General features: G+C 40.1%; 1 protein-coding gene across 5 annotated transcripts; it reads right to left on the reverse strand.

Moving 5' to 3' along the window:
* Positions 1-1,524: 1,524 nt before the first annotated feature.
* MET (MET proto-oncogene, receptor tyrosine kinase) lies at positions 1,525-90,924 on the reverse strand. Of its 5 annotated transcripts, none has more exons than XM_086887043.1 (22): positions 90,602-90,705; positions 69,971-71,185; positions 57,614-57,805; positions 45,722-45,856; positions 44,186-44,359; positions 38,718-38,878; positions 37,430-37,532; positions 37,092-37,228; positions 35,264-35,437; positions 34,272-34,371; positions 25,930-26,148; positions 20,152-20,298; positions 18,013-18,169; positions 17,080-17,220; positions 14,416-14,646; positions 11,943-12,023; positions 11,147-11,328; positions 9,548-9,657; positions 6,924-7,089; positions 5,885-6,021; positions 5,525-5,738; positions 1,525-2,085 (listed from the first exon to the last, which is right to left on the reverse strand). In XM_086887043.1, exons 2-21 carry the CDS (start codon positions 71,168-71,170, stop codon positions 5,528-5,530), a joined length of 4,158 nt encoding a protein of 1,385 aa, XP_086743169.1. In that variant the 5' UTR covers positions 71,171-71,185; positions 90,602-90,705; the 3' UTR covers positions 1,525-2,085; positions 5,525-5,527. The 5 variants fall into 5 exon arrangements, with proteins under 5 accessions (XP_086743169.1, XP_086743167.1, XP_086743170.1 ...); XM_086887041.1 differs by lacking the exon at positions 90,602-90,705 and adding an exon at positions 90,078-90,347; XM_086887044.1 differs by lacking the exon at positions 90,602-90,705 and adding an exon at positions 90,825-90,924 and having other exon boundaries at positions 1,525-5,738.
* Positions 90,925-142,495: the final 51,571 nt, after the last annotated feature.

A 142,495-nucleotide genomic window follows, 5' to 3' on the forward strand; every position in this document is an offset into this window, starting at 1 on the left:
AATAATTAGAATAAAAAAATGGATTGGTCTTGTATCATAGCAGAATGTTTTCATTCTTAGCTACTAATTTCAATGCCTTTTTTCACAGAATAAAAGAATTAAGGTTAGAAGGGACCTCTGGAGATCAAGTCTGAACTTTTCCCTGAAATATGCTTTGAGGTGAAACTGAGCATATATATTTTTTGTTAAGAAGTAAATGTGCTTGGAGAAAATGTGTTTTGATGTTGGGTTTTCCTGATATTTTGAAATGATAAGAGCATATAAATGCTGTTTTTGATCAGTTGAGATCACAGAATTAACTAGGTTGGGGATCTTTGAGATCATTGAGTCTAACCTACAACCTAACACCACTTTGTCAACTAGACCACTGTGCTGAGTGCACATGCAGTCTTTTCTAAAACACCTCCAGAGACAGTGACTCCACCACCTTCCTGGGCAGCCCACTCCAATGTCCAATCACTCTGTGAAGAACTTCTTTCTAGACCTCCCCTGGTGCAGCTTAAAACTGTGTCCTCTTGTCCTGTCTCTGGTTTCCTGGGAGAAGGGACCAACCCCCACCTGGCTACAACTTCCTTTTGGGTGGTTGCAGGGAGCAATAAGGTCTCCACTGAGCCTTCTGTTCTCCAGATAAACAACCCCAACTCCCACAGCTGCTCCTCACAGGATTTGTGTTCCAGACCCCTCACCAGCCTTGTTGCCCTTCTCTGAACGTGCTCCAGCATCTCAACATTCTTCCTAAACTGGGGAGCAGAGAAATGGACACAACACTCAAGGTGTGACCTCACCAGTGCTGAGTGCAGGAAAAGAATCACTTCCCTGGTCCTGCTGGCCACACTACTCCTGATCCAGGCCAGGATGCCATGGCCTTCTTGACCACCTGGGCACACACTGGCTCGTGTTCAATCTGCTGTCAATGAGATGGTGTGCACCAAAATATTTTTGAGTAAGTACCAAATGTTCCCCTGAGATAAGACACTAGGGAAATGAGCTTGTAGGGACTGACAGGACAGTGTGTATTGGAGTGTTTGTGGCGTACCCACTTAAAATGCTCTTCACAAAAGGAAATTTGTGAATTCAGTGGGAGACATCTCATGTAACAGGGAGGAAATGTGTGGGAGAAGGGTGAGGCTGGCTCCTCTTGCTCCAGAAGCAAGAGCCCTGTGTCTTTTTCTTTTCAGTTGTCACAGATACAAAACACTTTGCAGACATGAAATGCGGGATGGAGGACCCTGAGGGACACAGATTGAGGTACTTGAAATTTCTTGTGTATCATGACTGATTAGGGACTTTGATACCAAACACAAGTGCTGGCATCCTTGTTGAGCCACGCAGGTATTCCTTATGATACCTAAATTCCAAGCTTCAAATGCCACCCCAACTCTAAGTGCATCAAGAATTGTAAGGCTACGTGGGTACAGCCTGTGGTTAGGCAAGAGGCTTCCTATTCAAACTATGCCATCCATAGTTGTTGATGGCCAATATTTGGCATCTTTCTCTGATGTATGAATGGCTAGGAGGCTGATAAACTGTGTATTTATTTTTTATTGTTGCACACTGTATTTTTAGGTTTCTGAACTTCTTCCCCTCTCTCCCACAGTTCCACAGGTTGCTCTTTCCATGTTAGTCAGAAAAAGCATACAGACAGACTTGTCAGTTTAACAGTCAATGTGAACAGTAATTATAGCACTAGGAGCTTAAAGTATTACAAGAATTCATTTTAATAACATGTTTATTCGGTCATAACAACAACTATAAACATAAGTACCATTCAGCTCTTTGCAGATATATGAACTTACTAACATCAAATCTTTACCAGAATCACATATTCTTACAGGTGTCCCAGACACAACATTAACTTTATTAAGCAAAAGTTCATAAATAGTAAAAATGTCCTCTGTTTCACATTGCAGCGTTCCTCAAGCATGTACGTACAAGTTTGGAGTAACTTCTCCAAATCTATGTGTCATAAACTTCCTTAGCTGTTTTAACAACCATAGAGATGATTTTTTTTTGCCTGCAGCAAAGCCTTTTGTCCTTGAGCAATCTACAATTAGTATCACTCTCAGCAGACATGAAAGTTCATTTCTGAAATGAAAGTGGTGATGAAACACAATACAATATTATCTGCTCATAGCTTGCCTACACACTCTGCCCTCATTATAAATCTTTCAGTTATAACACAGTCTCCCAAGAACAGTATATCTCCATTATATCAGCTCTTTATCTGCATTACCTCTCTTTGAAGATCTTAAAATGGTTGCCCTGCAGCAATGCAGATATTATATTTATGGTGGAGTGTGTTTACAGTCAGTTCTTTTCCTTTTTAATATTTACACAGTATTTCTTAAGGTTGCTACAGTTTATGAATCATGTACATTGACATACGTTTTCTGAAATGTTCACAGTGCAGTATTTGGTGGCCTAACCAAACTTTGTAAATGTCATTAAAAATAAACTTTTTTTTTAATATAAAAATAGAATACTTTATGTGTTTACACCAGCAAACCCAGTTCTATCCTATTCTAAACAAACTATACAGTAGTATGCACAGAATTCCACAGGAACAGAAATGACATGTGATGTTTGCCCTAAAGTTATAATACTCTTCCCTAATGAATAGAAGTTTTATTTACTGTCTCTTTCCAAAATTGTTTCTCTGGTCATAACTTAGCATTAAAAGTAGATAGTTCACTGGGCTGTGTGATCCAAGAAGAGAGTAAAGAGGGCCTAAAGCCATTTCATCTTCTTATCAGTCTTCTCTGCTCTTCAGGGCTGGTATGAAAAAGTTACTGATATGCCTGCTATGGTGGTGTCTTTTTACGTCAGGGCTGCCTGCAACACCTCTGCTCCTTACTCACCTTTGTCAGTGGCTCCACCCAAGGGTAGGTGGCAGAGCCTCAGCTGCTCACCAAGTGACTCACCGGACAGCAGCCTTCAAGTTTTAATTCAGAGTGATTCATTGTTTATTGAAAGAAATAGAGGCTTTTCATTTTTCAGCAAGAGATCTGTTGCTATAAACTGTTTGACTCAAAGAGATGGTTGAATGTTGGAATAATGTTGACACTAGGAATGCTTTAAGCCAGATGATTTTCCCTTTGTTTTTTGTACCGTCTGACTATAGTAGAGAACGAGTGACATAGAATCAGAGAATCATAGAATGGCCCAGGTTGGAAGGGACCTTGAAGATCATATAGTTCTGGCCCCTCTGCTGTGGGTACGGTGATGAATGCTGAAAATTCCAGGGATGGGGCATCCACAACTTCCCTAGACAACCTGTTCCAGTGTGTCACCACCCTCACTAAATAATTTTTTTCCAATATATAATTTAAACCTACTGTCATTCAGTTTAAACTATTTCCCTCTTGTTCTGTCACTACATGCCTTTGTAAATTGCCTTGTTCCATCTTTCCTGCAAGTTCCCTCCAGGTTCTGGAAGGCCACAATTAGGTCACCCCGAAGCCTTTCCTCTTCCAGGCTAAACAATCCAAATTCTTGCAGCCTTTCCCCACTGGAGAGGTGCTTCAACTCTCTAATCATCATGGTTGATGACTGATGTCCTTCCTGTGATGGGGCCCCAGAGCTGGATGCAGCACTCCAGGTGGGGTCTCACCAGAGTGGGGCAGTGGGGCAGAATCCCCTCTCCTGACCAGCTGGCCCCACTGCTCTTGATGCAGCCCAGGATACAATTGGCTTTCTGGGCTGGGAGGGCACTTCTGCTCATGCCCAACCTCTCATGCACCCCAAGTCCTTCTTGGCAGGGCCACTCTGGATCTGTTCCTCCCCCAGCCTGTGGTGATTCTGGGGTTTGCCCTGACCTAGCAGCAGCACCTTGCATTTGTTCCTGTTAAAACTCACGACATTCCCACCAGCCTCCTTCTTGAGCTTGTCCAGGTCCCTCTGGATGGCATCCCATCCTTTGGATGTGCCAACTGCACTGCTCAGCTTGGTGTCATCTGCAAATTTGCTGAAGGTGCACTTGAGCCCTTTGTCAGTCATTAATGAAGATGTTCAGAAACACTGGTCCCAGTGCTGACCCCTGAGGGACACCACCTGTCACTGATGGCCATTGGGACTCTGAGCCATTGACATTACCCTGTGGATGTGACTGACCAAACAACTTCTGACATCTAGCACTCCATCCACCAAATCCGTCTCTCTCCAGTTTAGAGGAGATGTTGTGGGGGGCCATGGCAAAAGCTTTACAGAAGCCCAGATAAATGATAGCTGGTAGCCCTTCCCTTGTCCACTGGTGAAGCCAGTCCATCATAGAAGGCCACTAGGCTGGTCAGGCAGGACTTGCCCTTGGAGAAGCTGTGCTGGTATCTTGAATCCTGGTGAACGAGGACCCTGTCCCTCTCGTGCCTTCTAGGAGGATCTGTTCCATGACCTTCCCAGACACAGAGGTGAGGCTGACAGGTTGGTAGTTCCCAGAGTTGTTTTTTGTTCTCTTCTTAAATATAGGTACACCGTTCCCCTTTTTCCAGTCACCTGGAACTTTCTCTGACTGCCATGACTTTTTGAATATCATGGAGAGCAGCTTGGCAATTACATCAGCCAATTCCTTCAGGACTCTGGAATAGATTTCATAAGGTCCCATAGACTTATACACATTCAGGTTCCCTGGGTGGTCATGAACATGGTCTTCACTTACAGTGGGAGGGGCTTGCTCTCCCAGTCCTCATCCTGGTGTCCATCCATTCAAGAGGTGTGGGAAGAGATGTTGCCATTGAAGACTGAGGAAAGAAAGTTAAGTGCCTCAGGCTTCTCCTCATCCATCAGCATTGTTTAACGGAGGGGGAACACCTTCTTTGGCCTTATTTTTCTGATTAGCGTACCTGTAGAAGCCCTTTCTGTTATTCTTTGCATCCCAGGTTCAGTTCCAGTTTTGTCTTGGTTTTCCCACTCCTTAGTCAGTCATATAGTTCTATACTTATTTTACTGCTCACCATTTCTTGATTTTGATTTCTGTTAAGACTCCATGAGGCCGGCTGTCTTGGCTGCCCAGGTTCTTAGAAACCTTGTTGATATAGTTCAAAAATACAAAGTTTGCCCCATGTGGGATGAAAATACATTTTAAACTCTTGTAATTCGCATTGCATTTCTTGGCCTTTTGTGTGAAAACCATTTCGACACTGCTCATTATCCTAAAGTACATGCACAGTAACAGTCCTTCCAGCCATACTGATTGATATTCTACTTTCATGGCATTAATGATGAATCTTTGTTCTTGCGTCTGGGCACACATTAATTACAGTTTGTGGGAACTAGCTCTGGATGGTAGCACACCACATTTCCATTTGGTAAATTGATGGCGTTCTCCAAATACTTGGAAATTATTGTGATGGTTTATGGAATCCTGTATCCTTAAACAATATGATATTGTGTCCTTGTACTAGTGCAACTTGGGCAACAACATAAACATGTGCAACAGTGTTCTCACAAAGACCGGGCAGTAAAAACTAGTGGACAAAATGTTTTGCTTTTTGTTCATACAAGAATGGAATTTCCTTAATTTCAGACATACCCGTCATGTGTCAACATCCATGTCTGTGTTGTCTTGTGATGAGAGAAGAGAAGGATAGGGAGCAATGCACTTCACATTGACATAAGTAGCATTGACATGAACATAGTGTTCCCCAATAAAAGTGGAGAAGATTGTTGATATTTTTGAAACAAGTTCAGAAAATGCTGGACGCATCTCAGGTTTCGGATGCCAGCACTTCAGCATGACTTCATACCTGCCATTCAAATAAAAGAAGTGTTCAATTATGAAATCACATCAAGGGAAAAAAACCTCAAACTCTCTCTTTCCTCCCACAGTCTCAACTACTATAGTACCAGAAGGATCAGCATTTGCAGAAGCCTTTGCAGACTATTTACTTACAGTGGATCAGGGCAGTATTCAGGTTGCAGCAGCCTTCTTCCTTGTAGTAAGTAAACAGTTATATCAAAAGAATTTACATCAGGATAAGGTGGTGCCCCTCGTGTCATAAGTTCCCATAACAATACACCAAAGGACCACTAAGAAAACAAAGAAATAAATAAAAAGTTAAAGGGTTGGAGAGCTTTACATTCCTGTTTTAGAAGATGGTTTGACAGATTTAAGCATTCAACTGCATGGATTTTCCCTTTGAAAAGTTGTTTTACTGCATTCAGCTTTCTTTTAAGTGGGCTAATAAATGCTGTAGGGACTTGAGGAGCCACTTAAATAAGAGCCAGAGAATCTAAACTAAGTAAATGAAAGAAAATAAAAGCCTATAGGGCTTCTACTTTGCTGGTATAAATTGGCAGACCTCTTTTGAGGTTAATGGAGCTCTGCCAGTTTACATGAACTGATGATCTGACTAACCCTGTGTAAATACATGCTGAAGACAATATACATGGTGAAAATTCTAGGCATCAGAGATCAATCTGAATCTGGATTGAACAGAGAGCTAAAAGACAAAGCAATCCACACAACTGACTTCATTGTAACAATTTTTTCTTCATAAATGGCTAGGTAATACTTGAGATTGCTGTAGGCAGCCGGTAAGTATTTATAAAGCAAATAAAGTATTTTGGAGAACTATTAACTTTTACGAGTCGCCAAGTTAACCTGTTCTGTCAAGCTTTCCAAAGCCCCTCCTATAGCAGGGTTCAGCTCCAGCCTGACTTCTTGGAATGTCCTTAGTTTCCCTTGGAACATGGTTAAACTCCTAGTTCTTTCATGAGCAGTAAGATATAATTAGGTCAACAACTTCTTGCTTTGTGATTGGGACAAATACACTTTCTGGATGTAGAAAGACTCTTTTATTCTTATGTGAACAAAAGTTAGATTCAAATATAAGTTTTGATTTGGAGTTGTTCCATTATTAAATACTAGAAAGATGCCTCAGGCAATATAAAAGAAATAAATAGGTGATACAAATATGTTTGTACATTACCACATCTGACTTTGTTGTGAACTTCTGAGTTTGTAAACTTTCTAAAGCCATCCATTTCACTGGCAGTTTAGCTCCTGTTTTATTGTGCACACTGTAGTATTCTTTATCATACACATCTCTAGCAAGACCAAAATCAGCAACCTTGACAGTGAATTTTTCATCCAACCTAGAGAAATGACAAAAGGTATTTGCAACTGAGAAGGCAAGATTTACCTTGTTGGTGGATTATAATGACTGACTTGCATTTTTGAGACTCACTTTGGATAGCAGTACTTTATTTGGGATATATGAACTAATGTAACACAAACAAAAGTGCAGCAAAGTATATTTGACACCCATTTTGCACAGTGAATGAACTCAGGAAATTACTGATACTGTTTTGATAATACAATTTGAATTACAGTTTTTTAAAACAATTGCTATGTATAAAAAAGATTTTTGCTAATAGCCTATAAATCCTGATTGAGTTCTACAGAATTTCTTCCACAGCTGTTTTTAATTATGTATCCTTAAAACCTGCTCATTTTCATTTCCAAGTCAATGCATCACCTTTCCTACTTACTCTTAGTTTTGATAAGGAGTGATCATTATCTCAGTGACTGCCTTTATAGAATGATGTAGTTATTAACTGTAACTACTGATGAGTTTGATGTCTGTTGTGGGGGAAAATGTTGGCATAACAAAAGTTCTGCTGGGTTACAGCTCAGCCATGCTAGAAGACCTCCTTAGTTTTGCTTCTCCTAAGCGTGGTAATTGTCCTGGTAAGTGGTGTCATTGTCACAGAGCGTGGGTGTTGGCATTTTCAAGCCTATCCTTCTTTACGTGTGCAGACCTAGTCACAGCAAGCACTTCCTTTTGGGCTTCTTTACAGCGTCACACAGTCACAGAATGGGTGTGGTTGGAAGGGGCCCCTGAAGATCATTTAGCTCACCACTATCTACCCTGCTCAAAGCAGGGTCTGCTACTGCAGGTTGCTCTGAACCATCAACAGGTGGGTTTTGAATATCTGCAAGGATAAGGACTCTGCTACCTCTCTGGCAACCTGGGCCAGTGTTCAGTCATCCATACAATAAAAGCATTATTATGTTTAAATGTTATTTTCTCTATTTCAATTTATGCCTGCTGCCCCTTAGCCTGTCCTTAGAAGAATCTGCCTTCCTCTTCTTTAATCCACCATATCAGGTATTCATGGATAAAATGCCCTTGAACCTTCTCTAGGCTAAATTATCCATTCTGTCTCAGTGTCAACACATGGCATTTCCCTGTATTGAATTTATGAGGTTTCTGTCTGGGCAACTCTGGTCTGTTGAAGTCCCAATGCATGGGACAGAGCCATCTGCTGTATTTACTGATGTTGTAATTTAATCTGATGAAGGGAGTAGGAGGGAGCTTTGATGGGTCAACAGGAAAGAGTTATTGCAGGTTCCTGCACCGTTTCCAGGATAGCGGAATATAGTTAAGAATCCCTGATGACTGTATTTGCATGCTGGCTTCCTTTCTGATAGACAGCACCACAGTAGCAGGGCCTGTACTGAGTGTTGGATTGCACATGGCCACTGGGGAATGTGGGTCTTGTGGCAGCAGCCCTCCAGGCTCTGAAGTGCTGATCCCTATAGAAGTACAAAAGCAGTCGTTCAGTGGTCATGTGAGACACCCTGAGAGCTGTTCCTTCCTCACCCAAGGAAGAGACAATAGGCCAAGAGGAATGTCCTGTTGCCACTGTTTGGACTTTGATTAGATGAACTAGGTCTTTTGTTCAGTAACCCAAAGCATTTCTTCTTAGGAAATCTGAAAATCTGCTTGTGGCTTTTTTCATCCCTTAAAAAAAACCCAATACCTGTAAAAAAAGTTCTTTTTCAGAGGATGTCCAGCTGCACAGGTGTGCACCCTTGAAAAAAGAATAAGACATCTGATGTCACAGGTTAATGACCTTTTTGCAGCCAGAGTTCCAGTTTATGATGTGCTAAAAATAAACTTTAATGTTTAAGGCTGTGTCTCATTAATTCACAACATCAGTGATAAATCAGCATAATCATACTGGCAACTCCTGTACCAGTTCATCTTTGTGGGAACTGAACTGTCTGGCTTCCCAGACACTAGTAAGATTCTTTGAATGTTAATTTGTGTGCCTAGTTGAGCCAAAGTAAGCTCATACTCATGTAATGAAAGACTACTCTCAAGAAGTCTCACTGGTGTTTTTCTGTGTTCCTGTTTTTCTCACAAAGTTCCCCTGTGTTCCCCTCCCTTGGTTAGGTGTGGCAGCAGAGACATGCTGCTTCTGAAGAGGCTGGGTGGAAGCACAGCAAGTTGAGGCAACAGCAGTTTAACTTCCCTTAGGAGATGCCTTTTATACTCTAACCAATGATTTTGAGAGGCTACACTTTCACCTCAGCTTTCTTATTTCTCACACTCAAAAAAAAGCTTATGTGTAAGAAATGAGCCCTTAGCAAGATGAGTAGCTCATCAGAATGCAAGACAAACATCAGTATAATTGCAGAGCAATGAAAAAAACACCATCTTTTGACTAAAAAATAGCAGAATCCTGGACACTTCAGTTTATCTCATCTCACTGTTTTACACAGAAGAGTGTGGTAATGTGGCTGAAAGTAGATGTTTGTACTTACATACAGTTTCTTGCTGCCAGATCTCTATGGACAAACTTTTTACTTGCAAGGTATTTCATTCCTTTTGCTACTTGAAGGCCAAATCCAATTAAATCTTTTACTGTTGGATTCTGTAAAATACAAATATTTATGATAAAATGAATGCAGAAGTTAAGGATCAAACTGCTTTATGCTGTGACTCTTTAGGTTTTACACAACTCTCCTGCCACCAGAATGATCAAGAAAGGTTTGTTTTTGTGGTGAAACTGGTTTAAGTTTAGGAAGACTTGCCCCCAGTGAGAAAACACACTATAAGAAAACAGAAGAGCTGACAGTCTCCAGAAGAGTAGAGTTTGCAGCATAAGCAGCATAACCTGGCCTAGGAAGTGGAACAGTATGCTGAAATCTCAGCATCACAGATGACACACAAAATTCACGTATGTGGACTTCAGAGTGATAGCAGTAGAAGGTACTAACCATGAACTTGGACCTTATTAGCTGGAGATGACCAAGAAAAGAGAAAGTCCTAGTTGGGACAAAATAGGTGCATCAGTATGATGCAATGAAAAAGGCAAATGAGACCTTAGCAGTTACCAGAGGAATATTTCTGGCAGTGATTGTTAACTCTTTCTGCTTGCCTACATGGTGAGATGATACTCAAAATGTTAAATATCAAAATAAGTATAAACATAAACCTTTACGACAATCATATAGCTTGTTATGCAATAGTAAAGATCCTACAGATTTTTGTGTTTTTGACATTACTCCGTGTAATTTTCTTCTGTGGAACAATCTGATTCAACTGTGGTCATTATTCTATTTATTTCAGGAAGGACTGTGGCACTAGTTACAGACAAGGGCCCTGGTGCTTGTAGAATGAAAGAAACTCAAATGGGAGCAGGTCCTGGCTTCAGAAAGCTTAACTCCTCCAAAAATGTGTCAAAATGCATTTTTAAAAAATTGTACTGGCTACTGCTGATTGCTTTTATGACAATCAGCCATAAAAGTGGGCTTACTGCCTGAGGTAAGACCTGTGGTCTCCTACTCTAGGAAAGCAGTGAGGTACATTTGAGGAATCTACAGTCTTTCAATGGAAATGGGGAAGATTGAGATTGCTGATAACAGAGTACTCATAGTCTGTATAAAAATTCCTGTTTATCTTTCTTAAGATAAGAAGAAAAAATATTGATAATAAACAGGCTGTGACAGTAGCTGGACATGGAGTCCCCTTACCTAGGAGTTGGAGGAGCAGATGTTGCCGACTGGCACAGCTGTGCTAAAGTCAACAGAGATGTGCCAATTTAACCAGCAGATGATTGGGCCCCTGGACGTAGATCTCATAAGCACATTTGTTTATAAAGAGGCTTATGGATGGGAAATGAGAAATACTTATTGCTGATAATTTCTGGGAAACATTCTAGAGAGGAATTTGAGGGGGAGGGGAAGGAGTGGCAGTGCTGTGGCTGGGCTCGATGCCAGACTAAGCAAGTGCTAAAGGTTAAGGTGTAGTAATAGCAGCAAGTTGCAGACGTAATGTAATTATGTGAGCGTGTGAGGTGTGGTGTTGGAGCAGGGCGTGGCCAGACTTGCATTACCATTTATACCTCACCAGGTACTTACGTGGGTCTCATTCCTAATGAAGTTTCGAAGATCTCCATGTTTCATGTATGGAAGAACAACTAATGGGGATCCTTCGTTGGGCAAACAGATTCCCAGGAGCGACAGAACATTGGGATGAGTGAAATCTTTCATGATTATTCCTTCTTTCAGAAACTGAGCTACTTCTTCTAGGTCTGTTATCCCTGAGAAACCCAGTAATAAAAGGAGTTAATTAAAAGAAACAAAACAAACTAAGGTTCATTTCTCTACAGCATGTCATTGCACAACAAAGTGATAATGAGAGACTACAGACACGCTCTCCACCTCCCAAATTACAACCAGGCTGTGTACTTTGGTTTTCCTACAATGACCAAATACAGGCTGTTGGTGATTTTAATTCTGTTTCCCCATTTCTTATTTTTGAATGTTTTAAAATTGAATAACAACTTGAGTAAAGTCCTTAATAAATGCTGTTATAGTATCCTGTTTTTCCAGCAGCTTTGCCCACTTCAGCAATTTAATGTCTAAACCCAAATCTTCAGTACTCAGTAGAACAAAAAAATGACACTACCTTTCCCTTAATTTCCAGTGTCCTTTTCTTTATAGAGGAAATATATGGACATTTCATTTGATGTAAAAACATATGCCAATGTGTTGTGACAATCTGAAGTAATTGGAATTACTCCAAAGATAAATCTGATTCAGCTACAATTAAGAATCTTTGTTTGTGAATGTATATTTCACTGGAATTTCAGTGGTTCACCCCCGTTATCTTTGGAATTGACAGTAATGTCTCACTATTAAACATGTAACTTACTATTCAGTGACTTCACAGCACAATGAATTTTCCTGCTATCGTTATCCAGCAATGTCCCATGGTACACACAGCCAAAATGTCCTGTGTAAAAAAATGAGCAATATTAGCTTTAAGAAGTAAAATTAGCTTTCTGGTATTTTCCACTGGGTAGCAATTATACTGTAAAAAAGTGATCACACTCCATTTCTGTCCAATTCCCAACACTTATAATAAATATTTCCTAACTAACATATTAAATAAATGGAATTGGACCATTACCTAAAACCACCATTCATAAAATCACCATTACATAAAACCATCATTACATAAAATGAAAACTCTATTTGAAGCATAATTGGTATTTCTTGACCTAAATGGAGAGTATAAATAATGACAAGGCTGGCGCCACCAGTGTTTCATGTTCTTGTAATAACTATGCACACAAAACCAATGTCAGCCCATTCCCATCGTCTTCTCCTGTGACATAGGTGTCAAAGGAGGACACCTGGAAGGCACAGGGAGCAGTTAGGAACCAACATGACCACTGGAATGGTGGTTCCCAGTGATCTGCAAGCCCATGCTTAGTGGTCCACTGGACTGTACAAACTTGATACATCTGATGGAAAGGACAGTCAGTCTGGGATTACAGTCACCCAGGTCTTGCTATTCCATGGAAAATGTTGAATGTTAAAAGTGATGTGTTGGCCATGGATGGTTTGGGAGTTGCTCTATGGATCACAGACTGATGACACCACTTGGAAGTTTTTTCTATGGCCTAGTTCCAAGTATAAAATATCACTAAAAGATGATGAACAAAATTTGCCTCCTTTCTCATGGTCTACACAATGAAATGAACTGCCAGGGACACAGAAATCCTATGCTTTCCTGCCAAGAAGATGATGCTGGCTACCAAAACTTACTATAAGAAGTCAGGTTTACCAGTTTGGGAACAGTGAAGTTTGAGATCAAGGCTCACACATTAATTTCTCCAAATCAAATGATGTATGTGCAGTTGTGGCTTTCTTTCACAGATGAACTATTTACTGGACACTTAAAATTATAATATTTGCAGTTAGAAAGCAAAATAATTTTTTTCTTCAGTGTGAGTTCTACAGAGAACAAGACTATCTGATTAATTTTACTATGTTCCAGTCATAAGCTCTGGTCAGAGCTCAGCTGGCTTTGCTTTTGGATTGAGTTAAAATTAATTCAAAGTTTGTTTTATAAAAGCAACTAAAATCCCATCAGACCACAGATTGCTTGGAGCCTGGGCACAAATCCTAAAGCTTGGATTGGGTGTGTCTAAAATATTTTGGGGTTTGGCCCATTTCTGGTTAGAAAGGAGAAAATTTAAAATGGTTAATTATCTTGGTGTCATTCCAGATATTCTTCAACATCTAAAAAATGGGAAATTACTTGGAGTTTTCCAAAATAAAAAAGAAATGAAAAAGGCCCACCCTTGCTTTGGGGATGATGAAGTGCAATACATAGAAGTGAAACACACTGTTTGTTTGATTTCTGGCTCTTGTCCTACAGAAAAGGCATTAAGAATATAATTTATAGCAAATTTTTTATCAGTATTCTGATACTCAACAAGAGACCTCTCATGCATGATCTGTAGAAATACTGAAAATCCAGTTTCTACTTTGGTTACTAATAGGTACTCAATCATACAGAATGTTTAAAAACATTCCTAACAGAAATACTGGCTTGGGCTTTGAAAGGTGAATGGAACTTGGTTACAAAGATGTAGGGGAGTAGGAGTGTTGAGAGAAATTTAGAAAAATAGGAGACTTTTTATAGGCTAAATCAGGAACAAAACTAAGGGTAAGTGAATCAGGAGCTACATATTTCTGCAGATGGCATGAGAGGAATGAGGTGATATGAAGAGCATTTGCTGGGAGGAAACAAGCAGCAAATTCCTCAGAGCTGGTGGAAACTTGTGGAGGGAAAAGAGGTATGGACATTTCACTTGGGCCATGGGGACTTTTACTGTATACAATGATGGCTGCAGGAGTCTTCTGGGTCACCTAGCAGTCCTGACAGATAACAGGCACCAAGTTTAAGGTCTCTTACGTTCCTGCCTTGACATCCCCTGCCACTTAGGTGTGTGCCTTAGGTCTCACATAATATCTATCCTGTGGCAGACTTGCTCCCATACCACAGCCTCATGGATCAGAAGCTCTGTCTGAGCTTTCTGTAGCCTGGGAAAGGGTGAGAGTGAGGCAGTTGGAGGGGGACCAGCAAATCCATGAGTTCAAAAGAGCCTCATTAGTTAGCAGACTCCTTCCTCATGATGGTGTCTTCTCCAAATGCTCTGGCTTCAAAGGAAAGCCCCGTCATTCCCCCCTTGATTCAGTGCATGGCATGCAATGCTGCAAGATCTAAAAAGCTTGAAAAAAATCTCTGTATAGACACCTTATTCAGAATGGTTTATAATGACTGGGTGTGCAAAACCATGAGCAGTTTGCAATGTAAGAGTTGCAGTACCCACCTCTTCCTATTACTTCACTGAAGTGCACAATCAGACTGTCAGCACCAATAACCACATGCTGCACTTCTTTGACCAGGTCAGGATTTAAGGCACTGATGTCAATGTGGACATTAGTTTGGAGAAGTGGACTGGCTAAATCTGAGTCTCCGCTAGACAGAATCGGGGAGAGGTCAGAGTGAGGATACTGGGCAGGTCTGCACGATCCATTCTGAGATATGCTTGGAAACTGATCTGCAAAATGAACAGAAACTGTTACAATCCTTTCAAACTTCTTGAAAAATTAAGAGTTTTATTGCATTGGTAAGCAAGATTTGATTTTATCAGTTTGGAAGTGGCTTGGCTTTACGGAAGTTTTGGTCACAAAGGGAAAATGAAAATATGCATTGGTAATCTGCCAACCTCCAGGAAAACCATGTCACTAGAAACTTATGCTTGTCTCAGCTCTACTTTTATGAAATCAAATGGCAAAACTTCCACTTTTCTGAGGGGATGGAATGAAGCCTTGTCACTTGCCAAATAGAGGTTATAGCATTTCTAGCAATTGAGAGTAACAAAAGAGAAAAAAATAACAGCAATATGGGAGGAGAAGGTAGTGAACAATTAAAAACATGAAGCTTTTTAATATTGTTGTGTTCTAATTTGGTAGGGAACTTTACACTTCACAAACGTTTCTAAAGTGCTGGTGACTAGCTATATTTATCCAATGGTGAATATTCAACCAGGGAAATGCCTAGAGGTGATTCATTTCCTGTAACTGCTGAAGATAATACAGTTGGTGCTACTCATGAAAATAACATGAGCCATCTGATAGAGCAGAAACTAAAATATTTCAGTAAATCCAGGAGTATGTATTTGAGATTTTTTTTTTTTTATCAACATCATGTTGTTCAGGTACTTGAAATTGGTTTTGTTTAAAACCCTTTTCCTAGCATTTTGTTTGACTGAATGAAGAACTATATTTAGTTTATACCAATTTCCGTGGTATTGATTTCCATGGAGTCAGTGAGCTGAATTTAGTCCAGGGTCAAAATAAAAAAAATAAAAATTAAAAAAAAAAACAAAACAAAACAAAAAAAAAGGTGGAGTAAATTTACCAACAGAAATTATCAGGTATCTTATTACACAAAGTAAAAAATATTGTATAGACATGTTTTATTTATTTCTGCAAATAACTTGTGAAATTTTTGTAAAGTGCTTTTATCACTCTGGGTGCTGAGAAATACTCTGTTATTTTATCTGGGAGCAAAAATACCATCTCCTAAAACTTACACATGAGTGTATTTGTAACTAAGGGTGAATATCTATTTAATAAACACAGTAAAATTATCTTGCCATGGCTGCATAATAATTTTTGCAGCTGCTAAATGTAACCCTGCATGTTTTCTAATGTTTATTTTATTTTATTCTTTGATAATATTGACATCAACATTGCTACAGGAACATTAGATGAACACATGCCCTCCTTGGATGCACTCTCCACTGTGCTTTGCATGTACACAGTGGCTGCAGGACCGCTGTGGATTTACCTTCCACCAAGGATCTTTGCATAGTTTTGTTTCATGTACCACTTTCCATTCTAGCCAGTGGCATGGGCTTTCCTTTCCCTTTGGAAACTTTTCAATCAAGAAGCTTCCTGTATGAGCTGGTGGCAGCAATTAAAGAATAACACGGGAAGCTGGGAACAGCCTGTGGCTCAGATTGCTCTCTGACTGGGGCTTGCAAAAGTGGAATAAAGATTTTTGGGTTATTTCTATTGCGTTGTATACAGCAGCACATGAAATAGTACAAAACTATGTCTATACCAAGACTAAAATATATCTGTGATATCTCACCCACCATAATGTTGTAACTCCTAATAGATAAAGGCTCTTTAATGGTAATCACAGAACATGGTCTCCAAGTGTTAAAGGAGCCAAGAATGGTATGATAAGTGTAGCAGACTGCTCTTCTGAAGAATGCCCTCTTTAAAATCATATTATACAGAACAAAAATGTATTTAACATAGGATTATCGTTCCCTGAGACTGGCATAATGGTGCATGTGGACCTCCATTCAATTTGTCACAGTCTTCATATCCTTTTAGCTTAATTTTTAAAATTAACATTTCTGCATTATTCAATGTCCCATTTTACAGGAGGGGCATTAACAGACAAAAGAATATCAGTTTATAAAACTCCATGCCCCATGCTGGGCCAACAGAACTGCTTTATTCCTTTATAAACTTCCTTTATTGTAAAGAAGTCACTGAGACTTCACTGAGACACATTAAACCTACAGCCAATTGATGTTGTCATTAAAATCAGTCTTTTCAGAGTGGATTTGTGCATGGTGTGGTGGATCTTATGACAACACAGAATCACTATATACACTAGTTCTAATAACTTGTGGAGCATACTTATAGAGAGTTTTTACTAATTGCATTTTATGTATTCCTTCAACCTGAGTAAAGGTGAAAATCCTTTGCATCTTAATCTTGGGAAGCATCTGAGAAGCTCAGTTAACATATCAAGACTGTGAACACATGAGAGTCCCAAAAATGCAGACACAGAAAAATCAGATGAGAAACTGAAATTAGGATACTGATAAAAATAGCTATCATCTGAAGACATATGAAAATCAAGATGCATAAAATATCCCCCATACTGATTTCTAATAGAAGCGTACCTTCTAGAAAAGTTGATCTGTAGTCTACAGATTCACTTGAAACCATTTCTGTTGTTGGACTTACACTCCTTGCACTCACCAGCCTGTCCAGGTGAGGAGTGTGCACTCTACCATCATAACGAACTAGGTCACTTCCCAGATCTGAAGGGGGAGGAGAAAGCAATATAAGAAAATCCTCATGTTTGCCAATCTTAATTTATCTATTTATTTAAATTTATGTGTTCTGCTCTGCTGGGAAGAGGGTCAGGTTGTTGCTGTGGCAGATGTACAGGACTTGAACTTGAGCTATTTTTACAGTGCAAGATTTTCAGCAAAAAAGTCTTGTGTGGAAGACTCACTCTTAGCTCTACTGGAAGATCAAAGGGCCAGCTTTTGTGGTCTGACTGTGATGGTGCATCAGGACAAGACTTGGTTAGACACTAGCTCCCCTCCTCCTCCCACCTTATATAGTGTGGCAGCTCCACTGGTAGGAAACCCAGACACAGGGGCCAGAGAAGAACCAGAGTCTGACCAAGTTCCTGATTAGGGGTAAAAAGAGACCAGGAGACTGCAGGGCTCTGTGTCTTTCACAACTCAGGCACAGCCTGGAGGAATGCAAGGCAACTGGGTGAAGCTGAAGTACTCGTGATTCCATGCATGGCATTTACTCATCCTCTCTTCCAAAGCTGATTAGGGAAAAGAAGTTACCAAGTTTTCCTAATAGCTCAGAGTTCCTCAGAAATCCTTCTGCTTAAGGCATAATTCGGCCCTTCACCCAGCTCAGGCTCTTGCCAAGCCCTGAAATGCAACTAAACACTGGGACTTGATTGTGAAACCTCTGCTGACAGGTTACAACAGGGCAATGCATAGCAGTTAAGCAAAGCATAAAATTATGTCAGTTTTTAAAATCTAAGATAATAATGGAATTATGTGATAGGATTGACTATGATGAACCTTTAATTTGTTTCTTCTTCCTTCTCCAGAAGAAAACCACCAAAAAGATAAAAATTATGATTGATGTTGAAAGAATTCCAGCAATTAGTCCTGTGAAATTCTGATCTTGCCGGATCAGCACTTTCCCGATAACTGTTGACAAAACTTCTTGCTTCCACTGAAATAACAAAGAAAAAAAAATAGTGTAATGATTTCCAAAGACAAGTAAGAACTAGATTATTAGTACTAAAGTATGAGCTGATATGTCCCGCATGTATTAAATCTTGATTTTGTGGTGCTGTACTGCGATAAGACACTGTGAGTGGAGAAATTATTATATTGGTGTACATGAAAACTGATCTACATGTTTATGGCCCATTTCTCACCTTCAAGAGCTCTGGTGGTGACACAGCTCTGTATTTCATGTCCAGCACACACAGCATGCACTCACACGCACTCTGGATAACAGGGTTCCATTGTAACCAGGTGCTAATTCAAAATGTTAAATTCATACTTTTACTCATACATGGTGCATGGAATGGCCCTGTGGCTATATGGGCTGAGATGTACATTGAAAAAAGTAGCCCAGCTGTCTATAATGTGTGTCCTTCTGGCATAAATATGCTGTAACATCAAACCCACTCTCTTGTTGACAGCGTGCTTGCATTTTAGTTCCCAAGGTCACGTGAGCCTGTCCCCTGCCAGCTTCTAGCTTGCTGACAGTTTAAAGAAACAAAACAAAACAAAAAAACCAACCCCAAAAACCAACAACCAAACAAACACCAAGCAACTAACGGGGAAAAACTGTTTTAGGTCACACAGCACTAGCTCAGTCAGTTGGAATGTATTTGGCCATCTTTCCTCTTCCTCCTGTGGAATTCATCCCTCTGGGTACTGTAATGATGGATTTGCCCGTCAAAAGAGCAAATTTTCTTCTTCGCTGGGCAGACTACAATTTCTGAGTCTCCTTGCCAGTAAACAAGTAGAAACCTTATTTAACCCCTTTATGTTTTGTTCTTTTCTGTGCATGAAACATGTCACACATATCTATTTCTTAGAGGTTAAGAAAATATCACATAGTAGAACTGATTGAATGCAATGTTAGTCCTGGTTGCATATGTAAAAATACAACAATTTAACTGAATGCAATCTGTGCACAAGTGTTATAGGAAACTAGGCACTTAGAAGTCTGGGAGACCTACACCAAAAGAAGAGCTGCATCTAATTTTATAGTTTGTCTGATGTATCCAGGAAAAAGAATGCTTCCTTAAAAAAAATTAATATTAAAATAAATATTTAGTTACCATATTAATAAATCAAATTAGCTATTACTATTTACTTAGATTGCAGTAGCACACAGGAATATCATTCACAGCCCAGGATCCTGTGAGATGAATGTCATAAAGACATAGAAAAAATAGATGTCCCTGCTTCAACGAGCTTAGACTTTGATCCTAACCACACTTACATGACCAGCAGTCTCCACTGTTTTCAGTGAATCAGAGTGCAGTTTCATAGTTTAAAGGTAAACCCATTCCAATGTCCTTTTTTATGTATTAAAAAAAAAATACAAATGTACTGAAAAATTTGTATCTTATTCTATAAATCAGTATGTCTACAATTTCAACTTGCAGTAGCACACTGAATGACTCTAATGAGACCACTTTTAAAGCAATGACTCAATCATTTGTCCTAAGTGTCTTCTTCTTACAAAAAGAATTCAAATGAAATTATAAAATGAAGACAAAAAAAATATCTTTCAGGAAATGTTTGATCCTCTTGACTGCAGCAGAATGTTTTGTTGAAAAAAGGGCTTGTGAGTTCCCAACTAAAACTACTCTATCTATTAGAGCTTCTCATTCTTCCCCACGTTTTCTCTTGTGTTTGGATTAATAGCTATAATTTTATTTCTGTGCTTAGTTCAGGTCCTACTTTGTGCCTAAGGCTCCAGAAGGTCTCTGAACTAACAGGTAATAACAACAATGACAATCATATTTATTTTAAAATAGCTGATATTATTTGAGTTTCCATCCCAAACAAACCAGGATAGAGATATCTCTGTAAGCAGAGGCTTAGGCTTAAATTTTATTGGTTCAATAGTGACACTGGAATAATAATAAAAATGGCATTAATATCTCTTGTGTGGTGTAGTTGCCTCACCTCTATATTTAGCTCACTGTTGGATTTCAGGAGTTCGCTGGGAACCGTACACAGAATTGATTCCGACTGCAGGAGAAGGTTTTCGCAGCTTTTATTTCCCACTTTTAGCACCTCACCTTTAACAGCTTCTGAATCAATATAATTTCCCTTGGAAAAAAAAAAAAATCAATTTCATATTACATAACTATCTCATAAAAGTTAAGTGGATACAAGCTTGGAAAATATTTTTAATGAAAAATAAATTGTGAAATAAAAGACTAATGCGAATATACACTGGCCTGTCAATATGCATGTACAGGCTTATTTCATGTAAATGCAACTTTGACAGACAGGTGAGTGTAGGATGGCAAAGTTTACAGATAAAATCTGCTGTCACTAACACTCGTACAGTTCATACAGACTTCTGAAATTGTAAACGTCTGAGAGATTAAGCCTGTTGGTCCTGTTTAGACTTTTGCATAATTTGTGCAAGAAAGAATACATTATGTAATGCTTTTGTTTACACAAAACTAGCATTATATTATCCACAAGCTAAAGGCATTGCAAAGATTTTGTTTTGCAAGTGGTTATGGTAGCAGAAGTGAAGCTTTCAAAAAGAAGTAATTAATTGTAATAAAACACAAGTCTGTTAAAGTCATGTTCCACAGACCAAAATGGAAAAACCCTTGGGAAAGATGAGGCATGAAAAGTACACTTCTTACCCAGAAAACCTGCTATCACATCCCAGACTTGGATGAAAAATAATTCCTTCTGGTATTGTGACAGTAGAATCCAAAGGCCAAGTTTAGGATCTTTTGAGCTCAGGATTGCATCTCTGTTTAAGAAGCTGCCCTAGCCCATGCACAGACCAGCTCAAGATGAAAGAAGAGGCATATTAAGTGGGATTAGAAGGGGAGAAAGGAGTATGGGACTAATACAGGCTATTTATATGGGCTGGATGTGGGAGCTTTCCATGAGAAGGGAGGAAGGCATCACAGCTGACACCACTGTGAAGCCTTGTATATTGGAATGGAAACAAGAATTCCATTCTGAGGGGCAAAAAATAATCTCACTTTGGCATATGTTTTAGATCTGCTAGAGAATGAGACTGAACCCTGGGAAAATTGTAATAAATGTACAGGAGAAACAGTTTAATGTCCTATTTTGATGGCAAAGCTATACCCCAGGTAAATGCTTTTTAATTGCTGGCCATAAAAGTCCATTTTGCACTCAATCTTCTGTCCAGTTGAAGCCATTCTGTTTGGTGTTAAGTAAGAAAATATTCCTGGCCCAGGGAGCATATGAATGCATATTGCTTATTAGTGTGGAGACTTGTGGCAGATTGTGAGCCATTCATGTTCAGATCTTTCCTCTGAATGATGTACCTCAAAAGACTTGAATTTAATTCTTCCATCTTCAGGATAAATATATTCCTCTGGAGAATGTGGTTGAGTGGTCTCTTCCTCTACAACAAAGCCTAGAACTTTTTCTCCACCAAAACTGATGGAAAAAAAATACTGATATTTCCTAAGGTGGTCTTTAGTAAGTTATAAAGATGGTAGCTTTCACTTACTACTATGACCGTTGTTACCATTAATATATTATAGTTTCAAATATATTCATTATGATATCTAAATATATTAAGAGTTTCAAAATGCTTTCAGCAGTGGTTTTGCTCTTCTCAGGACAACAGAATTTGCCTACGATTTTAAGGAAAGAAGGAAACTGTCTCCATTGAGAACTGGAAAAACAATTTCCTCTTTTCCAATGTGTATTACCCCTTTCTTGGTGAGCAATGCCTTTGAATGCAGTCTGGAGAGGTTAATCTTTGAGCTGTACTGGGTAGAGATGAGAATAACATGGGGAAAAGTCTAAAAGCAGGAGAAGAGCAGTAAACTAAGGTATGGAAATTCTGAGACTGGTGTCAGAAGCATTTTTGAGGCTCCTAAGCAGAGTGAGCAGGTTGACTCGGGAAGAATGAGGAATTACTGCAGCTGCAGAGGTTCCTCTTCAGCTTGCTCAAAAATATCAGTTTCCATATTGCTCTCTTTTGGACCAGATTTTGAAAGTGACAATTTCCTATGTGATGTGAAAGAAGATTGACAATAAAGTGACCTATAAAAAGGCAAGAAGATTTCCTTAAGATTGTCTCATAAAGAATGTGTTGCACTGGCTTAGGAATAGGAGCAGGCAATTTAGTAAGCCTTGTCCTACTCTGAGTTTTAAGACAGAAGTGCCAGAGCACAGCCTCTGATACCATATCTGATATCTCAGATATGCTGTACAGCATGCCAGTTGTTACACAGTGAATTACAACTGTCCTATGTATTTCTCTAGTGGAAGATTTATATTTGTAAATATGCTTCAGTTTCTGGTGGCCCATGCTGAGGCTTCCTCTGGAATAACTGAAGAAAGATACTTTTCTTATTTATTTGTTTCTTAGTTGTTTGTTTGGGGGTTTTTTTTCCCAGCTAAATGCTCTGGGCTGTCAGCAGTCTAGCCTGCAGGTCTGGATCAGTGGCTTCTGGGGGAGGCAGCAAGTGGACTCTGTCCTTTTCAGCAGACTCAGCAGTGAAACACCAGAATTTCTCCTGCCCTGACATCTTTCCACGTTGGCAGGAGATGGAAGCACTTCTGAAGTAGTGTCTTCATGGTGTTAAAGCAGCGTTATCTGGTACCACTCTATCATGACCCCTCTGACTGGGGCATTGTGGGCACCAAGAGATTTGAAAGAGCCACATACTTGGCAGAGGAAGACAGTGATGACGTGGGATGTTGAGAGGCTGGCACTGAAGACAAGGAGGACTGGCATTTGTGGCACACAGTGCCCTGACTGTGTTTTAAATAGAAAACCTAATGTTTTCTTGTGTATAACATTTTCTTACAAAAACATCTTGTGGTCATCAGGAGAAACCAAACAGAACATTTCAATCAGTACCCACTGTCATTTGATAAAAGCCAAATATGTCACACTGGATTAGTTAGATTGAAAAACTTGTGATAAAAGCTCCCCCCACCCCTCTGAAACTAATTAAGAAAGAGATAAAAGAACTTTAGTTTGGTAGAACAGACTGTTCACTGAAGCAAGCTGCCATTTAATTTCATGCTGAGCTTGCTTAATTACTGCATAAAATATGATCATGAGGCATGTAAACTTGTGTGTGTGTATTTTTGAATGTGGGTACAGGGTGAGGGAAAAGTGATGCCAATATGGCTTGTAATGCTCTTTTGGCTTCTGCCTATAATTTATGAAAGTTGTCTCACTGTTTTGATAGAATCACCCCACTATAACTAATTCCATTTAGAAGAAGATGCTAAATTGGTGCCTGTTCATGCTTTGTTCTAGGAGACCAGCTTTTCCTAATGCTGTTCTCCAGCTGGTTGTCAGGAAATAACCAGGACATTAGGCTCAGGGAGTCATCTGCCTTGGGTGCCATCACTACAGGTCAATAATACAAAATTGTGACTCTGGTCGCAATGACAATCCTCAATCAGCCTTTCTTATCTAAAAGAGGCTTCTATATACCAGAGACTTCTTCAGGGAGAAAGTAGAGTTAAAAAAACAAACTAATTTTTGACCCTCACTGTCTCCAAAGATTATAAGAGCAAGTCCTCATGGATATACTTCCAGGCAGAGGAAGGACAAGAACATGACTGGGAACAGCCAGCACAGGTTTCCCAAGAGTGTATTTTTCCTGATCAGCCTTCTGTGAGGACAAACTGTTTCTCCAGATGAAAGGAGAGCATTGGACAAGTGGACCTTGGTTTTAGTGAGTTTTGCAACACAATCTCTCCTAGCAATGAAAAAAACTTAGGATGGTATGGACTGGATGGATGGTATATAAAATGAGTGAAAACCAGGCTGGACAGAGATCAAATCTTCATTTGTCAATGGCTGATATTGGGACCCATACTGTTTAAAATTTTTTTTGACAACTTGGACAAAGGTATAGAATGCACTGTCTCTGAGTTTTCAGATGATATCAGACTTAGGAAAAAGACTGATATAATGGACCATAATGTGAAATTAGGCAGCAGTATGCCAGTTTAGTGATGAAGGCTCAGCAGCAGCAAAGCCAGTAGATTGACGGAGATTGTTCTGCTCTGGTCAGCACTTGTGGAGCCAAGCCTTGAGACTTGGGACAAATTTTGAACCCCACAGAAAAAGAGAGGTACTGACAAACTGGATGTCAGTACTGGATGGAGTACAGAAGAGGGTCACTGAGCTAGGAGGTGAACTCAAGCATAAGACATACAATGCAAGGCTAGTGGAGCTGAGTGTTTTAAAGCTGTAGAATCTCCCTTCTTGGAGATTTTCAAAACTCACTCACACAAAGCCATAGGCAGCCTGACCTAATTTTTAATTTAGCCCTGTTTTGAGCAAGGGGGTTAGACTATGAAGACCTCCAGAGGTTCCCTCCAATCTACATGATTCTGAATTTTTTTCCCAAATTACTCCTCTTTCCAACTGGTTGATATTCATGACCTGGAAAATACTGGGAAACACTGCTGTCATTGCACAGAGGCACTGAGCCATGCAGCAGCTATATATTCCCAGATCTCTGCTGACCCGCACACCAGAAGTCTTTCTAGCATTTCTCCATAACTGAATAAGAGATTTGCCCTGCATTGAGAAAAAAGTGATTGTGATGGCTAAGAGCTCCAAGCAGAAAAAGCAATGTCAAAATTAAAAATCAGACCAATTATTCTTTGATATTTGCCCAAGACACTTTGCAGAGATAGATTAATATTCAGAGTTTGACTGGAACTCAGCATGGCTGACAGGATCTCTGAAGTAATCCTTCTGATGTCTTGCAGCCCAGAAGTTGTCCACTGGACCATCTTGGAATCAAAGACCTTAGGGCTTCAAGATTTCTTTGTTGTGATGGGGGAGAAATTTTGGCTTACAGAGTTATGCAGGAGTTACACAAAAAGATGACTCAAGCATTAAGACTGATTGTCTTCCATAAAACATTTTTATCAATTATATTTTATATAAATTATAGATATCTATGTAAATAACATATAAATACCAGTAAATTTTCATAAGTATTCACTGTAAACTAGAAATACCCATATTTATATATTTTCTATTTAATACTGAGAAAAAAATAGACTTCAAGAAATTGAACTCTCACAAAATGGATTTAACTTTCTCCACAGCACTGTAGTATAGAGCAACCTGTACTATTGAGGGCCCAAATTCCTAAGAGATGCTTCTCAGTGCTATGTAGGCTATTCTCATTGCACTTTCAAGAGGCATTCAGCATCAACTTTGCATTTTTCATAGATCCATAAATATTTAGGCTACAGCAGTGACTGATCCTCATGAGTGACTTTGTGCACAGGCCAGAGTTTCCCTCAGCTCAAGAGAACCAAGGAAGCCAGACCACATCTTTTGTGAGGAAGGACACATAACCATGTGACAGTAAGAGCCAGGGCTTGTGTGCAGACCACATACTTCAAGTTCTGGACTGCTGGCCATGTGTAATCCTGAGCTGGTGGTGTAGCTTATTGCTATCAGAAGCTGATGCAGGGTGGTCCTCCCATGAGGACGAGGAAAGCCCCTCTCCCACTTCACCTGATGACAACAACCACCCTGGTACATATATCTTTGTTGTCAGCTCTGTGTCTTTTAAATTGTGACAACTGGGCTCGGGAGAATGCAGTACTGAACACAGTGCTCTCTCTGCCCTCACTTCCTTGGGGCTCCCTTTATTTCATCAAAAAGTCTGTTCCACTCTGTGCTGCTGATATGCACTTGCGAATAATGGAAAAACTTATTTCAGCATTTCTTACCTTAATTTCCAGAACATTTTGGTTGCCTCTTGAGATGAACACTGTCTTTTCAAAATGCTTAAATACAGGATTATTTACGTAATCAAAATCAAAGTACAGGGAGCTGACACCATCAAAAATAAAGAACACTTTGGTTACAAAGGGTGGTTGGAGGTTGAAAGCTTTCAGTGAAGGTGTTGTACAGCAGATTATCTCTGAGCTAGAGCGGTGGCTACATGCCTATAAGAAAAAAAAAGAGGTAATTGTAGTATGTGCATGCATAGGAAGTCACTGATTAATGCAACTTTCTTTAACAATACACATATATTGAAAAAACAAACACCAAGGGTCTTGTTCTTTAACCAAAGTGAAACCCTGATCAGTGCTACACAGCGTTTATGTAGAGCTAGGAGAAAAATATAAAATCTTCATGTCAATGGTGTTTGCACTCTTGTTGAGGAAATGTTCAAGTAAACAAGCTTCCTGGCCTGATTGTTCACAGCACTTTTAAAGTAAATATTTTGCAGATAATTAATGGAAAATGATTTCCAAAGCCAAAGACAATCAGGAGACTAGCCCAGTGTACTGAGAAGCCATAGTTCAGCTTACCTAGCTTGTCACAGTGACTGCAATATGGATTTCTCTTTCTTTTTCACTACCAAAGCAATAGTAAGGGGCCAGAGGACAAGTTAAAAGCCAACAATGCTAACTGGAACAGAGGAAAACAGAAGTAAAGCACTGTTTACCTACAGTGTAGCTTAGTTTCTATGTTTCCAGAAAGGCACTGTGGACTCTGTGAGAAAAGTCTTTGGAGTCAAAGCCACTCTGGATTCTGGGTCACAATAGCTCAGCAAAGTGTGTCTTCTTTCTAAAAATATATGTTCAAGGCCCCAGATGTGTGGCACTTGGTGCCTAGGTACACAGTCAAGCTGCTGAGAGCGTTGCCTGTGGGACATGCTTTGTGGGACTGTATATTGGACCAGCAGGGATAGATGTTTGCCCCTTACTGCAGTGCAGGAGCTGCCTGACAACAGGCACAAAGCCACCCTTGCCTCTCACTTTTCCTCATGATGACCTGCACTGGGGGACAGCTGCTAGTGCACCCCATGATCAGAAGACCTTCCAGAGGATGCTCTGTGCTATGGGGATGTGATCCAGTACAAAATGCAGGACTTGTCTGAACTGCCTTGGCAGTTGACAGAGGGACAACAGCTCATTTAGAGTGGGTTTCATCTGATCCTCTTTAGACAACAATCTAACCTTTAATTATATTAATGGTGCTCTGCAAGAGTCAGCTTTGGACTGTGAAGGTTTCCACAAGAGTACGTTGCTTATAATGTCAACAGCACACCTCTATCACCACCAGTGGGAGGCACAGGCGGGACTTTGCCGCGCCAACTGCAGAGCAGCTTGTTCGTCATGGCATCGTGCGCCCCTTCCCTGCGCCTGCCTTCCATGCTGCCTACCAACGATACACTTGAAGGACTTCGGCACAAACAGAGCTGCTTCAGCTCCACAGAAGTATTTCTCTTCCAACTCACAAACCTTCTGTGCACTGTGCCCTGACAGCACATCAGACTTGTAGGTTTTTTAAAAAAATATCAAAGAGCGCATCTGACATGTGTCCCAGAAAGAATGGGGCTAAGCTTCTCATCATCATAAACCTTACATTTGTTCTACAAGAGATTTCCTTGGAAGATCAACAATGCTCTTGAATACCTTTGTGCATCCAGAGAAGGCCAAAATATATATTCTTCTGTTTTGTTTTTCAAAATAAATTTCTTCTTATTATCAAATGCTGCCTGAAGGAGCTTTGAAATTAGTTTAAATTAATGCAATGTAATTTCAAATCAGTGACATAACCACTCAGGCTGTATCAGCTATATATCCATATTAACTTGAAAAGTGGGTTTAAATTAGCTATCTGTAAATCAGGGCTTTTTGTTATCACCGCAGCAATTCATGTTTCTGTGAATAATATTGTGAAGTCTTGAATCTGCCAAGGAAAATATTTTCAACATTCTGAGCATTACAGTTTTAGAGCTCCTACGTGTCTGTGAGTTGTGAGTTCAGCACTCAGTTAAATATCTTGGTGGAGCTCTCTGTGATGCTAATGGGACTTGCACCTGTGTATCTAACATCCCACTTATATTCCTAGCAGAAATTCAGAAATATTTTTGTAACCCCCATGTCAACAAGGTAAACTGTGGGACACAAGATAAGGCAGATTTTTGCTCCATTTGCTTACAGTATCAGACTGTTCTTTTAAATACCTTGTTATACACTACTGACCATATCTCAGGCTTTGTTCTATCACATAGACCTAGAAATTAATTTGAATTAGTATGGAAATAATAATATGCATCATTAGTATAATGGATGATCAAGTCATTCTTTTCCATGATATATGAATATTCGTTAAGATATCTATCATATTGTGTTGATTCTTAAAAAGGATTACTAAAGTATATATAATTATAAACCCAAGTATGTTCCAAGTAATCATTATATTTATTTGATTAATGTAAATTCATTAGACTCTTTATCTACTGTAGAGTAGTGATGTCCATTAAATGAATAGCAGTGGTATTCATAACTTTGTTTGTGGCTATCTATTAGAATCAGATACTTTACTTTATCAGGCTGGTCTCTGAAGCAGAAGCTTTCAGAAAATGATAAGAATCTAATAATACTCTTTGGAGGGGATGCAATGTGACTGATTGGTAAGGTCAAGAAAAATCTTATTTGCAATGCCCTTATTGGTACTTGATTTGACATGACATTTTTACCTTGAAATTGGTTTTAGCAATTGAAGAATATGACGGTTTAGTTTTCAAGAAATATTGGATTGAGGATCTCCAAGAAAACCCCCCTAATTCAATCTATTGCCTTCTCAATTAAGACACTGCCTATCACCCAGCACCTTTAACTTTTATTTAATTAAACTTTAAAATACATTCACTTTAAAAGCTAAGCTTACATTTTTCTTGTGACTATAATCTACATCTGAAGACAAAGAGGAAGAAAAAATATAAAAATTATGGAGCATTTCACAAGCATAAGTAAATGCTATACCCCAAAGGGAATAATAATCCATTGCACAATGCATATGACTCATCACTTAAGGTATGTATTCTTGTTCCATTTGTAAAATATGACCCTTGAGGCAATTAATTCAAACCTGACCTACAGAACCTGAACTTCAGTGCCCAATTCAGGTTGCTGTTTTTTTTTTTTTATCTGATAGAACAACAGGCAAAATATGAGGGAGGGACTCTGATTTCCAGAGCTCCCAGCAGCTGACACAGATTAGAGAGGGGCAGTTGGATGTGCATTACAGGATCTGCAGCTGTCAGAAAGCAGAAAGGGGCCAATTTGTTCTTTCATAAAAAGTAAACTTTGGAGTTCCAGTGAAGAATGAAAGATGAATGAAGTTAAAGACAGGCCTGGAGACTCTCCAACCATCTTTGCCAAGGGATGATTTCTTAATAGAAAGAGAAGAAAATACAGGTCCAACGTGAGGAGAAGCCCATTTAGAAGACTTTTCTATGTAAAGCAGTGACACTCAAGCAGCATATCCTGAGGGTTTTTTCAGAGAATTCATTGCCTTTTGCTGCCATTTCAGGTGATGGATTGGTAGCCTTTTTATTTTAGATTTCTTCTTGGATGAAGGCAAAGAAAATGATACTTCTAGTCTATCAGATCATCAGACCAGAAGGTCTTGCTCTGGGGTCTGAGAGCCAGCCCTTTGCACAACATGATCAATACTGACTGGGAGTCCAAATTCCTCCCTGGGCTTGGGATGGTCACTGTACCTTGTAGCACTGCATTCCTGGCACCCTGGTGATTTCACGCAGTGGCTTTTCCCTGACATCCCCTGCTGTACCCTTTCCTTGGCAGGAGATGTGCATGAGCTACAGATTTGGCACAGAAAAACAGACAAATTTCCCCCTTTGTAGGGGAACTCTTCACTGGGCTTCTGTGGCAGCTTTGTGCCATGGAGTCAAGACAGATAGAGGATCCAAGCCTAGGTGGCTTCAGATAGTGAATCATGAATATCTTCAATAATCACACGCTCACTATCCACACTTTACAGGGAACCTGTTTTATCATTATTTAATACATCTAAGGTAGACACTCACTTTCGAATTGTAGGCATCTTGATGAATATGAGTATGGATTGCTTACAGACTTGTAAACATTGAATGAACTTTAGAGTATTTTAAAATTCTCATGTAAAGCAGCAAGAAATGGCACCTGGCAGGTGAGAAATTATGGAATGCTGAAGAACATTCAAAAGACTGCTTACTGAAGAGATAATTAAAAGTCTGTGGAAAGAGAAGATCTTGCATAGCTACAGGGTCAGTTGTTGAAGGTCGTGTATTAAAAAATGCTTCTCCTTAGTTTTGAAGCCTTGAATATCTTGGGACATTCATTGTTAGAATAGATTAGGCAGTGGGAATATAAAACCAATTTGATTGATAGATGGAATATTAAAGATGCTACAAGAAAAGATCCCCAAATGACCGCTTGTTCACTTTGGGGGAATCAATGCAAACTGCAGGCTTTCAAAGAAAAAGACACTATTCCCAAGTGCTTCAGAAGCAGAAGAATCATCTAGCATGACTTAGAGCACAGGTTCCTGATCAAACACCATTCCAAATTATGCCTAGGGATTTTTTACAGGCACAATGGAGGGAATGAGCTGCTTCCCTGCTTATGTGCCTCACACAGGAACTGGATACGTGAACAGAAGTGAGAAAGTTTCTGTATTCTTATGCATTCTCTAGAGCTCTTGGGAATTTATGCAGCACTGCCTAAATTCCTATTTTTTTCCCAAGTCAGAACAAATGATAAAAAGAACTCATGAAATAGAAATTAAAAAGAAACACATTGCAATTATTGAAACATATGGTTCAATACATTTTTTTCACTCATTGAAATGAATTCAAAGAAGGCAAAATGTATTATTTTGACAGTGTTAACATAGAATGTAATATAAACACAACTAGTGTGAACACAGTACTGAACAATTTTAAGGAAATTTCAATAAATATGAAAAGAATAATGTAAAATAGAAACAAGTAATTTTTTGCTCTATAGAATAAAAAAATTCAGAGATACTAAACTACAAACATGAAAGCTGAAAAGCTCAACTTAAATGTTATTTCTACAGGGGGCTGGCATATTGTGCCCAAAACTTTTCAGTGTCAGTAAAATTGCACTTTTATAGGAAGCTCTCCCAGAAAAACTTTTGCATCAGTTGCACCACTCACCTCTACCACCAGGATGGAAAAGTCAGAGAAAAGCAAATGCCCCAGGGCGTGACTGCTGGCTCTGCTCCCTGAGACTTTGGGATGCAGAGCATCCCCAGCAGCTCCTGCTGTTTACAGACATGACCCTCCACTTGTATTGTGACTCCATCAGGACTCTAGGGCAGAGTTAAACCTGAGGACAGAGAGCTGATAGGAAAAGGTGGGACCTGTTTTAAATTGGACACCACCAGTTCTAGGCAAATGGAAGAGGGTCTGGGAGATTGGGGAAAGAATGAGAAGAGCTCTAGGAAACAACATTTATCAGGAGAATTTGAAGTGGTTTGGTTTTTTAACTGGAAAAGAGGAAGGTTGAATCATAATTTAGTGCAAATATATAAAATTAGCAGGAGAGACTGATAATCTGTTGCTTGTATCCACAGAGGGTTAAACAAGAAGATAGGTAACTAGCCACAGGATTTGGGTTAATTATTAGAAAGAAGTCTTTCCAAACCACTAGGTAAGCAGGTAGAGCAGCTCTCGCTAAAGCTTGTTTAAGCAAGATTGTGAAATTTCTTTCACAAGGAGCTTTAATAACAGCCTACACAAGTATCTGTTAGGCAGTGGTCTGGGTACATTTGCTCCTGGCGCAGGGAAGTGGGCCATGCTAGGCCGTTGTGGTCCCTCCCAGCTGTACTTTCCTTTGATGCTTTGGGATGTGTTTCAGTGCTGGCTTTGGTTTTCCCAAGAGCTAGAGTTTCTGAATGCTGACAAAAGCAGCTTCTTGGGGGAGGCTAGTGAGAGAAAACTCAAAAGAAAAAAGGCATAAATAACAATTAAAAAAATGATTCATTTAGCTATCCACTCCCAAACTAAGGAAGCAAAAAGACATTTAACCTCAGCTGTAGAATTTCTTGAGCACTTCTTTGGTCTGTTCAGGACAACAGCTTGTCTTCTCCTTTATAAGTGGGATAGTTGGTCTGGATCTCTGCTGGAAATAGTTCCTCATTGTTGTTTATTTTTGTAATGACTGCATGAAATATTGGGGGTTTTTGGTATATCCCTCATGCAGACAGCCCAGAACTTCTAGTGCAGAATGGGTTAGACTACAGCCACAGGCATCCTCCACCTCAGAAACTTCCTCAGTTACACGGTACAATCTTGTTCTGCCACTTATAAATCTTCCCTTTCTGCCTGAGAATTAATACTCTTCCTTTAGAAATGTGCTCGAGGTAGAGAATAGTGGCAGGACAAATGACTGCCACAGAGGCAGGGAAGGCAACAGAGTGCCAGAAGCCTTTAATTTCAATAAAGAAAAAATACATTGCTTGGGAAATGTCAAAGTATAAAACACTCCAGATTATAATCCATTTGAGGTTATATTCCACCTTTTGTGCAGGGAGAATGAACATGTGTACAGCTGCTCATACACTGGGGCAATTTCTTAGAGTTCAGCAGTGGCAGGAGATTTGTTTGTTGGCAAATGTCAAACACACTGCAAGGTATGAAAAGGAAAAGAATACAGGAGATAATTCTGACTAAGTCATGTCTTTTTTCAACAGCAAGTTAGAGGCAGGATGAAGTCAAAACACGGCTCAAAGGCAAGGTTGTTCCCCGATATTTGGGGGAGAGAGTAAATTCTATGGCGTTTATTGCCTGGAGTTGTCAATCACTTTTGGATGGTGGATTTTCTTTAAAACTTCAGATCTTTCAAATCTGTTCAGATTCGAAGAAGTCCTAAATATTTGACAAGGTATGCAGTATCAGGGCCTGAAGAGAAGCAATATTGCATATTCTCACAAGGGAACAGAAAAAGCAAAGAATGATCTTTACACAAAGCAAAATCCCAAGACCTGATTTCAGCAATGATCTTTTCCTTCAAAATCCTTTGTGCTTAGAAATAATTATGCTCACATTACTCAAAATCTAATAAATTTTGAGTTTGGTAGATTTCAGTGAAAGGTTTTATTTTCTGACTGATGAGTGAAGTGACTTTTTGATAACACTTAACACTGTGTTTCATTGGAAAGGAACTGATTTTTAGATTAAAATCTGAACCCATTAAATTACAAGCCACGACTACATGCTGCGGAAATTCAGGTCCTGACACTCATAATATTATACAAATTAGGATCATGAAGAATATGATGACCTTGAAACTATAAAAGACTGCAAATTTGCAGACATACCATTTAAAATGCATTGAGCAAACCTAGATCTAATAGTTAGAATTCAATTCAGGAAACAGCGTATGATGATCATTAGAAATAAGCTGAGAATATGAACAGTAAGTAGCATGTCACAAAGAGTGTAGGTCAAATTAGCTTCAGTTAGACTAAACAAACCTTACAAGATAAGAAAATGTTGGAGATTCAACACAAATGTTTCGACAAAAAGCTTACAGAAGGCAGTTTCAGTAAAACTAGATGACAAATGCCATCTTTGCCTTATAAGAATTGAAGTAGATCACATGGTCATATCTGTGTTTAGATTTGGACATTGTGTAGTGTCAACTCAGGAATACAAAAAATAAGGCTTACATCTCTGACTGACCTGGTTTTTAAGCAGAGGTATCAAATTGCAAGAGCCCAAACCCATCTTGAAACTTAGTTGCTGAACTTTTCAAAGTTAGGACAGATTTCCCCAACAAGGATTTTGGCAATGAGAAATTCTTAAAAATAATACTTACTTTTGATTTTATATATTTACTCTTCCTCTTCCTTTCATATATATATCCACAGTCACTGCTTGAGTATCACAGGAATGCTTGAACTTGTCATGTAATCTGACATACGTATATTGCATTGCTCTGTGTTTAGTCACTGAATTTGTATTGTTAAATTGAAATATAAAAATCTTATCAGATACTGTACTAGCCTTATTTCTTTGGAAAACGTTTCTTGGAAACAGTTGTTTTATCCTCAGCTTAATTTCAAACTTGTTTTGTATTTTGTCTATTCAGTGAAAAGAGTCTTTGCAGAAAACACCAAAATATCAGTAGAAGCCCCAAGGTTTCAAGGTGAAAGTCAAACTATTTTGACTGAAAATTCATAACCATTCACCACCCCAAGAAGAAAAGATAACAGATTGTCTTCTCTAAGACTGACTCACCACAGAGAAGTTCATTCCTAGTTTAGGTACAGTAATCACCATCTGAGGAAAGCACACTGAGTTCAAGTTGATTCCCTGAGCTGTGATTGTACTTCCACCACTAGGAAAATTTATCAAAAGAAATGAAAAAAAAAAAAAAAAGGAAGGAAAAGAAAAAGAGAAGATAAGTAGGATAAATAAATGCTGTGATAATGTAGTGTTAATTACAGAATATATTTTAGAGTAAATGATAACATAAAAACAGAATTAGGGATATATTGGAAAAATGCACATACATAGCTTTGAGCAGTGAGATCATTTTTCTGGGAAATAGATTTTACATTTACTATAACACCTAATCAAAAAAAGAAAAGAAAAAGAATTTTTGAAACTGTGATAAGCCAGGGTAATAAACAAAATTATATCTTTTAAAAGAGGTTGCTTTTTTTGTACTTAGCATTTGCTAACTAACTTATTGCTTCCAGTGGTGCTGTAAAGGTGTCTGTTTTACTGCTGACATTTTTTGGCAAAGGCAGATGGCTTGAATTAAAGCTACTGAGGTCATAAATATGTCACTTGAAAACACACATATACTACCATACATATATATTCATAATATTTATATAGTACAGGATTTAGACTATTTTAAAGTCCATTTGCTCTCCTGAGTCTGCTGACTTGTCACACTAAATGATTTTCCTCAGCACTCAGTGTAATGTCCAGACAGAGTGTAGGAGACACGCTTAGCTGTGCAGTGGGTATCTCAGCAGGACATCACAGGTAGGCTCAGCAGCAGCTAGGAGTGAAATCACAAAGAGAAAAGAGGCACCCTTCCCCCTTCTCCTTCACCTCTGAAAGGAAATGATTTGCCCTCTGCTACTGCACCATAATAGAAACAATTGGCATTGAAGATAGAGATAAAAATGCAATTTCTTTTGATAGATTGCTGAGCAGCATAGTCGTTCTTTGTTCATTTGTTGCTTTTCTTATTTCTATAAGAAAATTTTACTCACCTAAGAAAAGATTTGGCTGGATGAATTTTTAAAACAACTGGGTCTTCTCTGTATGTGAAATGTCTGCTTGTGTCTCGAATAGCTTCATCGATTTCCATTCTCACACGATATTCCTGGGGAATTTGCTGTGCTGGAGTGTAGCACTCTACAGTGCTCGCCGATATGCTGGGAGGACTGAAAACAGATTGCTTGTCACCATTATAAAACATGTACTTGGCTTAAAACCCTGTTCTTTACTGAGCCCCAGTATTGCCTAAGGATCCGTTTGTAAAAAATGTCATTGATTTTCCTGCTGGATAATCAAATTGCAACAAGTAAGCATGACTTAAGGTAGAAACTGCAACAGCGTGGCTTAGGCTCAAGATTCATCTTAATTCAATTGACTTGCACCTTGCCTGATGGAAGGTGTTGCCCCAGTACTGGTGACAACCCCATGAGCCCCTGAACCCTGCAAAGGCAGCTTCCAGCCTGGAAAACAAGAGCATGCTCCAGGTTTAAGGAGAATGACTTCATCTGCCATAACCAAAGGATAATGCCTCCTTCAAATCCACAGGACTAACTCTGTGTTAAAAGCCTGAAGTAAAGGTGCTCATGTGGGATGTACCAGATGCTGAGGGGCAGGCAGAGGCAAGGAGAAAGAAGAAGGAGAAAATTCAAGAACAGCTGGCTGAATTCAGCACATCAGCAGAGTCTCCAGGATATTTGCCTTTCCCTTGCTATCATGCTTGTCTGTGGAAATCCTCTTCCTCCTGTACTGGAGGGAGCTCAGTGGGTGAGTGAGCAGCAGAAGGATCCTGAAGTTTGAAGCACATGAACTGTGGCCACAGGGAGCAGGGCACACCAGAGACAAGGGTGGCAACTGACTGGAGAAGCAAATATAACTCTACCAGCTGGTCTCAGTGATTTGGGCCCAAGAACATCCATGGGCCACCCAAGTGAGGTTGTTCTCATAGAATGCAAGAGATGGCCTCCAAATTAGACCAAAGGGACATTTGCTACAACTTATGAAGCTTTCAGGAAGGTGGAATTCACCATAAGGGACAGTGATTCATTCATCTGTATCTGGAAGCTTTTTAACATTTCTTGAAGGAAAGAAATAAACCTTGCTCTAGTTGCCCTCAGAACTGGGGAAAGCTGCCTGTTTAGCTAGAGAAACACCTGCCCTGAGAAACTGGTTAAGACATGCATTAGAAGTCTCCAGGCAACTTGGCTAGTGAGAAAGAGGGGTGCTGGTGATGTTTACTGGGTAAGTCTCAGCTATTGTTCAATACCTAGAGGTACACCTGACCAACATCTGCATCTGAGCTGGCTGCTGTCCCACTCCCATAGTAGATGTCTCAGATGAATCATTTCCAAAAGGTTTATGTATTTCTCCATTAGCTGACCAGTGGAGTTGAAGACACCAAGAAATGCAACCCTAACTATTAAGGAACAGAAGTGATGAAGATCTTTTTCTGGCAGCTGCTGCATGAACAGCAGTTTTGCTAATACAAGAGAGAGGGCTGAGTGTGTGGGAATCAGGATGACAGAAATGATGGGAAATAAGCAGTTTCTTGTCCATTAGAAGCTGATTTGACACTTCTCTATGCAACCTTTTAATGAGGTTAATGAAGACATTTCAGAATAAACAAGACTTCCAGAGAACTGTAGTTCTTCTAGAAATCTTTCAGGTATCCTAAACTCAGGATAGATATTGCTTATTGTATAAATTCCCCAATGAGTGACACAAGGAGAGGAAAGAAAATGTTTGAGTTTAGTTTTTTAACTCCAAGGCTTTTAATCGAGACATTTCACTATTAAAGGCATTGTGTTTTAGTTAGTACATTACCTTTTCAAAGTGCATGGCTGCTCACCAACAAAAATCCTCATGGATTTCCCACTGTCTAGGTATTTGCCAGCTATAGTCAGCAATGTTCCTCCAGATTTGGGGCCATAGGTGGGAGATATACTTGTTATTACAGGATTCTGAAGGGAGGTAAAAATAAAACCAGTGGAGTAAGAAATTATTTTCAAAATGTCAAAAGGAGGACTTAAAACATTTATTAACTTTTCCATGAAGTAGCAATAAAGCCAACATGAATACAGAATTTACCATGCTGGATTGGACTCATGAGAAGTTAATATTGAAGCTAATTTTGACTGTAAAGGTTTAATCATAGTGCTTACCACGTATGAAAATGTATTGAACAGTGTTTTGCCATGTCCAACAGAAACACTACTGGATATATTAAAACCTGGACTTTTTGCTGCAGGAACTGTGCATTCCAGCCTTCAGAAAACAAGGAAAAAATGGGATTACATTTTTTTCTGATTGATTTTTCTTCATATTAAAATAGAACCACTTTAAACTCATAATGATGGGGAATCCATACTAAACAGATCATCAAACTATGTGCCTCACTGACATTTTAGAAATAACAGCTAAAAGAACTGTGGCCCTCTTCTTTAATAATAAATACAAACACTGTGGTCTATAACACTTGGCCACAGAAAATAATTTTAGTATATCATAGACATTTCAGAAAAAAGAAGCATGATAGAAAAAACAAATACCTCTATTCAATGGCTGATTGATTTTTTAAAATTTTCTTTTAGTTTCAAATTTTGGCAGACAATAGCATTAGAAAAAATGAATCATATACACAAGTTTGTTGTAAAAAATTAAATATTACCAAAAATTAAATGTGAACTTCGTCAGCAGCACGTGTCAATGTATAATATTGCATTCACATAGTCTCATGTCTAGTCTAATCTCCTTAAATCATCTTGTTTCCATTCAGACTGTTCAGAACAGCAGTTAGGAGAGTGCTCAGCACTTCTGGAGCACTTGCTGGGGTATCCCCACTGCTATGTATGTGAATAGAAAAGCTGTACCACGACTTGTGCATTGCTTTGGTGGTAGAGAGACGATATTCACTGAACTTGTATTTCTGCAAGATAACAACTACTGTGACCTCTGCCTTAGACTTAAGCCATTATCCCAGTGCCTCAAACACTTATTTCTGAGGAGGAGGAGAGGTGCAGTTGAGGGTCACAACCTTCTGGATGTTGAAATACCTGCATCTTCTCACACTCCTCTCCAGCAGCTCTACAGATCAGGAAGACAGAGGTGACATAGCTTCGCCCAGCAGGATCCCAGCCAAAGGAACCTGCCCCCTTTTCAAACCTTTGAATACATCCATTCTTGCCAGCTTCCACAGAAGCATTTCCACAGCATTTCTCAGACAAATCAGAAAAACTGCTGCAGGAGCTATTGGCATAAACCAGATTTATTTCATCTCCATTTTGAGCATTGTTTTTCTTGGGGAGTTTATTAAACCACGGGATTTTTTTCAAATTTGAAATTTCAGAAGCAGAGATGATAGTTATAGGCTGAATGTTTGTACTTTCAGAAAAATCCATAACACATAAAGAATATCTGCATAAATGGAAATTAATATTTTAGGTTTCTTACCTATTTTTGTTGCTAGATTTTGCTTCCAGAGGACAAATTTGTCCTCCAATATGGACTACTGTATTTTTTAATTCAAATCTATTATTTTTGCTGAATCCAAAGTCCCATCCACACAGTGTCAATTTTGTCCCGCCTTCTATGGGAGCTGTGCTCGGGAGAATCTGTTAAAAAAATACTGTGTTAGTTGAATCAGGTTTTCTTGAACTTCACTTGGAGCTAAAGAATGGGAAAAGGAATAATTTTAGAAAAGCATTTCTTTTGGTAGACTATGTCCTAGCATTCATCTTAATTGTTCTTCACCTTTCATTTGTCACATTATGAGCTTTCTATGACAGCAGCAATAAATAACAAAACCTATACTAGAAAGCTTTGAAAGATAGTGTTTAGGGGCACTGAACAAGCTGTGCATTGTAATAGTCTTTTAAGTCCTGCCGTTCTTGTCTTTCACATCTTATTTCTGGTGTGTTAAACATACAATATACTTATTTTGTTAGAAGCTGAATGCTGAACACAAAAGAGCCCCCAAATGACCGTTTTTTGTCAGCTTGATGAAAGTTTGGTTCAGAGTGAAGTAGCTTCAAAGACACCATAATCCAATATTGCGTTGACTGTGATAAAGTTAACACGACTTCTGCTATTCTTTCCTTAAACGTTTTACATTTGGTCACCTCTAATTCCAAGTTAAAAATAAACTGCCCCTCAGAAACACAGAGACAATCTACAAAGGAAATACTTTTTTTTTGTGTGTGTGTGTGTATATTGTAAATTGTCCTGTAAAATATAACAATGGTGGGAAAATGTAGGAACACTATAGATGCCTTACAAAACTCAGTAAAAGTACTGGATAGTACTGTCAGTAAAAAAAGAAAACCCCAAACCCACCAAAAAAACAACCAAAAAGAAAAGACATTAGTTCAGGAATTATGAGGACTTTCAACAATACTGCACAATTTTGCAAACATACCAGTACCGCTAGACAAACAAAAAAGAATGAAAGGAATGAGAAACTGAATTTATACTTCTGATTATAGTGCCTAAGTATCTTAAACTTAATGCTTTAGTGATAATAATTTTGCCCCTAAAATGCAATACAGCTGTGTCCTTCAAAGGACCTGGCTTAATTTTCAAGCTGAAAGGAAAGTGTTTGAGTGATACTTGGCTATTATTTCATCTGGAAATCCAGTAAGACAGCACATTTCTTTTCAACTCTCTTGTAGCTATACTTCAAGACTCTCACAAATGAACTATTGTAGATAGAAAGGCAGCTGAAGAATACTTCAAAAGAATTATACCATATACTATATATGGGGAAATTTACTGCCCTCATTAGAAACCAGACAAAGAGTCTGATTTAAAATGCACTGGAACCAGAAGGAACCTTTCCTTTTTTAAAGAGCTTTGAATCAGCTCTCAGTGAGCAAAGGGGGAACCTATGCAGGAACAGCACTTTTGTACAAATCTGTAAAAAAGGAGTGATACTCACATAGGCCTATGACACACAACTGCAGCTAAGAGCTTGGAGCCATACTGGGCTATTCCCAAGTTTAACTTCTCCTTATTTCTTTGGAATCTTTTTCTTCAAAATCTGGATTTGACTTCAGTTTCTAGTTTTCCACACTGCTCAATATCTCAGCACATTACCTATTTTTGCAATAACAAAACCCTAGCAGAAACTGGAATTGCTCTGGGGGTACAGGATGTCCTGATAGTTTGTACAATACATTGACAGGTGGCATTGAAGAGTTTGAAATGTAATCTGCAAGTCAGCAAATTAAGGGCTTCACAAAGCCACACAGAATAAAATCTGAAGGCACCAAACATGTTTTTAGTGATCTTACATGGCAAAAGAAACCTGTGATAGCAACCCGTGTGCCTTAATTGAGGGATAGCAAGTATTTACTACATTCTGTCAACAAATCTAGGAGACAAGACCTCTAAGTAGATAGCAAAAAAATAAATAAACAAAATCTTGAAGTTTTGTTTTTAAGTTCTGCATAATTCCCCTGTTTTTACTCAAGATTTTTTTTTGTTCCATTTGTTCTGTATGATAAAATGACTGAAAATCAAATGTGGTTTTCCAGACTTTTTCTTGGGAGAGTTGACAAGAACGGACAGTGAATCTCCTGGTCTTTGAACTGAGATATATGTAGGCCTCTTCTGTGTACTTTGCACTGGTAGTAACAGAAAACAATCAAAATGCAAACCAGTTATAAATGCTATGAAATGTAGGATTAAAAAAAAATAATTTTTATCTCCACTGATAATACAGAGCAAGTCCATTGCAAGGCCTGTCATTCTACTGTTCTCTGAACTTTTGGTTAAGGGAGAAAGTTAACTATCTCTTTTTGGAAAAATTAGAAGCATTTTATTTTCCTTTTATTTATATTGACAGCTAATACCCACTTATATATTAATACATTTTTTGGAATAAAATATCTATTTATTAAAGTTTTATTAGCCCATTCATTTTAATTCAAATACAAGAACACGTACAACCACATGTGAAATTTCCAGCAAAGCCTCCAAACTAAATAGGCAGCAGAAGGCCTGATGTTCTTGATACAACAGCCAGCTAAAATGACTCACTTTAAAAACAACAACAAACCATGTCAGATTTTTAACCACAACAAAGAATCAGAAGGGAGACCAATTTATTTCTTCTTTTACACCCTTCACCTTTTAGCGTGACCCGAACGCCACGCACAGATGCCTGCAATTTGTTCCAGCACCAAGTGATCTCCGAGGAGACTCCCTCCCTGGCCTCCCTCTAGAACTGCTCGTGCAGGCTGATGAAACTCCTCATTGTTGGCAGAGGCAGTGGATGGGAGCAGACTGGGAGCTGGGCTGTGCAGGGAATGTATCCCAGAGTCTGCCCTACTGTGCTGTCTATGTCTGGGCAGACCTGACTGCTCCTCTCCAACACACAGCTCCAAGGGAAAGTGCTTAAAGCAGGGAAAAGAGACAAAGGATCCGCAGGACTCCATGGGAAAACACTGGGCTTCTTCTCTGCCTTCCCTCCTGAGAGGAAAAAATAGATTTTGTTTTCCCAGTGTACACCACTCTGTGTAATAACCTGGGAAAATGTCATTGAAGACTTAGTTAGCTAACATCCACTGGACCAGACCCTCAGAGAGCAACCTGTTCCCCTCAGGTTAAAGCGATCATATGACATATCTCAAGCAATCTGTCCCTCTGAAAGCTGAAAAATATTAGGGAGAGGTTCGGACTGAATTTCAGATACTATGCAAAGCAGGTCATCCTCTGTTTGTTAGGAACAAAACTAGCTTGTTTCTTACATTTTATGCATGTGAGTTTAAAGGCAGATCAGAAGATGATGAATAATCTATTTTATATTTTGTTCAGTAATCATGTTAAATGTCATGGTCCAGTAGAGCACGAAATTTGTCTTAACAGCTAGCAATCCAATGGATTTAAGTACCCAGCTGCATTTTTTTCCTTACAAACCTTCTGGAAGCAACTTGTACTAACATTGGCATGCAGTAATTCGAGATTCACTTTAAGATCCATCAGTGTCACAGATCCATATTCATTACAGGGGCAGACTGGGCTTGTGCTGAGCAGGCTGTGCTGAGCCACATGGGGAAGGGAACGCCTAGCCAGCCTCACACCTGTCTCCACTGCCCCAGGTCTGAGCTGTGCTCCCCTCCCAGCAACCTCACAGGGACTGCAAAGGCAGCTGTGGGGGATACACCTCTCGGTCTGAGAGCCTGTGCAGGGGCTCCAGGCTCTTGGTTCTTAAAACTGCTGAGTGAACACAGGCAAAATTGAAATTAAAGAGGGCTATGTGAGTTCACCCCTCTGAAAATCAGAAACTGAGCAGTTCAGAGGCTGAGAAATATTGTTTGAGCCATGGAAATATAAAGCCACTGATGGACAGTTTTTGAATTAAAAAACATTAAGGGTGCTTGAATTCCAGAGAAGATGAAACAAACTGTGCAGGATAGATGAGTACCTTGGGCCTGCAGAGGTACAGAAAGATGTATAAGAGCTAATTCTTACAGTATACCTTTAAATTGGTGATTCAGTCTGATACAGACCAAGGCTGGAAAGGATGATTCATTATCTAATATAACCTTTTTGAAATAAATGTGTTTTTTCTATAAAAGAAAAGTAAACTATTCACATTCTGCATGAGTAATTTTTATTCATCTCCTTTGTCTTAAGTGGCCATAGAAAGGGAAGCAAACTGCTCCCCCCCCACCCCCTTATATTTTCTATCCATTTTGGGTTTGATTCCTATAATTCTTCATTGTTTTTTCACTGAATTTTGCTTGTGTTAATCCTAAATTTTGTGTCTGAAAGGTGAATATGGAAAAAATCAACCCTGTAAATGTGTTTCTATACTTTCTAAATTAGTAGCAGTTTTGCCTAAAACTTTAAAACTTAAAAGTATTGTTGTATATGAAATTGTATGCCTGGATGAAAGAAATACATTATTTATTTAAAACCCACTTTTTTTCTCCCTTTCTCTCTAAGAGTTTAGTATATCAAACTTTCATCTCTGTATATAAGTTGTATTCTAAGAAAGGAAAATGTATTTTTAACTACACGATGCAGTTTAAATGCACTAACACAAGTGAATAGATATAAATGCTACCAGAAATTTTATGCTTGTCCTTCCCTTAGATTTCTAGTCCATCAAGTGCCCCACAAAACAGGTATGTCACACTTGACACGGGAAGATTTGGTTCCACGTACAGTACAAATCCTGCATTAACCATATCTAAATTAGAACTGGAGAGTGCCAGTGCAGCTCTCTGCTCATCTGTGCTTTTTGTTCTCACACACCCTTGATGAGCTTTGGCCGACTGGCAGCCACCTCTGGCTGCCCCTGTCCTGGGGGAGCAGCTACAGGCTTGTTCCTCATTGGTGCCAAGTGGACCCATGGGAACAAGGAGCCAGGGAGGGGTATTATGGAAAACCAGCTCTGCCAGGAGCTTGGGTAGGGGAAAGAGGGGGTTTTTCTCACAAAGAAACACCAGGCTTTCCTCCAGCACTGGAGCCAGCACAGGGATGGATGACGAGTGGGAGCCAGAGACCTCCTGTGCTGGGTCAGGCTGTGGTGGCTCTGGGCAGGAAGTGCTTTCCTTCGCTTTTGTCTCCGAGAGAGGTCTAAGAGGAGGGATGCTCCTTCCTGTGACTGACTTTCCTGAAAGACCCCTGCCAGGCTGGCTCAGACCTGTCTTGTTTCCCCATCAGAAGTGCTTTGTAGGGCCAGCAATCTCCCAAGGCTTCTAAGGATGATCAGACAAACCTGTCCATCCATGAGCATCTCAGCCCACTGTACTCAGGGAGACCATGTGCATCCAGTCAGAGGATTTATGGACATTGAGGCTGAGGGGAAGTTGAGGAAAGCTGACAGTTTATCATGATTATATGAATAGAAAATGTCTACAGAGTGCAGACTCTTCCTTCAAGAGACAAATGTGAGAAATCCACCACTTTACCTCATAAACCCTCGGTAAGCAGGTGTCCTGGGTCCAGGTGTTGCTGGGGCACTCGGAAGACCTGAGGCACTGCTGGCTGCACCAGCCACACTGCATGAAGGCTGGTGCCAGCAGGCACTGGCTGCAGGACCTGAAGTGATGGCAGCCTGGCCCCTTCAGCGGGATCTTTGTTATCTGTCGATGGAGAGACATGATGAACACATCCTTTTAATACATACACTAAGTGGCAAGGAGAATCTCTATTTATGCATAGCATGCTGGTGCTACTCAGATTTCAGATGTGCAAGGCACAGTTCGACTTCTCTTTAGCTCAGTAATTATAGGATCTTATAAGTAATTTAACTGACATGATTTTAAATTCGCTTGGGAGAAACCCTAAAGGCATCTTAATGTTATATACAGTTACTACCAGCATCTGGTGTTTACAGCAAGATAGCATTTTTTGCTGATGGAGAAAGAAAACATCAGTGTGCTCCTCCCATTCTGTATCTCCATGTGCCTTAGCTTATACATTGGTAAAAACAGGTATGATGGCTATTTCAACTTTGGTGAGGCTGATTAATATCTGTGGCACACTTACAGCATGTGACTGCCCATGTACTTGTTTTGTAACACCTATCATCAAAAAAAAATATGCTTTACCTAAAATACAAGCTAAAATTTATATTACTTAAAATATCAGGATAGTTATGAAATAGTCACTCTAAACATGTAAGAATTATTTTCGGTCAAAATATTAAAATCAATATATAATTACATTACTATATAAGTGCCTCATATTTCTTTATACTTCAAGACCTTCCTTGAATTTATTTTGTACATTTTCTGAAGATCACTCTTATAAATATCTCATACACTTCTAGTAAATGATTAATAACAATCTTTATGGCTGATGTATTTCTGTAAGTTCTTATAGAACTCAAGGGGTCAAATTATTGCTTATGATTACGGTTTAGGATTATCTGTAATATTATCCGCTGATGTTTTAAACCTATTCTTCAATGCATATCTACTTATGACAATAGCAAATTTATGATAGCTCTTCATATTTTATTAACTCTTTGTAGACTACATGCTAAAGTAATTTTCAAGCCTTACTGACTTACCGTTTTAAAGACACCCATGTAACTCTTGCACACACAACCCTCCTTAAAATGTTACAATGCTATGACACAAACCAGCAAAAGCCAGGAAACAGCACCATTCTTTTCTTAAGCCATTGTGTGTTTTGTCTTTGCAAACACTTGAATTAGGGACAGGGTTTCAGCCTTAAAATTTGCATTTCCTGGCTTTTGTTGGTTTATATCACCAGCTCTTACTTTATTTAAACATTTCTCGGTGTTAGGCTGCAGGTTTGTTTAGTAGGGGAAAAAATATGTCATGGAGGAAACTTGCACCCCAGTGTTCCAAGGGAATGGCAGGGCAATGAGGGTGCAGCACATAAAGCAGCAGTGTGAACAGCTGCTCTCACCAATAGCTCTGTTCTGAAGGCAGGTTTACACAGTGCACAGGGGGATTAGATTATGAACCACTCACCTTTTTCCCAGTCACTACCAGGGTATAGCCATCATCTGCTAATGAATTCTTGACAACAACCTGGGGAGAGATGGGGTGGGAGTCTAACTGAAAGCTGACATGTGGAGCTGTGGGTTCTGAACGGGAAACCACTATCTAAGAAAGAAAGAAATTTTGGAAATCAGCAGGCAGTATGTAACACAAATGCATGCTCCTCAGATGTCTCATGTTCTCTGCTTGCATTAATTACTTTGCATTACATTGCATAATATTTTGCATAATGTTGCATCATAATCTGATTAAAGTGCTATAAAATCTACTTTATTTAATACAGAAAAATCATGGCTGCTGGAGGATCCTCAAAATACACTGTGTTTGTTAAAATATGCAGGAGTCACTTCGTGTTTCCTAGTCCTTCAATTTCAGGTATTTATAAATCACCATAAAAAATGAAGATAGGTCATTTAGTCAGTCCTATACATTTAAGAATCAAGAATTTTATCTACAGTGTCTATTTAAAAGAATCTTAAAACTCCAGGTCTTCAGAAGTCAAAACCATTTCCTTTTATTTTCCCTTTGGTTCTTCAGTTTGAAAAGTAAACTTAACCCTGGGTCAACAGTCTCAGGTCTTGCTGCACGTGGGGCAATTAGATTGCAAAGCTATGTCAGGCACTGCAGGCTGCTGCTGAGGGCACCCTCAGAGCCACAAGTACACAGAGATGCCTATTGCTCTGACAAGCTCCTTGCAAGATTTGGCTGGGCACCCTGAGCTCTGGCTCCTGTTGATTTCTTTGTGAGCCGGGTGTCCAGGACTGAGCATTCAAAGCACTTCTTCAATTACAGGGAATCTGTGGAGGCTCCTTTAGGAGATGCTCCAAAACAGGAGCCTAATTTAGTCATCCCGAAGCCCCTTTACAAAAACCTTCCCTCTCTCCCTCTCTCTCTCTCGATTTTAGGAGATCTTAGGGAGATTAGTCACACCAGTATGAAATTCCCCCACTACTCATCTCTCTGCATCTTGAGTTACCTAAATTCTTCTGAGAATCTGGTCCTACTCCTGCAAACACACGCCTAACTTTACTACTGTAACTTTGTTGACTTTAACGGGATGAGTCATGGCTATTAAGCAGAAGCATAAAGCATCTGCAGCTCGGGGTGGATATTTGATAGCAAGATTTTATAGGCTTGGGCCTGCAATCCAGAAGGATGTGCTCCCAAATGCGATAGCATCAGGCAACAAAGGCAGAGGATTGTTTACACGAGGGAAGATCATGTTCATGTTTCAAAAGCTGTATCACGTGTAGTTTACTTAAGGAATTTAGATAATCAACATTTGCTGAGAAGTTAGGATTCAATGGGGTTCATTATTTAAAAAGATTGAAGCCATTCTGGAAATAACTTGTATGCCAAACATTTCATTTTTTACTATAATGAAGCTTTTCTTCTGACTCCGAAGGCAGAATCAGAACAGCCAGGACATTGACTTACATGATTTCAATGGCTTTTTGCACTGCCAAGGCCTTTCAACAAGATGGCTGACTCCAAAACTAGACTTAGAGATGCTGTAATTATAGCTGATGTTTTGATGTAATTCAAGACTTAAATAAAATATATGAGCAGTTAATTCATGCCGATAACTGCTTCACATCCCAGAGGTATTTATAGTTTGAGGTTGTAAGAGGCTTTTTTTTCTTTAAAAATGAAACTGGCTTTGTTACAGACTTTGCTATGGATTTATTTCACAGCACAGAAAGTACAGATTTTAGAAATCAATAAGGTATGATCGTTTTTGGTGACACAGAAGTATGGTCTCTGACTCAGTGTAATAGGGCATGAGCTCTGTTTTTCTATTCAGGACAATGAAAAATAGAATGGACTGGAAAGCTGCATGAAAAAGCTTGATTAATGTTGGCATTATGGGGAGAGGTAGCACCACAGCTGCAAATACCTTTTTAGTTGATCATTAGCCGTGTCTCATCTCGAATACCCACTGCTATAAAATGCTAAGAATTCTTTTCCATCATTAATCCAGGCTTCCTCTTATTGCCAAGCATTCTTTCTGATTGAGCCACAGCGTTAACTCTTTAAACACATCTGCATTCCGACCTCAGAGCAATACATGAAAATTTGGTTTCCATCTCTACAACCTTGGAAAAATTACTCGTTACTTTAAACACTGACTGACCTTTATTTTACTGAGGTTGATAGTCAAATCACCTGCTCAAGGCCCAAGTGACTAGACTTTGACCTCATGACATACAGGGAGCTCAGATTACACTTCCTAGCTCATGGAATAAAAGTTTGGATTTTGCTTAGAACTAATCTACCGGCCTACAGTGCTGCTATAACAGATACTAGATGCAAAAATGTTCTTTTTTGGTATATACAACTGTGTGATTTTTGCACACATCAGCCCAGTCCTTGAAATTCTGTCTTACCCTTATCTGACATAATCCTGAAAAAAAAAGTAATTTGAAGACACCTTCTACAGCAGGAGGAAGAATCTACTTAGGACTCCAGTGTCGTTCGCATAAAGCTCTGATTTTTATGGCTTGGGACTGAACTGGTATGTGTGCAGCATAAAATTTCATCTGCCACGGACACACCAGCATACAGAGACTACTACCATGAAAATGGTTCAGTAATATAGGAGGATTTCCCTCTGCAAAGACTGTAAAATCCTGGGGGTTTTGGGGGTGTCCTTTTTGGCAGAGGGACAGTGGGTGTTGGATATTTTTGTTAGTTTTATTTACATTTTAGTAATTCATTTATTAACCAAGCATTTCTCCAGAGCATAAGAGAAATGAAAGCTTATTTCCATTCCTGCACTCAAGCAATTAGAAGTGAGGGAAGATCTAGCACAGATAATTAACCAAAGGAGAACAAATAGACACTAGTAGTAAATGGTCAGTGACTTCAATAGTAGACAGTCACCAGAGGTGTTCTACAAGCTGTGTGTGCTGGGGTCCATACTGCTCAATACACCTATAGATGAGTTAGAAAAGTGGTTGAGCAGTCCAGTGATAAAGTTCTGTGATGATCTGAAGGTATTAAAGGTGGTTAGGATGAGGACAGCCTATGAAGGATGTCAGGAGGACTTTACAAGGCAGCATGTCAAGGCAATAAAACAGCAGGTGAGTAACAACAAAGAAAATTAATTTAAAGCAGCATATGATAGATAGTTATCTAACTACTTAGCTGCAGCCAAAACCAACCTAATAAGAACCTTAGAAATTGTTAGATAAGGATTAGAAAACAAACCAGAAAACACCTTGATATCATATAAATTAATTGCTTGCCTGAAACTTAAAATCTCAGCACAGTTCTACTTGCCTCCTAGCAAAAAGAGCATGTTAAAAAGGGGAAAAGCTCAGAGAAGGGTAACAAAGATGATCAAAAGATTTTAATGAACAATGATTTGGTATGGCACATGTGGAATCTCTATTAAAAATTGATAGAGGATCATGAGTGGGTAGAGACCAACCTTATACTCCCCTATACCACCAAAACAGGGCTGTAGTCAGCTTGGGGTTGATCTCTTCTCCCAAGCAACAAGTGACAGGAAAAGGAGAAATGGCCTCAAGTTGCACCAGAGGAGATTTAGGTTATATTTTAGGGACCATTTCTTTACCAAAAGGGCTGTCACGCAGCGGAACTAGCTGCCCTTGGAAGTGGTTGAGTCACCATCCCTGAAGGCATCTAAAAGACATGTATAAGTGGCACTTAAGGGCATTGTTTAGTTGTGGACATGGCAGTGTAAGGTTAATGGTTGGACTCAATGACACTAGAGGTGTTTTCTGTCCTAAATTATTCTATTATTCCATGATTTAATTCTAATACAAATTCTAAACACCACCATAAGACAGAAACAAGACTTGGGTTCAAGGCAAACAAAAGAATATGACATCCTAGCAATATGTGATGACCTATGGCACTCCCTGCCAAAGGATGCGAATGTGAGAGAAATGCACATTCAAAGGGAAACTCCACAGGTACATGGAAAGAGATAAACAGACAAAAATCAGTAGCTCAGGAAATCTCCAGAAAGGAAAATAGTTGGAGACTTTAAGCAGATGGTAGTAGCTATGTGTGTCTGGGTCACTAGGCATCCACTTGTCAATACCAGTGGAGACAGCACTGAACTAGATGGACCCTTCCTTTAAATCTGTGTGGCTCTTCTGATATCTTTTGAGAATCATGTTCAATATCAGTAACTACGACAAACACAATATTTATGTCTCTCTATTTAAAGAAAAAAAAATTTTCTTCCAGCATAGCTCAGACTACTTCCATGAAGTACTTCCATGGAGATAACAGCCAGCAGTTAATTAATTAATTGATATATTAATATGTTCTTTATATTGGAAGTCAGAAATCACTTAGGTTCATGAACATTAAATTATTAATTTAAGTATTATTTCATTGCCATCAGCTAGTGTTAATGTTAACTATGAAGACTTGAGTCTAGGTTTGTCTGTGCATAATATGGCAAATTAAAACTGTAATAACTTGAGTTGAAAGCCAGCATGCAACAGCTTATTTTAAAAATCATTCCAATGCTCAGTTCTGCTAGTCAGCAGGATTGAATTACAAATGTTACTGTCTACATGTTGAAATATCTTCTGCAAAAATGAGAGGCCTTCTAAAAGGAATCCAATCTAAGTATCGTATTGTTATTTTTTCCCTAGATGTCTGGCAGGTGTATGCCATTATCCAGCAGAGATAGGCTCAGGGTTAACTTTATTGTGCAATGACTCAAATGCCCTGGGATATGCAGCACAGCCTTGCAAAGGGCACATATGTAGCTCTCTAAATGCTGTATATCACTCTAATCCATGAAGAATATAACGGATTTCTTCTGAAGAGCGTAAGCTTTTCTACTCAAACTGAATATTAAAACACATGTGCTCTCAAACCAGTTATTCAGCACCAGGTGTTAATTTTAATTTGGCTATATGGATTTTGCATTATGCAGTGTTTGATACCTTTTTTTTCCCTGAGAGAAGCAAGGATGTTCTTTACCACAGAAAGAACTGGTATCATAAATGTTAAAAGTAGAGCGACCAATATGAAAATGCTACTTATGGAGAGTTTGCCACCATTTTCTGTTGGCTTAAAAATGAAAGCTGGAAGGATTGCACTATTCACGTTTCTACAAATGCTTGTGTGCACAGTTTGCATTTGCCTTAAATAGGTCAGACTGCCAGTATTGAAAAGCCAGATGAATTGCTGAGCCACTGAAACAGAATAGCAGTGGGCACTGAGGACAACCTTTGTGATGACTCCATGGACATCCCATCACTCTTTCCTCCTCCAGGCTCTGTAGGGTTTAAAGTCCATGCTCATATATTTCTTGACCTTCTTGCACTTGCTTCAAATACGACTTGCCACTTGCACGGGTGGGTTTTAGCACAACTACATTTCTCTAGAAGGACAGGAACTGGATCAAGAGGAGACTGATAAATTCAAAGGTGCATATGGCTTCTGGAACACTATGGCATAAACTGGATTTGACTGAGTTCAGTGAAAGATGCAAAGCTCTGTATTTCTTTGCTCTGCGTCAACTCATTTTGCTGACAGGCACCATGGCTCTGAGTCTCGATTCCTGGAGTGGTGAGGTCTTGTTGCCTTGCTGTTTGCAAGAGGAGAGCAATGTTGAAGACTTGGCTCTCTTACTGAATTCTCGGACAAATTTTCCCAATCCTTGAATGTAGTTACAAATAAAAAGCAGATGTGATGTTTTTTTCACTGATTTCTGTAGCATGCATTATGTTCCCTGGCACATAGTCTATGAAACCAGCTACAACACATGCTAAGTTCTCTCTTTTTGGGGAAATGATATGTCTGTTAAAGTTTGGTTGTGGTGTTTGTTTTTAATGTAAGTATTCCTGGGAAATGAGTGTGATTATCAAGTATTCTGTCTGCTTGGATGTGAAAGACAACAGATTTGTGCTCAGTGTGTGAGAATTTCCTAAAACATTGATTTGTGAGTGCCCAATTCCTATTCCTCATGAGACAGAATCAAAGACAACAAAAGAAATGATAAGACAGCAGGTTAAGGAAATCCCAAAAAGCTATTTATCTTTCAAATCAGAAGGAAATTATGGAAGTCATATGACAGAGAAGAAAACAAAAATAAATCTAAACACAGTAAATAAATCTAAAACACAGTAAGCAAAACTGAGGAAGAAGGAGTCCATAAATAACTATTAAGTGCCAAATATGGGTGCAATTTCCAGCTCAGAGTATCTTTGGGTGACTAAGTGCCAGAAGCTGGAGGGTGCTGAGAAAGGTATGACTGTGTGCTCTTACCTGCCTCGTACCTCCCCCTTATTCATCTTAGCCCCTGCCAGAACTCTGCTCCTTGAACTTTTATTATAACCCCATATAACCTTTATTAGCAAAAAGTCTGGTTAAAAACACTGGGATATAACGGTTCTCTAGAATAAGGCTTACATTAATCTGTACTGTTGTTTGTCTAACAAGTGCAGAGAGCCCCCTGGGAGGATGAGTGGCCCGTTGCCTGATGTGCAGTATTCCAGCAAGGCCTATCTGTACCATCACACTTTGTTTTTTGTGCCCAAAGCCATTTTCCATCCAGAATCTGTTCAGACATGACAGTGCATTACCATGTTTTGCTAATGCTTGGCTTTTCAGCTAGAGCTGGCTCATGTTCAGCCAGATGGGACAGGACTGCAGCCAGCGTGTTGCTGATGGTACCTCAGAGTCTGTGTATGCCCATGGGAAGACTCTCTCCTCACCTCCTGAAGGATGGATGTCCCACTGAGCCATGAGGATGAGAGGGCCCATGGTGGGGTCCCACATTCCGCACTACTGCTGCCCCACTGTGCACTGAATTTCACTGGCATAGTCAGAAGGATGAGGCGGCCCTGCTGCCAAAATTGCATCTATAGAGAGTGTTTGCCTGTTGTAGCTGTAAAACACAGTGAAAACTTCTCTAGTCCCTCTTCTGCAAGAAGGTCACCAACAAGCAGTTGTGGTGCTTTTGCTGGAGTGCTATGTTGCTTAGGCCAACTTCAAGTCTAGGGGCCACATGCACAATTCTGCTTCCAAACATAATCCTAGGCTGAAATCCAGCCTCTGCTACATCAAGGACATCGATCTCTTGTTCATTGTTACGGCCAGACCAAATGTGAGCTTTTAAGAATAAATCTTGTTAGACCTCCCCATATCCCACACTTCCCAGAGCTACCACAAAGATTTCCCCTTCCTGAAGAACTCATTTCATCATCACTCTAAAAACACTCTCTGAAATAATGCCAGCTTCAGAAGAAACCCAAAACGCCTTGAAACCAAGCAAAAAAAAAAAAAAAAAAAAATCTCAATATATTATGGAATTTTTTACAAACTCTAATTTCCCAAAATAATGTCTGGTAATATAAGTGTCTTTTCCAGTTGTGAGTTGTATTCTTAGTGCAACTTCATTTGAGCAGAATAAGGCTGTTTTACATCAGCTGAAAATCTGATTCCTCAGCTATAGCAGTGTGACTGGGTGCTGTTTTCTAATCAAATAACCACTGTGAAATACCTGATTCACTTTGCACACAACAGCTGTAGTTACAGCTTGTGTTCCCAGTCACAGTCTGAAAACAAGCACAATAAGAAAGGCTGAAACAGCTGCAACTTCTCAGCAGAAAAAAAAAAAGAGAAGGGAAAAAAAAGTTTGTTGTCAGGCTCCAGCTTAGGAAGGAAGTAAAACCATTTTTCTTTTCTGTCTCATGCATGTCAGCTGTCTTAGAAAAATTATTACTGGTCTGTTTTGTAACAGAAACTCCACAATATTTAGTAAACTACAAACTCCAATCTATTCATGCCCAAATACAGATTTGACATTTCTGAGGCAGCCAAAACATGCTCAGTATGTGAATGGGCTGCAGTACTTTTCAGGGGAGATCTGGAATTCACCTCATGGCCCTAATTATCCTCCTTAGAAGAACACATGCATCTTCTGTATTTGGACCATCCAAATTGATTTTATTTTAGTTCCAGATTTTGGCTGAAAAAAAAATAAACATTTAGTGAAGGAGGCTGTATTTACTTTCCAGTATTAGTGCTTTCCAAAGCTGTTCAACTGAGTAATTCTATTTTATCAAATTAAAAGCAGAAAACAAGAGGTAAGTATTCCTTGGTTGGATAAAACATACCTGCCTTTGCTTTCTGATTATTACTGATTATTTTGATTATAATAATAAATATTTATTTACTTTTTTAAAATAAGTAAGATGTGGGCTATGTTCTGAGTTGGATCATTAACAATTCTGATGGGTAATGCTATAAGCTTTGAAGGAATCACTTGTAAAAGTAGGAACTTTTCATTGTGATACATCCCTAATTACATCAAAACCCCAGAATATGGTAGCCATCATCTACAGAATGAAAAACATACATGCTAAACCTGTTGAATTTTGCAGCAATGCTGTGCTATAGCCATAAGGTAAGGAGATGAAAATAGATGGAAATAGAAACAGTTGTAGACAAGAGGAACGTAGGAAGGTAGAAAGTGATAAGCAGAAGAAAAACAAAAGGAGATGGAAAGATGACTAGAAAGAAGAAAGAAAAAAAAGACAGAATCAAGTGGTTGGCTGCTGATCAAGTAGAAGCAAGTATAAAGGGGGTATGTGAGAAACATTTTCAAATAAATTTCTCTCAGGTTCAATAGCTTGCTGCTTGTGTGGCTTCCACAGCGCAGGCTTGGAGCTTCAACTCAGTTTAGGTGACATGATCGCTAAGTTTTCAAGAGGTTCCCCCTTCCCCCAAAGTGTTTCATAACACATAAAAGAAACCCTAAATAAATACAGCAAAAATGTGATTCAAATGTTCATTACTTTCACTAAACTGCTGCATATCTGGACACTTCAGGGTGCTGTTGTCAAAGACAGAGATATTACTTCTTTTAATCTCATGCTGCTAGCAGGGAAATTTATGTCAGAAACTAAATTGTCTAAATATAGTAAGGTTTGGTATTTCAAAGTAGATACAAGATGAACTGGGTGCACTCAAAAGGCTGAGCTAATTTTTTAAATATAGAAAGCTATACATGAATATTTTTTTCTTTTGCTTTTAAATAGTTGGCATGATAACATGTCATCAAAATACCAACACAATACAACCAGTTTTAAAACAGGTTCCCTGATAGATAGAATTTTGTAACTAATTCTCTCTGAAAGCATGTCTGTGTCTGAAGTCAGCTTTGAATAGCTACAAGTTACAAGGGTTGCATGGGAAAATTCAATATTTGCTTGTACAAAGACCTAAAAATATCAGTCCAAATGACTGTGCAAAAGTGAGACACACAATAAGTGAAGGGCTGAAGATTCTTTGCAATATGTTCCAACAGATTTGTGAATGAAACAAAAAACTCATTACATTTCTTTGTTAAAAATGTGTGGAGGTCTTTGGGGATATATTTTTGATGAATTAACCCATTTGTTAGATTATCCTGATTTTTTTTACCCCTTTTACCTCAGTAATGGTCATATAATAGCTTAATTTTTAATGATCTAAATCTCATTGCAGTTAATAGCTATATTTCCATAGAAACACTACAAATCTGCTTTAGTTGGGCATTTCCTAATGAACATGTTTGAAAGCACTCCCTAGATTACTATTAGAGAAAAAAAAAGTAAGAGAGCATGAAATTCTGCAAAAAATCTGTGTCTGCTCTATCCTACAGATTTGGAATCTTTTCCAAAATAATTTAAAGACAAAACAAATACTAACCTTTTACTTGGAAGTAATATCATTAAAGGTAGTCACTATACACTTTCTCCTCCTAGTTGCACTCAACCCTCAAAGAAAGAGCTCAAATTTAGTACAATATCAGCCCAATGCTGACTTCCCCCTGTAGCTGAAGCCGGTCTGATTCAATGATGAGAATATTTCTGCTAATGGCCATGTGCAGTTTACACAATAGCCTTTTCTTTTGATCTGTAACTGAACCTGGAATGGGAAATGTATTCTGGAAATATTTAATTGTTCCTTGAGTTGAGCAAACATCTGAATGAAGTATGTGCTGCAGGATTTGAATGAATAATTTAAAGAACATAATAAATAAAAATAATGCTCCCTTGTGCTTTCTACCAAACCTTCCTAAAAGCTTTGTGACAGCCCAGAAGTAATGCTGGGAGTAAGAGAGTCGTTGTTATTAATTGTATTTTGTGGGTAAGGAAATTACTTCAATAAGGTTAAACAAATTGCTCATTTCTCTGTGTGAATCAGTATCTGCTTTCAAGAACAGAACACAGTTTGGGCCCATGCTCAATGTGTAGCTCTTAGCACTTGCCTTTCCTGCACAGAAGACAAACTGCAGCTTAAATTTACCAAGGTCATCATGGGAAGTTAAGGTAAAACTGGCTGTGTTGTCATTGAAAGATATGTTAAATTTTTTTGGGGAGGAAAAGAGAAACATTATTTTTCCTATTTTTTCATCTGTCCTTTCTGGCAAATCATTTTGAAGTCCTTGCCTGTAGAAGCATTATAGAATTTGCATTAGGCAGCTGGTTCTGTCTGCTAGGGTACCAGTGCTGTGTCCAGTCTGTGCAGAAGACTGGAGGTATAGAATTCCCTTTATCCAGAAAGGGTGCATACACTGAGGGCAATATAAAACCATATGCACTGCATGTGGCAAGAAAATGAGGGGAAGGGAGAGAAGAAAGGAAAGGCTTAGTTCCATTAAAAGCTACATGTGCCCAAGTATTTTCTAATGGAAGGTTATGGGAAATGGGAAAACTAGAATGGCACAGCAACTGATGTTCTTATTAACTCTCTGTAGTCTACTGAACAAGAATGCCAGACTGTAAATGCTTCAGGAAGTTTTCTAGAAGACAAATATTATTGGCAAATTGAAATAACACAGGTCCTTGGGTGCAAAAACGATCCAGGCTAAGATGCACATCCAGCCTGGACTGTGTGGCAGCTGGAGAAGCCAAGCTCTCCGAGGAAGTTACTGTAGGATGATAGTGCTTGAAATAAGATTGGTGAACTCAAAGTATTTTGTCTTTGTCTCCTGGTGTTTGCTTTTGACTGCCAAGATTTTAAGACTGCTGCTTGTATGCGTTATATTTATTTCATTAGTCACCTACAAAGAAGTCATGTAGTATAATCTACCTGTCTAGATTAGTTATGTACTTAGTGGAGGAAGGGAGACTACTTCGGAGGGTGATGTATCACATTTTAATGAAAAACTTGTTTTAGGACAGGAAGAACTGTAATCCTAAAAGAACAGAGTGAGATAGGAGTGAGCAAGAGCCTGAAAATCTAATACACATTCAGAGAAACTTGAAAGTAGGTGGAGAAGGAGCTAATCTCAATTCTACAGCTGTGAGTCATAGGCTATGGGTACACTAGCAAGGAATTTGTTGTCAGAGGAGTGGATCAGTATATAGAAACAACTAATGCTGAGGCTCCTGTTTCTACATTATAAACTGTCTTGCCATTTTACATTGAATGGATTTAATCTGATCCTCTAGAGTAAATGAGCATACAAAGTGTATTTTTGAAGCTGTTTGAATAATCAGTCACTGTTTTAGACCTTTCTGCCCCAGCTGGGGTTGAGGCATATTTGATGTCTATCCAAGACGGTGCTTTCAGTTTAGTCTTTGAATGAACTCTTGTTTGTATGGACCAAAATTGTTCTGTGAACTAAGACAGCTGGAGATCATGGTAGAATTTGCTCCTCAACCACTGTTCCAAACCACAAAATCCAGGTGAACACTTAAAATACTGAATGCTCCACTAGACACTTTATTTATATTCCAGAAGCTGTATTATTTTTGGCAATTTGAATTTTCTAATGCCCTTTTAAACTGAGGTAATAATGCTCTTCCCTTTTCACCATCCTGCTAAACTCTAGTACGTTTTTTTATATAGTGAAGTTATTGTAGTAATATTTACCTGCATGAAGCGGCCCTCAGAAGTTCCCAGATTAGCAATGGTAAGGTTCCCCTTGGTGAAGACAGATATGGAAGTTAACAGGACGCTGTTGAACTGGCCCATGAACAAGTCAACCCTCTGCAGAGGAGTCGTCACTTCCAAGCGATATTCATCATCTTGTGCTCTGCAGTACGAAGCGTTTCTTGAAAAAGCCTGTTTGGAAATGAAGTACAGATGAGTACTTTATTTATGAGTAGCACTAGATCTTTGTCAGAATGAAGTCATTTAGCGCAAATACATTCGACCAAAAGTATTTTAAGATGTTTCAAACTTAATTGCTTCATCAGTTATGATGTTCCACGAGGAAGGCAAAAACTTCTTAATGTCATGGGAATGTTTCTATTAACTTTTAAAATCACGTCTGCAGGAATAAGACATGGGGTCTTTAACTAGATGATATGTGTATAAGCACATATATCAAGATATCCCTCTCATAGTGACTTCCTTAAGGCTGCTTCTCCAAGAGTCTGAGAATTTTTGTGCTGCAGAGCCTGGCCAGTAGCACATCTACTTCTGAAACAGTTTCCTAGAAAAAGATTTTCTAGCAGCAACATGACTTTTTACATGAAAATAACAATTTGCAATATTCTTCCCCCCTCTATTTTCACCACCTTTTTCAGAGATAAGACACTAAAGTGGAAAAAAAGCCAGAGAAAGAAAAGGGAGCTAAGTGAGGAAAAATAGGTTTCTGATTGTATGCTTAAATGAAACTTTGGGGAAGACAGATTTTGATAATTACTCAGATTATTGTATTGATCATTTATGGTTCAGGCACTGTTTCATCTGATCTCTATATGTCTCAAGTGCACTAAAATAATAGCTACATTTTCAGGATTTTCTCTTTCATTTTGGGAACAGAGATTGTATGTTTTTAATTTTCATTGGAAAAAGTCTTGCACAATACACTGTAAGTTATCTCTGAAGAAGAATATAACCTCCTAACAATTCAATAGAAATCTATTAACCGATAATTTCATTATTATTGATATTACATCATCTGTTTTGGGGACACTGTATAAAGATAATAACCAGGAATCCCTTAAAGGATATTTAACCAGCTTAAATTTGGAAGTCATGTAGCATGTTCCCACGTGTGACATACTTTATGAATACACATTTTAGAAGATTATAAAGGATCTTATGGTGGTCCCCTCTGTTGAAATCAGTAGTGAGTTTAATTTCTCTTATTTTTTTATTGATTTGTTTTTGTCACAAACAAGTTTTTAAAAATCTTTTAAGAAACTTGAATGAAACCTTTTCAAGACAGTCAAGAGTTCTTTTTACAAGTCAAATAGATCTGCATCATACCCTTAAAGAGCATGTAGGAGTAAAATTTTATTGTCCTCTTTTCTAGATTCAGATGTCTTTCTTCAAAGTATGAAAAGGAAAACAACAAATGAAGAATTTCTTGTTGGGCTAACTCTGGTGAATTCTGGACTGAAATCCAAGGCATTGAAATTACTATCAACAAAATGTTCAGCCTAGTAGCTCAGCCCTTTGCTGTTGATTTGTGATGCTCCTGAGCTGAGCCCAGCAACAGCACTGGCAGGTGAGGTCTTCTGTGGTCCCTAGGAGTTGCAGTCAGCCCCGGTGCCAGCTTTTCTGAAGGTGCTCTGCCTGTCAATTTATTGTATCATTTAGGTGAAAGCGTACATCAGACCAAATGAGCAGTTGAAATCTCTGTGCAGTGCTTTAATGTTATAGAAAAAAGGGTTCTAAATTAGATCTGGTACAGTAGTGACTTAACAGTTTGGTTATCCACATACTAATGGTTTTACTGTATTAGTTTTCTTTTTAACTGTTAATATACAGTGTATTTTGTCCAGCAGGAACAGAACTAATACTTTGAACTAGGAACACTGAACACACTTTAAGTATTTTTTAACCCAGTGTTTGACTGGGTTAAATCATCAATGGGCAAGTTTAGCTTTTCTTTGTTTTGGCCACCAAACAAGCTAAAAGCTGTATTCTTTTGCACTCATATCCTACCCAGCCTAAAAGTATTTCTGAAACATCTGTGCAGATTACTCATACAATGAGTATGAATAGTTCAAGTGCAGAAAGATGTAAAGTTTTCATGCTTTTTGAAATAAGGCAGATTTCTGATTTTACCCTCCCCCAACATGGGATCTTTGCTCTTTCCTGTAACTGCTTTTTTTCCATAAGCAACGACTTTGGAGAGAGATGTTTCTGTGCTAAGCTTAACACACTTCCTCCTACATAGTCATTTCAGCACAATTCAAACATCCTAACATGCTGCCTCATGAAACCTTGTTCAAGATCTTTGGAAAAAGTGACAAGATTTTCCTGCTTGCCCTGACACCTTTCTTAGCTCCTCCAAAGTCAGCTCAGCCACAAAGTCAGCTCAGCTTTCCTCAGACATGCCATAATTTTGTCTATCTGCTGAAGAACCTGCAGAATGTTACACATATGGTTCTTACAAAACCTGGTGCTTCATGGATTAAGTATAATGTAGGGTTGGCTGTTAAGAAATAAGGAAGGCTTTGATCTTTGAGTAGAAATGCGGAGATTAAAAGGCTACTTGGAAAACTAAAGGAAGATCAATAACAGGGAAAACTTTGTCAAAGACACTGCTTTAAATTAACACTTTTAAGCCTGGTTCTCTCTCTCTCTCCGTCTTTCCCTCCCTCCCTCTCTCCCTCCCAGTATACACATAACTATCCATTTGGCTGTCAATGTGGAAAAATAACTGATGTCAGATGATGCACTCTGGATATGATGCCAAGTTCCACTGAGAAATCACACAACTATTGAAATGGATGATTAGAGCACGAGTAAGTGCTTGGGTTCAGCTATATTGCTTCTCTTCTAGGACAAGAGGTGCCAATTGTGCCTGTGATTCATAGAGAGGGCTTTGTTACTGTTAAGCTGGCACAGGTGTGCTGCTGGAATGCAGTGAGGTGTGAGCAAGCCCTGCCTTACAGCTGTGTCCAGAAGGCAAGAAGATAATTAATGTTATCTTATTTGTTCATATGGGAAGTTGTGGTGTTTTGGATTTTATCCTTGATTTGGTCCACAGAAGACAAACATGCCAAAAAAGTCTCTAGACGTCTCTGAGCTGAGGTATCAGGAGCTGCCACTGTTTTGCAGCTAACTGATGGTTTAAATGTCATATGCAGTGAGCATAAAAATAAAATATTTCAGATGGAGTTGCACATTTGAAGCCAGAAGTGCAAATCAGGGAAGGAATTATTACAGAAACTAATGAAAATCTCAGAAAAATACCTGTCTAGGTCGGTGTCAGAAGATCCAAAAGTCCAGTCTCTAGCCTGAATACCCAGGGGGAAAGAAATCCAAATATATTTTTGTGAGCTTTTCTCTAATTTGCAGTGATTGCAAATTGAAGAAACACTCCTCCAGGCTCCTTCTTCCAGAGCTGGTCAAAACCTGCTCTTAGTTAAGTGCAGTGCTCATATAGAAAGTGATATTATGTATAATGTCTTGATATTATGTTTAATGTCTTGAATAAACTGGAAATCAATGACTTAATCACTGCAGAACATTTCATACTGTCTTGTGAGCTACTTGGAGGACATCATTAAAATTTAATTTGACAAACTGGAGAAATGGTCTAAAGGTAACTAGGTGATATTTCCTAGTGTCAATCATAAAATAATGCAGTTATGCTCTAAAGCTCAAATAAAAGTAGGAATATGCATGAGTTTTATTTCCTGTTGGTTTGTTTATATGACTTTTAACTTGTTGGCTGTCAAGAATCAAAATTCTAAGTATCAGCTTTTTTTTTCTGCTATGAACACTGAGATTGTCTCTCAAAAGAAGTGGTCACAAGAACCAACTGCATTTCTCCTTTCATAGGAGAAAATAATTCCTTAGGTTGGAAAAGACCCTTAAGATAACATAGGGAATAGGGAGAAATAAGCTATTGTTATATTACCTGGATCCAGATGACTGCAAAAGGCAAAAATCCTTTCCCAAATAAACTACTGTAGTTTTTCTGAATGAATTGATGATTCTACATAACAAATTGGGTACCAAGACCATTAAAACCTAAGAGAGTGTATAAGTTCCTTATCTTTTCTCTTGTGGAAGTCAGTGTATTAAGATGAATAATCAAACTACAATTTTCAGAGTGGGTCCTAAAAGAATCAGACACATAATGGTGAAGAATTTACATGTACAGCAGACTCTGAACAGGAAGAGTAACGATGAGGAACACAGAAAAACCTTATAATATCTTCCTCTTTAAATATTTCTATATATTTTCAGCCAATATAGCTTTGCTGTTCTTGATACAACTTAATTTTCTGGGTAGTCTGCATTATTTCTCTTCAGGTGAGAAGTGCATTTGATCACTGCTTCTCTCCACTGAAAATACAGGAATGTAATTCTGGCACAAATAATTCAGTGAAGCCAGATAGTTGTCTGAGGGTGAGAGTGACTTGATCATCATCATGGTAATGATGGTTCTTGTAATCCTAAGGAAGGGAAAAATGAATCATATTGAAGGGCTCAATTTTGCCAGTGGAAGCCAATTCATGTGCTAAACAGTTCCCATAGAAGCAGAGCCACAGCGCTTCTGGTCTCCTTGACTGGTGAACAACACCTTGAGGGTGTGTGGGTGCTGTGAACTCAGTCCAGTGTTCATGCAGGACAGAACATGTCTGGGACAGGGGACTGGGTTCTCTGCTTCTAAGAACTTCTGCTGAAGCAATAAGCTTTACTCTAAAAACTAGAAGAGTTTCTTCCTCTTTTTGTTTTAAACAAAGAATTTTTTCCCCTCTTCTTCCTTCCTTCCTTCCTCTTCTTCCCAATACTATTCTTGTATTTGAAAGCAATTCAAAGAGTTTTATATGGAGTACAGAGAAAGCATATCCCTTTCTGAGAATAAAATTTTTTAAAGAACTCCATCAGTGTAAATTTTTACACAGCATCATTTCAGTAACTCTTAATACTTGTTGCTTTGATCTACTCCTAAAATGAGATGGGGAAGGAAGTCACTGTACTGATGCTCCACTTAAGGTAATAGGTAAAACAACATCCATGTTAAATGTAATTAGTTAATACAAATTAAGATGATTTCATGTTCTTTTGTCAAGATCATTCAAAGAGTTATTTGCTTTTGTCATTGAACAGTACTGCATTAGTTCTCATAATCTGGTTAGTGCATTAGCACTAAGTAAATCCTATTGATTCAGCAGACAAAATGGACCTAAGTAATCTTTGTATTTTGCTGATTTCCTTTATATTAATTCAGCATTTAACTCAGTATACAGATTATCAAAGAAGAGGTGTTGACTAATTACACATTTTTAAGAAATAAAGTAATGCATTTGAGATACTGTGCTGATGAAAGCAGTTTTGCTGCACGTTTATAGTGTCTATTAGGTGCATTTTTCATAGAAGTCCTTTATTAACATGGAAGCTTTGGTAAAATAGAAAAGCTAGGAATTCTATCTAGACAGGCTATCCAAAGATAATGCTGAGTGTGGAGACCTATTCCAACAAAACATTACACAGCAACTGCATGTCCAGTCAAAACAGTGCTGCAAGACACATGTGGGACAGAAAGAAGTCAAGAAACTAGAAGAAAATCATGCAATCTGCCCTAATTTCTACAGGCTGTGTATAAAAGCAGGTGACATCTGCCCTACAAAAATTAAGAAGCCATTATCACTTACTGCAAGACCACTTCTCTTGCATTCCTTTGTTTTCACACACCCTGTAGACTGTGCAAATAATAATTTCATATGACTTACACTTGTTTTCTGAACCATTTATGCCATGGATCTTCTTCCTCAGCATTATTAATTTCTTTTTATATTTACTGTGGGATTTGATTCTGGTTTTACTTGTATGTTTGGAAATGAGGAGTAATTCCACCTCTGATGCAAAAGCTGTCTGAGATCAGAAACCCACATGCCACCTACAAAGTTTGAGTAACACTCAAAAGCTCTCTCCTGGATAATAATTACCTACTGTTGCTTTAGTGAGCAATAATGATGGCCAGATGTGGTCCTGAGTCAGAATAAGTAGAGTAAGTAGAAAACTGCTGAGGTAAGGTGGGTGCTGAGTGAGCTGAAAGGCAGATGTCTGCTTTGTCAGGACTTATGTGTCTCCCCATTGTTTGGCAGCAGAACACGAGAAAAATTCATTGCTAGCTTAGATGTGTCAAGCACCTATCGAAGAGAGGTGGGATGAATCCAGGACTTAGATCTGCACACAGTGCACTGCATAATCAGCTTCTCTTCCTCTGGAACTTGGAATTCTGCTTAAAGAAATCCAAGCAGATCTTTCAGAAGGGGCTGAGATGGCCCCATTGCAGAATAGTCTTCAACAGACTTGATGTGAACTTAATCTGGGATTAAGGAGTCTCAGAATTTGGTCTGAACCCAGGAAAAGAGCCTCACATCTGAATATTATACATCTTCAGGGAATGTCTTTAGTATTATATAACTACTAGTATACATTTTGGACATCTCTTTTTGTGGGACTGTAAAATTTTTCTAATTTGCAAGGCTACACAGGATGAGAAAATTATACCTTGTCCAGTTCTAGTCTTTGGATTTATTTAAGGGCCTTCAGAAACTGAGACATAAAAACCACATGAACAGACATCCATTTTAACAAAATAAAAATTACTTTCTGCCTGAAATGATATCTGTGCAATTCCAGAGAAAAGCAGCAGAGTCACTTTTCCACACTAATAACCGATAGGGAACCCTGCCTTCAGTGGAAGAATTTGATTAAAAAGTCTGGAAATGGAACATTATTAGTAACTCTGGCTGATAAAGCTGTGCCCTTTACAGAAAATGGTAGTTTAAGGGATTGTATTTTTTTACAGAGAAATCCAGCTTTCATCAAGAAGATGATAAAATGCCAAGCAGCAGCACTAAGAACCAAGGAAAGATAGGTCCCCAACTGGGCACCAGGAGAAGGAAAACTGTAGTTTTTGCAGCCATCTAAGAGGTTAGCCCCCAAACTCCATAGCTCCTGGGGCTCAGAAGAGTCTGAAAAGGTATCCATGACTAGGTGTGGTGAGGTACTTTCCAAAAAAATTCCCTGACCTGCCTTTTTCCTTGTTTTGTCTTTTTCTCAGGAACTCCCTTATGAGGGTGTCCACGTGGCCAGTCCCAGAGGTGGAACAGCCCCTAACTCTGTAGACAAGTGTTTGCCAAATCTGGTTCAGCTCAAGACAACCTTACCCAGACCCACACCCATGCTCTACAACTCATACCCGTGTTCCTCCTTTAATGCAGTTTAATTGGAGACCAGACTCTCCCTGCAATCCCTTATGCCAGGCTGTTTGCCCCATCAGGTCCTCCATGGCCAGGTGGGTAGGTGGCCATGTACCTGCTGGTGGAGGGGATTGCTGGTGAGCACACCCTGCCTTGCACTCCACTGGTACAGGCACAGCAGAGACCCCCCAGTACTGCCAGGACTTAGGGCAGAGAGACAGTGAGGACAGAACAGGAATGTGGAGGCAGCCTATCCCCTTATTGGCAGGGTTTAAGCGTGCCTTAAAGTGCCAGTGCACTCTGCCCATCATTCTGACCTCCTCATTTATTGTTCTGAGATGTCAGAACCCCACAGAGGAGCTTGCATACAAATGGGAACAGATTTTGTGCCCAGGCAGAGTGCTGTATGCCGTCTGATATAGCATTTCCAGAGGAATAAATGACTGAACTAATCTAATGGATTCTGGTGCCTGACTTTTAGGGAAAATACTCAGTCACATTCTACTTGCAATATAAAAACATCTCCATGCTGTGAGATTATCTAAGTAGTTTACAACCACACTTTTTAATCAGAGATATGTGGTGTTATTTTTAAACCTGCCAAAATTTTATGCCAAATGGTGTGGAATATTGCAGTTAAAGGGCCTCAAAAGAGTTATTTGTCTCTGTTTATTTTATTAAATATTCTTAGACACAGCTTTAAGAGGACAGATCAATAAGTGCCTTTGCGGTTTCCTGATAGAAGGCAGCAATTATTTTCTTCCATTACAATATAAGCATAACCTAATTTTACTCATCTATCATGTGTGTAATGGTAATAAAGAAGCATCACCATGTGTTTATTTTACCCTCACTTTATTTTTTGTTTTGGTGATCTTCTGTTTTCCTTTCATATTTTCCAACTGTTTATGCCTTTTGTTTCACAGGAGCAGTGACCAGTCTAACTTTCTGGGAGCATGGGAGGTAGCAAAAACCTGGCAGTGGTTTCTCTTTTCCTTTAAGGTCTAAGTATTTTAGGCCTTCACTGAACTTCCCTGTAGAAAAAACAAAGACATAAGATCTTTACAGAACTGAATTTGGATTTCATTTTTATAGGTGTTTTATCATGTAAGTCCATAATGATTAAAGTCAGGTAATTTGGCTTGCAATTGTTTAGTACGTAAGAGATGCAGAAAGGACAAAAAAAGCTTGTAAAATCTTGATCTATCTAATGACAACTGACATGTATAGTTGAGATTGTCAAGGCTAAAACCAACTCATCTTCCTCACCTTAAAAATCCCATTTAATCCACAGTAAAGATGCACAGTATTGGACTATGTCTGCAAATGAAGTAAATGTCTCCTCATCTAAGCATACCTCTGCTTTGAGGATACCACACTGGGGCTGATAATGACTAACTGACCAAATAAACCCTGCTTAAAGACTACAACCAGTTTTCTCTTTGTTGTGGGAGATTCCTGCACAGTGATTCAAACCCCCCCCCACAGCAGCTACCTCTCGGATATCTTTGTCCTGACTCAAGCAATAAAACCTCCTTACTATTACTCCAAATTTTTCTTTTAATTCAAAGCCAGTTCTGTTTCCATCTTGCTGTCATTTAAGTGTCAGCCAGCTCTTCACTGAAGGAAATTATTAGGCAGTACTAACTGGTCACAGCTCTGCTGCAGTACATCTGACATCAATCAGATGCTCCATCGGATTCACTTTTCCTAACCCTGACTTCAGCAAGCCCAGGTTTTGGCTTAATAGGTATTACACTTAAACACAACTGGAAATGTTTTATTTTGATTTTATGAAATTTTCCATGAGCACTGGAGTAAGTGAAGCACAGTTGTGTCTGGATTTATATTTTGTGGTTGGTTGACTTTGCTCCTCAATTAAGCTGTAACAGAGACTTTTCCCATGGGTGAGCAATATCTTCTTCAATCCTTGTGAGTCCTTCTGATGTTTAGAAAGGTACTCCTCAAATTTCATCAGTTTCCATATCCTGAGCCTATATGGGACCTGTGTCTGGATTCACACCTGAATTCACATCTTTAAAGTTTCTTATTGCTGAAGCTGTAAGGGAAACTAACAGAAAGACAGACCTAAAATAGCATGACCACATAAACTTCATTCCTTCAGAAATCAAGGCCAAAACAGAACAAATTTTGTCAACCACATCAAGATGAGTGAAAGTTTTTCTTATTTTTGCTTTAAATATGATAAGAACAAGTTGAGGAAGTGTTTCAGATGTACCATTCAGGTTTATTTTTGTCTAACTCTACCGTTAGAAACCTCAGATTAAACAGTCCCTAGGGACTGCCACTTGAAAAGATGGACTACCCCGAGTCCAACAAAATTATGTACAATTGTCTTATGGGACTTTTTTTGATAACATGAAATGGCTTTCATCAATCAGACTCTAACTGTAAATTATCAGAGAGCATTTCCTTGCAAAGAGTGAAAGAGGCTCATTTTTCTTTTTAATGTTGAAGTTAGTGGTATACCATATTCACTGCTGGACTATTTTCACTGTCCTATGACTTAATTTTTCAGTGGTCAGTGCCTTTCACTTGCGTGAGTCGTCTGTGGTTTTATTCTCTGGACATCAAAGAGGAAGATCATCTTGGCTACATTACAAAAACAAGTTTTGAACTTCACAAAAATAAACTGTGACACACTCTCAGATTTTATAAAAGCTTTCTTTTAAGTTGAAGGTGACTTACAAAAAGGGGAAAAATGTTTTATGTCCCCATGTACACTTTTACAATGTACAAAGAAGGGCCTAAGAAGAGTTAAGGGGTTTGAGACTCTTTTTTTATTAATTATTATTTAATCTCCAACAAAATCAGGAAAGACCAGATTTGACATTTTTGGGACAAGCATAATAAATAATGTGCTTTTCTTCTTCTGCATGCTCCTTCCTTTCCTTCACATTCCAACCCTTCAGGTCTACTTTATATACCAGAGAAAAACAGGTGTATAAAGGATGGTTGGCAAACTCTTGCCAATCTTTTTGTCTAGTTGAAGCCTGAAAAACTCAAAGGACACTTTTTACTGGAGCCTCAATGAGTCGTCTGGAACAAGGCAAAGGAAATGGAATGGCAAAGCTTGACAGTCTTGATACTTCAGTGTTAAGCAAACAATCAAGACAAAAATTTCTGACAGCCTTTATGCCATTTAAAAGAACCACAAGAAATCATAGAAACATTTTTCCCTTTATCAATTTAATGTAGCAGAAATCAGAGCTCTGATGACATTTCTTGAAAATAGGCAACTATAATAAACATGTCAGCAGTATAAGACATTTATTCTGATATGCAAAGCAGCAGCAGACTCTGGAAAAGCTTTTGAAACACAAAAGTACTTCACAGCATGTAAAAAGCAGCAAATTATTCTGTCAATATTTTAACAGTATACTTTGCTTTGAAGAGATCACCTTATGAAATGGGTGTATAGGCAAGTGTAGAATGAGATAAGTTAAAGGCCACGAGTTTTAAAGACAGTCATTCACAATTCATATACCCCAGGAATACAGAATAAAGTACTTTCAGAGAAGGACAATAGTTCTTGTTAAAAATGAACTGAAAAATGAAAAAAAAAAGAAAAATAAGAAAAATAAAAGGATATTACTACCTGAAAAGAAAAATTAGGACAATAACACAGTAAAGAGAGATAAGCTACTGTGATGAATGTTTGCTAACTTGTTTTTAGTTCTTGAAAATTGCCTGTCCCCCTCCCACAAGAAAGGGAATGAAATGCTATGTCTGCAGGGCTGATCTATCAGCATCCACTGGCAATGCTTACATCTGTGTTGAGCACCTGGAACCTGCTATAAGGAGTCATCCCCCAATGGCCAAGGCTGCTATGGTTATGCTCAGTCCACTTCAGAGCTCCTCTGAGCATGTTCCTGCAACTGGGGAGAAGCCACAGGGTCTCTGTAATGGGTTCTTCTCCTCAGACTGCTCTGTGTCACCTCTGCAGTGGGGAGCAGCCCTTCTCTTTGATAAAATAGACTCCCACTTCCAACCAGGGCATTGTGTCAACATCCTAACCTGATGCCCTGTGCTGAGCAGCTGTGTTAAAGAGGACACTGGTGATATTTGGGGTGAAGAAGGCTTGTGGCTCCCACTCTCACTTCGAGCTGTCCCAACATGGGATATGGCAGATACCATCTGCCTGTAAATGCAGGTTGAGCTGTTGATCTGTCCTGACACAGGCCTCATATTGGCTGAGCCTTGCCTCACCACAGAGGTTCTGGCTCTCTGGTAGAAGGCAGCATGCCACCTCTGAGCTCCTAATTTCCTGTATTGGAGAAAAGAAAGCTCCCCAGGTAAGATATTTAAGGGTCTTCTTCATAAGCAGGTGACTGATTGTAAGTTTTAATGTTTCATGTTTCAAAGCAACTGTTCAAAGTACCCAATTCCGAGATTCTGTATTTCTTTTAAAAGACCTGAAACCAGCATAGATACTGGCCAGAAGGCAAAGAGAAAACTTCTGTGCTTCCTCTGCTCACAGTATTTCATATGGTTGGAGAGGATCAACCTCCTGAAGTCATGGTGTACAGAAATGCAACCCTCCCTCCCGAGACCACCTGAACCCTCATTCAGATACAGATTTCACTGGCACTTCTTTCATGCAGAAAACTCATGTCAGTTGGACTGCTTCTGTACCAAGCATGAGTAACTACATTACAATCTGGCTCTTCATGGCATATTCCAAACCAGCTCTTTCATTTTTTTCCTGAGAAGGGCAGTGATTCAGCATTAACATACTTTTAAGTATGTGATTTTTTTCAGGGACTCTTCAGTGCACAAGAATATGAATGTTTATGATTTTTTTTTTAAATATCAAAAGAAATAACTGCCTAAATGTTCCATTTAGCTGCATCATAGCTTCTCAAGAAAAAAACTACATTTTTTAGCCCCATAAGGACCTCAGTGATTTTTATACTCAATTTACAGGAACTAATCCTTTTAGAGATAAGCAACGCTGAGGAATCTGCAATGATCAGGGAGTTACATTTTGTAACTGAAACTGAAGGGATGGATGTCTGGAAATGGAATAGGCAAAGAGAGAACAAAAGTCCCAAAATGTAACAAATCAATTATCACTTACCCTGTTCAAGCAGTATTTGCTCTCTTTCCCATAAAAGTGTTGGAGACATTTCATGTTCTGCTTGTCAACAATCTTGTTGAAGAACTCGTTGATGGTTCGCACAGAGACGGCGCAGACAGCAGATCGGTTGGTTGGTTCAGAAGAGTCTGGTTTGCTTTGTGCAAAAACACCATAGAGGATATCATCATTGAGCCCAAGGCCCATTTCATGTGCTAGAGCTGCACCAGGCTTGCTTACATAGGCAGCTTGCAAAATGTTGAATACCTCCTTCCGGATGGACCTCTTTCTTCGCTTTTCAGTAAAAATGCACTCAAGAGGCATTTCCATGTAGGAACGCATCTCTGAGTCTAAAGTGCAGAAGCGGATAATTCTAGTGTGAAAAGACTGTGAGTCAAGAGTTTCTCTCTGTACAGTCAAAAAATAGACAAAGTGATCATTTTCAAAGGCATGGACATACCTAATGGGATACGAGTCACGGAACTGAGGGAGGATATCTATATAAGATTGATCTGTGAGAAACTCAAAACCGTCCTGTGTTTCTTTTAATCTTCTAACCGATATCGAATGCAGCACATGGGGAGGCTGAAATGTAGATGTCACAGTATTTCCAACAAAGAAGTTGACAAACCTGTCCTTTTCGGTCACCAAAACTTTGGTTCCTAAAGTGCTAACAACACAGTCAGGACAGTTATCTGCTTCTCCATCCACCTGGGGTGAGTACATGCAGTGCACCTCGCTTTCAATGTCAGCAGGGTTGTCAGGGTGAATGATGTGACGGTGGCAGATGCCTCCGGACACACTACCACAGCTAATGAGCTGATCATCATAATAAGTTTCTAAAAGCAGTGCCATGTTGACATTATCCTTCCATATGCTGTTAGATAAATTGGCTTTATCTCGGCAGTCTTCACATGGTGCACAGTCAGGGTTCTCCAAAACAGGCCCAGTCTTGTACACAGAAATGTTCTGGAGAGTTTCATTTAGTACATAAATCTTATTGACTGCTCCAATATAAACATGATGCTTGTATAAAACTACATTCTGAATTGGTGTGTCTGCAATGAAGTTAGGAAGATCATATTTTACACCAAGATTCATCTCTGATTTTTTAGCTGCTTCTTTGCATTGTCCATGGCTCTTCTGCAGCAAGGCAAACAGGAATACGATAAACCCAGAAGGATGTGCAGTAAAAGGCTTCATTGTCAGGGATCTAATCTGTCAAAATATATTTAATGGAAAAACTGGTTATATTCCATATACTAAACCATCAGTTTATCAGACAACAGAAATCCATTTCTAGGCTGCATGTAGTAGCTGAACTATTTCAGTTTAAGTGTTGCAACCTTGTTTAGTGTCCTAATAGTTGTGCTAGAAATGGCTACAATCACTGTTCTTTCTGGGTACCCATTTCACTGCCTTTAGAACAATTCACAGAAGGATTTTCTTATGATGAATTTCTCAAGACCCCTCAGCATGTTGTAAAGCAGCAAAAGAGGAGAGGACTACTTCCACAATGGCATTTAACCAGCTGACTGATATGGTTTAGAAAAGGATGGTGCAGACATAGCTGAAAGCAAAACTGCCCAGACACTTAGGACACAACAGCACACAATGCAGCTGGAGCACATCAATATGTGCATATAAGATATTTGTCAAGTTCTCAAGGAGCTGAACAGCTGATCAAAAGTAAGAAACAGAAAAGACATGAAATAATGTGATGGTTTGAGTTGGAGTGGACTTATATTCTGTTGATATTTTTGATTAACCAAAGAAGAGACACTTCTCCATCAGACCAAAGGAAGAAACCCTTTTCTCTCTCCCTCCAGCTCCCCAAATCAGTGTCTTTCATAAAGGCCTAGTTTGGAAAAAAGAATGTCTTTTTTCAGCCAGCCCTACTTCTTGGAATAGTCATTCTCCCTAGTGTTGACAAGGCTTTGTAATGTATTATTAGAATATTTTATGCATCATGTGGTGCTTGGCATGTGCAAGCTGTATTTTAGGCCCTGTACCACAGCAGTAAGTCACTCTGGTGAGCCTTACAAGATACAGGCGTATCGCTGTATTGTAAACAAAGGGCTATCAAGTGACCTACAGCCATTAACGATGAAATCAAACCACCTAGCACTTCTCTCTTTTTTTTTCCTTCTCCACACAGTTGTTTGATGTGGCTTGAAAAACCAAAGGCAGATGACTTGTGTGATATTTCACCCCCTTGAAAGATCAATGAAATGAACTGTGGTTATGAGCGTTTCAGCGCAGTATCCACACTATGCCCTGTCACACCAGACATTTTCTATCAACATCATGACACAGTTGCTAAGCCAAATTTAGCTTCTTCATGGAGAAAACAATTATGCATTCTAACAGCAATATGATCACATACTTTGGAAAAATCCCTCTAGTTTGACTATAGTTAGGCAATTGTTGCTAATCAAGAAATGCTTGTGACCACCAAGAGAATTTAAAATAGATGACCTTGAAAACTACAAGCTGAATAATAGGAATCTGTACCAACTTTTTATTTATTTATTAGGACTTTATGCAAAGTGAAAATATGACTATAGACCAGAGCTGTTTCAGCTGTGTATATATCTAGTGTTTTCACTAGACTGGTTAAAACAATCCATCAATAACCCTTGTGGTGCTTTATTGCAGCGTCCACTGAATTCTGCCTGTGGTTTACCTCTTTAATTACCCAAAATAATAGGTTTTGGAAACTAATTGTTCTTCCTCTCTGTTATCTGATAAGAATCATGATCGAAAGTTTGGGATAAAAATCAGAAACACAGGCTATTTGCAAGTATTAGCTGGTAAAAACAAGTCACACTTCTAGTACTGAAATATAAAGATCTTCCTTCAAATCAGTAACATTTTTCTGGTACTAATTATTGATAACAGAATCCTGGAAACAAATCTAGCCTTGATTTACATTTGAATGAAAAATAAAAAAGAGCAGGGATATTGCTAAAATTGGAAAACAGTCCCAGTACACAAACTGCTGACCTCCATATTGTATAGGGCAGGAAATTGTCTTTTCATCCTCTGTAACATCTTGCTATCATGAAGCTTTTCCTGGTCTGTGCTGGGATGAAACCAAGAGCTTTCAAAGCTTGTGTAAAACACCCAGAAGTCACACATGATGTAAGAACAATCATGTTCCCATCCTGCCTGGCCAGTGCCAAGTGAAGGTCCCAGCACTGGGAGAAGTGGGAGCGCAGTTTGTCTGCCTCTTCTCAGCCAGCACTTCCACCCAAGAAACTGATGCATGCCTGCAGGTTCACTTCTGATGAGTCAACATGTTCTGACAAATAGTAGATTAAGCAGAAATTTCCAAAAGTGCTCTATTTCTGACACCAGGCAGAGGTAGGTATATTGTTTATTGCAATAAGTTTAAAAACCACTTAAGAGAGGTGGCCCTGCAGTGGAGAGAGAAAGCAACAGGAGGGACAAGAGTTGCATGAGGATGAGGCTGATTGACTACCAACACAGGAAAAAAAGATGGGAGGAAGGTTACTTGACAGGCACCTTATTTGTTGCAGTATAGTCTGTGCTATCTTGTTGTTTTAATGTTCCCAAATACATTTCCCACCCAATACGTCCCTGTCTTCAGTTTATGATCATCCCTATTCTTCCAGTGTCTGAAAAAGAGGATCCCTAGCTGTCCAACAACCAGTACCAGTGTGCACTGCAGGGGCATTTAGAACCATAAATGCTATCTGACATATTCTTTCACTCCAGCCATATTTTGGGATATGATGCCAGTATCCTCAGACAGTCTGCTCTGCCTACACTCAGTAAAACACCACTGATTTCATCTATGCTCTGGAGACAAAAAATTCCACCTTAGACTACTTTAGCAAGTGAGGCTGGAATGGAAAATTTAATAGTAAGAACAAATGTGGGATTCAGTGTGATGTAAAGGATGCCAGGAATAATAGGTACTTTATTTTACCACTATAGGAAGGAAAATATGAGCAATAAATGAAAACCAAGTCATCTTTCCTCTTCTATTTGAGTCTCAGCATAGTGCTTTCCTTTGTATACTTTTGAGATGTTTCAAACATCCTCCCAGACAGAAATCTTCTGTTTCCAACCAAAGGGAAGCTCTGGCTCAGATTTATGGGCAGCTTTCTAGGGAAGATGGTTCTCCACAGTCCATATCTCCAGCATACTGTGAATCCTCTCACAAGGTGCCAGATATCAGAAGAAGCATGGCCTAGGGTGAGACCCTGATAGCTTAGGGAAAACATAGGAATCATGTGAAGAGTACTATGTACTTCACAGTCCTCACGTCATATAAACTCTGCTGCTTCTTACTCAGAGTCTCATGACATTTGGTGCCTCTTCTCATCTGCACCTGACCCAGGTTCTTTCCCTGTTCTGGCACTCCAACCTCCAGCACAGAGCTGCTCTTTTTTAACCTCCAGGCCAGGTCACTGCAAATACACTTCACCTGAATACATCCTGAAGGAGCAGATAAATTTTGGTGAATTAAAAATTCAGTCTTTCCTCTCTTCAAAGTTCCAACAGCTTTCTTTAGCACACACTCAAATGTAACTTGTTGGACTTAAAAAGGTTTGATGAATTAGAACTCAAATACTTGTACTATAGATACAGGTCAAAGCACTAGCTGCTGTCTATCAGCTGCAGAAGGAAAACAAGAAAACCTTTTGTTTCTCTACATGGTTTGAATGATGGATGTTGTTCAATCTTTTGTGACCTTCCTGTGACATGTGTGTGTGTCCTTCATGTGTCTACAGATGACTTGTAAGTTTTGGCCTGCAATAGCTACCAGCGAGCAGTAGCTGTGCATGGATTATTCCTTTTGTAAGAGTGTCATGATGTGCTCATTTTTCCATCCCTCATCAGATAGGAGCCAGTAAAACTGATGAGAAAACAGATTTTGGTTAACCATTGCAAATGGTTGGTAATGATGTGTCATATTAGCGTGATTGGAAACCTCAAGTGCTATGGCTGGTGCTTTGAGTGTTTTTGTACCATTAACAGTTTCTCAATGGCAATCTTCTTCCTACAAGTTTCATTCTCTCTAATTATGATTTGGGTGATAATTTGTAAATATTGAACATCATGTCTCTGCTTCGCACTGTTTGTGACTGTACTGACAAGTCAGGCCTGGCCTTATTGTGGAATAATGTTCAAGCTGGCATATGCAAGGAAGCCAGAAAACACAGCCACGAGTGTTTTCCTTTCCCTCATTTCAGAAACTTGGGTCCCATTTATCTCTAATCACAAGCACTCCATGGATATGCACAAGCTCAGACAACATGCTGACATGAAAGCATTTTGTAGGTTGTTTGGTGCATCTCATTTTTCCTTGCTTTATTACAGAAAAGGAAATGACAGCGTCCTCTATCCCACAGAGAGCGTGTTTGTACAGGAACATATTTAGTCCTCAGATAGGTCATTTCAGGTTACCTAACAGCACAGCCATGTTAATTCATGTTTTAAGAACTCTATTTTCAGCAACACTCTTTAAGGTTGATAGTATGGTTTTACACTTTTTCCAGTAGGATAGTACATCTTTTTACTTTGGTCTCAGACAGAGTTGAGGTGGCAAATTTATATAGAATAACCCTAATGACTATTCCTCCTGACACTTCAGTTTGCTTTGCTATTTTGGACTAAAATCTGTGCCAGTGCAGGATCTGATTCCCTGTAGTTCAGAGGCTATGCCACGGAGAGAGCAACATCATTCAAGAGGACAGGGAAAATGAGAGGGGGTGATGATAACAGCTCCATCCATGCAACTTTAATAGGCTATTGCAAATCTGTCACCTCACTGGCATCAGCTTCAACAGATTAAGCTCACAATGGATGTGTCCTCATCAGACTTTTCAATTAACCAATTGCATCTGTACACAAGGTTGATTATATGTAAAACACTTAGTGAAGGTAATCTGAGGTTTTCTAACACTTAGTGAAGGAAACTTAGGTTTTCTAAGTTCAAAGGTAAAAAAAAAAAGTTTTAAAATCTGAACTTAGTTATCTTATGACAACAGAGAGAGCAAGAAAATTGAGTAAATCAGCAGCAAACAAATTATCTCTGAGTTGAATTCAAAAGTTGAATTCTGAGTTAAAATTCATGTTCCCCTGTCTACAACACTATTTTAGCTCTAGGTTAGGTCACTCATCCTGACTAGGGTTGCAACATAATTTTTCCTACAGCATGGTGTGCACTCTAGCACAATGCAGTTTTCCAGCGTATAAAGAACTTATTAACAGCGATTTAGGTCATAAATTCATTCACAGCAGAGCTGGGAGGTTTCTATGGTATTCCAAGAGGTGTGTGTGCATGCAGATGGCTGATGGGGAAGAGCTGTTGGGCAGGGCACAGTCTAGGCAATTGCTGGAGGATCTACCATTAACTAAATCCTCTACATACACAGTGCAGTCATGTGTGTTAAGAAGAAATTGCTTTCATTAACAGGTTCAACTGATCTGTAAGCCTTTCCTTACAATATTCAAACACATAAAAAAGGAATTTAAATTATTCCTGCATAAAACACACTCTTTAATATACATAGTCCATTACTGGGTCCAATATACCATTATAATTCACAGCAGCTATGAAAAGAAGCATTTTTGTTGTTTAGCACATTTATTTTTAACAGACTTTAAACCACAAGAACACTAATCTAGCTTTTGCAGTGGAGAAAATGCTATTCTTACACTCATTTGACTTATTTTTTGGAGGTGTCCTGCAGTGCAGTAGAGTATTTTATTTGAAACTTGGTTCAGAACTTAACATCCTAAAGCCAACTCATGTCATGGGTCTCTAGCACAACTGGATTTATTTAATCATTTTTTGTTGTGATGGGCTACAATGACACCACTGGTTCTTTTGTAATGAACCTCAGCAAACACTCACTGACATATTACAAATGAGTGGAACAGATCAAGAGCTATATATTGCTCAAAAAGATTAATTTAATAGGTGGAATACAGCATTTCTTGCAATTGAGAGAAATTTCTCATGTGAGGAAGTAGTATTAATTTTAAGGGCTGAGGAATCAATTCCACAAAGAACATGCACTAGAAGTTCAAAATATACATAGAATAACTGAAAACCAAGGAGGAAATACCCCAAACAAGGTAGAACCTTCACTGTTTCTTCATGCTTATATTTGCAGATGAATTTGGATCTTTAAATAGAAGAGGACAGCTTTCCACATCTGGATGATAAGGATGGATGGATTTTTTTAAAAAAAACATTGTTTAGCAATAACAGGAAAATAGAAAGCAAACTTTGAACAACACAATTTCTCTGTCCTGCTCATCTGAAATGCAAGTCAGCAACTGTGGAACTTCAGTAAGAAAATAACTGATAGTATTGTGGCGCTTTACTACAGTTGAAATAAAATAAACTCAGTTCTAGCATAGACTTAGCATAGACAGCAAACATATGAACATCTCACTGAGTCCAAAGATTCAGTACAAGTAGAGAAAGAGCTATGTGTGTGTGAGTAGAGTAACATGCTATGCTTGATATAGCACAAGTCATGACTATAACACAGGGCAGTGTTGGTCTTCTGGTTCAGATTACTGCATATGGAGATATTTGGTTGTCACTTCAAATTTTTCATGTTTGAACAGACTAATTCATCTCCTACCTGTTTTCACCACATATGCAAAGTAAAGGCCTTTGTCAACTTCTAGTGAGTTGAGATAAATGCAGACACGCCCTGGTGGACTGAGGAAATCACACAAGCTTGGGTAAAGATCCAAGTCTGTTTCTGGTTTGACAAAAACACCTTATAGTAGGAGAAAGCAACTTACTTGCATTTCTGAGTTGATCCTGTTGATCGACTTCTTTGCATGAGTCTAAGCATTTTGTGGTTGTCTGTACTGAATGGGGACAAGAGTAATTTCCTTGGAATGTAGTTCCTCCTTTTGTAAAGAGCCAAGTTGGCAAACCTGGCTGTAAGCACAGTTTTAGCTCAATTCCCTGAACTAGTCTCAGCACTTAGATTTGCTACTTTATGTTTTATGGTTGTCTACCTGAATTCTTGTATTGAAATGCAGAGCATATTTTGGAAACCTTTCCTGTCTTGTAAAGCTAACAGCCTTCCATACTGTGATAATTAAAGGAATGGCGTGGGTCATAAAAATGAAAAAGATTAAAAGGAAGATAGTCATGAGTAACCAAGACAGCATACAGATTTGATCTAAATGTTCTAACAGCAATTATGAATGATCTTGATGCAGGACATTTCCTGCAGTTTAATTGTCATTTGCTGCTAATGGTTCTTAGGAGTCCCTGAGATAATAACTCTTCACAGCCAAACATTAATCTCTTACAAAAAAAGAAAAAAAAGAAGTTCTATATGTCAATCGATACCGATGGTGAAGTATATTATATGATACAGGACAACTGCACCAAAATAGTGATGATAAGGCATATTTTATCAGAATGGTGCCAATGGATCTACAAGCCCACCAGATTACCAAGTTTCCTGCTAATGTGATAGTAAATATAATAATATCAGCAACTAAAACCCAAGAAGTCCCTGAATTCTTCCAAGGTGTGGTACAAATACTGAGGATACTAGGCAAAAGAAATTGTGCTGGCTCTGTGTTTTTCTCTGAAAGAGCTGGCAGGACCGTGTCAGGCAGCAGCTTTCTGCTTGGTGGGCACACATAAAGCGTGCCACTGTGTGCCATGACTTCACCCTTCTTGGTTAATGTGTCTCCAAAGCCACAAGGCAAATTAGCTGCAAAACTTAGGGTCAAGGATTTCCAAAAGGTTGCTGACGCCTTGCTGATACACAGCTTGTCAAGCTGAAATGTCATGGTCAAACTGTGCAGGGTCCCAACAAGATCAGCACATCTGTAGGAGTGAGCTGGGCTCACAGATTTGGAGAACTGGCCCAAATGCTGGAATGAGACCCTCAGCTTTCCTTTACTCAGCCTGCTGGGGGTGGCTTCTCCAGGGAAAGGAAAAACAAAAAAAAAATTTCTGTTTGTGGACCTGTGTCAGCACTGTACCGAGGACTTAGGGCTGCCTCCAAGTCATCTCCTTGCATCTAGGAACTTTAGTGGGGCTGCTGAACTGGTCTGTTCTAGCACAATCCAACTGTCTGCATGTATGCTGGAAAGCAGACTGCACTCCTTCCATGCTCAAGCTGGCTTCACAATGTATAACCATGATTGTGTAATGCTGTGTTTGAGATAATCAGCCCTGCCAAACACAAACCACCTCTTTGCAAAGCTTTGGTGGTCTTTACCCCAAGTGAAAATGTGGTGCAAACACTCAAAACAGCTACAAACAAAGCTGAATTGGATGTGTTTGTAAATTTGCTAGTGAAAGCAATGGGGTCTTTATTTATGCCTCAGCTTCATACATTATCTGATACCAAAGTTAATAACCTGATGGTCTACTTAGCTTCATAGCAGCTTTTTGATAATCAAACAGGAACAATGTCAAGGATAGTGTTCATTTCCCATCTGTATTTGGTTAAGAGGTTATGACCTTTTCTTTTTAATGCTGACCCCGCTTTTGTCACTGTAAGTTTATGTTATTGCAGTGCACTTTAACTGATGCCCTACTTTCACTCAGTTTAGAAACGGAGTTAATGACGACTCATTGGCATGACGGCTGCCTTGCTGTGAACCTGTGATTCATGATAGCTTTCCAAGGACTTTATGGTATTGGTGTTCATAAATCCCGAAATGGCCTGGGACCAGCCTATCTGACATCCTGGCTCTCACCAGAGGCAAGTGTCACAGCTGCAGTCAGGAAAGTGGCTGACCTGTAGCAGCCCCAGCTCCCTTTTTTTTTGGCAGATGTCCCTCAGCAAGGGTCCGTCAGCCACAGTTTTTATTTTGAAATATTGTGTTGACCTTCAGAAGATGCTGAAAACCTCAATAGTTTGAAGAAGGAGTTCAGGGATGGCTGAGCAGTCTGAGTTTTTCTATCCTAATGGGATCTTTTTTGTGCATTTGCTTCTGAAAGGATTTTTCAGCTGGTTCATTTACTTTCTTTCAGCCTGTTCTCTCCCCTCATTTGGAAAGACATGGGAAGCTTAAATGTGCAACTGTTGCTCTTCAGAGGTTCTCCTTTACACTGGGCCCAGAACGAGGTTTTGGACTTGTTCAGGCCCTGGAATGCTTCCTTTGGAAATCTGGAGCCAGATTCAAGGAGTCTGTGAGATAAGCAAAGAGGCTGTTTTCAAACTTCAGAGGGTATTTACCTTTCTCATAGGGGTGAAATGAGGAGAATGAATCCATTCTTACAAAACACCTCCAAAACACAAAAGGCTTAGCGCTGGTGTTTACTGCAGCATAGCACAGAAAGGCTGAGATGTACAATGGTGCCTGCCATTAAGGGGCTGATTTAAAACCATGGTTCTCATCCCTGCATGAGCAGGCTGGCCAAAGGTCTAAATCTGTGACTAGGGCTTGGCTCTGCTGCATTTGCCCCCTGCCCTCTCTCTGCAGCCCCTGTCTGCACTCTCCTGCCCTTTTGCCACGAGATCCAGAAATCCACCACCCCATGGCCATTCCTCACTCTCCTCCTCCTCTTCCTGTCCTGGTGGGAAGATGCAGACTGTGGAATGTAAGTCCTCCTAGGCAAAGTTGTCCTGATGCTTTGGAGCCAAGCCAGCTGGGAGGAAGAGAGGGGATGGCGTGTGGTGCTGGAGGCTGCCTTTCAGCAGCAGGACCTGTGCCTGGCTCCATCCTGTCTGGGCACTGCAAAGGAGCTTGGCTGGGAGCTGTAACCCAGCCAGGACTGAGAGTCTCTTACTGCCCTGTCTTCTCTTCCAGAACTCCAGCTCAGGTGAGATCCAGGGAATATTCAACACAAAGTGCAGACACTGGTTAATTTAAGCACCTGAGAGCTTTGTGGCCAGTGAATGCTAGCTTTTTAGACCCCTTTGTTGGACTTGTGCCCTGAACTCACTCTAAACCCCATTTTAGATGCCAAAGCAGCCTGTCTGGATCTTCCCCATAATATTAAGCTTGGTCCGTTTATCCAAAAGAAAAATAAAATGGCAGTGGTTAAATTGGAAATTGGTCAGTTTATAGTGAAACAATTGCTCCTGAGCATAACGTCTTACTAAACAGTTGATATTTAATTTCAATATTTTGGACACTGAACAAAGGTCACTGTCATTTAGTAGGAGTATTTTCTTTTACATCCCTGGTCCCACTAAAAATATTCAAATTATATTGTATTATTTATTATCACTATGTATGTTGTGTTAAGACAAAAAATATGGACTACTTGTGATTAATAATTACTCATTTAAGCATTTTAAATTTGAACAAGATACAATTTTGGGTGAGGATGGACAGATCTCAACTCTTGCACACCTGGCTTTCACAGAAAAGCCTGGTTTTGGACCTAAGCTTGGTCAGGATAAGCTACATTCCTTCACTGTGAAGCCATCATCTTTTCCAAGACTTGTCTCCACAGTCTCTATGCAAACATTAGTCTCATTGATTCCCGTGATAGCTGAGCTGACTAAGGGCTAGAGAACAGGGTGCTTAAAAGAGGCTGAAAGACAGAAGATCTGTGGCAATGACAGAATCTCAATACGACCTCATTTAAAATGAGCAATAGATGATACAGGGTAAATACTGAGATATAGAGATGTAACAGGAATGATTGGTGCAGAAGAGTGAATCTTTAAAATCTTATATATTGTTAATGGAGATAATAATTACTCTTTACAGAAAGGCTGAATTAACCAACGCTGCATTTCTAAGTAACCAGCTAATGGACACAGGCATTATCTTTCCATAAGTCTTTGAAATCCCTATAAACCATGAGTAGTCAAATATTTGACTGATGGGCTTTTACCCCTGTTAATAGCAAGTGATGGTCTCGGTAAATAACATAACTTTAGATTTCCCTCTTGCAGATGGGGAAGGGGTGCTTTCTTATTTTTAAGCCACCTCTTGTTGCTCCTTGCTGCCTCCTGAAAGGCTTTTTGTACTGTGGAAACAATTTGCTGCTTGTTACCTTATTTTTGTGCCCTGCAGGGGATTTTGGGTGCCCATACTCTGCTCAGATAAGCAGGGATCTCTCCCACTGCAGTGAGAGGAACTTTTCAGCCATTCCTGCTTACCTGCAGACAGAGGTTGGCCCAGCTTGTGTTTCACTTAGAAGAGAATTGTGGCATTATTTGCATAAAAGAAAATCTTTCAAAGCATGTTATATGAGAAAATTTCTCAATTTGAAAACAAACAAACAGAAATGCACCTCAGCCATCTTCAGAAAGCAGCAAAGTTGTCTCTGAGCTGTACCCCATCTGATTTTATCATGGCAGCTTTCATCTGAAGAAGAGCAAATATATACTTATTTTTGTAAATGTGCTTTCAGGAGGAAGGAGAGAAAACTCCACAGAACTGGAAAACAGGCCTTCTAACTGAAAAAGACCACACAAGGTGTTTTCCCTTCTTTAGCCCTGCATGAAAATATGGGCTTCAGTTCTGCAATTAGAACTTGGACCTGCAATTAGGTCATTAATGATTTTTGTGATTTCATGTAGCTTGTGCTGGCTATACTTACCTTCTGTCTGGCTCTCACCTCTCTCAACTTCTATTAGCATGTTCTGCATTCAGAACACCTCCTCTCATGTAGCCTTCCATAGTCAACCAGGAAAAAAAAAAGGTGACTGCTGTTGGTTAGGTCTTTTTGAATATAACCAGGAGAAGGAGAGAATCGTCCCTTTCTCTCAAATGGACAAGCCTTGTCATTCCTCTCTTTTGTATACATAAGGTCAGGATAAAAAGGACAAAAATCAAATGGAATCTGATAGAAATAATAACTGAATTCTATGGGATTTAATGGAAGATAAAATGTAATGAGATTTTTAACATGCAGTTCTGAAGCACAAACAGGCTGAATGTTTAATTTCATAGAATAATTCAGAAACATATAGTAAGATTCCCTTGCTAGATTCAATAGGATTTTCCCATTGTGGAAATTTATAGTGAGGAACTGACAAGATCTTGAAAATGTCACAGGAGAGGACATTCCCAGAAAAGAAACTATTTAATCCTCTTAGAAGGGAAAAGGACACAGTGAAATGTTGCCACCACGTCGTGTGCTCTGGTAATTTGTTGGTAAGGCCAGTGTTTGGAACACTAAGAGAAACAGACATTTGGGAATTTCAGATTCTGACTACAATAGGCTTAATAAACCCTAAATACTAGGAAATTAAGAAATCAGAGTAAAGCATAAAGACACAGTTCACATCTGGGTCCTCTGTCTGTTTTCAACTCTTGCATAGTTTCCACTGAAGGTGATATAATTTACACCCTGAGTTTTACTAAAGGCACCTACATCCTGGCTGGGGGAACATCCCCTTTTACTATTTGGAAGTGCTGCAAACACACAGAGTGATAAAACTCATTATCATACAGCACTTCATCCTTGAACAAAAGAAAGGAAGACAAAAGAAAAGTGTTCAAAGTTTTCCTTCATCGAAGTTTTCTTTTCCTTCATCAGAAGAGTTAAACAAGAGCTAAGACAGTTTTCAGTCGTCTGCTGCAAGCTAAATTGCATTTTCAAACATGAACAACATTTTCCACTCATCTAAATGGATGATAAATACATTTTTTAGGGTGAAATTTGGATTATTCTCTCTGATGCAGAAGAGCTTTATCACACAGGAAGCTCCACATTGGCTCACTGCTTACTGGAGCCCATTACTGTTTGCATTATACCTACTCTTTAAAAGATTATTAATATTGCAATTGTATTTTTTTTTTCTTACTTCAGCTTTGAGCAGTTGTAAGAATTATATCGAATTCTGAGTATTAAAAAGAAATATTTTCCCTCAGGAAAAATATTGGCCTCTAATCCAAAGAGCAAAAGCAATAAACCTAAAGAGTTTGAAGGAAAGGTTTTACAGGACAGTAATATATAACATGTAAAATTAGTACCCCACTCTCTAGAAGCAGACAGGAAAACTGAGTATAACTAAAGTAATTAATTTAACATTTTCAGTGACATCAGGAGAGGGTAATTAATCACCTTTTAACATTAATTCAACTACCAACACCTTTCATTGTCTTCAGCAAAGCTGCCTCACTCTTTTATCCTGCTTTCTTAGAGCTAACAGAATCTGATCTATTTGGATGAGAAGACACATGAAAGTATATATAATAATACCCATATAAAGACACCCTTAACAGATATATAACAGGATGTATAATAGCAACAGATAAAAGGATATATAATTCCCATAACAGAAATCCTAATACAATTTTAAATGTAGAACAGTCACAAAGAGAGCAATCCAAGCCAGAGTTACCCCAGCATATATCTAAGACAAAGGAAGCTTGTAGAGTTATTTCAGCTTGTCCTTTTCTAGTGGTGCTTTGGGACAATCCAGATTTGGGATTTTTCTCTGGGCCTACTTGGAATGCTGGGCTTACTTGGAAACTTGCTACTTTTATCCTCACAGGATCATCCATGATGTGGGTGTGTAGGAGGGGAGAAACAAACCCCAATGTCTTAATAAATATCTCTGATGGCCCTAAAATTCAGGTGATTTAGTTTGGGTCAACCAATCCAAAATGCACACTTATTTATGATACAGCTAAAGACAAAACAATAAAAAGTCATGTATGTCTCTAGGCATTCATATGGCACAATAGACCTCTATCAAGCTTGAAATCACACTAGCTAGATTAGCTTCAAAACAAAGTAAAAGAAAGGTGAGGTTCAGCATGCAGCTCAAACAAGCTAAAGAATAAATGAAGAAACAAAAGAAACATTAAGTTAAGAAACATTAAATAAGTTTGGAATTCTAACTGTAGATGATAATTGTTTTCATCAAACTCATAATCCTAACCCTAACCCTAAACATGCTCAGAAAGAATTTGTTTCCACAAAATTTAGATGAAAATAGATAGTTCCTCCAGGTCTTAACAATTTGTGCAACTACTAATGAGAAAAATTTCATGTCAAAAAAGATACATCGACCTTCCATTAAAGTCAAAGAAGAGAAAATCCATTTTTCAAATATGAACACATATGTGCAGACACACACAAAAGCAGACCTAAGTCCAGTGTCCATGAAGAGTCAGTGGCAAAACTCCCAGGGACAACCACGAGGCCACAGTCTTGCTCAGGGCTCTTACCAGGAAAGTAGCACAACCACACAAACAGGTAAAAAAGCCAGTTTCCTAAGACCCACAGGTGTTGTTGTAGGCCTGGGTGTTTGCACTGGGTGATAAAGGGACTGGAATTCAGCTGAGGGCATGTTCTGCCAGATGTGGGCAGGGGTAGCAGCCGGCAAAGCTGGGGCTGGGTGTGGACATCCCACACCAGGGCCACGTGGCTCTCATCCCTAACAAATGCTTGGTGTAATCAGTCCATTAGTCCAGGTTTCTCCCAGGCCCACACAGTTGTTTAAAAAGAGCATTATTTGATGCAAACCAGAAACCTTAACACTGTATCTCACAAATAACTGTAACTTTATTGCCTAATTTCACGGTGGCCCAGCTTGATCACCATTCTAGGCAAAATGCCTCTCTGAGTCTCATCACCTCTCCCCTCTGAAGGAGGTTCAGCTACAGCAGGTAGGATGTAAGGGCACACCACAAGGCCACATATCTACACACCCCAGATACCAAGAGGCAAGAGTATAATATATGCTATATTTTCTGGTCACCTGCTCATATCTAAACAGCTGAAAACCCTTCAGGTATTACACGCCATCCTCCTGCAGTAGGGCTACCACCTGGAGGCCACCTGCTGGCCTGCTCTTTCTAAAGAGAAGCAGAAAATTTTATGTGACTCTTCAGTCACAACCAAAGCTATGATTCTAGCCATTTTATAAAATAAATAATACATTTGCCAAATTTCATATCCGTATGCTGAAAGAAAATCTGCCTGAAGCAAAACACTTCCTGTGTGGGAAGTGAACAACTTACGTTGTATAAAATTGTCAATAAAAATTAATTACTGATTGCTTAAAGCTAGCTGTCTTTATAAGTGTGCCTCCTCAATTAACTGAATCTGTTTGTAGAAGTGTAACTGAGAGGCCCCTGTGCTTCATCATCCACTCCAGAGCTGTGCTATTTTGAAAATAAAAGACCTGTATCCTGTCCAAAAAATAAACTCTGGAGGTGATTTGCCATGTTGCCATTTTGGATTACAAAAAAATACTCAGCCAACACACAGGGGAAGGCTTAATTCCAGCAAACACACACATAAACAGGAAACCTCTCTCCAGTCAGAAGGTATTTTTCCCTTCATACAATGGGGTTCAAAGATGTGTCATCATATAGTTTAAAACAATTACTAAGGAACCTTACCATTTCCAATAGTTTAGGAATATAGTTGGCTTCCAAGTAGAAAGCTTGTCTGAACTTGCATGGGAAGCACACAAACACTAACAAATATATGCTGGCTTAGGCCTGTGCAGAATTTTTAATCAATAAGCATGTCAAGCTGGGGGACAGGGAGGGGAGGGAATCAATTTTCAGAAGGCAAACGGTAACAACTATAGATTTAATCCAATTGCAGATGCAATCCCTTACTATTCTCAATATTTTTGAAAGAAAGTAGCTCCATGGCAAAGAATGAATTTCAATAAATGTCACATATTTAGGTTTATTGCTGAACTTTTAAATTTATCAAGCTAGGTCATTGATTCTTCACAGAAATTATAACCATACATGTAAAAAATATTCTGATACTGTTTAGCTGGATAAACATCAAAATGAAAGACCTGCAGTAAAGGAAAGTAACTTACATAAAAAATTGTTATTTCTGTATAACTACAGGAAAAAAAGATATGTCAGTGTGACCCTTCAATGTGAGGCTGAAGCTGCAATGTACACAACAAAGTGGATAGCTATCAAATACCATGGTGATGGCCATGGTGTGAACACTTGAGCAAAATGAAAATCTTCTGAAAGCATTTGGCAATTTTCCTTCCACATGCATTTGCAACCAAATTTATCACTAATTCAAATAAGAACCTTTTGCTGCCTTCCATACAAAAGGACAATTTCATGTTCATTTTCTTGGGATAAGCAGAAGGAACTATCAGAGCTATAGAATGCACAAAGAAAAAAACCAAAAACATTTTGTTTAAGAATTTTGAGATTATTAAACTCCTCAGCATTGCAGAAACTCTTCTGTTATTGACAACTGCTTGAAAAATTAAATGTTCTGGAGCACTTGCTTCCCTGGAGACTGGCATGTTGGGAGGAGAGGTTTTAGACCACTCACTGCTTCTGTTGCACCATGTGCACTCTTATGCCTGGCTTATGTACACAGCCTCTCCTTAAAATATAAGCATTATAAAATTCTTAAAATTTGAGGGTTATAAGCCCCTCAAATTATTTATCTCCATGTATATTTTCTACTCTCATATTTGGTATACTCAATTGCATCAAATTCAGTGAAAGTTCATCTGAGCCAAGGGGACTCAGTCACCATCCAGGCACATCAAGTGACTGAAAAAGATCACAGCGTGACTAAAAAGTCCCAGAACAGATCAAAAACCATGGCAATCTACTTGGGAACACTGCTTGCATCAAAGGAGTTATATCCTGGACTAATGTGGTCTGATAACTTTACCTCTCTTTTCTTTTTCTAATGTTTAAAATTGGATGGAAAAAAATACTTTATCTTCTTGTACAACATCATAGTTTTCCTCAAGGCAAATAGCTTGGCAATTTGCTAGATTTGTTAATGCTAGAGGAAACAAGTTAGCACACATACCATGTGTTTGAATGCCTTTGGAAATTAGATTGAAACACTGATTTGATTTCCTAAAAGGTATCTTAAACAAGGCAAGGTTAGAGATTTGGAGAGTAATGAGAATTTGTGTGACTTCAAACAGCTCTACATAAAACAGACCTGATATTCTGGGGGGAAAAAGGTCACCTAATTATTCGTTTCCTGAAGGCCCTGTCTATACTACATTTCCCCTGGGTAAGGAAACTGATTTAAAAATGGCTTCTGCTAACATGTTTGCATCAGTTGCTATGTATGAGACAGAGATTGTTAAAGCCACTGCTGAGAAAAACACAACATTTTTGTAAGAGAACAACAGAAACCTCCTCATCTTGGCTGTAGCAAGAAGATTCTATCCTCAGAGTCCTGCATGGAGCTATGGCCCTGCCTCCTTGGTGATGGCACGCTGCCTGGGGCAACGTGGTGTGACCACCAGTGGTGCGTTGCACAGGTTTAATTACCAAATACAACATTTGCGTAGGGAGCAAAATCACCAACTGTGGCCACAGCAGACAAGATGCACAGGCTGATGGCTCAGCTGAGGGTAACAGCCTAATGAAACATGAAGTTGTGCCACCAGCTCAAAGGAGAGACAGCAGGGTAGCAACAGGGAGGTAGAAAGCCTGGACATAAGAGTTACACAGGAACCCACCACAGAAGTGACGTTGCCACCCAAAATCTTAGGAAGGCATCTTTGAAGTTTCACACACTGCATGCATTCCTTCTGCTTTGCACCAGACAGATCTTTGTAACCCTCTATTGAATTTTGTGTTTCTGTATTTTCAGAGAATGCTGCTCAGCTACCCTGTCCCTTTCTTGTTCAAGAAATGATGTGTAGTGCTGAGAGAGCTCAAGCAGGATTCCCCTTACATTAGATATTTCACAAACACAGATGGAAACGCAGGACCTCTCCTTGCTTTCTGCCTGAAGCAAATAAAGTCTAGACACATCCCCACCACAAAGCAATCGTGGCACAAAGCAGATCACCCAGTGCTCTGTGACTCCCACTGCTGCAGCTCTGGCTCGCTGGCTACCCCAGCACAGCAGGCTGCCGGCATCAGGTTCCCTTTGTGGCTGCAAAGGCTAGACTGCTGCTCTTGCACTGCAGCCAGCTGTGCCACTTAGTCTCTGGAGTTCTGGTAGCCAGATCTGGGAGGCAACAGGCTTTGAATTTCTCATCTGAGCTGAACAATACACAGCAGGAATTTGCAGAACATAGAATAATAAGAGTAGGTGGGTTGTCCCCTCCAACTGCATTGGACAAGCAAGAAGAGGTTACAGGTCATCAGCTAAGGTACCAGAAAACCATAAATGCCAGAGAATCAGGATGGTAAAGGCAGTCCCGGAAAAACAGCACTTGCTACTTTGTTTTGCATTCATTGAACCTCTGCCGAATTTTGGATTTCTGTCAGCCTTGCCCTGATTCAGTGAGCTCCCATCCATCTATGGCTGCACTGTCATCTACACTTGAGCAAACGACACGTCTATGAACCCCTCTCCAGCCACAACATGTGCACTTTAGCTTACCAATAAAGAACTGCTATGCAGTGGTTAACCTCTGAAGAGAAGGGGGGAAAAAAAAAAAGAGAGAGAGAGAGAGAGAAATGAGAAAATCCTTATAGGATAATAAAGAAAATTCATTCCCTCCCCACCAAAAGGCACAGAAGTTGACTCTGTCTTCTGTAAATAGTGAGATGAACGTTTTACAAAATATCCCGGTTTCCAAATGATTCAGTTTGTATCAGAAGACAGAAAAAGAATCATACAGTGCTGAAGAAGGATTAGTGCACAAAGAACAAGTGATACAGTCATTCTCCAAGTTACTTTGTTTTCAACATGCAGCTCCTGCCAAAGGCTAGCTTTTTGCTCTGGCAGTGTATGATCTGTAAACATTTAACCAGCTCTCTGAGAAACATGTGAGATACTTTTTCTTGACTGATTATGAATCGAAACCTCTCAGATCTAAAATAAAAAGACAACAAAAAAGAGACACCATCCTCTTTTTGCAGCTGGACAATGAAAAAAGCACCTGTGGGATGAAAGCAAATGAACTACCACACAGCGCATAGGTTCTTCGGGAAAAGTATGAACTGCAGCTTGAATAAACCTCCTACAGGTTACAAACGCACAGTTTGTTAAACAACACTGATATTTGATTATTAATCCCTATTGATGTAAGTGCAAAACTTCCAATTTCTAAGGAGTGCATTCAGTATTTATAAAGCCTAAAGCCACATCATTTAATGCTGACATGGAAACAGTGGTGGAATGCCATTATATGAACCCTTTGCGATTTGTTTACCGTTCGAAGCAAATTCCGCTTTTAAAAATGGGTAATAAAACCCAAATCCAACAACCAAAAAAAAAAAAAAGCCATACCGCAAGGAAAACTGTGAACGCCGCGCAACCATAAAGTACACATCCCCAACTTGGGGAATCCCGCAGGCTCACCCTGCGCCTCACGGAAGGCGGTCGGAGCGGCCACCACGAGCGCGGAGCCACCGTCTCCGAGTTGGAACTTCCAGGCTGCAGTGCCGGACAGTGCCCCGCGGCGCGCTCCTTCCCCCGGGAGGGAAGGGCCGGGAGGGGCAGCGCCTCAGGCTGCAGCCGAGGGGCCGCTGCCGGCAGCATCCCGGGAAGCGCTGCCCGGGAAGCGCTGCCCCGCCCGCGGCAGCGGCGTCGCGGCCGTTCCCGGGTCCCAGCGCCCCGCGGAGCCGGGGCGGGGGCGCGGGCAGTCCCGCACCGCTGTCACCTGCCCCCGCGGAGCCCGGCCCGCCCCGGGAGAGCAGCGGCTCCCGCGAAGTTCCCGGGCGGGGCGCAGCGCAGCACCGTGCCGCTGCCCGTCCTCCCCCGCTCCCGGCTCATCTCGCTCCCCGCGTCCCCCCACGGGTGCCGGTCCTTACCGGAGCGGAGCGGGCTGCGCGCCGGCACCACCGCCGGAGGGGCGAGCGCTGCGCCCCGGCGGGCTGGGCTGGCTCGGCGGTCCTGGCCCGGCAGCCGGCCCAGCCCGGGCGGGCGGGGCGGAGCGGGGCGCAGCCCGACGCACCTCCGCGGCCCCGCTCTGCCGCTGCCCTCCGCCCCGCAGGCTCCGGCTCCCCCGGCCCAGCCCCGCGCCGCTGTCCCTACCTGGGGGCGGCAGGGGCTGCGCGCCCCGGCGGGCAGGAGCGTCCCTCCCTCCCTCCCGCACGGCACCTGGGCTGCGGGGCGGCTCTCCGCGCCCTTCCCTCCGGCGCCTCCGCCGCGCTGGTGGCGGCTCCCAGCGGTAAATCAGCCGGTCCCCGCGCTCCCTCCGCCCCTCCGGCGCGGTCCTGACCTGCCTGTGACTCACCACATTGCAGGAGCCCGGGTGCTCGGTGGGGGGAAGGAGGGGGGGGGGGCCCTCCTTCTCTCGCTCCTTCTCCCGCTCCTTCTCCCCTCCTTTCTTCCCCTCGTCCCTCCCGGCCAGGCGCCCCCATCCCGGGGGCAGGAGGGATGGCTGTCACTCCCCAGATGGGGAAAGGAAGGAGGGGACCCTTAGTGGACCTTACCCTGCACCTCGGCGTTTCCAGGCCAAGTGGACACCAATGGTGTGCGGGCACAGCCTCCCTCCTCACTCGCAACCTCTGGGCAGCCCCCATCAGGTGTCAGTGCCTGACTGATGCTAAAGCCTCACCCTGAGAGGTCAAGGTTTGGACACCCCGTGGCTTGTCCTCAGACCCCCCCCCAGCTTGTGTAGTAGTGAACCAATTTAGCCCATATTTCACTATCATGGTCAGTGCTGACTGTGCTTTAAATGTCTACCCACAGGTAATTCAAGTAAATGACCTCAGTTTATACAGACGGATAAGCGGCTGTGTCCCCCACTATGTGCTTCCTACAGGGTACTAAACTGCACAGGTTGGGGTTTCTCCCTCACAAGGTTTGCAAAGCAAATGATGACTTCATCTTTCAGAGGTGCTGAGAAACTGAGTCACTCAGCAATACTGCCTGTGCAGTGTACACTTGTGGAGCTGCTGAGAGACAGCAAGTCTCAACACTGGGGCATGCAGCAAAGGATGCATCTTTTTTTCTGGTAACGAGTTTCAGCAGCTACTGATTTAAACCAGATTTTAAGTGAAAGGCTCCATATTCCAATAGAAGTTCCTGGAGACATCTATTTTCCCTTTGCTTGCTTCCTTTTTTGGCCCCATCTCTGCTCCCCTTAATCATATCATTTAAACCAATGAGTGTTTTTCATGAGTGAAGTAGAAGGAACTCTAAGAAACACTGCCCAGTTTCATGATTAACCATGGGAAAAATGTCAGACCTTACATCAAAACGTTCTGTAAGGAAAATTAAATATTGTATGTATTTGTTTTAGGCCTTGGATGTCACCATGGTGTGTACAAAGACAAAGCTGTACATCAGCACAAATTGTTTTAAAAGAACAGTTAGCCAGCCTTCTGCTAGTCTTCAGCACTTTCACAATTTATCCGTCTCCACTTTCCTATGGACTTGCCGGCACTAGAGATAAAGACATCTAACCTTGCTATAAGCTGATTCTGTGCAAAAACAGATGTGTGACTGAGGGCAGCCTGCCCCCCGGCTTTCCCTTGAGAGGAAGTTGTAACTGCAATGAGGTCTCCCCTCAGTCTCCTCTTCTCCAGGCTGAACAGACCAAGTGACCTCAGCTGCTCCTCATATGGCTTCTCCTCAAGACTCTTCACCATCTTTGTAGCCCTCCTGTGGATGCTCTCTCGCAGCTTTATATTTTTCCTACATTGTGGCACCCAAAATTGCCTCCAGCATTCGAGGTGAGGCTGCCACAGCTCAGAGCAGAGCGGGACAATTCCTTCCCTTGCCCACCTGGCGATGCTGTGCCTGATGCCCCCCAGGACAGATATTCTTGGATGCCAGGGCACTGCTGACTCAAATTCAGTTTGCCATCAACCAGGACCCCCCAGGTCCCTTTCCACAGTGCTGGTCTCCAACCTCTTATTCCCCAGTCTGTTCACACATCCAGTGTTGTCCCATCCCAGGTGCAGAATTCAGCACTTGTCTCTGTTAAACTTCATGACTTACATAATTTAATTTCTTTGAAGTCTCTGGAAATCTGTTTACTTCAATAACCTTTATTTCAATTAATACTCAGCAATAGTTAGAAAAGGAAGACACAGTGCCAGACCCACCAGGGAAAAGAATGGCTACAATTAGACTGTACTGCAAGCTGGGCTTCACAGTGATCACTGTGCACCCATACAGCCACACCAGATTTGGAAGAATCTCCCGTAAAGGTTTTGAAAGAAAGTGGTAAAGATTTCAATCCAGAGTTCATCCTAAGGCCAGCCCCTCATGTTTTCTGCTCTAAGTCTGCTTCTGAGTTCGCTGTGCACCTGCCTGGGCTGAACAGCCAGCGCCCAGGCTGTTATCAGTGGGACAGCCTGTGCTATTCTAAAGCTAACAAATGGATTGTCACTAACATAAAAAAGAGAAACAGATGTTTCCTTTCCATTTTGACCATGCTGATGCCATGTTATTTTAGGTTAGTTTTATGAGACAGTGACACTGCACTGAGGCTTTGATAACTGTCTGATACTCCTTTCATCATGCTTGTAATGGTATGTGTGCACCATGAACAGCTTCTCAGAGGCTTTAAGCACCTTTAAGGTGCAGTTATGGATGAAAAAGAAACTATAACCTTCTTATTCATCATCTTGGTTTCTTTATAGGTTTTCCTAACTTCTGCCTCCTGTCCAAAAGGAGCTGGTCCTCTTCAGTCTGGCATAAGATGGTATGACACATTTCTGAAAGCTGACAGCACTGGAAAAAACAATTCAGAAGTGTGAAGGAGAGTCTGTGAGGGTGTTCAGTAAGGGAACTGGAACGCACCGGGGAGTGTACTGGCACATGCTTTCCAGCCCTGACGTGTTTTGAGATAGGAAGCTGATGAGCAAACCATATCACATTTCCAAGAATACAAACATAAAGTTAGAAGAATGAATTGCAAGGCTATGTTGAAGTTAAACTTTCAAGTGTAAACATGAGGAATGAAAACATAGGTTGACTTCTATTTCTGTGCATTGGCAGTAGTGCATCTCAACACACCAAAGTGTCCACTTCAGTTTTATAGGTTTCATTGTGACTTCTGTTCAGAACCTAAGAAGTTATTTATCATAAATACAGGTAGCAAAATGAGGTCCATAGTCTTATATATCCAATTTATACTTAATTTCAATGAGGAAAAAATATATTTAAATACCTCTGCAAATCTGGATCTAACCACATTTTCTAAAAGTGCAGAATCAAATTTGAATCTACCATGTGTTGCTGAAGAACCACACTCTGCTATATGGCACCACAGCTATATGGTACTCAGAGGATTTACTCTTTGTCCTCTGCTGCAGTCATTCACACTTTTGGGAGCAGATATAAAATGCAAATATCATTGTGAGACTCCAGAGACTTCTGACTTAGCAAAGCTTACTCATGAGTAAATGATTTCAGAAGGAGCAAGACAGCGGAAAGGAATTAATTTAATGCTTAAGAACACACAAGACAAAGATCTCTAGAGCTGAGCTTCATAGTGGTGGGTATCAGGTCCTGTCTCAGAACCCTGCAACAGGGACTCAGAATAGCTGAGTCTGGGTCTCCCAGGAGGTTGATAAACAAAATAAGGGCCTTATGTAAACCCACCCAACTCACCTGCCTCACAGACAGGTGATCCAAGGGGAAAATTACAGTGCAACAGCCTGCTGGGGTAATGTGTAACTGTATTTCCTGCATATTCACTGGAAGGCAGCCTGGCTGCAAATGCCAGGGGCAGCGCAGGGAAGAGTTTGTGCCTGAGGCACATTTTCCTGTGACTAGTTTGTCCCCTCAAGTCACTCTGACACAATCTGTCTTTCACTGTCTTTCCTGGGCTCAAAAAGCACGCAGTGGGCAGGGAGACAGTGTTGACTGGGGGACTGGGCTTTGCAGAAAAATGCCCATGGTGTTGTTTACCTCTCTGGAAACCAGGGTAAATATCAGAATTGCTGCTTAGATTTCTAGATTCCAAAGATTTGATCATCACTGCATTTTATGATATTTATTATCTAGCCATTTATTAACTAAGGCCATAGATTCTGAAAACTAAATAAGTACTTTCTGTTTGTTTGTAGGAGGGTCAACATTGTCACTGGAAGAAATTTCAGCCTGTGACTGGTAGTTGCAAAAGTCCCTTGCAAAGCCAGGAATACAAGTCTGCAGTAAGAAGTCCTAATCTCTAACCACAAATCTACCCTGGGCAGTTCTCCTTTTGTGTGGAAACACAGATCATAACCAAAGCTGTTTCCATCTATCACACTGTGGATGATAGGCGATTTCTGACTAAAGGGAAGCCTTTTGCTTAACTTGATGAGGTCTTCCTCCTTGTTTGTCTTTCTCCTTGTCAATGAACATCACAACTGGGCCATTCTAAAATCCAAATGGTGAATGCATCAAGTGTAATTCTTGAAAATGGAGGAAAATATTAATGGGGTTAAAGCATCTGAAATCTGGATTGTCATGGCTCTGTGTCCTTTTTGTGCCAGTCCCAGAGCCTTGGTGATCATGTGGGAGACTGGCACATAAAGTTCAGGAATCCAGCAAAAATTAATCACTCAAAAGAATAAAGATTAGTTTACAGATAGATTAGCTCTTCAAATCCATCTGCTATGCAGTAATGTGAGTGCTAGTGCTGCAAAAGGACGAGGTCAGAAACCAAGGAGGAGGGTGGGCTCATAGCAGCCAAGATTTACATCAGATTTAACTGGAGGGGGCACCTCACCCTCCAGAAGGCAGGGGAGGAGATGGTATGGATCTCACTGCTCCCCACCTGAACCTTGTCTCCTTTCCTAGTGGTGGTGAAATACATTAAATCCCTGCATCCTCTGAACATGCAAACCCAAGAAATCATTTCAGGGATGGAAAGCTGAATAGTCTTCGTGTTCACATCCCTGAAAATGACAGAAGTGCAGTAGCCCTTGGTTGAGCCACTGAGCTCACACTGCAGCAGCAAATGCTTTTCAGCACATGCTGTAGAGAACTTTTCTAGCATAGCTCAGCATGAACTGCTTCAGGCAAAGCACAGAGACAAAATCCAAACCCTGTACCATATATGTGCCACTTTGGAAGAATAGATTTGTTTGCATAACTGAACACAAACCTGATGATACTCAGAATTAAAATATTTACCAAGTGAAGAAACTGCTATGTATAATATTTAAATGTTCACCACTATTGCACATTTAGTTAAAATGCATAACTGTTTCTTGACATTGGTTTTGGTACATTTTAAATGAATTCCAGCACTAACACCTTTTCATTTTAACTGCTGACATGTTGCTTTTGTTTAGTAGTGAAATCACTTATATTTTATATTTCCAGGATTATTTATGGACTAGCTATTAGAAAGTTTCCTAAAGTCTCTTTCAAGTCTGATTCCTGTAATGCAGGTGCAGCCTTCCCCCCACCCCCAGTTTGCTGTTTGTATTTGCAAAGGGCACAACATCCAGATCATTGAAAATAGAAAATCTGCCTATTTAAAAGCACAGGAACAAATCCTGCCTCCAGCTATGTGTGCACCTGGTGAGCAGGGGAAGGGTGTGACTCTGCTAACACGCGTGTGAGCATGCATGAGCAAACACAGTTCTGATTCTGCTTTTGGAGGACATAAGCTTCACTAGAGGTAATTGGATGCCTAAAATTAAGCACTTGCTTAAGTGAGGTGATGCTGAGTGCCAGGGGAATTTGCAGCCTGGCTTTTACAGTTGTGCTCATCCTTGCAGGTCATGGCACAGCTCTGCAGTTGCCATTTACACAAGTAATATTCTTGGTGAGCTCCTGTGCACTGAAAGAGAGCCATCACCTTCAGATTTCTCCTTTGCCTGGAAGCATCTCAGAATGCTACTGTTTAAAGTACTGCTGCTGTAAGGACTATCTCCAAGGAGTGGAACAGCAATTTTGAGGAGAAAAAGCCCCTTTATTTTCTGCTTACTTACTTGCATTTATAGCACTTTGTCTGTTTTCAAATTAACTCAAAGGTTCTTTCATCAAGAAATTATTTTTCAACATGTGTGAGAGAGGAAAGCATTTTAAAACCGGAAACCATCTTTATAAAACTTCATAAAATGCCAGAGAATACAGAAAAAAAATGAGATGCGTATCAATCTATATTTTCTTGGCATAACATTAACTATGTGTCAAGAGAAGATAAAGGAGAGGCACTTTAGAATGGTTTGGTAATGAAATCAATTGCATAAACAAGTGTTTGCAGACTTGGGAACTTGTGTCCTAGCTTTCTGTAACTACCAAAGTGGAGGACTTTGGCAAAACCTCAGACTGATGTCGTTTATAGTGGCAATTTGCCTGACATGCTTAGTCTTGAAGAGCTGTATCTAGATGTCATCATTATGTTTTCCCCACGTCTAGGGGCTTAAATGCAGAATTATTTGTCAATTTGGAAAACCCGGTTGCTTTACCTTGAGCTTGTAAAATTTGTCTTGTACATCTCCTCGAATAATTAGAGCACAGTTCTAAAATCTCATAGTGGCTTTTTACTTAATGTCATTAAACATGAGATGTTTCTCAGATGTGGTTTAGATTGTGTTGCATTTTATGTACAATACCTATTCTGATACATTTTTAAAGATAAAGAAATGTATTCTGTTACCAAGCCAAATTATTGTAAGTCAGGCTTGGATTTGGTTCATTATCATTAAAGAATCTACATTTTAAAGTTAACTTTAGAATAACATAGTTGATTCTATTATGATGTAAGCATATGGTATTTGCCAAAAGCTCTATTTCATAAGGCTGGTTTAGGATACAGCCCAACTCATGAGGATCTTGATAGGAGATCATTCCTTTCAATAACTTTCATTATTTAATTAGACACATGTGCTGATTATGAATGTAATACTATGGAGAATGAAGTCAATGTTAAAATCCCATAATTTTAAATTAGGCAGGAGCACACCCATAACTTGTAGCCAGGAAATATTTGTGTACTTAACAACATCTATACTGATAAAAGTATATTTATTCACCAAAAATACCCAAAAAAACAAAAAAAAAGAAAGAAGGAAAAAATTCAGAGTGTCCTTATACTATTATTAAAATTTGATTGTTTGTACTCCTTTGGGAGCTAATAGCACTGTTGTGTAACATACAGGGAGAAAGCATGTTTAAACATACCAGCAAGTACTCAGGTGAGCTTAAAGTTTAACTTTGAGTTTGGGAACATTTTCAAACCAAACGAAACAAGGAATTTAGAGGATATACTGAGCCAAACCAAAAGGGATTACTTCAGCTTGGTAATTTTATGTTTCACTTCCCTCTATCTGCTGAGAGATTTTTAACAAAGGCAAAATTCAAAGTTAAAACGTAGGTTTTGTAAGAACACCTTACTGATTTTGGTCACTTTCATAGATTTAATTTTATCTCTAAGAAGGAACAAAGGCACCCCACCAAGAAGAGGGCAGCAGGAAAGAGGGGACCAGTAGGACAAAACCTATCCAGTTCTGGAGATTTAGCTGTATAATGAGTACATCAGAAGTGAGAGACTGGAAGTTGATGCTTTTTTTTCAAATTAAATCATGGTACTCACTCTGAATACCTGCCCAGCCTGCTGTGGAGGGCTGCGGAAGGCTCAGGCGTTGTGCTCTGGTGTTCACTGGGCCCAGTGGTAGCTGTGAATCTGTGCCAGTCCCTCATAGATATGGTGACAGTGTCTGCCCTCACTTTGGCAGGGGTGTTTTTAATAGCATGCTCATTATACAGAAATATTTTCATTTGACAGACAATTTAAATGATCGTATAAAAGCTGCAATTACCATCAGGACAAATCCAGCTTTGATTGACTCCCACATTTGCTCCCAAAGTTTGACTCTGAACTAAGAGACTAGAAAGATTTTTACCCTTCTTTTCTTCGTTTTTACATAGGCTCTTCCCTCTTATTTCTGTCTCCCATGCTAACATATTGAAGAACAGCTCAAACTCCTGCTGTCTTAGTCCTCCCCAAAAGTCAGTATTGGGAAAAGTCAGTACTATTAGCTTTATTTTACCGATGGGGGACTGAGGAACAGAGAAAACCACTGTCTTGACTAAGTTAACACAGGAATGAAACCTCTAGAGAGGGGGAGGGATGAAAGTAGGTCTAATGTAGAATTATCTTTCTGAATGTCCAAAAATCCTAAAGAAAATGTTTTTTTTTTTGATGCCCAAATAGGTCAGAGAGGTAAGACTCATGTGAAAATAAAATTAAAATCACAGCTCTGAAATTGGGACCCTGAGCTATGATGCTAATTCTGAAAACATTCTTTTTGCCAATGTTGTGTTGTTATCTATACATTAGTAGCTTATTTGTTTATCTGGGTGTGCACATAACTGCTTGTTTGTGAAATCCAGTGATTTTTGTCTGCAACCATTTAATGAGAAACAGGGAAGAAGTCAGAATTATTTAGATCATCTGCCTTGAGTGTCCTGGTCACCATGTGAAGGTCACCTTGTTCACCTTGGTGAAGCTAGCTTGTGAGGTCAGCTGGCTGCTTCAAAGTGTCCAGGTCACTTCAGCCTGTCCTGCTAGTCCCCAGAGAAACAGAGGAACAGGGCTGAGAAACTCTCAGGAGCTGCACTGAGGGCAGTGCAGGAATAGCCATTTGTTGGGGGTTTTCAATTTCCTCTGAATGTGCAAGCTAGACAGACCTTTTACATCTTAAAGTTGCTTTTAATGCTTTTCTGAGAGCTGAAATATTTTGCAAATATTTTGCTGGTATTTGTTAGTGCTCTTTAATGACAATTATGATGTAATAACTGTTAACATTATCTTAGAAGGCTGCGATGTGTCTCACTGCACACATCCTATTGGCATTAATCAGGAGACAAGCTTAATCTCAACCCAAACATGTCAGGGGAGTGGCTGGGGTGGAGGTGTGACTGGAGATAAAAAGGAAAGGCTGCTGCTTTCTAGGAAGGAAAGGAAGATCTCCAGCCCCATCACCCCACTGTGGGGTGGCCTCTGTGTCAGAGGTGGGCTCTCAGCCATCCTCTCACCCAGGCAAGACCCAGATCATTTCATGTGCCTTTTGAGTTGCCCAGGGATCTCAGTCTAGTCTCCTTTTATAGCAAACAGCAACAGAGAGAAAAACCTCTGAGAACTTAAATCAATGTATCTAAAATATGAAGCATTTTATTTTTCTTCATACACTTGATTCAAAATCTAGGACATCTTCCTATCTGTGTCTCAGTTGTAGACAGGTAGTCAGACAAGAAGAACCCAGCTTTTTTTGCCTGAGTGCTATGAGGGAAATACCTCAGAAAATGCAAAAGATGGAATTTTCAAAACCAATCAATTTAAATCAACTCTCAATGGGAATATTCTTGGTGAGTTATCTCCAGTTGTCCAAGAGATTTTGAAGCAGACCACTTTGTTTTTGAGGAAGAAAGCAAACAAAATCCACATTGAAAACATAAAAACCCAACACTTACACAGCTCCTAAATTTATCCAAAATTGCCTGACTCTAGACTTATTGGTTTTTTTCTTGTTATGAAAGGTAGCATTAGACCACACATTAGAATTCTGTCTTTTTGTTAAGATTAAAAGTGCATCAAGATATACAGGGAAAAAATTCACTAGTTGTGATAATTAGCACTTTTACTAAAATTTCATTTAATATATGGCTAATGAGGCACCTGATCTAGCTGACCTCCTGATCTTCTTCTGCCACAGTAGTTTTGAAGATAGTTCTTAAATGGACACAGAGAGATTGCAGACATTTTGGGTCATTCAACACTCTGTTTATTTTCTATTGTTCATATCCTGGCAATTCCAATAGCCTATAAGCATCTACTTTGTGTGGAGCAGGGTGCTATTTAAATCTGAAAGTTTCCAGTAAGGCACTGCCTAATCAAGCCTTGGTGTATTTTTCACCAGCCTGATTGTAAACCTTGCATGCCTCTGTCCTGGGTGGGAATCTGCCTCCACGCCTTTAGAAGGGATTCAGAAGTGGTTCTGCTGGTCCCCCTGCCCAGTATTAGGGCTGAGTGACACTGCTCTGAAAGGCTGCAGAGCTTGCCCTCAGACAGAACCTGTGATTTCTAGAGACTGGCCAGGTGTGGGCATCTGCAGGTAGGTCTGAGGTGGCAGCATGACTTGAGCTTGCAGCAGGACACAGGTGACAAAGCCCTGAGAAAGGCTGAAAGCTTTGTCTTAACCAGGTTTGGCCTGAGCTGCTGGAAACGGAAGATGTTCAGAGAAGATGAAAGACTGACTCAGGTAGAAGGGTAAAGTGTGTCTTGTGTATGCTGGGACTCACTATAGATGTCTGCCTGATTCCTGGCCTGGCTGCTGGTGTAAATTACACCTCCACACAGTGTGACATGAGTAGCCAGCTCACATGTGGACACCTGCAAGTGGGCACCTCCAGGTGCTTGTCTTCATCATGCATTCATCATTAGTATGGAATGGCAAAAGAGCTGGGACCACAGCTGAGATTTTATGCATGGGCAGGATAGTCTCAGGAGAGAGAGAAATGAAAGGGAGTAAGAGTCAGAGCTGTGTGGAGAGTTGGAGAAGAGGTGAAGGAAGATCACACAGAGGAGTGGTCAGGAGGGAACAAAGGTACAGTCACAGACATGAATTTTTAAGAAGAGCACTATAGCTGCCACAGAGTTGTTTTGGAAAGCAGTGGCAGGTTGAGTTAGCCAACTGTGCAGCTTTTGCTCTGAGAGGCAGGTAGGAAATCCCAGCAGCTAGGAAATCCCAGCAGCTAGGAAATCCCAGCACCAGCTCTGCTGATAAGAGCTCCGTGTACTCATGGCCCCACCATGGCCTGGTGTTTATTGAAAGGCTCACTAGAATAAGGGAGGAAAGCTCATATTGGATGTAGAAAAGATTGAAAGTGATGTACTGAGTTTAAATAAGATTACATTAATTAATCATCCTCCTGGGAATCTGACGGATCCTGACAGATGTGATCTATCCAATCACATCCATCTTCTCAAAGCGAGGGCCACTCCACGTGGGCCACCCGGCTCCACTCGGCACAGAGCCAGCAGCTGGGAGATGGCCACAAGCCCAGCCCTTGGGACCGAGCAAAACAGCCTGCAAACAGCCTCACAGCGGGTGCAAAGGCACTGGTAGCCAGGGAATTCAAAGAAAACCACTTGCTAAATCCTTCATGACCTTTCCCTTCATTTACAGTAGAGATGTGGTGTTTCCTGGGGAAGAGTAGAATAGGACAAGGGTATTTCTCCCTTTAGATATTCTTAGCAGTTCTGCAGTCTTATTATTTTTTTAAAAAAAACATAATGCTGATACGTTTTCATGTAGATAGGGACAAATTTAGTGTTTTCCAGATAAGGAGCTTTTTGTTAAAGAGATCTGATATGAGCAAAAAAATAGGCCTAACATTTAATAGTTTTGCTAAATAACAAAGTCAATGTTTTCTAAATAAAAATGAAATAGAGAGAAGTTGTCATTTTTTTTTTTTTTTGTCTTTATGAAAGTTGATTTGGAAGACTGGCTGATTTTTGGATGTGATGTTCTGATTGCAGGATATGTTCACATCTGAGTTCAGAATCCTTAGCAAGCTTCTGTAGACACCCCAGCACTGAACACCCAAGGCCATGACAGATGCCTCACAGGAAACCAGCTCCATATTTTTATTACAACAGTTTCTGCCTATTCTTAGAAAAATAATTTTTCCTTGACAGGTTTTAGAGACAAAGGAGATGTGTCAAATAACTCCGCAAATTTTTCAACCAGAGGTGATAAATATTATGATGATATGTGATATCATAAAATATAATGATTTTAAAGGAGTATTAATGTTTTAGTGTGCAATACTTAGAAAACTATGACACTGCCACCTCGTGGATTCTGAGATAATATCCAGATCATATTTTATCATCCTTATTTACATAGTGGGGTGTGTGTAGCACTTCAACAACAAAATAGCTCATCTCTTACCACAAAATTTTTGTTAGCATTTAAACTTCTATTGTTAAAGACGTGATCTTACTACGATTTATGCAAGCAAGTCCTTAAGTTCCTAAGACTTCCTTCCTGTTTGAAAGTTAGGAGACATTCTCACATAAGCAGTGTTGTAGCCTAAACTTGACAATTCTTCTCTCTACAGCACCCACAAAAGCTAATACTGAACTGAGATGTAGCAATACTTGCAAATTATACCTGGAATTTAGTTCTTCTTAAATTGTTGAAGGCTGCTATTATATGCAATGAAAAACTTCTCCATATGTAATTGTTCATAGTGATATAAACTGAATTTTATAATTCACCTCTGAGAAAGTCTGGGTATGTGCATCAGGGGAATCTTTTCGCTTGTGTTCTTCTGCATGTGGGCTCTGAAGTGCTCTATTCTACTGGACCAAATGAATCAAGGAAAAGTGAAAAAAGCCAAAGACTCTTTTTTTCCTGAAGGATCTGTATCATTCCTTCAGCACATCATCAGTGACTCCCTAATGAGTCAAGGCATGAGAAAAAAACCCCAAACATATTACGGCAACTTCAGAGACATCTTTGCTTTTTGAGTTTACCAAGAACAGCACCAGGATCCCAAATCCCATACATGTGGGAACCAATATTTGAAGCAGAGCTCAAGTAAAACATTGCTTCAGCTTGATGTGCAGCATGGATCCATTTTGACACCAAACTGTTGGCAGATGTAATAATCAGTGATATCAATATTTGTGTCAAGGCAGCTCTTCTCCTTAGGGGAATGAAAAATAGCACTTCTGCCTATTTAAACTCAGGTATGAACACATTTGTGAAAGATGAGTTTTTGTGCTGTACAGAAGCTAGGGAAAGGGCCTTAAATCCCCCAAATAAACAATGCCTGAGGACTGCTGTAGTAGAAAAATCAGAAAATAGACACCATCACTGAAATAAACTCCATTATGGTTCATATTTAAGGCTAGACAGTGATTCATACTGTTTCACTAAACTCAGCATGCTGCAAAAGGCACTTGAAATAATTAACACTTAGAATTAAACTACTTAGATTTCACATCATCAAACATTTAACTTTCTGTAATTCCCTCTGCAGCTGTGATTTATTTGCATTTATTATTTTCTCTATTTACCGCTTCTCGGTTTCTTTTTGAGTTGCTCGTACTTCCTTCATATGTAAGTCTGAACACTGACATTGTTCTGGCTTCAGTTCTTGTATCTTTCTCATACACTTCTGGCTAGCTAAAAAATGCATTCCATCAAATATAGTTTTAAAATTGCTAAAAGGAGATTTCTGTTTAATTTTAATAATTGCTTTCACCGTACTTGTTATTCACAAAATGCATGCTCATTGCTGCAATTTGATTGTTTGATATTGGAAGAATGTCACTAGATACATTTTTGTACTTGTTAAAAAAAGGTTTTGTTTTGATAGTGTTTAAGAAAAAAGGAGAAGTCTCCTTATATCTTATGCTTGTATCAACAAATATAGATCAGAGTTCTCAATATGATCAAGTTGGAGAATTTGTGGAGACAAAGGCCTGATAGATAACTTGAGAAGAATGGACCTGGGAATCATAAAATTCACCAGCTTTGACAAAATGCACTTGGAAGCTATGGTTTCAGCAGGAAATTTTAGAAAGTGTTTGTAGTCACAGGAATGAGAGAGAAGCAGGGAGAGACACTGACTACATAAGTGTATAAAAATTGGTACACTGGACCAGGAGAGAAGTCCAAGAAACCGTCAAACTTCTGAGTCACCCACAACATATGTTTGTGGGAAAAGCAGACTAACGAGGCAAACATACAAAGAAAATTTTCCCTGTTTTCCAAATCAATTTCCAACAGTCTGCACCCAGAAGTCTTCCTGTGCCAGTTCCTGATTCCTCAGAGTTTTGTTTCATTACTCTTGATGGACATTTCTTCCACCTGCTTTTCCTGTCTTTTGTACTTGCATATACATATGGCCTTCAGTGTCTTCTGGCAATGAGTTCCAATATTTAACTAAAATCTGTGGAAGAAACCCTTCAGCACTTCTCCTGTACATTTTAACCTCTCTGCCTTCTCATTTCATTTTCTTCTCCTGTATTTTAAGAAATATTGAATATTCTTTTCCCTACATTTTTTTTCTCTGTAATATTTTGATTTCTTTGTAAGCCTTACATTTTCCTCCAGTTGTCACTTTTTCAAGCTGACAAATCCTAATCAATTTAGTCTCTTTTTTAAACATCATCCTAGTTAGTGTATTCAAAACATTTGTATAGTTCTACCATGTCTTAATATCAGTCCCAGAAGCACATATAAACAAATATATTCAAAACCAATTAATTTTTCTTGAAACTAATATAATATTTCAGATTTTGAGACTAAACAAATTTCTCTTGGAGTTTGTTTTCATTCAAAGCTATCCTGAGAGTTGGTCACTAAGGTCTCAGATTAATTAAGCCAAATTAATTCAAGCTGGTTGTGAACTGCACACCCACGTGTGCACAGTGGTTTCTCCTCTGTTTTTAAAATTTATTGCATGTATTATATATATATAAAAATATTATATTATATTATATTATATTATATTATATTATATTATATTATATTATATTATATTATATTATATTATATTATATTATATTATACATATTAATATATTATTATATATTGACTGTGAAGTTCCTAACTCTTGTGCTTTCCCAGTCAATTTGGGAAAAAAAATAAATCTGTTTATCCCTCAAGGGAAATTACGGGAAAATAGTAGCAAGACTATCAGATTTTGACTGAGTTAGTCAGCATCCTCATTGAAAAATACCAGGTTAAGAAAAACAAAACAGGTCTAACTGCAGTCTTCAGTTGGATAATTTACTTGCTCTCAAAGTACTTCCAAAGGAGGATATTTTTTTTTGTTGGCTTGTGTAGGTGGACCTGAGGGGTAAAATTTGAATAAGAGCTTTGGTTTATACCACTGTGGTTTCACAGCATATTCTGGTAAACATTTTTACTAACCTTCTGAAAATTCTGCTATTATTACCCTTTATGTGCTTAGTATTTGCTGAAATAGTTATTAGTGAGAAGATTTCCCAGTACATGCTGAGATTAAAACCTGGAATAATGACAGAAGCTGCTGGTCAATGCCTCTGAGCAGAGCAAGGGGCTCAGAAGAAACTAAGGACTGGGATCTGCCTCCTGTTGATACCCACCAGAGTTTTTAAGCTGACAAAACCCCCCAAATTTCATTGATAAACTGCTTTTTGTAAAGCTCATCACCTCAGAATTCAAATCCTATAGCTCGAGCTCCTGTAATTGATGAAAATGAAATTTATCTAATTCTGAGAGTGCAAAAGCCTGGTGTGTAATATAAACTAGCTAAATCCTCTCTATAGTTAATGAAGAGAGATGGGGCCTTTTGGAAAACAATCATTCTCTCCAGACTCCACTTTTCATCATGTTCTCTGCAGAAATTTAGCATTCTTGCTAGGTGAATCCCATCCTGAGAGCATGACTGATACTCAAATGGAAAACAAACCTGCATGTGAAAGAAACAGCAAATAAGGAACCCAAGGGGACACCTGCCAGATAACCTGACTGGTCCCATTATTTTCCTCAAGGCAGCTGGAATCAGCTTGTGGCAGCACTTCCTGCTCAAAGCACAAAATCTAGGAGTGGAAAGATGGTCATTACTCAAAGTACTAAAAAAAGGTACCTCCCACAAGGGTGTTAATTGAAGAGATTAAGTCAGCAGTAATCCTCTGAGAGCAGATATCAAACACTGCTCATCCCACTGTTGTGTTGCAGCCTCAGCTTTCCCTTGGCACTTTTCAGAGCTGGCAGGTATTTGCTTCCCAGCAGCTCTGTAGGTGGATGCAGGGACCTGTGCTCTGGTGCAGCTGTCTTCACAGGCAGGGTGAAGTGAGATGCTGGTAACAGCACCCTCAGAAGCCTCCACCATTTTCATTACCTTCCCCAGGAGCACACCTTACCTGCCAAGGAGCAGGTTTGTCCAAGGCACGTAGAGGCTGCGTGGCTGTGCTGCAAGGTGAGGTGTCACAACATGGGAAGCAGTCTATGTGGGGCTGACTTCTCTTTTGGACAGTGGCCCTGCATCTCAAGGCTGGCTGTCCCCAGCACTGCAAAATAGAAATACATTGGTTAAGGCAATGCTCAAATAAACTGAGGAAATTACAACAATACTTTGTTTGACAGAGAGTGTTATAAAGCACAGCGTGGGACTAGGGAGGTTGTCATCAGAACATTAACAAGACAGTATTTTGTTATTTGAAGTTACCTTTATGCTTAGTTCTCCAAACACTCACATACACAAATATACACACACAGTCTGGCTTTCAATGTGAAGCCTAGAGAACCTCTTATGCTATAATCTATCCCTGCCATTATTATTTCTTGGCTTTTTGTACAGATAAAATTCTGATTAAGTTTCAGCTATAACAATGTATTTAAGTCCACGGATAAAGATTTTTTTGATTCTTTATTCTGTTTTGCTTTTTACAGAAGCATTTTTCTTGGCACTTCAAGAAAGATGGGGTAAACATGAATTATTTCAGACTGTCATAGCATAAGAAGTTTAGAAATCTTGGTTATTTGTAATCTTCATTCAGGGAGGGGTTGTTTTAAATTTTTCTCCCTGAACCAATGTCACTCAAAGAAGGAAGTTACCTTAATGAAGAATTACATTCTCCCTAACACTGTTGCACCAATAAACCGAGGTGCTCTGACAGAGAATTTTTTCATAACAAAAGACCCTTCTGGAGCTGGTCTAGGGAGATATGAGAAGGTACAAGGTGTGACAGTGTTCCTGTGGTCTGAACATGTCCAACGGAAACTGGGCTAAGACTCTTGAAATGGTTTCAGAAGACAGCAGTTGATGATTTGTTCCAGTACAGAACATCTTCATGTTTTCCACCAAAAAAGTTAATTATCAGTGTTCTTGGCAATAAGGAACTGGACTTCTTGTAATAAGCTTCATTATGAATTTAAGATTGCCAGGAATATTAAGTATTTTGACCTGTTATAGTCCATTCCTCCTTAGCCCTGTTGTCAGTATGTAGCATAACTAAGCTAAATCTAGGTTAGAAACACCTCTCAGGACTGGAAACACTCACAGTGAATATAGTGGAGGAAAATCCTAGGATTATAGCATTTCCAAGAAATTCAGAATTCAAATATTCCTCTTTCTCATGATGTTTTTTTAGCTTGATAAAATGCATATACGAAGAGTTTTAAGAGGACAAAAAAAGTTCAGTCTTGTATTGTGACAGTTAAAACATTAATTTCTGTTCCATAGAATCACAGAACGGTTTATGCTGGAAAAGACCTTTAAGATAATCGAGTCCAACCATTAACCCAGCACTACCAAGGACGCCACTAAGCCACATCACTTTTGTGCAATCATATCCATCATAATGTGAGCCTTTGTTTTTTTCTGGTTATAGTTCTGCTTTATATAATTCTCAAGAAAAAGGGTAAGAAAACAATCAATTTTATCATTAAGAGGAGACAGACTGCAGAGAATCCTCCAGACCTGTGGCACAGTATTTGACAAAGACCTAGCCAGTACTCGGAGTACACTTTGCAGACTGTCCCATCCCTGGCTGCCAGGCTTCTTGCTTTCTCCTCCAAACTTCTACAATGCACCCAAGACTGAGTTACAAACCATGCACGTTCACTGATTCCCCGCTTTCTGAGGGTAGGGAATGGAGTGGGGATGCAGCAGGACCATCACACTCCTTTTTCAGAAGTGGCCAGAACACTTTGATAGGGGTGTTGCACACTACTGGTGCATCCCTGTGTAGGGGGGAGGCAAAACTCAGTTGATTACATATACTGAGATATATATATATAAATGGCAGTATATTTCTAGTAAAATGTGCATCATGTCCAAGAGATAGTTGTTTGATTTCAAACTGAATATAACTGCAAACTGTACTGCTGTGGATCTTACTATTTATGTCATAACAATGCCACACGAGCTGAAATGAAGGAAAAGTACAGATGTTAAACAGCATGAAGAAAAATTATAGAGTACTTGGAGTTTACATTCTGGAGCTGGGAGTCAACCTGAAGATGAATAAAAAAATACCAGGGCATATTCCTGTTGTTTCCAGCCAAGATGATTTCCTCTGCTTGTCCGTAGCCTACTTTAAAATGTATCCTTACTTTTTTCTCTACTACCAGCTTTATTCATACGTAAGTCTATTGACTTTAGCAGAGCTCTGATATTTATCTCATTTCCTCAGTGTATTTTCTAGTCTTAGCATGACTTTTTTCTACTAGAAAGCCCTTGGAAAAAGACCTGCCAAGGTTTATTTATTATATGCAAACTGAAGCTCAGCATCTGCAAAATGGTGGAGGCTGAAGTGGTATTATTAGGTGCTGACCCTGTTCCAAAATCCTTTCACAAGCCTCTGAAGTTAGCTTGTTATCAGATACAGTACTGGGCTGAGTGGACCTATCTATCTAACATGCTAGAGCCTTTACTGTATTCTTGTGATTGCAACTCTATTGTTAAATTATTTGAATCCTCCCTTAGGAAGCCTAATCCAATTAAGCTAACTTTTAGAATTTGAAAATAACAGCATGAATAACAAAACCCAGCATAATTAACAATTATGGGTTTTTTCACAGTAAAACATCAGTGATCAGAATTAAAAAATCCCACCAAACTCACTTCCTCTTCATTCTGAAATGATGTATAGCTAAACACAAGAAAGAGGAATGGCCGGTCTTTTTACACATGACAAGCAAGTTCCTACTGAATTTGTCACGGCAATACTTACGTGATGAGCCAGAAATTGTGGTGGCATCCTAGGATCCTAGAATTTTTGTTTCTAGAGAAAATAGTTAAGGTCACTGGGCAAGTAAAGAAGAAGGCTTGTATTCATTATACTCCAACTAGAGCCTCAGATTAGCATTTGGAGCTTTGGTTTGAACAATGTCAAATACCATAGTCCTTAGAAGCAGAAGTACAAATATCTGCTCTTAGAATTAAAGCTTGTATTCTTTTACCAAAGCTTATGTGCTGCTACATTTTAAAATATAGAATCACATATGAGATCAATGTGGCAGCATAGGATGCTAGGAGGTAGGAAGATACCATGTCCAGGATGGTACCTTCCGTGCTGTGGGCTGGAAGTCTGGAACCCTTGGCTGTGCTAAGAGCTGGGGTCCCAACATCTCGTTTCTTGTAACCAATCTGGAGATCTTTCCATTTTTTTGTTTGGCAGCTTAGTAGTCCGGGGCTCACCTGAGGAAATGGGTCAACACTTAGATTCTTCCACTTGCCTGGTGGGATGGGATTCAGATCTCCCATTTCCAAGGTGTTTCTGCTCATTTTCTTATTGTGCTTTTGCTTCCATTTGGCATCAAATAGATATTTATCACTGTAGGAGCAGCATTTTCAGCTTTCATGTCAGCTGTAGGAGAGGCAGTCTCTCTCTTCTCTGAATGATTTATGCATGTGATCAGAAGCATCCTCAGATGGGAAGAACTGAGAATGCCTTTATGTAGATGACCTAGCAGTCTGGTTGATAAAGTTGGAAGGTCAGAGGCTGCTGTTGCAGGGGAGAATACTGATGGAAGTGCACCACTGAGCTGGCTGCATATGGCTTTCTTGCAGTTTTACTTCTGTTGGCAGGAAAGCACTCCTGCTATCCCAAACAGGTACAAAATAGGTACTTAATTAGAACACTAATTAGAATAGCAACATCTTCAGCACAGCATGGTTTTAGGATTAAGTGCATTTTGATTACCAGGTTAGCTCTCAAAGAATGAACAAAGACCACATTATTGTGGTGATAGGTATGGAGCAGTGCTACTAATATTTAAATAAAAAACGTGTGCTTAAACAGTTTAGTGCTGCCAAGATTCAGATGGTTCTGGGATGCTCATATGCAGAAATGTAAAAAGCAAGTTCTGGGATACCCATATACAGGAATGTAGAAAGCAGGTAGATTTTTTTGTGTCTATCTGTAGTGTTAAATGGAGATTTTAAGGATGTTAATTTGGGACTTCAGGAGTCAGCTGGAAAACTTAGTTCCTGTTGTGAAGGTTGTAATTGGAGGCAAAGAGCTTTTTCACACATATTGAGTGCTCAGTTATTTGGATTGTGTAAGTGTGTATTTCACATAATGCAAAGTGCCTCACAATTGTACCTTTGCAGTTGTGGGCATCAAATTGTAAAGATTAGCTGTCTGACAGCCTGCTTGGCCCTTAGCTGTTTTTCTAAGCCTACAGGGCAAATTTGCCCAGCACGGTGGGAGAATAGCTACACCCAAGTAAATGGTCTGATTCAGTTTCTTTAATTTGCCTAAATGAAATGTCCATAGAGGGAACAGCAAGCCCCAGTGTGCAGAACACAGTATTCACAAACAGCAGCTTACTGTAGAAATACACTGTGTTGTTGAGGAGGGCATTTTTTTTTCATCCAAGATATAATGATCTTTCTCAAAGCATGATGCTCGTTCACCCTTTCCAGGCTGGCAGTGCTGTAACCCCTAGTTTCCAAAGCTGTTCCAAGGAATAACTCTCTCTGATGGCTGTGATTTGTCCCAAACCCCTTGGATTAGCCAGGGAATGAAGCACTGCAGGGTCTCCCAGGGAACACAGGGCAGCGTCCTGCAAACTTCCCCGGGGCTGAGGGTGCTCCTGCAGAACAATGGGCTGAGCAGTATTTCACTGTCAGCGTGGTGACAAATGGTGGCCCACTGAGCCCCTGAGCCGTATGTAACTTGGCTGGCAGTCAGTGGCAAAGGTCATGAGTTGTCGTCTTACATTTAAAGCTCAGTGAGACGGTTTTGTGCCGTATTAGTCTCTGTGTATTAAATTTCAGCAAAGAGGGGGCAGGGGAGGAGGAAAGAGATTTTTATCTGGAGTTAGGTGATGTTAAATATTCTCAATAATTAGATAAGATTGTGTGTGTCAAACTCTGTAAAGAACAGGTTATGTTAATAAAACATCTTTGACTCCCTCTTCCTCCTTGCCCTGCCAGTACATACATGTATACATACACACACACACACACACACACACACACACAAACACTTTTTAAGTGGTTTCAGGGCATTTTAAAGAAGCCAGGCCCTTATTCTTTCCCACCCCCTTATTCTGTCTCAATGAGGCAATGAATCCATATTCTGTGCATTTTTTGAAGTCCCAAAAAGTAGCCAAAATAGGTGAAAATTCATTTCCCATTGCTGATAGTTTTATGCTCAGCATGGAGCTTTCAAAGCCTGACTAAACCTCCATTGCCAGGGCAGTGTCCCAGAGTTTACGCCATAATGTCAGCTTCGGCTGCTATTTCATTTTTAGAAAGGTATCCAAACCTTACCAGCAACAGGTATATAAGGGTACAATGTAATCCTGACTAATTTAAAAGGAACTTCTACCAAACTGAGCTGTGCAAAAACCCGATGTGATTACACAGATTTGTCCCCCTGAGCAGCAGCTCCTTCTGACAAGTGAAGCGAAGCCAAGAGGAGGACCAGCCTTGCTCCTTTTGTCCAAAACCAAGCCTGCCTTCACCTCAAGCCTGGTCCTAATGGGAAGAAGTAATTTTCCTGAATAAAGTGATATTTGGGGCATTTCTGTTACTCATATCCTCTCACGTCTCTAGCTGCTGTCACATCAGTGTTATTGAATTGGGATCTATGATAGTTTATCAGGCAGAATGCCTGAAGGCTCTGGTAAGCAAAGGTATTACAGAGGTAGAAACACCAGGGAAATCACAAGAAAATCATTAAGATGAAGAATGATTTAAAGATAGTGCCACCACTCCAGAGGTCTGCCTGTCAGGAGGACCATCACTTAGCTTTTTTAGTTCATTACAATCCAGTAAACCTGGTGTCAATGTAAAGTGTACGTAGGGATGGAATTGTAGTCACTTTTTACAGACAGATATCTGCTACATAGGAATAAATTTGTCTTCTGCACCCCACTTGCTGCAGAGTGAAACATGGGGTGCAGCCAGAGGAGATGTCATGTGGAGGGATAGATAACCTGAGCACCTTTCTTCCCCTGTGTGGGTGGTAGGACCAAGCAGGGAGGCTGTGTGCTCCTTTCCTGCAGAGAGAGAGGTGGCTGATGGCTCCCATGTGCAATGGGTTACAGACTCTCAAGCGGCTTCATTGCATTCTGTTCCTCACATATCTGCTTAGTAATAGTTTTCCTTGCTCTGGGACCTGATTACTCTGCAAAAAGGTGAAGTGTGGAACTTTGTGTCAGCTGTGAGCTGCAGTTGACTGTGACTGGAACCCCTGGACACAGGTGAATGAGTACTCCCCACAGTCGGGGCTCTCTCATGACCTGTGGGTTCAGGGCACACACAGGGAAGCTTCCCTACAGGTGGTCATTGCACATGGGAGCTGAGACCACCATACTCTACCAAAACCTGATCAATAAGGTCATAAGTGGAAGCAACCACTGCTATTCCTGTGCACAATTGTTTTTCCAGTGCAAATACTTTATGAGTACAAACTCAGGAACGTTAGGCATGGCATTGTTATTGATTCCCTCAAGCTCATACTTGTTTCTGAACCACCAAACTGTTAGATGAAGAGCGATGTATGCTGAACAAATCCAGCACCTGACTGATGCGAAGGGGTGTGCAAGGCCCCAGCTCAGGGCAGGACTCTGCAGGCATGCGGAACACACTGGGAGACAGCACTCGCATGTAAGCAGTCCTTGTAGGAGATGTAGAGCAAGAATAACATCAAACCCTGCTCTTTCTGACGGGAATTTTGCACTTTGTATTGATGTAGCCCCGAGGAATTAAATAGCATTTGAAAATATCCATACAAACACACTTAGTGCTGCTCAGGGAGCAGAGGTAGAGGACGCAGAGATGTGTGGACACTCTCTCTTCCCCTGGCTGCTGTGCAAGGAGACAATGCAAGTGAACAAAGCCAGTGATGGCAGCTGTACCCAAGGATACTTTAAAACAAAAAGAAAGATAATACTTTTGAAACCAGGGCCATAATTACTATTTATTTCAACAGCAATTTGCCTTATTATGGTACACAGCATTTGTTACCTAGGCAACAGATTTCTGTAGAGGCCTGGATCAAATGAAAGTAAATCAGGCAAGATCTAACACCAACATCAATAATATATTTTGAAAACAAAAGACTAGAGAGTCAGCAATTTCACCTAAGAGTTTTATTTTTTATTATTGCAATCAGCAGATACAAGCAACAATTTCCATCTAAGTAATACCTTTCTCTACTGTGCCTGACTGATCTTTTTCATATACATTTACAAATAAAGAGAATTTTACAGAGTTCTGCTCCTGTAATTGTAAGCATGGATGAGTGACATGCAATACACTTCTGCAGCCATGTGTAGAAGAAGCACTGTTGACATATCTAACCTGATATTTTAATGTCAAGTCCTTACTCAAGCCCAGCCTCCAAGTTGTTTATGAGCTGGAATGTGCTTCGCTGTGGGCTCAGAAAGGTATTTGGTGTACACCTGGAGAGGAAATTCTGTGTCTGGTCACTGTCATGGCACCTGCTCTCTCTTGTTTGGGCTCCAGCTGGATATTATTTATGGGTTGCCCTAAGATCAGGTGCTTTGAGTGAAACTGTTAGTCAGGGATATGTATGGAAAGCTCTATTCACGGATGGAGAGCATGACAGGATGTTTAATGTCCTTGGGCTTCTCTGCAAGCCTATCTTAATCTCACAGCATGAGCAGAGGCCAAATACCATTTTATGAATTCATACACAGTGTGCGGTTTGATGATTTTCCTATCCATTGGCAAATAACTAAATTAAAGGACTAAAAATTTGCAAAACAGATTTAGGGAACAGTGTGCAGATACACTTTCAAATGTAGCTTTTGGGAGATAAATGATTGTATTTTGGGACTAGCTTTTATTTGAAGAAACACCGAAGAAACAACATAACTCAGTGCAGATTAAAATTTTTAGGAAAGGAGTCTGACATTTTAGAGTCCAAGGCAGAATGAATATAGAAAGACAGGGTTAAGCACTATAAACTATAAATACATTAATCTCTTTCTAAATTTTGCTTAAAAAATGCTAGTCAGGAAGCACTAGACAGCTTGAACCATTGATCATTCTAATGTTTTTTTTGCATCTTTTCTCATTTGATTTTTTTCTTTTTCTTTGTTGTAAGTATAGAACAAAAACCAGAAAACTGAAGAAAAAAGTCTTGAGACTTAATATGAGCCTAGAAAAAGTAATACGAAGTTTGTAGCAAAGAACAATGTAAGAAGGCTCATTTTTAGGCTTTTTATGCAGCTCTTCCACTACAATCTTAATGGGGCATGTCCCCTGCAGATTTCTGACCTATTATATATGTTTGACTAGCTATTGTGGGCTTTCCTTTTCAGACTGGGCTCTTCTACTCCTGGCAAGCCACTGTCTTTATTGTCTAACCTTTCTTTAATCTACCTCAATCAGCTTTCTTCCATCCCAGGGCTGCTAAAGCACTAGGACAGCTATAGCAATTATGGATGAACTCTGCAGGTGCTTTGTGGCTGCCTGTCCATGGTGGTTGCCTGTCCTTTTCCCCTCTCTGGAAAAGCATCACTGGGGTAGGATGCCAGCCCTCAGGGCTGGAGCTCTCTGCTGAGAGTCACACACCTTCTGGTGATGCTCTTCACAGCCCTACCATTGCTTTCATCCTGCCTCTCACATAGTCTCTGAGAGCGCCAAAAAATCATGGAGAGAAAAGAAAGGTCCTGACTGTTAGAGCCATTGGGCAGAAAATATTTTGCTGGGAAAACTTAAGATGTTGCAATATGACCCTAAGGTAGTGCCCTCTTTCTGAGAGCCTTTAGAAGTTCACAGCTGCCAATAAATCCCACAGAGGTAAACAAGGCCAGTTGCCTGACATTGAGAGAACAAGAGCTATTTAGTAATCTGGAAGAACCTGGACTTGCCATGCCACACTTGGGTTCTCAAACATGCACTTGGGGGATTTGCATCAGTTTGTGCTGAAAACATCGGAGGCTTTTCTTGGTAATACTCATCCTGTCTGTAGATTTGATACTTCTAATAACACCAGCAATCAAATACAGAAAAGACCATTCCATTTTAATACAGCTGGAGAAAGAGGTACGCATGTTGAATCATTCACTCGTTGGCAAAAGAAAGAAGTTTTACTCAATTTTGGCAAAAGTAGGCATTTATTAGTGCTAAGTTTTCCCAAATCCTTCCGGATTACTTCCTTCACAGAGTCTTAGGGAGGTACAGGACTTTGGAAGTAACAGGTTTTGGATAATGTGTTTTCACTGGCATCTGTGACTGCTAATAATTTGCAAAGGTCTCCTGGTCCTTTTTTTTCCGAGAATATCCTGGCTGTGTCTCAATTTTATAGCATGCAAATTCCCCACTTTGGTTTTAATAAGCCATTGAACTGTGTATGCCACTGGACTGTTGTTTTTGGAGCTGCTCAGAAATTACTTTTCTTAATGAAAATTATGCTTTATGATGAAAAATGAAGCTCATGTTTTCAACTGAAAATGGTTTTGTTTTGATACCTCAAGCGTCTCATGGGAGCAGTAGTCTGCATGCTTCATGTTCCAAAGCCTTCAGCTGTGGGGGCTTCTTAAACAAACTGCTCCTCCCTTGACCTGCCCTGTGAGTTCCTGGCTGTAGGACTTGTCATAGGATATCTAATCCAGCTAGAAAACCTGGGCAACAGAGGGGAATGGAGACAGCTACAGCTTTCATGAATTACCACAGGGACAATCCTGAAATGTTTTGGGTTTTTAAAGAAAAAAAAGCCAATACAATGACAACAACAACAACAAAAAAAAAGAAACCAAACAAAAAGCCAGAAAAAAAAATTAGATTATTTAAATTTCTGGTAATCTGTTCTGAGGGTTTGGCCTTGGCTGGATGCCAGGTTTTGACTAAAGCCTCTTTATCACTCCCCTCCTCAGCTGGACAGGGGAGAGAAAATACAATGAAAAGCTCAGGGGTTGAGGCAAGGACAGGGAGAGATCACTCACCAATTACTGTCACAGGCAAAACAGACTTGACTTTGGGAAATTAATTTAATTTTTCACCAAGCAAGTCAGAGCAGGGTAATGAGAAATAAATCCAAATCTTATAAAAAACCGTCCCCCCACCCCTCTCTTCCTGGACTCAAATTCACTCCTGCTTTTCTCTCCCTCCCCACCCCAGTGGTGCAGGGGGACAGGGAAAGGAGGTGTGGTCAGTTCATCTCACATCTCTCTTGCTCTTTCCTCCTGAGGAAGAGGACTCCTCATGAGCTCCCCCTGCTCCCATTTGTGTCCTCCCGTGGAAAACAACCCTCCAAGAACTTTGCCAGTGTGAGCCTTTCCCATAGGCTGTAGTTCTTTATGAACTGCTCCAGAGTGAGTCTCTTCCATGGGATGCAGTCCTTCAGGAACAGGCTGCTCCAGTGTGGGTCCCCCACATGGCCATAGGTTTTGCCAGGGTCCTGCTCCAGCCTGGGCTCCTCTCTGCACATGGCCATAGGTCCTGCCAGGAGCCTGCTTCTACGTGGGCTTCCCACAGGACCACAGCTTCCTACAGGCATCCACCTGCCCTGGTATGAGGTCCTCCATGGGCTGCAGGCAGATCTGTGCCCCCAGGCCTGGAGCACCTCCTCCCCTCCTTCTTCACTGACATGAATATCTGCAGAGCTGTTGCTCTCACTCCTCTCTCTCTGGCTGCTCAGTTTCATTTTCCCCCTTCTTACATGCATGATCCTGGAGGTGCTGCCACCGTCCCTGATGAACTTAGCCTTGACCAGTGGAGGGTCCATCCTAGAGCTGGCTGCTGTTGGCTGCATTGGATGTAGGGCAAGCTTTTGCCAGCTTCTCAAAGAAGCCATTCCTGTAGTCCCCTCGCTACCAAAACCTGGTCATGCAAACCTCATACACCTCCTGCTTTTTGAAAAAGATGAAACTCTCACCAAGAATTTAATTTAGCTGAAAACTTATCAGAAAACAGTGTGATGAAAAGAATTTGCATGTAATTAACTGTTTTTTCCCTTTTTAAAGAATAATGCTGATTCTGCCGGAGAGCAGATCTGTGCTACACCAGAGGAAGGTTTATAAGACATATGTCTGATGACATTGCAAATGGTTGCACTTGAGATACACTCTCAGAAAGCACTGGACACAAGGGAAACTAGAAAACATAACTGACCATCTGTGCTTGTGAGATTAAACTCTCCTGCTGCATAAAAAAACCTGCAGCACCTAAAAAACCTGAGCATTCTACATTACCTACAACTGCTTTCAAATTATTGCAGACTGATTTTCAAGGTGTCTGCACCAGAAGATCTTGCAAGAGAGGTTTTTAAAATTTCTTGGTTTGTTAAGGTTTGGCATGACTACCTCTTGAATATCATCTGCTTTCCTGACTGCGTTCTCATTTTTACTATATGGTCTTAGATTCTTGGTAAAGCAAATATATAGTCTTTTTAAGTCAGAACCTGGATTTTTGTTTTGCCTGTCCTATGGTAGCAGCAGGTCGTTATGTTATCACTCTCCCTGTTTCAGCCATCTCTTCAGTTCCCTCGTGTTACTGTTTGCACAACTGGGCCTTTCTCATGCTTTTGTGCTCTTTGTCATGGGTCTCTGAGTTGCCTGAGTACATCTCTGAAGATTTTCTTTCTCTTTTTATTGCAATGGGGTGCCTCAGACAGGTTTTGCAGCGCTAAATAAAGTTTGGGAGAAGTTTCCTTCTATCCAAACCATAGATACAAATCCATGATTTTATGGTATGCTCAGTGTCAAGTTTGCTTTCTTTGTGAGAATTGATGATTTCCCACCTACAATAGAATTATTTGCTGGTCCTTTGTCTCAAATGCTTTCGGCGTTTATGATCTGTATTAAACTTGTGTTTTTCATGTCAGTGAACTGCTTGGTGAGAGGTTCTCATTTTCTAGCTTCCCTGTGTTCAATTCTATGTCCATTCTCCTGACACCTTTTCAACCACACAGCAGCTAAACAATTATTCTTTGGGAACTGGGAGTCAAGCAAAAAAATTTCCCTCTTTCAGGCCAATTAAAGACTTCTTGTGTTCTTTCAAAAGTAGCAAGCACTGGAGAATAGTGGATTCACAGAAAATTGGTGTTATTTAGGCACATTTGTTGATTATTATCCTAAAACCAAACTATTTAGTCTTCTGAGATACCTTATGTCTTTTGTCTCTCTCTCTCTCTCCTGTTCCTGTGAGACTGATGGAGCAGACACAATTCATTGACTGACTCCTTTGATGTCAATAGGATGAAAGTCACAGCCAAACAGGACTATGAGCTTTTGAGATTACTTGGTGTATTATTTTCTGATTGCTTTAAAAAAAACTACTGTAGCAAATCTACAGCTACCAAGCTAATTTTAAGAGTCTTTCTCATAATGGTATTCTGTAATTATATTGTGCCTAGGAAAAAAAAAAATGTCTTCAGGATATTTCTGGAGGCTGCTTTTATACAATATTAATTTTGGTTGATAATCTGATAGGCAAACATGTTTACCTATCATGCAGCCAGTATGCTTCCTTTGTTAAACATGACTATGTCATGTAAGGTCTACCTTTCATTCAAAGACCTTGAACTGGCTGAGAGGAAATAACCAAACTGGCAGTTTTACTCCAAAATATCAGCAAATGAATTGCAGCATTAGTTCCCATGTTGGCTAACTCTTTGGGATGTGGCCAAATCTCAGATTCGGAGATGCTATTTTTTAGGGGCCTAGAGGTGTTTCATCTGCATGGGCAAGCCAAGTTTGCTTCTCCCTGACTCCTGTCAGCTGTGTGGATTCTGCCTGTGTAACCTGTCTGACAGTGCTGTGGCAGCTGGGTGTCCCTGGAAGTGACTAGAATGCTTCTGCAGAACCACGTGGAGTAAAGAGCAGTAAATCCATACTGTGACTAGAAAATGAGCAGGTATCTATCGACTAAAGGGCCACAGAACCTTCTGCATAAAAAGCCTTGGTTGCTGTGCAGTCACAGTTTGGAGAGCAAATGAGCCCTTCAGATGGTTTTCATTTATTAGCTTGTTCTGTCCAATGTAGATATGAATGTTGATTTTTGCTTCCCATAAAAGAGGACTGCAGTGATTGCAAATCTCTAGGTATTTCACATGTTTATTTAATCTTTTCCAATCAACTACCTAAAGCTTCATGAACATTAAAATTAATCAATTTAGGTTTAATTGAACTGTGTTTCAAAATCACAACATATATCTTTATTCCTAAAGTAAATTTTAAAATAACCAGAAAACATAACTGCTGAGACTATAATTGAACACTATTTATCTCTTTAATCACTTGTTGGTTATGTTCCAGGCTTAGCATCTACAATTGAATATTCAACAAAATATCAGCAAGATTTTCTTCCGAGACTACTGCTTCAGTACTCAAGGCATACATTAATTCTTACTTTCAACTGTTAGTAATCTAGCCAATACTCAGTTATGCTGGATCTGTGACAGAAACTTTCCCCCACACAGGCAAGTGTCTTTGACTTCAGTACAGTATTAAACAACTAATGTTGTGACAATCTTTCAGAAATATCATCACTCCTGCATGTCAAATGACTCCTCAGCATGTTTACAAACCAGCTGACAGCAACATGGCTTGTTAGGTCAGCTTAAATAGTGGCTTCAAAGTATAACTTCATTTACAGATCAGAAGAGACTTTGAATTCCTGTCAGGGTGATTTTACAAACCATTAAACAAGCTGTGAGGCACAGGGATGCTCTCACAAAAATGAGGAGGAGCAGTGGACCCATGTGATTCCCCCACTGCAGCCCCTTCATGCCCTTGCCATGAGTGACAGTACTCTACTGAGCTCCTCCTCAGAGAGGGCTTCTTCCAGTCAGGGAAATACACAGGCATCCACACACTCTTCCTCTTCCTATTTATTAAAAAAAATAATAATCTGAAAGCCTTTCTTATCTGTGTTGTTGTACAACAGCAAAATGGTGTAACTGCCCTGTGGCTCTGATGTATGGTCAGATTCCAGATGCAATAGATTGGGCAGTAGATTACCACTAACCCACTCCTATTTAAGCTCAGCTGACAGACTATTCTTTTCCATTAATATGTTGATTTTTTTTTTATGCGAACGACAGAAGATGGAATATGGGAAGAAATAAGGAGGTGGATGTGGAACTGCATTTTCTTTCTATCTCCAGCTAATTCACCTTTTAAAGCCTATGTACAATCAGCAGTGGCTCTGAATATGGATTTACAGCATCGTGATTCCTGCCTCACATTTTGTCTGTTTGAATGTATTTATATTTAATCAGGGTATTGTGTATTTTTCCAGATACTACCTTGCCTGCAGCTATGGCAGCAGCCTTTTAGAAGAGTCTTTTAAATTGTAATTAAATAAAATAAATAGAAACAGAAAAAGTGCAGAAACATTTAATGGGGATAAGAGCATTCAGGATGCAAGAGGTGCTATTTTTCTCTAATAATTTGCATAAACCACCTGCCTTAGTTTATCCAACTGTTAAATTGTTATAAGAGCACATTTTCACCCCAGCCCAAGGGTTGTGGACAGAACTCATTAATGTTTCATAAACACTTTCAAATACTTATCTAAGATCATCCTATTCATAGTGTGTCACACTAATGAGATCTAGTAATGAAAGGTAAAAAACAAGTATTATTATAATATTATTTATTCAATTACAAACACAAATATTTTGACAGGGTACAACCATCATGGCATCTTTACAATAATAAATTTATCATAATTTTTAATTTAAGCATTATTTCTAATTAAAACCGCATTAATTCTATACCAATAAGGTTATTTTTTCCAATAAAGAGCCAATCAAAACTCTGACATTCTGTAATTAAATTCTTTATAACACAGCTTTGCCTCTGATTTTTATCCATCTCTGTGCACAGGGCTGCCAGTAGCTTCCCACAATGACTTGATGATTTCTGAGAGAGCAGCCATTTTCCTCTCTCCTCAGCCACAATTAAGGTTATCACCTATTTCCAGTGGCTCCTGCAGCGGTCCAGGCGCACCCGCATGCGACAGGCAAGGAGTGTTTTCCATCAGGCCCCTTGGCTCTGCAGGTGAGGCAGCTGTGTGCCTCTGGAAAAGCTGGAAGGGCAGCAGCAGCAGGCAGGTGTGCTCAGCCACACCTCCCTCACCAGGCAAAGCTGCTAGAGTTGCTAATGCACAGGCACACACAGCACCTGGAGTTTGTCCCCTTCAGAAGTGTGGAAATTATCAAGATTTGCTACATTACTTAAGTTTTCCAAAGACCTATCTGCATATTCAAAGGTGAGGTCTCTTCCAGACAGATTCAAATATTTTTTCCTAGGAAACTCTCAACTCTTCTTGAAAATGATCCCTGAAGGTAGTGCTTAGTGCCTTGTGGAGGAATGCTCAGTCCTCCAAATCTGGGCATGAGGTGCAGGCTGAATATGCTCAGATAAAATTTAAGGCTGCTTTGGCCAAAGCTAGTGGAGTTATGGCAACCAGTACTTCATAAATACACAAAAAATATTATGTACTGTTTTCCAGGGATTTTTTGTTTGTTTGTTTGTTTGTATGTTTGCAGTCCTAGGATTGCCTAATAGATCAACTTGTTTGCTGTTACACAAGGTTCCCCAAAGAAGTGCCTTATGGACACAGGGATCTGTGCAAAGATTCCCTTTCTATTCTACACATATTTAAAGCCAGCTCTAAAGCCAGCTAGACAAGGCAAATCCTGCTCTGTAGGAATTAATATATTCTGAGTTGACTGATCCTAGTGAAACATTTGAGAATGCATGTTATATGAGACAGAAAAGCTGAAATGATAACAGTGAATTGTTTCAACAGAGTAGAGACTAATTTGCAACAAGATTTTTAATTTACAATTCCAGTGAAATTAATAAGTTGCTGCTGAATATTTTGGTTTATCTGAAACTCTGCTTCCAGCTGGAAAAATACAACAGCAATTGGAATACTGAAGCCTCTTGTCGATTTTTGAGGCTGTTTGATTTTGAACCACTCCTCTTTAAAATACCTTTTTCAAGGAGGCTTTTTTGGGTGTAGGTAATGCACACAGCAGTGCAGAAGGACAATTCAGCTTGGGTGCATAGCATTGTCCTCTACTGAGTCCTTCTGCCCCTGGCAGGGTGCCCAGGAAAGACAGCCTGTAAATGCAAGCACCCAAATCAGAGGCTGTAAGGCTCCTCTTTACATGTAAATAAAGCACTTCACCGTGGATTTTTCTCAGCTTCACATAATCAGTTCTTGCAATAGGAAGGAGATGATAAGCAAAGAAGCAGAGGATATTGTGTAGCAGAAAGAGCGTTGTGATTACCCAGTAATGTTTTCTTCATTAATTGCTTGAAAAAAAAAATCTCGTGTTTACAAAGGTAAACAGGTTTTACTGGGCTACCATGTAGCCACAGGATATAAATACTTGAAAGACAAAAAAAAAGTTTTAATTGTAGATGCTTGATGTGCACTGGAAGCAAGCAAATAAAGTCCATAAAGAAAACTTTATTTGCCAGGAGCCTATATGTGAAGTACTGCTGAAAAGCTGTTTTTATCCAACTTGAATTACAAATCTGTTACCTGTTAACCTGAAATAGCTTTTGAGGGTTCTGAAAGTAATAAGTAGCATGGATTTTGCTGCTTTACTAAAATTATTTAGGTCCTTAGGATCTATGTGCTTTGCTACCTACTGACCTACTGAATTCTATTTAAATTTTAAAATGTGGGCACAGCTGGCCTTTTTTTTTTTTTCTTTTTGAGAGAGAGAGAGGTTGAAGGCTGGGAATTTTTACTAAGATGACCAGAAGAAAGTAACTTCAGGTTAAAGAAGAAAGAATGTAAGGGACATCTACAGACTTACAGACTGTGGAATATTAAAAATCAAATAACCCACTTCTTCCTAGCCAGTTATGATGATGCCCATGATAAGGAGCTTACAAAGTGGGCCTTACTTTCCAAACTTCTCCTTCTCTTGTCTCTAAAGTACATATGTTTTTTTTTCCATCTACATGGATGACTTTCTGAATGTTTATCTTTTAATGAGGCACAGAAGCAAAATGCTCCTTTACAAGTCCCATGGAAAGAAGCACTTCTTGCAAGTTTTCCACTTTGCCCAAAGTGTTTTGAAGGTCTGCCAGTTGCATAAACAACAAAACAACATTGGACTGTGTTTAACAGAAGTTAAAAATATGACATGCCTGTCCCAGAAACCATGATCACATTGTTGATCACAGCCATGGCACAATTGCAATGAAACATATTTCCTCTGGCTACAGGAGGTCCACAGTTCCCACTGACAGCAGGAAATGGAAGTACCGTGGATGGTAGTACACAGACATTGATCCAGATGCAAGGACATATCCACCTGAGCAATTGAACCCTGCTCTAATGAAGAGATGTGATGAGACAGTGAAGGGCCTTGACCTTGCTCATGGCACCCACAGAGCCTGAGCTCCCCAGTGAGCTGGAAGCTGCTGACCTGGCAAAGCACTGACAACCAAAGTGACAGCCCCTCCTGTCACATCTCATCTTTGCAGCTCAAGGACCAAAAGTAAAAATCTCACTGGAGAGAAGATCTAGAGAGATTTTCTTCTGAGTGTTTGACAGAGCCTGGCTATTTCATTGCCTTTTCATTTTACCAATACACTGTAGAGGACACTAATAACATTTTTATGTCATTGAAACAATTTGGAATTCAGTTCTTCAAAAAATTGGAGACATACAGGCAAGACATTGTACTCTCATTGTACCAGAATAGCACCAATGGATTTAGCTGTGTGTGGGAATATGGGACTCTGCAGCTTCCAGCATTGCTCTCTGCTGTTGTGCACTGCTGGTTGAACTGTTGAGCAGCCACCTGAACTGCAGGCTCTGAACCAGCAGGCACACCTGGATGTGCTAGAGGAAGTTTGCCCCAGGTCTATGCCTAGTCCTTCCCTCTTCAACATCCACATATTGTGCTAAGTTCTTCTGAGATGGTTATACCTTATTACCCTAAGCCCTCATTTTTGCTTAGCTGGAAAGCATCATTATACACCTGATGATTTGGAAGCTTCACTGTAACGTTTCCAAATCCTACTCCTAATTAACAAAGGAGCAAACCCAGCACAGAACTACTTACCATGCCACTTTCTTCTGCCAGTGAGTCCAAAATGAGTCTTATCTGAAGCTTACAGATGTAGCTTTGGACTTAGGACTGGCTTTAAAATTAATCTGAAAAGAAATATATAAGAAGACATTAAAACTGGTATCTAGTCTCATGTGAGAATACTGATGCTATTTCACACACACCTAGAAATGTGTGGGCTGAATGTACAATGTTTGCACTGAACACATCCCTGGTTGTATAGCTGAATTAAATGAATAAAACAGAAAGTGTTTTCTCTCTGTGGCACCCACTTTGCAAATGTTTTTAGAATCACCAGAGTCTTAAAGCACCTGTAGAGTCTTCAGGGCCCCAGTTTGCTGGTGTTTCAAGCAGACCTCCTACAGACAACATCACTGAAATTCCTCTAAGCATGAACCCATCCTAAAAACTATAATTTGCATTGAATTGTTTCAGTTCTGGTATTACAGAACATCTTATACCTTGGGAAGGTGAGGACATTATGAACAAAAGGGCTGGTCACAAGCTGCAGGCTTCATCCTGAATCAGTGCTGACGATAACTATTTGTCAAATGTGTTTTACACCTAATAAGAAACAACATAACATCCCAAACTGTCTGCTCATAGCTCACTGATCTGAATTTATTTAGCTAAATATTTCCTGTGATTTCTTTCAACATGGCCTTTAGTGCAATTCTTATCAAAGGAATCAGGCTCTTATTTCTCCCGAGCAGATTGAGTTCTCTGTGTTAACTAGCAGATCCCTCCATTGCCATGTATTAACACCTCCAAAATCCTGTCAATGTGGTTACCTAAACCCAGTAAACGTGTACTAAATAGCAATGCTAACAATTTGACAATCTAGTTACAAGCAGTAAGTTACAAAAAAAGTCATCTCTGCCTTTCATTTATTTTCCCCTTAATGGTCTCATTAGTTTTTGTAGCTGGGCACAGCAGTTAATGGCCTCAACAATAAATCCTGCAAAGTGAGATTTTAAAACTTCAAGGTAGATCTGTGCTACTGGTTCGTCTTGTTATTTCCTATGTTGACCTCAGCTACCTTTATTTAGGTAATTTCCCCTTAACTTTTAACTGTTTCAGAGTCTAACAAGTGATATCTAATTCTGAAATATTAACTCTGGACAACACATATGCCAAATGAGTGCTCCAGGCTCTACAAAATGATGTAGCAAGACCTGCCAGGATTACAGTAGCTTAAAATCAGAAGTATTTGAAAACAGTGACAGTGAAAACATAGTTCCTTTTTATTTGTGTCTTGAACTTCTGAACTTTATTATTCAGGTCCTTCCAGCAGCCCTGTGAGGGCCAGAAAGCCCCTTTTAAAAAATAACAACACAAAGCCAACAGTTTTTATTTAATCATATGACTCCAGCACCTGGGAGCTTAAGGAAGAGCAGCAAGGAAAACAAAAGTCACAATCAGAGCTCAAGGCTGGTAGCAACGTGCCTGACACAAAGACTCTTCTCGCGACTTTGGGATCAGTGTACCACGATAATAACCAGATTAGTGATAAAGATCATTGCATTCTGTATTTCCTTTCTCTTGAGAGCTTTCATATCTGATTCACTAGGGTGCTTGTTGAGTCTAGGGGTGTTCAGCCAGTGTACAGCTGGAATAAAACAGCCATGAATCATGTCCTCAAAGTGCTCTTTACCGCAGCCGCTAACACTTTATAATGTTGACTAGAAATCCAAAAGAATGATTTAGTCAAACCACGGCTTCTATTTCATTTTTATTAAACCTGGCTCTCTGCCTAAACTCTTGGCATTTTGAACAGTGAATAAATTGCTTTATCCATAACATTTGTAACCTTCATTGATCCACCCAGGTAAAAGCACCAAGTAAAAGTCCTTTATTATTGATGTGGAAAATATTACTTCTCTATTGCTTTTTGTCCACAAACGTCTGTCACTTTTCCCTGACAGATCTCCTTAAGTCTTCTTTGTTCTGGGCCTAGGAATCCCATCCGTGGTTATTTTGTGGGATGCAGTTGTTTTTTCATATAAATCATAGCATACTTTGGTTTGAAAGGGACTGTCCAAGGTCATCTGGTCCAACCCTGAGCAGAGACATCTCCAGGTTCAACCTGACCTTGAATGTTTCCCAGAATGGGACACCTATCACCTCTCTGGGCAACCTGTGCCAGTGTTAATTGAACTTCAAATGGCTAAATCAACACTGGTTCACGGCACTTTCTCCACACCTCAGCTTTGAGTACAATCATTTTGCACAAACACAGCTTACTCTGGTCACTCATCTTCTCAGAACAAAGTCAGGGACCCCTTTGAATTCACTGCATCAGCACTACCCGGGGGTGAGCATCCTTCCTGAGAGTGCAGCAGGTCTGCAGCCTGCCCCTCCCAGTCTGCATATTTTCCAGTGAAAAGTAAATTGTCAGCATAGCTGACAATGTTGAGCACAGCTTTATTTTCTGATTTTATCACTCCTGGTTTTATTGCCCCCTGCCCCTCCTCTCCTGGTGCCACAGGAGCTGAGCTCCCCCCTGCAGTGGGAAGCATAACACCTGTACCCACCCCAGAAGCTGTGGGCATAATATCATGGCTAATGAATTGTTTTTTTTTTCCTGCATGATGTTTCTAGTCCCTGTATGTGACAGTTCCAGCAGCGTAAGCAATAATTTTCCTACCTGTCACAAGTCCCATGACCCAGCTGCAGCCTGGGGAAGGTTGCTCTGTGCCTCTGCCCTGCCAGGGCTGCTATTCCAGCACCCTTTTTGCTTTTATGGCTTCTGAGGCAGAAGCAGCCTCCCAAGGTTTTCGGTCAGTGCATGCCTGTCATATTTCATTTTGCCTAATACACATCAAAGTGATACCTTTGACAAGTGCATTCTCCTATGCCATTTGTTGATTCCTTCTCTATAATTTCACCTGCTGGGATCCAAAGTGTCACCACATCAGTCACCAGGGCACAGAAAATTTCACTGGTTATTTTCTTTGTGTACAGTTAGGGTTTATATTACTTTTTAGCATTTAAAATTATTATAGCTTATTATTTATATATGTGTTTTCAGTGTGTATGAGTATGCAGTCACTATTTTTATTCCCATCTGGGCTGCATGTTAACTTTGTGTATATCGATTTGCATATTGAGGGTGGTATCATTCGTCCCTGTGCAAGCACCCTGTGTGGGTCTGTATGCATGCAAGCAGTTTATTCATCTTTCCATGCATGTGCAGCATGTTTCTGTCTGTGTTACACAAAGATGAGCCAATGTTGTGGTTTTTCTTCTGCACGCAGCATATCTCTGTCTGCATGTTAATATTTCTCTGCAGCCTGATGATTTAATCATGTATTAATGGTAAGGAAGTCAGCACTACTTCCCTGTGGAGAATATTTGCTTTAGGTTTCCATTTTCAGAAATTATTTCAGGATGATGCTCCACCATTATGAAAGGGAACAAAAAGTAGTCCACTTGACTAAGGTATTTACTTGTATTGGGAGAAGGATTATCCTCCCGTTGCACTAAAGAACATCTCTGGATCCAGTGTGGGTGGATCCACCTCACCTGCTGATGGCCATTGCAAAGTCAGGCTACTCCAAGCTCATCCTCATGGCTCCTTCTGTAGTCAGTGAAAAAAACATACAGATATATAGACTCCTTCTGTAGACAACCCATCCTACAACAGATGTCTACAGCAGTGAGAGGATCACTGCCTAGGGACAGGGGTTTGTAGTAGCCCATCGAAACCTGCTGGGTTTGCATTGCTTATGTAGGAGGAGAGCTTAACTCACATCTTTATTTGATGAGGTGAATCCTGGGACTCCAGAAAAGCAAAACTAGCTGAACTGAATGTGTCAGTTTTTCTCTTTATATGTTTCATGACCACAGTTTTTCTTGCAAGCAGGTTTTTCAAGTTTAGACATGAGCCACACTGGATGAAAGGCATTAAAGGGAGTGGACTAGAATATGTAACCTATAAACAGCAAAGGCATTTAATAGCACAGATCCTGGAGGGAAGTTTCAGCAGAGGAACTGTGGATGCAAGACTAACCCCAAAGCCAATGAAAACCAAACTCCTTGAATTTATGAGCATCATTCCCACAGGTGAATGATGATTATCTTGCAAATATAGAAATCATCTGAATTTTAGTGAAAGGCAAGACCACCAGCTAGTGTTTGTATTACACTGTAACTGTTGGTCAAACAGGTCATCTGTACTGCAGCACTGGTGAGCTTGACAAGGAATTTATAGTTGCTATCCCCGAAGAAGCTTGAAGATGCTGAGTAAAAACAGTACAATCCAGGCAATGAACAATTAATACCCGATTTTGGATGACTTCTCTGTAAAGAAGAAAGATCTGGGGAAAGATCAAAATCCAAGGTGAAACCAGCTGCATTTTGTAGCTATTAAAACATAAAACAGACACAGATTTGAACCTATCAAAACTACAAGATGTCTGTTATGCAGTGGAACTGGAACATCAAAAGTGTCTTGGAAGTCTAATAACATTCAAATTTGAACAAAATGGAAAGATATGAGCTTTCTCTTTTTTGGCTTTGATACTCTTGAGACATCAGTCATTTCATGGATCTAGGGAAGCACACATTTATAGAACAGAAAGGTTTTTTATGAGTATAAGGTTGCTGATATACATAAAAATTTACAGAAGTGGGCTTCCATGTTCCAAACCTCTCCTTTTAAGTGGGTCTTTTAATGTGTGATCAGGATACAGCTTATCTCAGGGTCCCAGAGTGATACAATTTGAGGAAAAATAACTGCCAACACCTTGTTTAAAGGGATGAGAATTTATTAATCTTACTTTATTTTATTTTTTTTTTAGAATGTCACTGGACTTGGGTGGAGCTGAATCCAACTGTTTTAATAAGACTGTATTCATTTACTATTGTAAATGTAGAAATGCTTCAGGTTATTACTTTTTTCCAGGGCAGTAATGGTTGATTGATGTTAGACATGCCTTACAGCTATAGCTTTTCATTATACTTTTTGTTCCTCCCCTCCTCCAATATCCCATGACCCATGATTCCTCAGTGTCCCTGTCTTCAGAGATCTATAGCACTATATTTCCTTCCTACTGAGCAGCTCAATCTTCTGCTCTTAGAGTTGGACCTGAGAGTGAAAAAACGAAAGTGAAGAAACATAACCTAACAATTCTCTCTCTTCTGTTCTTCAGTGTCAGCAGTACCTCTGCTCTCTCTTCTATATCTTATCTTTAATGCTGTCATGCCTCACTAAGAGGGCTTGACTCACGGGTTGGACACTACTGCTGTCAGTGATGACTTGTTACTTTTTTTTCTCCTTCTGTTTATCACGTCTGAGTGAACTCCACAGCATTCAGCCACTGCCAGATTGTCAACACTGGACCCAGACATTCCCTGTGTTCAGAACAAATGTGGTCATATCTTTCCAAGTGCAGCATCTAAAACCTACTTCTCTGCTTCTTTCCTCTCCCCACCAAATATGCCTCAGTTTTTTCCTGGAGAGATGACACTGGCTCAGGGAAGGGGGGATTTGGCTTCTTTACTCACTTGCCGCGCTTCTTTTCAGTTGAGATGCCAGCCTGGGAGTCTGCAGTGATGCTGGTGTTGGGATGTGGCTTACAGCAGAACTGGAATAGCTGTTTCCCATCTGGTTCAGAGCAGCTGTCAGAGACAACGAATGCCAGTATCCGACAGCAGGAGCCTGGTTTTGTTGTGTGTATGTGTTCATGTTGTGCACGTGAAACTTCTTAACCACCTCTGTGCTGGGAAGCAGCTCTTCTCTTTGCTAATGGATGCTCATATAACTCCATGCTGTGGTCTGCAAACCATAGATTGTATTGCTCTGGCTCACTAGCTAAAAGACCAAGTTAATGTGTAAGTTTCAAAGTAATCTAATGAACTATTAACTGGAAGTACACATTATTTATATTTTGCAAAAGAATCTGGGAGAGAAGGCAACTTGATGTCTTGATTAAGAATCAAAAAGGACTTTGATAAGTCCTTAGTTTAACATATAACATGACCCAATGGCTAAAACGTCAGCTGTGATGTGTATAAATGTGTTATAAATGTGTTTACATAGGAAGAATGCAAGGTAATCAGGCCACCTGCAGGATAGTCTTTTTGCAAGGATACCATATTTTCAAGCATTGTAGAAACATCCTAAAGCCTGTAGCAAACCTAAAAAATAGGAACAGGTTTAAAACTTTCCCTAACAGAACATTTTCAAATAAATACATGTCTCTGCAAAGCAGGTCAGTTTGGATCCCTGCCTAAGGGAAAGTGAGGACTATTTCAAAACTGATTATGGGGGAGAAAAAACCCTAAATCGGTGAATCGCGTTAAAAACTAGCGCTGCTTGTCTGGAATTCTGGACAAGTCTTCTGTGAAGTTTTAGTTACTTCAAATACTGACTGGGTAACAGGACCAGCCTTCCAGCAGTTGCCCTTGCCCATCTGGCTGAAGCACTCTCTGTGCTTGGCCAGAGCCTGAAAGCTTTCAGGACTGCTGGTGTGTGGCATTTAACCAAGGGGAGCAGCTGTTCCTTGTTGGAGAGACAAGTTCTTGCCCAGTCCCCAACTGAGAGCTTGTCATATAACATAGCCCCATAACGGAGATAATAATGCTTGCCCTTCTTTAGAAATTACTTTGTGATCTGCCAAAGAAAAAGGCCTATTCAAATGCAAAGCCTGATGCTTTTATTTATTAATAGATATTGTGCCAGAGTCACCAATCTGCTCCTGGTGCCTAGTGTAGCTTTGAAAACAGAGGATCTGCTTGCTCGATTGAACCCAGCCGGTGACTTGAGGCCTAGGGCTGTTTTGTGATATTGGAAGGAGAATAAAACAGCCAGATGTTAACCAGGCTTCTCAGAACACTGCTGTTTCCTTAAAGGATCTTTACATGCTTGCAAAAAATAGCAGTTACAGGTAAAAATATTATCTCCCCTGGGAAATGCACTTTATCTACTCCACAGGATCCCATGGGAATCCTGTGCTGTAGCAGGCTTCTGGCAGGACCCGCCCTATGGAGAGAGGAGCCCATGCTGGAGAAGGGGAAGAGTGTGAGGAGTCCTCTCAGCAGAGCAGGAAAGAGTTGCAGGGACAACATGTGATGGCCTGACCACAGCTCTCATTCCCCATTTGCTTGGGGATAGGATGTAGACAATTCAAAAATTAAGTTTCACCCAAGAATAGGAAGGGGTGGAAGGAATGTATTTTAAAAATTGTTTTTATTTCTTACATTTCTGCTGTGATTTGACTGGTAAGAAATTCAGTTAATTTCCCCAAGCTGAGTTTGTTTTGCCCATGACAGTAATGGGTGATCTCTCCCTGTCCTTAACCTGACCCATGAGCCTTTGGTTGTATTTTCTCTCTCTGGTCTAGCAGAGGAGGGGAGTGGTAGAAAGGCTTTCAAGGGTACCTGGCAGCCAGCCAGGGTTAACCCCCTATAGACTCAGAAGCCAAGCACAGTATTAAAGGGTTCACCTGATGCATTATCTTTAGTACAGCACTACCTGGCATCTCTGGAGCCTCTAGCTCAGTTCAATCCCAACAAAGATTTTCAGGAAAGACAGGCAGGAAAAAAAAAAAAAGGAAGAAAGCTTTTTTCCGTCTTGATCTAGATTTATCTCTCTACTGTGAATGATTAACAGGTGGGAAGTCACCTTGTCTAAATTTGTGCCTTGCTTGCTTTGTTTTTGGCTGCACTTTCCTAGAACGGAACCCTGGTACTGATTTCTGTCAATCCATGGTTCACACCGCTCAATTCATTTTTGCTGTCCTCAAGGGAGTATTTCCACAGAATCATGGAATCACAGAATATCTTAAGTCAGAATAGACCTTAAAGATAATACAGTTCCAACTCTCCTGCCATGGGTAGGGACAGCTTTCATTAGACAAAGTTGCTCAAAGCCTCATCCAGTGAACACTGCCAGGGATAGGACATCCACCAGGGAGACCTGTTCCAGTGTCTCACCATCCTCACAGTAAGGAACTTTTCCTAATATCTGATCTAAACCTCCCCTCTTTCACTTTAAAGCATTTCCCCTTGTCCTGTCACGACATGGCCCTGTAAAAAGTCCCTCCCCAGCTCCCTTGCAGGCCTCCTTCATGTGTGAGAAGGCTGCCCTAAGGTGTCCATGGAGCCTTCTCTTCTCAGGGCAGAACATCTGTGAGTCTCTTGGCCTGTCTTCATAGGAGAGGTGCTCCAGCCCTCTGATTATCTTCATGGCCCTCCTCAGGTCTTGCATCAAAATGTCCACGTGTTTCTTATGTTGTGTTTTTTTCCTATTAGTTTCCCCTCTACACTTGCAGTAACAGATGACTTTTTGAAACAGTCCCATTAAAATGAAAGCAGAGGTTATGTTTCTACCCACAAAGTGGTTGACAAACTTTACCAGATGAAATATAAACATCAATAACTTCACTAATGTGCTTTTACCAAGCAGTGTCCTAAAGCTGATACATCACTTTAATTATTTTGATTTCTCATATTTAGGATTTTTTTCTCACATTAGGATTTTTCCTGCAGCCACTGAAACATCCCAGACATACTGTAAAGCGATGGATAATTTTAAACGCTTCCTTACCACCTCACAAAGCTCGAGAGAGCGCAGTAGAGCCCTGCTGCTAGGTGATGTACGCCGGGGTGTTTTGATAGAGGAAGATAGATAGATGGATAGAGGAAGGGCTTCAGCAGGACGGTGGCTCCGTCCGGGAGCTCGGCGGGCGGCGAGAGCCGGGAGGTGGCAGCCTCGGCTCGGCACAGCCACCGCGGCTCCGGGCGCTCCCGGCTGGAGTGCAAACTCCCCCTCCTTAGACACAAAAATAAAACACTGCGTTGCCATGGATTTAGAGGCAAAGCGAAGGGGTATTGTCAGGGAAAGGCTGTGCCTTGCTGCCCGGGCGGTTCCTGCGGCCGCTTTCGGGGAGAGCTGCGGGGCCGTGAGGAAAGCGGGACGGCAGCCGGGGGACCCCGGCGGGAAACGCGCCGGGCTCGGGCAGCTCAGTGGCACAGATGAGGGGCTAATTTTCATCCAGTCATTCGTAAATGTAAGGAGAGGAAGGACACTGGAGAAAATCAGGAGAGAAAAAGAGCAAGCATTAAAATCAGTCCGGTTTGCTTTGCTCTCCGATTGCTAACACCTTTTAATGATGTTCTCTCTCACTGTGGGGTGGATTTTCATTGGCTTACTTCACTTTCCATTGAAGTAACTCGGAAAATTCCAACAGCTTTGGTGGAAACAAATTCCCCTAATCTGGGATTCTCTGAAGTGTCCTTCCTTTCCAAGAAACATAATCCTTCTGCGATAGAAAGAGCTCTATCATTTGCAGAACCTTAATGCATCACTTTTAATGCTGAAAATGCACTGCATCAGAAATAATGCCCAGTGCAAATGTGATTATACACAGAGCTCCCTACTCAGATTAAATTGCACATTTTAGATATCTTGCATTATTATTATTTGGTCCTTAATTTCACTTTTTTGTCTGACATTTGAAATATATTGAACAGTCCAAGTTACACTCAATTTAATTCACTGTCTTCAATGACTTGACTAATATAGGGACTTTGGTTGTCCGTCTTCAAACGGAGATTTCCAGTTCTTATTAGCAAATTCCTGGAGCTGTAAATGCTTTTCTTAATTTTCATACCTCCACAGTGCTTCTGTGAATTGATAGAATCACTCAGAAAGCAAAACTATTTTCGGGTGTCTCCCTGGTCAATAAGGAAAAATGTTCCTCTTGCAAAAGAAAACTGTTTCTCTTCTGCATGAGTCATGACTCTGCTTGTATGCACAGAGCAAAAGATTTCCAGCTTTTCAGGCCTCACTGGCATTCGGGGTAGGATTCAGCCAGCCAAGATTCACATGTGGAAACTAAATATGGTCATAGGGTTACACTCCCATTTTTTGCCCATTACTCAGGCTTCGGCATGGTGTGTTTCAGTGCCTACTCCCTTTCTTCCTCTGTATATCTCCCTCTGCAGTGACAGTTTACTCTGTGGATACAGCTGGTAAGATCTTAGCACCAGTTACAAATACGTAGCACCTTTCATCTGCTTGGAGTACTACATAAAGAGAACATGTAGTAATCCTGGGAGGAAAGCTGAAAGCTCAACACCTTTATAAAACTCCAGGCTAGAGGGTGCAATCTTAAGTTTTACTTGAGCTTTCAGCTGTAATAATCACCACAGTTTTCATGGTAGAACTTGCCAAAAATAGACTAACAAGAGGGAAAGAACATGTTGTTTTTTTTGAAAACAAAACAGCCCATGTATTTTCAGCAACAAGAAGTCAGAGAGACCTTTTTATAATTATATACAACATCAGAATGGTTATGATGTCATGGAATTCAGAAAAACACATCCTAAATTATACCACATTTCACTATGGAGGTTAATCAGCGTGACAATGCCATTTTTAGGTTCCACTAAAGATGTTCAGCCCCTGCTTGGGACTGGCCAACAGGTGTGGCTGTGGAGGCACAGTGAGCACAAGTTACTGGGGTCTCAGCTGCGCACTGCTGTGACCTGGAGACACAGCTCTCAGCAAAGCACTGGCTCCCTTCCCATCAGCTCTCCCAGGGGGCCTCATACCCACCCCACAGGTGCTTTACAGATTCATGTGGGACTAGCAAGGGGCTTGATCTTAGACTCTGGGCTCAGTTTTGACTTCCTTAAGAGCTCTATGTTCTCCTTTCATCTTCTGAGCTGTTCTGTGCTGCCTGGAGCCACAAACTGCAATACATCCACAGTGGAGAGATGATGTCTGTGCAGGTCTCACTTTCCACCTTCAATATACATTCAGAATTCAGTACAGAATAGTAATAGCAACATGACCAAAGGTTTCTACGAATTAGGCCAGTTTTCAGCAAAGCTTTTACACAGTGTCAAATTTGCAAATTCTCCCAGGAAATTATATGGGACCAGACTTGATTAAAATAGAATTGTGGTCGGGCTGGATTACCATTTGGTCAGGAGATATTTTGTTACCTGATGAATTACACTTACCCTGTATAAACTCTATGAGACTTCGTGGCTTGCTGCAATATTTCTGCTAGAAAAAAAACCCAATTATGTTTTACAATAGCTGTGGTGACCACATGGATTAGAACCATTGAACTAGGAGTATCTCATACAAATTTTTTTCAGCCAAGCATTTTAAGCTACACTTATGCTTTTCTGCATTTTGTTGTGTTTAACTACAAAATAGTTACCAGTAGAAGAAATGAAAGATAAATTAATCTAATTTTAATTAGTTAAATAAAGCTTATTTCCACAAGAAATACTACACAGTAGAGAACCACAAAGTTTAAATTCATGTCTGGCTATGCCAAAAATTCCTGCATCTAATTTCTTTCATGAGAACCAGCCTTTTGAAGAGACATAGGATAGACAGTGCTGTAGGGCAATATGGAAGTGCTTCTACTTCTCTCATGTGTACCAATATTTGTTCTGGAAACAGACAACTTCTTTTGTGAGAACTATTCCATTTCATGCCCCTTTCCAAGGTTATTGAACTGGCTTTAGAAATATTCAGACATGCCTTATGCCAAGTATTTGCACCTGTTACATTCTTTATGCAAAATTAAGTCACTGACTGTAAAGGCCCTAAGGGACTTATGTTCTGCCTCAGAAAATCATTTGGTGTATATACATGTGGAATTTGATAGTGTGTGTCATGAAAATCAATCAGCATGACTGCTCATCTGGGCATCAACTACCCACCTATCCTTGGTTGACAGATAAACTGGTGTTTCTATATTCATATAAGATAAAATTATTATTTTTAAACAGATTTTCATAAATAACAGTGCTGGTTAACCCAGAACAGCCTAGTTCTGAGAAGCAATTCAAAACTTGCATTGGACGTGAGTCTTGGAGCCATGGCAAGTAGCACCATGTACTGAATAAACTGGATCTAATCCATCATTATTTGATCACATAACCATTACCTGATTTGAATTTAGAAAAATAGTCTCAGAACTCAACACAGAGCAATAGAATGGTTATCTGATACTTTTTTAGTCACATATTATCTGGTTTCCTCAAAGGAATAAAGGCTGTTTGCTTCTACTTGGTGTTTGTAAATGGAGACAAAAAAGAATGCAAGCTCCACCTATGAGAAGCTTATGAAGTATTATTAAACAGGGAGAAGAAAACAGTGCTTTTATTACCCCTGTACTTGGCACTGGTGAGGCCACACCTCATCTGTGCCTTCAGCTCTGAGCCCCTCATCACAAGAAGGACATTGAGGTGCTGGAAAAGAAGGGCAATGGGGCTGGGGAAGGATCTAGAGAGTGAGTCACAGAAGGAACGGCTGAGGGAGCTGGGGTTGTTTATCTGGAGAAGAGAAGGCTCAGGGGAGACCTTACTGCTCCCTACAATCACCTGAAAGGAGGCTGTAGCCAGGTGGGATTGGCCTCTTCTCCCACAGAACCAGAGACAGGACAAGAGGAAATGGCCTCAGGCTGGGCCAGGGGAAGTTCAGGTTCAACATTAGGAGGAATTTCTTCACTGAAAGGGTGGTCAAGCATTGGAACAGTCTGCCCAGGGAGGTGGGTTCACCATCCCTAGAAGAGTTCAAGAAATGACTGAATGTGGTACTTAGTGCTATGATTTACTTGATATGGTGATGTGTGGTCAAAGGTTGGACTCGGTGATCCTTGAGGTCGTTTCCAGACTAATTGATTCTATAATTCTATTTGCATGAGCTTTCTGTCCAGAATCACCTACATAACTGCTGGAGGCTCATGCTGAAATGGAGGCAGACTAGAACAGAGATTGGAACAGAAGCGGAGCAAGGACTTTTTTAAGACTCTTGGAAATTGTAGACCTCCTTCAAGATGGTGATGAGCAAATACGGAGATAACTTTGGAGGGAAAGAAATACCTTGAGCTGAAGCTGCTGAACAGAGCAGCATGGCTCTGTGAATTCTCTGTAAGTGTTGTGAAACAAGTGGGGTAAGGCTGAGCATTCCTATCAGCCAGCGACATGCCTGTGAGAATGAAGGAGTTCCCAGATGTTGGGGTGGTGTAACAGGTGAAGGGGATGGTGAAATAGGGAGAAGGGCTAGCTGGAATCACAAGAGTGACCACAAAATGGCAATAGCTGAAGGAAGTACCATGGTTGTGATGGCTGTGAAACTAAGTAAAATGTTTAGTGCAAAGAAATAAAGATAGAGCCTTTAATTGTTGTTGATAAAAATATATGATTAATTTATCTTTGTTAATTGTGCCCAAGTTTGTTTTACTTTTTCTTGTATCTACTTAGAGCTTAGTGCTCTAAATGAGAAATTTTGCTTATCAAGAGAGTCAAGGTTCAGCATCCCTAAACTGAGGATTCAGACTGAAGGCTTTTTCTATCACTAAGAGGAGTCCCTCTACATTTTCCCTCTAGTTTTTGTTGCCATCAGCAACACAGTTTTTTTGAGTTTCAGTTCTCAATAATCCATCATTCAACAGGTCATTGACAATGAAGTTTGGTGATTGTTATTGTTGTTTTGTTTGTTTTTTTTAAATTAATATTGGCTGAGTATCCACCAGCATAGTTTAATTGTACATTTTTTAGTCTCTCAACCAGGAAGGAGTAAACTGATACATGGAGAAGTCCAAGTTCTTTTGAGAAGTCTGCAACAGAAAGGCTTTCCTCACTATACTGAAAAGATGGCCAGTGCTAGCTTTAACCTCCCTCTGCTGAATACATTAAGACAACTCTGCAACCTAGAGAAGTAAATCTGTATTTTCAGTGGCCTCCTTCAAAGGATATTTGTTAGACACATACAAATGAATTTTTATAACTACAGATATGATGCTCTAAATACACTCAGGTTCAGACCAAAATCCTATTAAAATATGACAAACACTGTTTCAAATTTTTCATCTCTAAGCATCCATATTTCATGGGTTTCTTTGGACTGTTTCAGAACAAAAGAAATGAAACTGGCAGAATTCTAGATGCTTCTAAATCTAGTTGAATCATTAATCATTGTCTAGCAGAGAGTAAGAACACCTGCTTTTGTTAAGACAGCTGAATTGACAAATGTCTGTACCATTTGAATGGGAGTATACACATCATGAAATAAGGAGATAAAATATTGTACAAGCCAGAATATTACGTCAGGAGCTGGCAAAGTATGAACAAATGTCAAAGACACTTGTCTAAACCTTCAAGAACTCATATGGTCTATTCAGTTGCCAGTTCCTATTATTGGGATATTTACTGTCCTGCAAAGAATCTAGACTACAACAGAAGATTTCTGTCTCAGTGAGTAGTCTGGAAAGGCAGCAAATATTTATCACAGGAAACACACAGTAGGGATCGCCCATCAACACATTTGGGTTGTGTTTGGAATTGCATACTGAGGGTTTTCATACATGAGTCTGACTGCTGCTGACAGCTCAGGGTCCCTAGCTGATCCCTTCTCAAGGATGGAAAGCAGCCACCAGGCCTGGCTCAGGTGGCTCCCGTTGTGGGAATCTGATCATACATACTGCATGCAAGGTAAGTTCTGATCTTACTTATCAGTGCATTAAACATAAATCTACCTGGCCACAGCTATTGTGATTCCCCTTCAAGGCAACTCACACTTAAGTGGGAGTTTGCACATCCTAATGATACATTAATGCCTTGGTTATTGCTGCCTCTTGGAGCCTGCTACTGCACTGCTCATATTTGCTCTCCTGTATGGTTCTATTTTGGTTTAGAATTTATCTGCAAAAAGTTAGATGTAGGAACTGAAAAAAAGGTATGAAAAGTCATCCCATTCTGTTTTTTCCTTTCAGAAATCTACATCCATCCTTTTCAGATGGAAGTGTGTCTGCTGTGCACATCATTGAATGAATATGAGAGGCAGATCTGAAATCTCTCATCCACTTGTTCTTTGTATAGAATATACCTGCTCCTTTTGATGAGATTATTTTATTTTTTTTCCATAGCTCCAACTAGCTCATTTCCCTGCCAGTTTTTTCACTTGGGATTTTCTGCCAATAGGGTTTCTGGCAACATGTACATCTGGGCAAGCTACATCTGGTGCTTTGGTTGCTGGAGATCAGCAGACTGAATGTTTTGATGACTAATAGTCACAGATAAATGCCTATATTCTGTTAGTTGCCAAAAAGTTATGCAACTCTAGAGTCCTTCAACCTTTAAGGTTACTCTGAGCAAATCCACTGGTGTAAAATATTTTCTAGCTCAGAATAAATAGCCAGGAAAAGACTGTCAGTGCCCAGATGCACTGCAGGGGTACTCCACATCCTGGATAAAGGTTCAGAGATATAATCAACCGAGGAGGTCACGGTTATGATAGGCTTATATCTAAGTTAGTCTCTGGGCACCAACAAAACTCTTGAGAGCTTCTGTCAGTCTGCAGAAGAGCCTTCAGCATAGATTGCTAGTGCTTCAAGCTGGAAAACAGAATTACCTCTGAAGTAATAGAACTGAAGACTCTAATAACTTTATTCCCCTTTGATAACCACTGATAACCACTTGATAGAAGGGAAAAACTGAAGATTTTAGATCAACAATGGTGTCACACAGCTCAGGCAGAGCCTTTAAGGTGACCTGACTCCTGTTGGAAGCCATCATACCACATCAGGTGTCTGTGATGAAGAGCACACCATCAGTCTTATAAAAATTGGATTCATAGTAGTCAACAAACTGAGAGGTGAGCAGCTTAAATTTACATCTGGGAGTGCAGTGGGAGGAGTTTAAATCTATCTCAAGGAGTGAGATGTTACAAGCCTCAGAAAGACTTAATTTCTCAGAACTTGTTAGGGATTCCTGAGAGCATTCCTGAGGGCCAAGCAAATTCAGGTTCTCAAAACAGAAGCAAGCCACCTACTAGAACTGAGCCTAGGCACTGTGGATTGTGTTTCAAATCAACACTAAAATGTATTTTGACTGTGAGAGAAGGCACAGGCTTGTAATGAGTCTAATCACTGTCTTCCCACTTCTGTTGTCCTTAGAATCACAGAATCATAAAATTTGGAAAATACCTCAAGAATCATTTGAGTTCAACCATTGACCAAACACCACCACACCAACCAAACCATAGCATTAAGTGCCACGCTGTCATTTCCTGAACACTTCCAAGGATGGTGACTCTACCATCTACCTGGGCAGCCTGTTCCAGTGCTTGACCTCCCACTGAAGAACACTTCAGAGAAGAAATTCCTCCTATGTTCAACCTGAACCTCCCCTAGTGCAGCTTGAGACCATTTCCTCTTGTCCAGTCTCTGGTTGCCTGGGAGAAGAGGCTAAGCCCACCTACCCACAGCTTCCTTTCTGATGGCAGCTGCAGAGAGAGGTCAGGTCTCCCCTGAGCCTTCTTTTCTCCAGGATAAACAACCCCAGCTCCTTCAGCTGCTCCTCATAGGACTCACTTCTCTAGGTGCTTCTCCAGCTTCATTGTCCTTCTCTGGACACACTACAGCCCCTCAATGTCTTTCATGCAATAAGGGACCCAAAACTGACCACAGAACTCGAGCTGTGGCCTCACCAGTGCTGAGTGCAGAGGGACAATCACTTCCCTAATCCTGCTGACCATGCTAATTTTTGTATATAGACTGCTTAGTAATAGCAGTTACAAATTTAGTGAGAATACCGTGCATTTATATCTTCACAGTTATCAAATGTACATTTTACCGCTGTGCCTTCAGAAGTCCCTGACAGAGAAAAGCATCTTGGAGACAGGATGTGCTAGTTGTACTATCTGATTGAAATTTTAATTAAAAGTTCTACTGAAGAGAGCAAGATAGAATAAAAAAACCCATGTCACACGGTGTCCCAGTATCAAATAACATGACATGAAAAAGCCAAGGTTTGTAAGACAAAAATGAGGATAACAAAGGTGTTCTATCTTAGCAAAGACTTTTATTCTGTGTTTCTTTCCTCCTCCTCAGGACATGAGGAAACAAAAGGATGCAGCAGACACAAGGCAATGGAAGCAAACAAGTGAACATGGAACAGCTCCAGTTAGACCTAAGCGAGGGTTAAAAGGTAGTTTAAGGGCAGATACGGAAATTTTCCATCATTATTAAAAGAGTAAGGTTTGTCTTTATATTTTGTTGCAACTTCATTTCAGTAAGTATATTTAAAAAACATATTCTGTACTTAGTTCTCAGCTAAATTGAGATGGATCAACCCCACAGCCAGACAGTTAGAGCATAGTTAGTTAGCATAGAAATGCTTTCAGTACTTGGGTACTGCACCTTGTTTGAAGCGCCCAGCTCTGCCACACTTTGTCTCAGAAACACAGTTCAAACTACATGGCAAAAATCTAAGAACTGGTGACTCAGAGGATGAGAGGAGTGACCAATGACAGCCACAAAATTTTTTTGTAAGAGGAAAAACTATACTGAGCCCACCTGAATGCACATGTCTTGAGGCAGTTTATGACACTGATTTGTATCTATCAGAGTGAGGCTGTCTACACCCCATTCACAGCCAAGCCAAGAAACTGCCTGGTGCCACTGTCCAACCCCTAATCCTCCACTTGACAAACCTGGATCTTGCTATGGGGTGTATCTTGGCTATGGCCCCAGGTGTCGTGGCAGGAGCATGGATATGAGATCCAGCCACAGCCCCATGACCATGGCTCAGGGAAGTGCCAGGAACAGTGCAATCATAGTGTGAGCCTGCACATCGCTCCCATGAAGAGTCTTGGAATCATGATACTATAAATAGTTAAGCCTGAAAATATCGGGCTCCTTGCAAAAGCAAGGTACTTGTGGATAACAAAGGCGTATTTGCTTTTCTTTCACATTAAAACTTGCCTTCTACTTTTAAAATAATTTAC

Source organism: Cyanistes caeruleus, chromosome 4 (genome assembly GCF_971803275.1).
Source record: "Cyanistes caeruleus chromosome 4, bCyaCae1.hap1.1, whole genome shotgun sequence".
NCBI classification, from domain to species: domain Eukaryota; kingdom Metazoa; phylum Chordata; class Aves; order Passeriformes; family Paridae; genus Cyanistes; species Cyanistes caeruleus.

What these genes read in the sequence shown, in the direction of transcription:
- MET (XM_086887041.1), bottom strand. Translation starts at nt 90,329, where the DNA reads ATGCTGCCGGCAGCGGCCCCTCGGCTGCAGCCTGAGGCGCTGCCCCTC. An exon ending in TAGGAATGAACTTCTCTGTG is followed by an intron (nt 26,149 to 34,271) that starts GTGAGTCAGTCT and finishes TTTTTCTTATAG; the next exon opens with GCATGTAGCCACCGCTCTAG. An exon ending in CTGGCAGCAAGAAACTGTAT is followed by an intron (nt 7,090 to 9,547) that starts GTAAGTACAAAC and finishes TCATTTCTCTAG; the next exon opens with GTTGGATGAAAAATTCACTG.